Here is a 144,179-nt window from a genome sequence, read left to right as displayed (position 1 = left end):
CCTTGAAACATTTATCAAAAATCAAATAACCATATAGGCCAAAGTGTATTTCTGAGCTCTTTATTCTTCTGTTGGTCTATATATCTGTCTTTATGCCAATACCATACTGTTTTGATTATTGTAGCTTTCTAGGAGGTTTTGAAATCAGGATTTGGGAGTCCTCTAGCTACATTCTTCTTCTCCAAATTATTTTGCTGTTCAAGATCCCTTGAGAGTGCCACGCAGGCTCCAGGGTCCTTAGTGCCACTACTGCCAAACCCTCCTTTGACCATGCGGGCCCCAGCAGGCCCACACATGCTGCCCATACAAAAGCCTCCTCCGGAATCAGCCCTGGGCACCTCCTGAGATGAGAAGCTGCCAGTGTTGGTGGGGTCAGAGTGCTAAAGTGTAGGGTTAGGAGAGTGGATTTGGGGATAGGACTGCTGTTGGCTGTGCAGAGCCAGCCTGAGGGGATGGGAGTGAGGTGCTCCATGGCCAGGAATGCTCCTAGAGGAAGCATGGACTGCCTTGGAAATGAGGTACCACTGTTGAGTGGTGCACAAGAGGCAGGCCGACCACTGAAGTCTCCTTCCCCACCCACTAGCCCCTGCCTGTGTGGGCATTGGGAGGGAATCCCACCAGAGTGAGTGCATCCTAGTCTGTTGCAACTTCTTGCTGGTCTCTGCTGCCGCAGGCACTTCGTACAACCCTGGTTGTGGCTGCCTTATCCCTCCATGGCCTGAATAAATGTCCCAATCAGCCTAAGAGACCCAATCAGCCGCTACTTTCACCCCCTCTTGCCTGGGTAGGGAACAGACGCCTGAGGGTGGCCCACACGCAGAGGTGAGGCCAGATCCCTGTGATCTGCTTGGTAAACCCTGCATGTGTGGAATATCTGATGGACAATGAGTACTCCCACAACTGAGACCAGCCTAACTTTAGCAGCTGTGGACTTTGGGGACAAGTACACACAGGAGGTGGGCCAGGTCAGTGTCTGAGCTGTCCCCACAGTACCCACACTGGGTCCAGAGACCTACCTAGGGGTATCAGAGGGCCTTCTGGAGAGGCAGCGGTGGGCTGTGGCTCACTGTGGGGGGGGGGCAAGGACACTGACAGCACAGGCCTCAGAAAAATATGATTATTACTATTTTTTTCTTTTTGTTTTTTGTTTTGTTCTGTTTCCTTTTTTTTTTTTTTTTTGCTGCATTGGGTCTTTGTTGCTGTGCGCAGGCTTTCCCTAGTTGTGGTGAGTGGGAGCTACTCTTCATTGTGGTGCATGGGCTCCTCATTGCAGTGGCTTCTGTTGTTGTGGAGAACAGACTCTAGGCGCGTGGGCTTCAGTAGTTGCAGCATGCAGGCTCAGTAGTTGTGGCTCGTGGGCTCTAGAGTGCAGGCTCAGTAGTTGTGGTACACGGGCTTAGTTGCTCCATGGCACGTAGGATCTTCCTGGACCAGGGCTCAAACCTGTGTGCCCTGGTCATTGGCAGGCAGATTCTTAACCACTGTGCCACCAGGGAAGTCCCTGTTGTTGATTTCTTTTTTTTACTACTTTTAATTTTTTACTTATTTTTCTTTTCTCTTTTTATTTTTTTAAAAAAATTAATATATTTTATTCTATTTTTACTTTGCTTTTTGTTGATTTGTGTTTTAATCTTGTTATTGTTCTTTGTTTTGTTTTTTGGTTTTCCATTTTTGATAATTTTTGTATGTTTGCTTTGTGTTTTCTTTGCTTTTATTTTAGATTCCTTACTGTTTTTTGTTAGTTTTTGCTTTGGGTTCTTTTGTTTGTTAGATTGTTCTTTTATTTTTTGTTTTCTTTGGTTTTACTTTTATCATTTGTCTTGGGTTTTGTTGGTTTTCTTTTGTTTTCTTCTTTCTTTCTTTCTTTCTTTTTTTTTTTTTTTGCTGTGCCACACGGCTTGTGGGGTCTTGGTTCCCAGGCCAGGGATCGGGCCTCTGCCTCTGGGGTAAGAGCGCCGAATCCAAGAGAGTGGAATGCCAGAGAATCCATTCATTCATTTTTTAAATTCTTTTGTTTGTTCTCTTGATTTTTTGTTTTTTGGGGGGTTAAATTATTTATTTTGCTTTTCGTTTTTTCTTTTCTATCTGCTTCTTTGTTTCTGTTAGTTTGGTTTTGTTGTCATCATTAGTCTTAGATTTGCAGTATCTGTTTATTTGCTTTCTTCTCTCTTTTCTTTTTTTGTTCTGTGTATGTGTTGTGTTGTTGCTACTGTGTGTTTGTTTTTCTCTTTGTTATTTGCCTTGGGTTTTGTTTGCCTGTTGGTTTTCTTTTCTCCTTTATTTTCTTTCTTTTTTCTCTGGCCGCACTGTGAAACTGGTGGGCTCTTTTTTTCCCGGCCAGGGGTTGAGCCTGGGCCTCCAGGATGGGAGTGCTGTTTCCAGGATGCTGGACCACCAGAGAATTCCCAGGCACAGGGACTATTAATCGGCATGTGCTCTCCTGGAGGTATCCATCTCAATACCATGAACCACCTTCACCCAACTGCCTGCAGGCTCCAGTGCTAGATGTGTCACACCAAACAACCAGCAAGACAGGAACACAGCCCCACCCAATAGCAGACAGGCTGCCTAAAGTCATACTAAGCTCACAGACATCCCAAAACACACCACCTGATGTGGCCGTCCTGATTAGAGGGAAAAGACTCAGCTCCACCTACCAGAGTGCAGAAAACAGTCCCTCCCTCCAGGAAGCCTACACAAGCCCCTGGACCAAACTCACTCACCAGGGGACAGAAAAGAGAAGCAAGAGGAATTATGACCCTGCAGGCTGCGGAAAGGAGACCATAAACACAGTAGGTTAGAAAAAATGAGATGACAGAGAAATATGTTGAAGACGAAGGAGGAAGGTAAAATCCCACAAGACTAAATAAATTAAGACAAAATAAGCAATCTACCTGAAAAAGAATTCAGAGTAATGACAGTAAAGATGATCTAAGATCTCAGAATTAGAATGGAGGAACGGATTAAGAAGATACAAGAAATGTTTAACAAGAACCTAGAAGAAATAAAGAAAAATCAGTGATGAACAACACAATAACAGAAATGAAAAATACACTAGATAGAATCAATAGCAGAATAACTGAGGCAGAAGAACAGATAAGTGAGCTGGAAGAGAGAATGGTGGAAATAACTGCCGAGGAGCAGAATAAAGAAAAAAGAATGACAAGAAATGAGGACAGGCTCAGAGACTTCTGGGACAACATTAAGCACACTGACATTTGAATTATAGGGGTTCAAGAAGAAGAGAAAGGGCAAGGGCCTGAGAAAATATTTGAAGAGATTATAGTCAAAAACTTCCCTAACATAGGAAAGGAAATAGTCAACAAAGTCCAAGAAGCACAGAGTCCCGCACAGGGTAAACCCAAGCAGAAACATGTGAAGACACATATTAATCAAACAAAAATTAAATACATAGAAAAAGTATTAAAAGCAGCAAGGAGGGCTTCCCTGGTGGCGCAGTGGTTGAGAGTCCACCTGCCGATGCAGGGGACACGGGTTCGTGCCCCAGTCCGGGAGGATCCCACATGCCGCAGAGCTGCTGGGCCCGTGAGCCATGGCCGCTGAGCCTGCTTGTCTAGATCCTGTTCTCCACGATGGAAGAGGCCACAACAGTGGGAGGCCCACATACCGAAAAAAAAAAAAAAAAAGCAGCAAGGAAAAAACACCAAATAACATACAAGGGAATCCCCATAAGGTTATCAGCTGATTTTTTAGCAGAAACTCTGAAGGCCAGAAGGGAGTGGCAAGATATATTTAAAGTGATGAAAGGGAAAAACCAACAACCAAGACTACTCTACCCAGCAAGGATCTCATTCAGATTAAACAAAGAAATCAAAAGCTTTACAGAAAACAAAAGCCAAGAGAATTCAGCACTACCAAAATAGCTTTACAACAAATGCTAAAGGAACTTCTTTAGGTGGGAAAGACAAGAGAAGAAAAAGACCTTGAAAAAGAAAAAGGAACCCAAAACACTTAAGAAAATAGTAAGAGGAACATACATATTGATAACTACCTTAAATGGATTAAATGCTCCAACCAAGAGTCACAGACAGGCTGAATGGATACAAAAACAAGACCCATATATATGCTGTCTACAAGAGGCCCACTTCACACCTAGGGACACATACGACTGAAAGTGAGGGAATGGAAAAAGATATTCCATGCAATATCAAAAGAAAGCTGGAGTAGCAATAATCATATTAGACAAAATAGACTTTAAAATAAAGTCTGTTACAAGACACGAGGAAGGACACTACACAATGATCAAGGGATCAATACAAGAAGAAGATATAACAATTGTAAATATTTATGTACCCAACATAGGAGCATCTCAATACATAGTGCAAATGCTAACAGTCATAAACAGGGAAATTTACAGTACAAAAATAATAGTGGGGGACTTTAACACACCACTTACACCAATGGACATATGATCCAGACAGAAAATTAGTAAGGAAACACAAGCCTGAAATGACACATTAGAACAGATAGACTTAATTGATATTTATAGGACATTCTATCCAAAAGCAGCAGAATACACTTTCTTCTCAAATGCACATGGAACATTTTCCAGGATGGATCACACAGCTTGGTTCACAAATCAAGCCTTGATAAATTTAACAAAAGTGAAATTGTATCAAGCATCTTTTCAGGCTACAATGCTATGGATTAGAAATCAATTAAAGAAAAATAAAAAAACTAAAAAACACAAACACATAGAGGCTAAAGAATATGCTAAATAATAAACAAGGGATCATTGAAAAACTCAAAGGGGAAATCAAAAAATTTTGACAATGAAACCACGACGACCCAAAACCTATGGGATGCAGCCAAAGCAGTTCTAAGAGAGAAGTTTATAGCAATACAATACCACCTCAAGAAACAAGAAAAATCTCCAATAAACAACCTAACCTTACACCTATAGCAACTAGAGAAAGAAGAACAAACAAGACCCAAAGTTAGTGGAAAGAAATCATAAAGATCAGAGCAGAAATATGAAATAGAAACAAAGCAGTAGCAAAGATCAACAAAAATAAAAACTGGTTTCTTGAGAAGATAAATAAAATTGATAAACCTTTAGCCAGACAAGTAAAGAAAGGAAAAAAGGGAGAGGACTCAAATCAATAATATTAGAAATGAAAAAAGAAAAGTTACAACTGACACCACAGGAATACAAAGGATCATAAGAGACTATTACAAGCAGCTATATGCCAAAAAAAATGGACAACCTGGAAGAAATGGAAAAATTCTTAGAAAGTTACAACCTTCCAAGACTGAACCAGGAAGAAACAGAAAATATGAACAGACCAATCACAAGTAATGAAATTGAAACTGATTAAAAGTCTTCCAGCAAACAAAAGTCAAAGACCAGATGGCTTCACAGGTGAATTCTATGAAATATTTAGAGAAGAGCTAACACCTATCTTTCTCAAACTCTTCCAAAAAGTTGCAGAGGGAGAAACACTCCCAAGCTCATTCTACAAGGCCACCATCAGCCTGATACCAAAACTATACAAAGAAATCACAACAGAAGAAATTTATAGTCCAATATCACTGATGAACATACATGCAAAAGTCCTCAACAAAATACTAGCAAACTGAATGCAACAACACATTAAAAGGCTCATACCCCATGATCAAGTGGGATTTTTAACAGGGATGCAAGGATTCTTCAGTATATGCAAATCAATCGATGTGATACACCATATTAACAAATTGAAGAATAAAAACTATATGATCATTTCAGTAGATGCAGTAAAAGCTTTTGACAAAATCCAACACTCATTTATGGTAAAAACTCTCCAGAAAGTGTGCATAGAGGGAACCTACTTCAACATAATAAAAGCCATATATAACAAACCCACAGCAAACATCATTCTCAGTGGTGAGAAACTGAAAGCATTTCCTCTAAGATCAGGACAAGGATGTCCACTCTCCCCACTTTTATTCAACATAGTTTTGGAAGTCCTAGTCATGGCAATCAGAGAAGAAAAAGAAATAAAAGGAATCCAAATCGGAAAAGAAGAAATACAACTGTCACTCTTTGCAGATGACATGATACTATACATAGAGAATCCTAAAGATGCCACCAGAAAACTACTAGAGCTAATCTATGAATTCAGTAAAGTTGCAGGATATAAAATTAATACACAGAAATCTATTGCATTCCTATACACTAACTATGACAGATCAGGAAGAGAAATTAAGGAACAATCCCATTTACCATTGCAGAAAAAAGAATAAAATACTTAAGAATAAACCTACTTAAGGAGACCAAAGACCTGTACTCAGAAAACGATAGGATACTGATAAAAGAAATCAAAGATGACACTAACGGATGCAGAGATATACCATGTTATTGGATTGGAAGAATCAATATTTTGAAAATGACTATGCTACCCAAAGCAATCTACAGATTCAATGCAATCCCTGTCATATTACCAATGGCATTTTTTACAGAGTTACAACAAAAAATTTTACGATTTGTATGGAAACACAAATGACCCCGAATAGTAAAGCAATCTTGAGAAAGAAAAGTGGAGCTGGATGAATCAGGCAACCTGACTTCAGACTATACTAGAAAGCTACAGTAATCAAGACAGTATGGTACTGGCACAAAAACAGAAACATAGATCAATGGAACAGGATAGAAAGCCCAGACATAAAGCCATACACCTATGGTCACCTAATCTATGACAAAGGAGGCAAGAATATACAATGGAGAAAAGATAGTCTCTTCAATAAGTGGTGCTGGGAAAACTGGACAGCTACGTGTAAAAGAATGAAATTAGAAAACTCCCCAACACCATACACAAAAATAAACTCAAAATGGATTAAAGACCTACATGTAAGGCCAGACACTATAAAACTCTTAGAGAAAACCCTAGTTATAACACTCTTTGACAGAAATCACAGCAAGATCTTTTTTGATCCACGTCCTAGAGTAATGAAAATAAAAAGAAAAATAAACAAATGGGACCTAATGAAACTTAAAAGCTTTTGCATAGCAAAGGAAACCATAAACAAGATGAAAAGACAACCCTCAGAATAGGAGAAAATATTTGCAAATGAAGCAACTGACAAGGAATTAATCTCTGAAATATACAAACAGCTCATGCCACTCAATATCAAAACAACAAACAACCCAATCAAAAAATGAGCAGAAGACCTAAATAGACATTTCTCCAAAGAAGACATACAGATGGCCAATGAACACATGAAAAGATCATCAACATCATTAATTATTAGAGAAATGCACATCAAAATTACAATGAGGTATCACCTCACACCAGTCAGAATGGCCATCATAAAAAATCTACATACAATAAATATTGGAGAGGATGTGGAGAAAAGGGAACCCTCTTAAACTGTTAGTGTAACGTCAATTGATACAGCCACTATGGAGAACAGTATGAAGGTTTATTAAAAAACTAAAAATAGAATTAACATATTACACAGTAATCCCACTCCTGGGCATATACCTAGAGAAAACCATAATTCAAAAAGATAGATGCAACACCACTGTTCATTGCAGCACTATTTACAATAGCCAGGGCATGGAAGCAACCTAAATGTCCATCAACAGAAGAATGGATAATGAAGATGTGGTATATATATACACAATGGAATATTACTCAACCATAAAAAGGAGTGAAAGTGTGAAATTTGCAGAGCTATGCATGGACCTAGAGACTGTCATATAGAGTGAAGTGAGTCAGAAAGAGAAAAACAAATATTGTATAATATCACTTATATGTGGAATCTAGAAAAGGTGTACAGATGAACTTATTTGCAAAGCAGAAATAGAGACACAGATGTATAGAACGGACATATGGATACCGGGGGAAAGGAGGGGTGGGATGAATTGGGAGAATGGGATTGACATATATACACAACTATGTATAAAACAGATAACTAATGAGAACCTACTGTATAGCACAGGGAACTCTACTCAATGCTCTGTTGTAACCTAAATGGGAAGGAAATTCAAAAAAGAGGGGATATATGTATATGTATGGCTAATTCACTTTGCTGTACAGCAGAAACTAATACAACATTGTGAAGCAACTATACTCCAATAAAAATTAATTTAACAAAGTAAAGACATTGAAGTTCACAGAGATTTGAGGTAATTTGCCCTAAATCCTGTTAAGAACAATTATCCCCAACGTGAAAATTAGGCAAAAAGAACACTATGTGTCCTTTCAACATTATACTGGGGCTTTAGCTAATTGCAGACCACAGATTGTTCATTTTCTAACAGAGTGTACCTTTGACTTACTATTTAGTGTTGATTAGTAGTAAACTCTGCGAAACTACCAGTTAACTTGTAGATTTTTGTCTGATAAAAATGCAAATGATTTTTTCCAGTAGAAAATATAATTCCAGAGCAACATTTCTTTCTTTCTTTTCTTTCTTTCCTTCTCTCTTTCTTTTGCTATATATTCAGTCTCTCCAATTCTTTTTTTCAAAGATTTATTATTTATTTATTTTTGGCTGCATCAGGTCTTAGTAGTGGCACACAGGATCTTTGCTGAGGCATGCGGGATCTTTCATTCCGACGCATGGGCTTCTCTCTAGTTGTGGTGCGCAGGTTTTCTCCTCTAGTTGTGTCGTGCAGGCTCCAGGGCACGTGGGCTCTGTAGTTGTGGCACACGAGTTCCAGAGCATGTGGGTTCTGTAGTTTGTGATACACAGGCTCTCTAGTTGAGGAATTCAACTCAGTAGTTGTGGCGCGTGGACTTAGTTGCCCTGCGGCATGTGGGACCTTAGTTCCCTGATCAAGGATCGAACCTGTGTCCCCTGCATTATAAGATGGATTTTTTACCACTGGACCACCAGGGAAGTCCCCAGTTTCTCCAATTCTTGAACCAGTATTATAATCCTAATGCTTCCCTCATTAATAGATTAAATGAATTTTGAAAAACAAACAAATGAACAAAATCCCTTGAGATTCTACATGAATTTTAGGATGAGTTTTTATATTAATTTAAAAAAACGTTTTTCATAGGGATTGATTGCAGTGAATCTATTGCTTATATCAATTTAAAGCAAAAATTATAACACTGTGTTGTGTAATTTATAATATATGTATATATAATACATATAAAATAGTTTAATATATGAGGGAAGTAAAATATTTATTTCCAAATTCTTACTTTATGTACAAAGTGATGTTACATTAACTTTAAATAGACTGTGATAAGATAATGATGTCTTTTGTAATCCCTAGAGCAACCATTCTGAAAATAAAATAAAAAAGGTAAATCTAAAAAAAAAACATTAAGTTGAATTATAAAAACTATACAATAAACACAAAAAAGTTACAGAATAGAAGGAACAGAATATATTTTTAGACAGATGGGAAAAATAGAAAACGTTAGAAAAATGGTATACCTAATTTCAATCATATGAATAATTACATTAAAGGTAAATGGACTGAAGTCACCAATTAAAAGACAGAGATCATCATAATGAATGTAAAAACATGTTCCAAATATAATCTGTCTGCAAGAAATAAAGATGCAGATAAGTTGACACTTAAAGAATGAAAAAATAGATTTAGCATAGAAACATTAATAATAAAAAAGCAAAAGCTAAATTTTATTTAAAGACAAATAATGTATGAGAAAGACAAACTGTATTAATAGAAGTATATTATGAGTTGAAGAATGCTTCATAATAATAAAAATAATATTACATAAAATAGATATACATAATGTTATGTTACCAAGAAATCATAAAATCAGAACTATATATACACCTAATAACTAAACTCTGAGAGAAACAGGAAGTAAAAATTATACTATGTATAAGGTTTCAGTTTTTCCAAATCTTTCCAACACTTTCTATTTTCAGTTTTTAATAAGTTACTTATTATGGTAGGTGTGTCTTGGTATCCCATTATTTCTTTTCCTTTGTCTTTTTAATGCCTTAAAAAATTAAGACAGTGTTTTTTCAGAGCAGTTTTAGATTCACAGAAAAATTGAGAGGAAGGTACAGATATTTTCCATACATTCCCTGCCTCCACACATACATGTTTTCCCCTATTATCAACATTTCCTACCAGAGTGGTACGTTTGTTACAACTAATGAACCCACACCAACATATCATAATCACCCAAAGTCCATATATTACATTATGGTTCATTCTTGATGTTGTACATTCTATAGGTTGGGGCAAATATATACTGTATCCATTATTATGGTGTCATACAGAGTGTTTTCAATGTTCTAAAAATCCTCTGTGATCCATTTTTTCATTCCTCCTCCACCCAACCCCTGCCAACCACTGATTTTTTTAAATTTTCTCCATTGTTTTGCCTTTCCAGAATGTCATATTGTTGGAATCATACAATATGTAGCCTTTTCAAATTGGCTTCTTTCACTTATATGCATTTAAGGTTCCTCCCTGTCTTTTCACATGTCATTTCTTCTTAGCACTAAATGATATTCCATTGTCTGAATGTTCCAAAGTTTATTTATCCATTCACCCACTGAAGGACATCTTGATTGCTTCTAAGTTTTGGCAATTATGAATAAAGCTGCCATAAACATACTTATGCAGGTTTTTGTGTGGACATAACTTTTGAACTTTTGGGGGTAAATACCAAGGAGCATGATTGCTATATCATATGGTAGAGATATAGTTACTTTTGTAAGAAACTGTCACATTGACTTTCAAAGTGGCTGTACCATTTTGCATTCCCACCAGCAATGCATAGGAGTTCCTGTTGCTCCACATCCTCACCAGCATTTAGTTTTTCAGTATTCCATATTTTGGCCATTTTAATAAGTGTGAAGTGGTATTTCATGGTTGTTTAAATTTGCATTTCCCTGATGACATATGATGTGAAGCATTTTTACATGTGCTTATTTGCCATCTGTATATCTTCTCTTGTGAAGTGTCTGTCAAGTGTCTTTGGCATAATTTGAATCGAGTTGTTTGTTTTCTTATTATTTAGCTTAAGATTTCTTTGCATATTTTAGATAACAGTACTTTATTAGATGTGTTTTCGCATATATTTTCTCCCAGTCTGTGTCTTGTCTTTTCATTCTCTTGACATTGTCTTTTACAGAGCGGAAGTTTGTAATTTTAATGAAGCCAGCTTATCGATTACTTCTTTCACTGATCATACCTTTGGTGTTGTATCTAAAAAGTCATTGCCACCCAAAGTCATCTAGGTTTTCATCTTTGTTATCCTCTAGGAGTTTTATAGTTTTGCATTTTAGATTTAGATCTGTGATTCATTTTGAGTTAGTGTTTGTTAAGGGTGTAAAGTTTATATCTAGATTCCTTTGTGTTTTTTTTTTTTGGATGTAGATGTCCAGTTGTTCCAGCAATGTTTCTTGTAAAAACTACCTTTGCTCCATTGTGTTGCCTTTGCTCCTTTGTCAAACATCAGTTTACTATATTTATGGGGGTCTATATCTGTGCTCCCTATTCTGTTCCACTGATCTATTTGTGTATTCTGTCACCAGTACCACACTGTATTGGTTACTGTAGCTTTATAGTAAGTCTTGAAGTCAGGTATTGTCAGTCCAACTTTGTTCTTCTCCTTCAATATTATGTTGGCTTTTGCCAACATAAACTTTAAAATCAGTTTGTCAGTATATACAAAATAACTTTCTGGTATTTGGATTGAAATTGCATTGGATCTATAGATCAAGTAAAGAAGAACTGACATTTTGAAAATATTGGGTCTTCCTCTAGGTGAACATAGAACATATCTCTATTTACCTCTTTGATTTTGTTCATCAAAGTTTTTTGTTTTCCTTGTGTATATCTTGTACATATTTTATTAAATTTGTATTCAAGTATTTGGTTTTCATGGATGTTAAAGTAAATGGTATTATATTTTTAATTTCAAGTTGTATTTATTCATTCCTGATATATAGGAAAGCATTTGACTTTTGTGTATTAACTTTGTATCCTGCAACCTTGTTATAATCACTTATAAGTTCCAGGAGATTTTTAGCAGTTCTTTTGGATTTTATACATAGAAAAATAAATCTATTTGCAAAAAGAAGTAATTTTATTTTTTCCTTTCCAATCTTTATTCCTTTCCTTTCCTTTCCATTCTTTTCTTTTTCTTACTGAATTGGATAGAACTTCCAGTATGATGTTGAAAAGGAGTGCTGAAAGGGAACATCCTTGCCTTGTACCTGACCTTAGTTGGAAAGCTTTGAGATTCTCACCATCTAGTATGATGTTGTATATTTTTTTTGGTAGATATTCTTTATAAAGTTGAGGATATTATCATCTATTCTTAGTTTAATGAGAACGTTTATTATGAATGGCTGTTAGATTTTATCAAATGCATTTTCTGCATCTATTGATATGATCATGTGATTTTTCTGTTTTATCCTGTTGATATGATGGATTACAATAATTAATTTTTGAATGTTGAAACAGGCTTTCATACATGGGATAAATCCCACTTGGTCATGGTATATTATCTTTTTATACATTATTGGATTTGATTTGCTAATATTTTGTTGAGAATTTTTACATCTGTGTTCATGAAAGACAATAGTTTGAAGTTTTCTTATATCTTTGTCTGGTTTTGCTATTAGGGTCATGATGGCATCATAGAATGAATTAGGAAGTAATCTTTCTGCTTCTGCTCTCTGAAAGAGATTGTAGAGAATTGGTATAATTGCTTCCTTAAGTGTTTAGTAGAATTCACCAGTGAACACATCTGGGCCTGCTACTTTCAGTTTTAGGAGGTTATTAATTATTGATTCAACTTTCTTGTTCTCTTTGTTTTTGGTTTTCCAGGATTCTAGTGATACATCCTCTAGCTCAAAGTTTCCTTCCTCAGCTGTGTCACATCTACTAATAAGTCCATCAAAGGCAGTATTCATTTCTATTACAGTATTTTTGATTTCTATTATTTCTTTTTGACTCTTTATTAGAATTTCCATCTCTCTGCTTACATGACCCATCTGTTTTTGCATGCTGCCCACTCTACCCATTAGAGCCCTTAGCATATTAATCATAGTTGTTTTAAAATCCTAGTCTGATATTTTGAAAACCCCTGCCATGTCTGGTTCTGATGCTTACTCTATCTCTTCAATATATATATATTTTTTTGCCTTTTGGTATGTCTTGTGATTTTTTTTTCTTGATAGCCAGACAAGAGGTAAGAGGAGTAAGAAGAGCTGCCTGTAAATAGGCCACTAATAATATGATGGTGAGGTTTGTGGGGAGGGAAGGCGTTTTATAGTCCTTTGATTAGATATCAGTCTTTTAGGGAGCCTATGCCTCTAGCCTGTGAACTTAACAGGGGTTTCTCAGGGTTTTTTTTTTCTCCCTCCTTAGGTAGGACAGGTTGGCTAGAATGGGCTGGAGTCGAGTATTTCCCTTCCCCAGCAGGTTAGGCCCAGTTTAACTAGTTTCTTCTGAGGGCAGGCCTTGTTAAGAAGAACAGAGTGCTCTGGAGTCTTTCAAAATGGTTCCTTTTCCCTTCCCCCTCAGGAAGCAGGAGAGGATTTTTCACTGATATTAACTGTAGGAACCTAGTCAAGCTCCTGGAGGTAAATTTTAAAATATTGTGAGTCCCCCAAGACTAGATGCCTTGAAGTTTTTAACTCTCAGAGCTGTCTGCTCTGAGCCTCCAGTGATTCATCGATTACGGCCAAGGCTTTCCTACCGTGGCACTGGCTCCTGTGGGGTTGCAGCTAGTGATTCTCTAGTAAGCCATGCCTCCCTGTATTGATCTATCTCTCCAGTCTTACGAATAGCAGTTTGTCCTGTGTCCTCCCCTCTCTTGAGAATTCAAAGAGAGTTGTTGATTTTTCAGTTTCTTCAGCTTTTCATTTGTTGTTAGGGGAGAGTAACAACTTCCAAGTTTCTTATATGTGTCTTAATACACATCTTTTTAGCTAGTATTAGGTTCACTAAACAATTTTCCTCTGAGGGCAGGCCTGGTAGGAAGAACTGAGTGCTCTGGCATATTTCAAAATGATTTTTTTTTTGCCTGTCAGAAGCAGGAGGGTGTTTTCTCTGATATTTAATACTGTCAGAATTTGGTCAGACTCCTTACCTGGAGGTACATCTCACAATATTGTGGGAGCCTCCCATGACTGGTTTCCTTTTGATGTTTTTAACTCTCACAGTTGCCCTCACTCTATCTCCAGCAATTTATCAATTATAGTTCAGCTTTTTCTATCCCAGCACTGCTTCCAGAGGCAGTTTCTCCTTGTAGGTCTCTGCTCCAGTAATCTGGAAATCAACAACTCCTTGTATTCAGCTCTTTGTTTCTCTAATCTTGGGAGCAGTGGTTTGCCCTGTGTTCTCCCCTATTTCATGGATCCAAGAAGAATCATGTTCAACTTTTTACTTGTTAGGATGGAGTGTTGACTTCCAAGTTCCCTTACATGCAGAACTAGAAATCAGAAGTCCCCATAATTAGGATTTTAATTTCCATTTTGCTGATGACTAATGATTTGAACATTTCTTCACATACTTATTTTTCATTCACATAGTTCTATTTTGAAATGCCTGTTCAAATATTTGCCATCTTTATTGCATTGTGTGTATTTTTATTGTTTTAATATATCTATCACATATATGTGTAAAGCTGTAATATATATTAGATATTAGACACATTAGTTATATAAGTATCTATATACATAAATATATCAATATACATTTATAGATATATCTATTTATGTACATAGATGTGTTAGATACATATAGACATATTAGTAGATAGATATATCTCTTGGAAACCTGTTCTCAGATATTTTGAAAATATTTTTTTTCTTAGATTGTGGCTTGCCTGTTTGTTTTCTTCATGGTGACATTTGAAAACAAACATTTAAAATGTTGATAACATCTAATTTGTCTCTATTTTATTTTATAAAATCTTCTGTGTCATGGAAATTTCTTATAAAGTGAGGTACATAGCTACCCTATGACCCAACAATTGCACTCATGGGTATTTGTCCAAAAGAAGTAAAAACATGTCCACAAAAATGTTCAAAGCTTCTTTCATAATAGCCAAAATTTGGAAATAATCCAAATATATATAATCAGGAGAATAGATAAACTGTGGTATATTCATACAGTGGGAGACCTGGTCACCACTTAAAAATAAATACTGATGCAGCCAAGGATTTTGATGAACCTTAAAAATCATGTTCAGTGAAAGAAGCTTTACACATTAGAGTATGTACTGTATTAATTAGTCCATTTAAGTAAAGTTCTGTAATGGGCAGAAGTTAATGTATGGTGAAAAAATAAAAGCAGCATTTTAAAAGTAAAGTTCTATAAGTCAAAAATTAATATATGATAAAAAAAAATAAACACAGAGTTTTTCTCTGAAGTGTTGGAAATAGAAACTGACTGTAAAGAGGTATGAGGGAATTTTCTGGGGTGACAGAAATGCCTTATAGCTTGACAGGTGTTTGGATAACAGATCTAAACGTTCGTCAAAACTCATTAATGGCTTGTATATTTCACTATAGGTTAAATTACCTAAAATAAAGCAATAATAACTCTAAACAAATACTGAATTCTAGTTAATGATATAAATGCTAAACTGTTTAATGCTCATGTATCCTAATGTCTGAAACTTACTTGAAACACTTCAAAAAGTGAGATGAACTTATAGATGAATAGATAAATTGATAAACAGATCAATTGATAAATTAAAGTTTTGGATGATAGATAAATGAACAGGTATGTGATAAAGCTTATCTAGTAAAATGTTGAGAATAATAAAATCTCAGTGGTGGATAAATGGATGTGTACTGTATAATCCTTTCAACTCTTCTGTACATTCAATAATGTATAATAAAATGCTGGGGAAAAATGCTCTTCCCATTGCAAATTATAAAGAAATAAAAAGAAAACCACTTTTTTCAACATTTCTAGACAAAAAGGAAAGTGAAAACCATAAATGCAAATTTTAATAAAATAATGTAATCCTTACATATCAGAATCTATTTCTTACAGTATTTTTTCAGAGGAAACTTAAATATCTATATCAGTTGAAATGTATAATTAAAAATAAGTTTCTTAATTTCCCAACTCAAAACTCCAAAAGTGTATAAAATCTTAAAAAATAAAAATTAAGGAAAGACTTATTAAAATAAAAAGAAAAATTAATGAGGCAGAAATAATAAAAATTTTAAAATAATATTAAATCCAAAAAGTTATTTTTTAAAAAGTTACAGATGAGCCGGTTTGCAGGGCAGAAGTTGAGATCCAGATGTAGAGAACAAACGTATGGACACCAAAGGGGGAAAACCACGGGGGTGGGGGGTGGGGATGGTGGTGTGCTGAATTGGGTGATTGGGATTGACATGTATACACTGATGTATATAAAATTGGTGACTAATAAGAACCTGCTGTATAAAAACACAAACAAAAACAAAAACAAAACAACAAAAAAGAAAAATCCTTTTTGTAGTCTGAATAGTTTCTTTCAAAAAAGATATCTGAACTTATTGTAAGGGCAAAGCAATAGGTAAGTATTTTGGTATAAAACTTTAAAGTCCACATTAGTGATCTCTTCATTGAATATCCAATTTATTGAGGAAAACTGTATCAAAAATAGATAACAGGGGCTTCCCTGGTGGTGCAGTGGTTAAGAATCCACCTGCCAGTACAGGGGACATGGGTTCATGCCCTGGTCCATGAGGATCCCACATGCTGTGGAGCAGCTGGGCCCGTGAGCCACAACTACTGAGCCTGCGCATCTGGAGCCTGTGCTCTGCAATGGGAGAAGCCCACGCACCGCGATGAAGAGTGGCCCCCGCTCACCTCAACTGGAGAAAGCCCACGCACAGAAACGAAGACCCAACATAGCCATAAATAAATAAATAAATAGATAGATAGATAGATAGATAGATAGATAGATAGATAACAATGCAGAGAAAATTAAAAGTTCTGAAAAAAATCAATGTAGAGGAAATGTAATAAGAAGTTTGATTACTGGATCAGGAAAGGTCACTCGGTTCAAAATGACGCTGTGCAGAAAAACTGAAAGTTGCTCAAGATTGGTTCAAGGGCAGCAGTGGCTCCAGAGCAGTAGCAGCATCACCAGGTCCCTGGTGGAGGTGCTCCTACAGGTGTTGTTGTTGGAGCAGCAGAGGTTCGGTTCTCGCCATGGGGCAGGACCCTCCGGTTCATGTTAGTCTTTGGAGATCTCCCTCATCCCCCTCAGCTTCGGGAAAATGGCTCAAGCGAGTAAACCTGTGATAAAGAAAACTTCAACATCTGTTCCTTTGGAGAGGAATAAGAAAGAAAAGGAAAATTCTGTAAACTCTTTATTGGTGGTTTAAGCTCTGAATCCATGGAAGAAAGTCTGAGGAACTACTACAAGCAACGGGGAAACCTTACAGACTGTGTGTTAATAAGGCATCCTGCCAGCCAAAAACCAGGAAGATTTGGTTTTGTCACGTTTTCATCCATGGCTGAGGTGGATGTTGCCATGGCTGCTGACCTCATTCCATTGATGGGAAAACGGTTGCACCCAAACGTGCTGTCCCAAGAGAGGACTATGGAAAATTGGGGGCTCTTGTCACCGTGAAGAGGCTGTTTGTTGGTGGAATTGAAGAAGATACTGAGGAGCATCATCTTAGAGATTACTTTGAGAAATATGGAAAAATCAATGCCATTGAGATAATTACTGATAGGGAGTCTGGAAAGAAAAGAGGCTTTGGATTTGTTACTTTTAATGACCATGATCCCGTGGAAAAGCTTGTGTTGCAGAAAGACCATAGCATCAATGGTCATCATGCAGAAGTAAGAAAGGCCTTGTCTCGACCTAAAATGCAGGGAGTCCAAAGTTCTAGAGGTGGAAGAGGAGGCAACGTTGGTTTTGGAAACTCTCCTGGTGGTGGTGGAAATGTTGGAGCAGGACCAGGACGAGGAAGGAAACTTGGAGGAGGAGCTGATGGATATGGAAGAGGACATACATTTGGGGATGGCTATCATGGGTGTGGAGGAGGATCTGGAGGTGGCAATTTGGGGGTTAGCCCTGGTTATGGAAGAGGATGAGAAGGATACGGTGGTAGAGGATCTCGATATGGCGACCTGGATGGGGCCTCCAGAGGTGGTTTTGACAGCCATGGATGAAGAAATTATGGAAGTCCTAATTACAATGATTTGGGAAATTATAAGCAGAAACCTTCTAAGTACGATTTACTGAAGAGTGGAAAACTGAGTGCTATAGCAGGAACGTGGGAGGATCATACGGTGGAGGAAACTATGGTCCAGGAGGCAGTGGAAGACGTGGGCGTTATGCAGAGACCAGCCGATACTGAGCTTCTATTTGCTGTGGGCTTGACTGTATAAATAGGAGACGTTGAGAGCCCAGAGGTAACAGAAGAGCTTTAGGTTATCGAAATAACAGTGTTCAGGAAACTCTTACCTCAGTCATGCATAAATATGCAGTGATATGGCAGAAGACACCAGAGCAGGTACAGAGAGCCATTTTGTGAGTAGACTCGATTAGGTAAGAACAATACCTTCCTGTGGAGGAAAGATTGTGTGAAAAATTGCTTTTGAGACCGTTTCCTAGCTTTTGAATTGTTGTCTCTCCAGTGGTCTCTGTAAGAATGTGGAAGCATCCCCTTTGATAATGTTAAATTTCAAAGTTTTGGATGATATTTGAATCCTTTTTCAAGATTTTTCTCAAAATTTTGAAAAACTGTTAGCTAGAATCATGGTGTAATGAGACATAACATCATTCTTCTAAAGAAAATTAGTTCATGTGTAGAGTTAAGAAACTGTTGTACCTTTAAGATTTAATAAAATAATTCTAAAGGTAAAACAGTAGTAGTTTGTCCTCTTTGATAATTTTGCACTTTTAGTTTTCACCTTTTAAATATTTTTCTTGTTTTATGATATCAGAGTTTCCAGGGTAGTGATATGACTTACATACATTATGAAATGATTACCAGAAAAAGTTTTTCTTCTTGCGATGAATTGTAGGATTTACTGCCTTAACAACTTTGATGTACATCCTACAGCTGTGCTAATTTTGGTCATCCTGTACCTTACATCTTTTGTAATGTTGAGTAACTTGTCATGTACCTATTGGTCATTTGTATGTCTTATTTGGATAAATGCCTATTCCGTTCCTTAGTCCATATTATAGTTTGATTATTTGCTATTGTGGTAAAAAAAAAGTTATTTTTTAAAAAGTTAACAAAAATAGACGTGTAACCTAATAAAGAAAGAAAGCAATAAATCACATATATACAAAATAAGTAACTACAAGGAAAAATAGCTAGAGAGACAGAGAAATAATAAAAGTCATAGCAGAATACTTTGTGTAGCTCTATGCAGATATATTGTAAACTTAAGTAAGAGATAAAGTTTCCTAGGAACATTCAATTAAGTAAAAATAATTCTATTGCAGAAAGAGGTGAAATAGACCAGTTTCACAGGAGAATAGTGAAAGATCAAAAAAAAAATTCCCCCAACAAAAAGTACCCCATCTAGGTGTTTCCAAAGGGGCATTGTATGAAATGGTTAACATCTAGACGATCCTAATGCTATATAAATTTTTCTCGAGCTTCAGAAGTGAACAGAAACTTTCAAATTACTTCATGAGACAAATATAACATTACTTCCTGAATCTGATGGTAGCAGAAAACAGAACAAGACAAAAAAAACCCCCAAATATTCCTTGTGGACATTGATATAAATATGCTAAATAAAATATTAGCAAATGGAATTGAACAGTTATATAGGAAAATAATACATTATGACCAAGTGAGATTTATTCTTAAAATGTAAGGATGTCTTAATATTTACAAATCTATTAACATATATCTTCATATCAATGAAGACAATTTCTTCATATTAATTCTGGGGAGAAAAATCATAGTTACTTGGAAGGGTTGACACAGTGGATACCCATTTATCTGATAATATTTAATGGAATAAGAACACACACATGCACACACATGATAGAAGCAATCATACTGAGATCAAGAACAAGGCATAGATGCCTATTTCCCCACTATTATTTAACATTGTATGGGAATATACATCAAAATGGAAAAGAAGAAGGAAAACTACACCTGTTTGCAAATGATTTGACAGTGTTCTGAAAATGCAAGAGAATAAGTTCTTAAAAGAAAACTCATATAATAAACATTCTATTAAGTAATAGGATATAAAAATTAACATAGAAAAGCCAGTAGCTTTCAACTGCACAAACAATAGCCAGTAAAAAAGATATAATAGGAAAGAATCCCTTTTAAACTGCAACAAAATATAAAGAAAAGGCTTAGGAAAAAACACAAAAGACACAAATGTAGATTTGCAAAAGCAAAAACATTCCTTGTTTTTTTGGTTCAATATCATATGCATGTCATTTTTCTTTAAGTTAATATATGAGCCTAATGCAATTTCAATAAAAATTCACATAATTTAAATTTGTAGCTACAGAAGTTAATACGGAAAAATTCATGTGGAAAAGTAAACATGCAAGAATAATGATGAAATCTTGGAGAAGAGCATAGAGTGACAGGGCAGTGCATACTTATCAGATACTGAAACATATTATAAACTTTCTATAATCAAAACAGTTATGTATTATCATATTAATGGACGGAAAGAACAGTAGAACAGAATAGAAAGTTCTGAAATAAACCCAAATACAATAGGATAAAGATGACACCTTAGTCACTGTAGAAAATATAGGCTTATTAATAAATGCAACTGGCCATGCATAGTCATTTGGAAGAGTAATATCAAATTTATATTTCATAGATTACACAAAAGTGAACTCCAAAAGTATCAGAAGTCTAAATCTCTCTTTTTCTAAAGAAACCATACATGGAGTAGAAGAAAACATGGATACATTTCCTTATAATCTGGATAAAGGCAAAGCTTTCTACTTGAGTCTCAAAATCCTGATGCAATTTCTTTTATTAGACCGGTAAATATAAAACATAAAGAAGCAATTTTTGCCTAGAAAACAAAGAGCCAAAAATACAATTAAAATATAAATTACAAACTGGGAGAAAATATTTGTATAACATTTATCCTAAGAGCTAACTTCTGAAAAATATAAAGAATTATAAGTGGGTGGGGGGGAGGGAGATGCATGAGGGAAGGGATGGGGGAACAGATGTATATGTATGACTGATTCACTTTGTTATAAAGCAGAAACTAATAAAAAAAGTCTTTGAAAAAAAAAGAATTATAAGAAATCAAGAAATAGCAAGTCCTTAAAAAAAAGGAAAAAAATAAGGAGACAAAGACCTAGCAGCATAAGATATGAGAAAATGGCCTTTAAATTCTTGAAAAGATGTACAACTTCATCCATACTACTATAAATGTGATTAAAACTACCTTGAATTAAAGCTTCATTTCTGATTAGATTGGGAAAATTTTTAAAGTTTAACTACACACTTTGTTGTTGCTCAGAATATGGGGAAATAGGTACTTTTTTATACTGATGTTAGAAATGTTAAATTGTATAACTCCTATGGAGGAAAATTTGGCAATATATAACAAAACTGCACACCATTTGACCTAGAAATCAGTTCTAGAAATTTACCCTAAAAGTACGCCTTTAGTAACACACTCATACAAAATGCATTACTTACTCATTGTGACATTATTTATAGCAACAAATTATTGGAAAGTTACCTATATGTCCAATAATTGGTGATTAGGCTAATCAACAAAAGTGTATCCACAGAATTAAATAATACACAAATATAAAAAGAATTAAAAAACTCTAAGTGATATAGTTTAAGCAGAAATATGGTGTATATATCTGTGAAAAGAAAGAGGGGGAGATAAAAATGTGTATGTTTGTGTTTATGGAAATGTATCTACTTATTTTTGTAAAATAAACACAGGAAGGATAAACCAGAGAATGATTAAATTTGTTACCTACAGAAGATATGTGGAAACAGATTAGAAAAAATAGGAAAAAGAATGAAACATTATTAAGCATTTAATATAGATTTGACTTGAACCATGTTATTATTTTCATATTCAAGAAATATTAATTCAAGAAAGAACTGCAAAAACTCTAAAATTGAATGCAAATATGAGAAAATATATAATTGCATATCAAATTGATCATACTCTGACTATATTCCCAGTGGGATATTTTCCAAGGACAAAAGGAAATCTTGACCTTTAATACATTTAGTTAGTGGTGGTAGTATGGGTGTAGTAAGTCTGAAACTGTTTCTCAAACATTTTATGAGTGAACAAATAAGTACATATATTGATATTGATGGTACTACATTCATTTCCAACTGTGGAAAAAGGAAGTTGTAAATGTGGAATGAGAGGAAAGGAAGAACACTGTAAGTGTTCAATTTGAATTGAAGTTATCAATATGAGTTAATGATTTTTAAGATACATATTTCCTAGCTCTGTCCACTGATAAAACTAATAGCAATAGTACTTCAGTAGCAGTGAGCATACTTAGCACCTAGATCTTGACTTTTATAAGTACCATTCTATAAAAGGAGCCAGAGCTCCTTGGATAATGGCTGGCTCTGGGTCTGTATCCAGGGAAACAAGGTGGGTCTGATGCATTTTGTTATGTCAGAGAGTAAAAGTTCTCAAAAGTTGATAGGAGTATTTCAAGAGGACATAAAATCTTGTTTGAAGAGGCTCCATTGGCTAAATTTAGGATAATTTGAGCCTCAAAAATAAATAATGATGGAAATGATTTATAATACATGGAAAAGGGATGAATCTGTGAACTATCATAATACTAGCTAATTTTCAAAGGGCCAAGGAGGAAGAGAGTGAAGGAAAATCTCTTTTTTTATAGAAAAATGCCATCTAATAAATATAGGAGTGATAAAATTGGAAAGTCATCATTTTGCAACCAAAATTTTAGGAATTGATTCAGGAATCAATCTTCAATGGATGGTAAGACCATTCGGTTTAAGATTGTAGAGGAGCAGGATAGTTGCATGGTCTCAACATATGACCTCAGAGATTAGTTATGAATTATAAAGGGAGAATGTAATACTACAGAAGAGAAATATGGTGAACTCGACCTTTACCAAATGATCAAATTTAATATCACTAGTAGCAGGACAAAATGGCATCATCCATTTCCTGGTATGATGCACTGAGAATGATACAAAACCACCTATGTAGTATTCTTGTTAAAGATGCTTAACCTGAATCTACTCATGAGCAAAGAATCAAATCCAAATGAGAGACATTCTGCAAACAAATGGCTTACTTTTCTCAAAAATATCAGTGTCATGCAAGAGAAAAAAGAACAGTCTTGATTATAGTAGACTAGAGAGTTATAGCAATTAAGCACATTGATTGAGCCCTGGAGAGGAGGAAAAAGACATATGGAACATTATTGGAGTAATAAGAGAAATTAGAATATGCACAAGATATGAAAATAACAGATCAATAATTAATTTCTGTAATATAAGCATTGTATTACGATTATATAAGGGAACATCTTGGGTTTTAGGAGCTAAATGCTTAAATATTTAGAGATGGTAAAATGTTAAAAATTGGTGAATGTAAGTGAAGGATATAAGGGTGTTTGTTGTTACCTTTTAGCAAATTTTCTAAAATAAAAAGTTGGAGGAAAAGAACACACTAAAGGCCAAATTCCTAGATTGGACAACTTTTGTTTGTTTTGAAATTCAGGTAGAATATTAATCTGTCCTTGAAATTTAGAAAAGCAAATTGTTTTTCTATGACATGCTGGTCCTTCAATATTATTGAGAACAAGGATAAAGATAAAAACCAGATATGATGTGAACAACTCTAAACAGTGCCCTGGTGCTTGGAACTGACATTCTCTAAGCTGCAAATACTACATTCAGAATATAATTTTGAGGTGAGCCTTTCCTATTTCCAGAAGTGAATTCTCTTCCTTAGAGAAGATGGACACCATTATGTGAGGAACCAAATGAGAGCATCAAGGATTAAATAAATGTGCTTTTATGGTGGTTGGTAGTGGTGGACTTGGTGGGAGAAATGAAGTGGTACAAATATCCCCCTTCTTTTTTGTTTGAGTTCTTTTTTCTGCCACTAGATTAGTAAGATGGAGAAGACCTTGTGTTTCAGAGATGCTCTCAGTTCTGGAGGGCTGAGCGAAATATTAAGGCAGGAGCTTTAAGCCTAGACCTTAATGGAAAGTGGTAAATAGGAGTGTGGCAGACATTGTAGATTGGCCCAAGTAACATCCTATCAGTGTTGGCCATGTGACAGACTTTTGACTAATGACATGCAAGTGGAGTGGACATCTGCTAGTGCTGCTTCTTCTTTCTTCTTTATTTTTCTTGGCCAAATATGATATGATGGCAAGAGCCTCTGTAACCATCTTGCAACCACAATGAGAAGGCTAAATGGAGTCATCCCTGATTGCTGAGTTACTAAAAGGATCCTGCAATCAACTACTTCTGGGCTTCTTATGTAGGAAAAATAAACTTATTTGTTTAAGCCCCTATATTTGATTTATGATACAGTCCATCTCACTAGGGTAAGACCAGGAATTTGTGGCAAAAAACTCACATCGAATATGAAGAATTTAATTCAGCTTGAATGTCCCCTGTGTCATTGCCCTCAGAAACCTGTGTGACCAAATATAGTATACTGCCAGCCTTTAACAGGTATAAAATACCTTTAAACGGTCTAAAATAAAAATTGCCCAAGGTAGAATTAATTGAGCTGTGTCACGTGAAAGGAAGAAGCAAAGACCCTGCAGAGGGAGAAAGGAGATAGTGTGGAATTTAACTTGGACCAGAGCTTCCCACATCAATCACTGGAATCACTAAAGGCTAGAAGGTGTTATGTCAGTCGGAGTGATGGTGAGAAACTGACCTCTGAAGAGTAAGGCTGAAGAGAGGATACATAGCATGGTCCAGGGTTCAGAAAGGGAGCTGTCAAGTAATTATCCCCAAATTATGCTGTTTTTCATTGAGAATTTGAAGGGCTTTCTTCAGACTAGTCAATACAATATTTAAAGTTATTATATGATAACTTGAAGAAAAATCCTGATGAGGACAGTTGATCCTGAGACCTAGCCAGTATTAAAGTTCTTGCCAAAGCAGCCCTGGCATTTGGCTTCATCACAAAGACAATCCTGTAGATGGGGAAGCATCTGCTCTCCAACTTACTGCTTATGTTAAAATGAAAGCTGTTCAATAAAATATTTATGAGTATCTCTTCCACTGGTGACTGGATGGAAATAAAATGGCGAGAAACCAAATTTCTAATAAACATATGAATAGCCACTCAGTTGACCACTCTTTGACATGGACATCATTCATAATTCCTGATTCTTTTTCAATGTGTTCCTTTCTTGTCAGAAAATTGAAAACAAAATATTCTAGGTCTCTTAAGTGTCCAGAATAAATGAGTCCTGTCAATATAGACAACAGTGATCAATTGGTGTGTTCTTCCTCTGTAAAAATTAGATTGTTAACTCAATCACTCATTAGTTAATCCATTGAACGAGTATTATGTACTTGATATTGTCATAGACTCTGTGGATAGATAAGCAAAGTTGGCCCTCCGAAAATTTATTTGTAGGTGATAAAAGGGAATGAAAAGGAGATTAAAAAAGAAAAACATGCTTTTTTCTTTGTAACATGCATCAAGTCAGGCTAGTTGGATCTTTCCTCTCAGCCAATCTCAGTAGAGACTCATTAAAAAAAAAAAGTAATTAGGGACTTCCCTGGTGGTCCAGTGGTTAAGACTCTACACATCCACTGCAGGGGGCATGGGTTCAATCCCTGGTTGGGAAAAGAAGATCCCGCATACCATAAATAAATTTAAAAAATTTTAAATTTGTAAAGGGATTTAAAAAAGTAAAAACAATTTGGCCATTTAATAGTCTCTTTTGAAAAGACCCACAGATCACAAAACTTCTAAAATTCTAATTTCTTTGGCTCTTCATGTCAAAACCTTTCATGAGTATTTCCTTTCACTCTATAAACTCATAAAACAAACTGTCCCTTCACATTATATATACTGGATCTGAATACCTTTTCTTTCCTCACAGCCTCAGTTCTGTATGGCATATCATCTTAGCCACTCTGGCATCCTTTTTTATTGGGCAGTGTATCAAATGATGAGGTACTAGACACATTTTTGTCAGCATTTTATAAGCCTCTACAAAGAGAGACAAGTTGTGTGTTTATAATACCTTTTGCTCTTTGCCAACCAATTGTTAAGAATTTCCTTCTTGTTTGAGTGGCATTCATGTAGGATAATTCCAGGAATATTTCCAAATTCAGCTTTGTATTGCCCACCCAAGTTACTTAGAGAATTTGAATAGGGCCAGGTGAAGGCAGGTTGGCTTGCTCTTACTTTAAGCTTGGCCTAAGTAAAGAATTACAGTTAAAACAAACAAAAACTAAAATTTGGTGACAAAAGTTTAATTAGGAGCAGTTTGAATCTTGACTATAAACTCTCTCAAAAAACTTCACAAAGGGTGTTCCAATTACAGTGCTTCCCAAACTTCTAGAAAGCCTCTCTTCCAATGGCTTGCTAATTATTTCACTTTTCTGGCAACTGCCCACTCCCCGTTGCTTTCAGGTGTCATCTCCTCATCTTTCAACTTAGTAGTTCTCTCCGTCTACCCCGACTCCATAAACTTTAGACCCTCCCCATCCTCCTACACCTTGGCCTTTATTGTATGGGTAACATTAGTCATTTTGTTAATATCCTTTCCCACTTATACTTGGAATCTTCCCAATAAAGGAGAGCCTGACCTGGCCTAAAGAGGACACTAAAAGGAGGGTAGATTGGTAACAATTATAATTTACTAGCATTTCTTTTGTCTTTGTCACAGCTGAGAAAATCATGGTAAGGGTGAGGGAAGGAGAAATAACATTTCTGAATACCTACTGTGTGTTAAGAACCATATTAGGTTCTTTTTATAAATATGTCACTAAGTAGAAGTTTGATCTTTAGAAATGTTAAGTGCAGTGATGTCCACAGTTATGGGCCAAGAATTTTGAGGGAGCTGTAGAGTAATTTTAAAGGAGTCCTCATGTCAATATCCATATCAAGCATGAAGTCAAGGAATCACTAGTTTGAAAAAAAAAAGATTCTCAACATTTTATTTTTATTTTTCTTGTCAAGACACTTTGATGCATGATTCTGTGACCCTCCTAAGGAGTAGACTTTGGTAAAGATAAGCAGAGTAGTGAAAGAGATTCTGTTTTTGGTGTGCTTCCATTAACCTCACCCTTTTCTCTCCTGCTCAGTAAAGTAAATAAGGATGTGAAGGAGACACAAGAAAATTTCGTAAATCCCTTCTTGTGTATATAAAATAAACATTAATTCTGTCACATTAACGATAAATTACTTTCATCAAAACTTAAAACAAATGTATTATTTCAAAGTATGTAAGTAACAAGTGACCGATACAAGTACTCCTAAATGGTCTGTGCCACCTCGCAAGAAACAGTCCACTTATCCAGACATTTCACAAATATTTGCTGAGCAGTAACAAAGTGCTAAGAGTCTTTGTCAGTGGACCAACAGAAAAAATACCTACCCTTGTGGAGCAGGAAGTTTCAGATACAAAATATAACATCGAGTAGTAAAAAGTTGGTTTAAGAAAAAAAAAAAAAGCAGAGGGTGAAGGTTGTGGAGGAGATCATTGAAAGGACGTGGCCCCTGGTTGACCCAGGCAATCAGAGGCACCTCACCCCTCCTCTGTCTCTGGAATATACATTCTGCCCACCATTCCCACAGCTGGAGCCATTTTCAAGGACGCAGCCTTGAGAGAGCAATGCGTTGTTGAGACCATCTGGAGGGTACACCTGACAGAACTGAGTTAAAGCCTCTATGTAAACTTTTAAGATTCTGGCAGGCAGGTGTGGAGATCTGCTCATCTTTCAGCCGCTGAAGACAAGCTTTGTGTATAAGTCCCCTTGCTGCCACCTACCAATCTGGAGTCATCTGCCTCTTTCTTCCATCTCTCCTTGTCCTCCATGTATGGGGGCCTGTTTACAAACTAACAAGCGTGTTGCTACTTTAGGGAATGTGTTCCAGGAAGATCTCTCTGATGAAGTAATAATTGAGCACACACTAGGAAGAGTTAAAGGAGTCAACCATGTGGGAAGAACATTTCAGAAAGGAGCCTCATCAGAAAGGCCCCGAGGTAAGCGAACACTTGGAGAGATGGGGTGAGTGTGAGCAGATAAGGTCAGAGAGGTGAGGAGGGACCAGAGCAGGTAAAGGGCTTTGATCTTATACTGAAGTGATGGAAAGTCATTACAGTGCCTTCAGCAAGAGCGTAACATCAGATTCATGTTTTAAAAGGATCACTCTGGATACTGTGCAGAAAATAGCTCTTGGGGGCAGGAATACAGGAGTTCAGGAAGCTCTTGCAATAATCCACAAGGGAGATGTTGTGACCAAGAGGCCTTGGAAATGGCTTTTTAAAAGTACGTTCTAAGCTGCAGCTGTGAAAAATAACATCCTGATCTCACAGAGGTTCCACTGGAGTTAGGTATAGGGCAGACCATAAACTGGTCCTTGATATGTTTGAGAATAACTGACAACTGTGGAATGGCCTTCTGAGAATGAGTGCAGTGGTATGGCCAGATGTACCTTAATGCAACTGTAAATGATCACATAATTAGGGGTATGTATAACTTTACTGAAATAAGCATAAATTCATCATAAGAGATCTGTTAGTTTAGTACAGCAGAAAGGAAGGGTAAATGGAAGGTAGTCCCATATGACAAGTTTTGCACATTTCAAATACTTGTCTCTGGAATCCCTCTATTCCTTTGTCTCTTTGGACATGTTCTCTTGCTTGATCACAGCCTACCCTTTCACACTTGATTCTGGGTATTTGCACTGTAGATTCCTCAAAAGCACTGGGGCTCAGCAAACTCATGTTAACTATTATAGCTCCACAGGACATGTTCTCTGAAAGCAGGCAGATCCATGCTGGAGGATTAAGAGATGCAACTCTTTGGCCAACCATTGCAGAGAAAAACCACACATTCTGTAGGAAATGCTGTTGGCTCAGGCCTTACATGAGTCTGAGCATTTCAGAAGTGTGAGAATTTCTATACAAGGATGCCTCCAAATACAATTACTATTTTAAATCACATTATTTCATATGCAAGAAGTGTTGATACCTGCAAGAAGTATCTGACACCTCTGAGGTTGTCACAGCCTTGATATTAGATAAGGGAGCTATGGTGTCAGATGCACTGGCAACCTGGATTCTTGTCTTGAACCTAGAATCACCTTCCTGTGCGATTATGCACAGACAGAAATAAATTTGACTTTTCTAAGCCTCAATTCCCTGATCTAAAAAAGAATCTGGACTAACTGATCTAGAAAGTCCTTTCCTGCTTTAGCTTTCTATCTTTTGGTTGAATACAGTCTTGTGGTAGGCTTAAATATCAAATATTGATTTGTTTTTTTCTCTGTGTATTTCCACCCTCTTCTTATATTCTAACAGGCATTTTCTCTATCTCAGCCTACACCAAAGTTAAAAGAAAGAGCTACAAGAGACATTTCTTAGAGGTCTCCAGACTAGGCTTTCCTCTCCAAAAACCAGTGAGACTGAATTCTATGATCTGAATGTTTCTTTGCCCACAAAATTCATATATTGCAATCCTGATTCCCAATGTGATTATAATAGAAGGTGGGGCTTTTGAGAGGTGATTAGGTGATGAGAGCAGAGAGCTTATGAATGAAATTAATGCCCATATAAAAGAGGCCAAGAAAGCTCCTTTGCCTCTTCTACCTTATGAGGACAGGAGAACTCAGAAGTTTGCAACCCAGAAGAGGTTGCTCACCAGACCATGTTGGAACCCTGATTTTGGACTTTCAGCCTCCAGAACTGTAAGAAATACATTTCTGTGTTTTTAAACCACCAAGTGTGTGGTATTTTATTATAGCAGGCTGAGCAGACTAAGACACTAAGTTTGGGTGAAGGGAAAGAAGAGAAAGACTTGCACATTTTATGGGAGAAATGCCGATGAGAGGTATGAAAGGGACTCAGCTTGGGGTGTATGGGATTAGAGGGAAAAGGAGAATTTTCATGTTGAGCCTGGAAGTGGAGTGGTAGGTATTCTACATTTGAGGTGTCATCTAGTGTGGGCTCCTGCTTCTTCCATTGGGTTCATCCATCTGCTTTAGACAGTCTGCATTTAACTGTAGTGAACACATGTAATTTTTCCCTCTGACCTGGGTTTAGACACCTTGTCTGAAGAAGGGAGCATAAGGGAGAGCACCGTCTTCTCACCAAGATGAAAATGAACAAAATAGTTGGAATTTCTACTGGTCCAAGCAGCAGTGGATACAACGTATTGATAGTTTAAAGTCTTTTTCTTACCAGAAGAGAAACAGACTAGTAGAAAGACAACTTGAAAGAACAACCTGATATAAGATATTCCCATTACTCCCAAATAATTTGAAGTTTGTTTTCATATACAAAGATAAACTGGTGGCACTGGGCTGCTTTGAAAATAGTGTTAAGTCTAAGTTAACTGCTTAACAATTGTATGACATCTGCAAGTAACTTCACTTCTTTGGACACCAGTTTTCTCATTTATCAAATGAAGGAGTCGGAATTGACCATCTCCAGGATCCATTTTAGTTGTGATGATCTCTGGTGCTCTGAATGGAATCTGATAAGGTATGTTCTATAAAGCTGGGGGATGATTTAAAAGTATTATGCCTGGACTCAATTCTTTCTTCTGGGTATTTCTTTTCTTCTAGGTTGAATTAAGTTTGAGTCAAATCCTCAGTAATATAAAATGTTATGACTTAAAGATATTCAGAGAGTTTAAAGAGAGAGAGCGTGCACGCGAGAGAGACAGAGAGAGAGAGAGAGAGAGAGAATATACCAAAATGGCATAAAAGTTGTATTTGAGAGGTGGGTCTATGGGGTAATCTTTTTCATTCTTTTTATTACTCAGTACTTCCTGGTTTTATTTTTATTAAACTTGTAGTTCTTTAAAAAATATTTTAACTAAAAATTTCTACAGCAAAGAGAATGTTACTGATATCCTCCGTGTGTGTGTCTCTCTGTCTGTCTCTCCCTGTCTGTAGAGAAGAATGGCTGAAATATTTTCTGTAATAATCCAGCTTTTACATTCAAAGGTCAGAGAACCTACTGTGAAGGTTTGATATCTCTTTCAGACTTAGCCTTGAGCTTAATGATGTTCATGTTGAATTTTCTTGCTACTAATGTGAAGGAACACATTCTGTAATTTTTTATATAGTGGGTCCTAGATGAATTTTTAAAATCTGGTAATAGATTAGCCTTCTTTTTGACCTCCTCATACTTTATTTCTGGGCAGAAGGCAAGTGACTGGAATACATGTTTCACAAGACTCCTTCTGCAATAGCAGAGTACTAAATCCTTATGTTGATGCATTTACCTGTATAATGACTTCCTTTTTACGTCAGTATGCCAAAAAGCCTGCCTTAGCAATTAGCGGCTTCCCTTTGTAGATACTAAATATTATTGGACAGCTTTCTGTAATTCCTTGTCTTCATTTTTTGCTTTAGGTGGTCACTTTTGGTGCCAAGACCTCTACAAGGTATAATATAATTCAGGGATATTGTTTCCATAGCAACATGTCTTTCTAGTGCACTCATCACAACAATTGCAGCCGCTCCTGCCAACTTAAGCTTGATACCTTCAGATGAGAACAGGTGGCTAAGTAGTCTACTTCAACTATCAGAATGATCCAGTCAAATCATCTTACTTCTCTCTAAAACTATCCTTGAATTCCAACTCTACAAGGCAGTTTTGATTAAGTGGGAGTGAGATGTGTTTAAATAGCTGGTCCTTACACAGCCATACAAATACCTTTCTGACCCTTATCCTTGCCACAGATGTAAGTAAATACTAGAAAATGAATGAAGCAGAAAGAGATGTGGCATTAACAAACACTTTAAAAACAGTCTCCATCTCTTTTCCTCTCTTCTAATGCTGCTAGGACCTCCTTGAGAGCAAGACCCTGACTAGTTATGTCTAATACATGGAAGTGTTTTTAAAATGCTAACTTAGATAAGCTACTTTCAAGTCCAATTACTAGTCTGCTCTGTATTTCAGTACTATAACTTCCTTTTACATGAACAATGTACTTCCATTGTCTTCTGAAACTATTAGGGTAAATTAGGTGCCAAAATTTGCTTAACTAATGCCACCAGCTTTTACAATGTTGGACCTATTTTTTTGTGTGTGGGGAGGCAGCCGTTTACTTCACACTTATTCACTATCATGACCAACTGCTTTTCTTTAGCCAGGGTCCCCTCAAAAGGACAAGGCCTGAATGTTATCAGTGTGGAAATGGACAGCCATAAAATCACAATTATCTTGTATTGTTATGTCAAGTTGACCCACGATGTGTGTATGGATAGTTGACAAGAAGCTTTAACCTGGCAAAAAGCTACAGGTTTTCTGACAAAGAAAACTTTTTCTCATTTTAAAATAACAAATACCTTATATTAATGCATATATATGGAATCTAGAAAAATGGTACTGATGAACCTAGTGGCAGGGCAAGAATAGAGACGCAGATGTAGAGAACGGACTTGTGGACACGGAGGCGGGGGGAAGGGAGGATGGCACGAACTGAGAGAGTAGCATTGACATATATACACTACCATGTGTAAAACAGATAGCTAGTGGGAAGGTGCTGCATAGCACAGGGAGATCAGCTTGGTGCTTTGTGACCACCTAGAGGGGTGGGATGGGGAAGGTGGGAGGGAGGCTCAAGAGGGAGGGGATATAGGTATACATACAGCTGATTCACTTTGTTGTGCAGCAGAAACTAACACAACATTGTAATGTGATTATAATCTAATAAAGATATAAAAAACAAACAAACAAAAAATAAATTTTCTTCAATTAGTCATGTAGTCCTCTTCAATGCCCCCGCCCCAGAAATGTTTGGAATTGTATTGGAGTTGTCTTAGATTCAAACTTGTGTCTCCCCAGAACTGATTTGTATCAAAAAGACAAAGCACTGGGCTCCTTGGATTTGAAGGAAGATTTATAAAGGGGATGGTCACAACTCCCTAATTCTTAGCTGACATACACTTGCTGGTGAATATCTAAGAAATACAAGAATGCGCCTAGTTTAGTGTAAGGAGAATCTGTAGTAATTGGATGTAGTTTTTAAAATGTTTTTGCTATTTTAGCTGTTTCTCTACGTTGGCCTAATAGCAGATGGATCAGTTTGTTATTTTGCAATGACAAAGTAAGAATGAGGACCTCTCAAAAACACATTGCAGGCATGTGAAATAGGACGGGACATTTATGGTTCTTTCTTGCTTCTCTAGTTATCCACTTAGTATTTTGTTAATTGACTGGCACAGAAAAGGTAAATTCAGGGCAGATGATAACTGGCAGAGTGACTGAAACCTGGCCTCTTAAGCAGGTGACTTGGTTTATTATTATTAATGTTGTTAAAAATAATAAAGAATAAAAGAATAATACCTTTAAATTTATGTAGAACACATTTCCATTCTGAGGTCCTAGGCCCACTGGGAGCTCATGAAGTTAGTAATTGTGAATTGTTTATACTATTTCAAAACAATTTAATAAGGATAATATTGTAGCTCAATTTTTTTACTGCCTAGTATGTTATATATATTTATTAATAAATATATACAGTTCGATTTGGTAAAGCAGCTTTTAAACAATAAAGGCGAGTAACAGTAAGAGACATCTTTAGAGGTGTAGAAGTCATTAGAATATTTTATAGCTAAATGACTCATTTTTTTCTCACGCCACTCCCTGAAGTTGGCAGATGGGTATAGTTATTTATTAGACGAGGGAACTGAAATTTGTTACTTCTATCTGTATTATCTGTTCTTTCAGGTTTCATATACTATAGATCTCTCTTTCATGGTTTCTTCATGTGATAAGTACTTTATTGAAGTCAGGACTTGTGTTAGGAATAACACAGTGTCAAATCACTAGAACATTATTATATATAATGCTTAATGTTTGCCTATCGTGGAGCTTATAGTCCAAACAGTGATAAAAAGTAACCTGCATGAAAAGTCAGAAAAAAAGGAGAGCAGGCAAAGTACAACTTGTCCATTTCTCTATCTCATAATATCTTCAATGATGTCATATTGGTAACTTGAGAGATCCTACTCAAATACCAAAACGGAAAACAAAAAAAACAAAGAATATAACAAAAAGAGTAGTGTAAGGCAATACATGATTATGAGACAAATGAATGATGGAGACAATATGAATTGGCAGGAAGGAGGGGTCACCGTAAGTTTAGTTAGTGTTAAGGAAACATTTTTATGGACGTGAGTTTGGCTTTTAATGATTGTTCTAAATGAGAGAAAAGGAAGAGAAAGACATTTGGGGCAGAATCTCGACTCTGTCACGTGGCACGTCCTTTCCAGTAAGATGCTACTTTTCAGTATGTTCTAACATCATATTTTTGCCAATTTTTTAACTTCTGAAAAAAGGGTTCAAAGGACAAAGTAAGCTGGAAAGAAATAAGTAAATGTATGAGATATGAAAATTTTAAAACAGATAAAGAAGAATTCAATCTTATCATTACCTTTACCCTCACTCTATGAAAGGAGTGAAGGAAGGAGTGGACCATCTGTATCACATATGCTAAAATGAAATTGGGTTTAGGTCTTTAAACATCATGCTCCCATACACACCAGAAACAGCAAGGAGAGCGAGTACAAGCCAGAGAGAGCTATTAAACAAGGGATAGCAAAGAACATGAGAGGAGAGAGAAAAATCCAGTGAAATGGACCAGAAAGATAATGGCAGCCCTAAAGCAAAATTTGGAAGAAAACATCTGCTATGCAAAGGTCAGAAGCCAAAACTGGGACAGGATCTGCCAGTCACCAGGTAACAGGCGAATACGGAATCTGAATCCAGTTTGCTCAGTCTATCAGCCTGGCCAGGTGTGAGAACATTCATCAAGCTCCTGATAGTCTACCGCACCCATCCGTGAGAAATCTCATTTCTGGACATTCAGCAGTCCTTGACCTTGAAAGCAGTTCCGGACTGATAGTCAGTCTAACTTGATAAATGACGATTTCTCAACGAGAAATGCAATTCTCCCACTCCACTCTGACCACAAACACACACAAACACACACACACAAGTATAGGGCATAAAAATGTATAGCTTCGCACATGGAAAGACCCATGAATGTGTGACATTCTCATTCCACCAGCAAGTCACTGATAACAGTGGTGCACTTGATGCATTCAACATAATTACAGATACCAACACCTGTGTCTGCCCCACTCTAAAAGCTCCCAGAGAAATTTTGGCTGTCTGACAGCAAGGTGTACAAGGGAGTCCCTGCCAAAGAGCAAGAATACAAATGTTTATTACAAATAATGTCTAGGATTATGGTTGTGTTCTGTGTAGAACTATGGTTGCCTGACCAGAGCACCTGGCCAAGGGATACCAAAATGTGCTGGGATTTTATTTAAATATGTATTTTTTTAGTCTAAACAAGCATGATAATGATATTTTTATCTCTTCTTTTTTTTTTTTTTTTTTCTTTTTGCGGTATGCGGGCCTCTCACTGTTGTGGCCTCTTCCCGTTGCGGAGCACAGGCTCCGGACGCGCAGGCCCAGCGGCCACGGCTCACGGGCCCAGCCGCTCCGCGGCATATGGGATCCTCCCAGACCGGGGCACGAACCCGTATCCCCTGCATCGGCAGGCGGACTCCCAACCACCGCGCCACCAGGGAGGCCCTTATCTCTTCTTTTTACATTGCTCTTATTCATTTATTATATTCTTGTTCCTACCACTAAATTGTAAACCCCTATGAGGATAGTCACTCTGTGTCACCTATTTCTATCTCTTGTGCATCTATTACAATTCTCTCTCTCTCTCTCTCTCTCTGAATGATATATGATCAATGACTGCTTGTTTTGATTTATCCATAGGCTTCCTTCATTCCTGAAATAATACAAGTAAAATGAACATATATGACACTTAATGTTAGTAAAAATTATTTCTTAAACTAATAGCGTAAATATATTTTTATAGATGGATAAATATAGGCACCTGTTTGTCAACAGACTATCAAATTTGGATGGATTACATATGAGGCCTGCACATGAATTCTCTTTTTGTTGTTATAAACATTCTTTGTTCTGAGACACCAAGATTCGTGAAGCATTTTGATACTATACATATAGTGACAAATATCTCCAGATTTGTTTGTGTTACAGGGAAAGAGCTCTTCTGCAACTGTACTTGCCCACCTCCTCAATTAACCATCACTCTGTTCCCTCTATTCTGACTGGGGCCCCCTGATTAGTAGACCTCCTTAACATACGATGTTCTTCTTTTCCCATCAACTAAATTATAGGTTTATTAAGTATGAATTATTTTTTTCCAAACATATTTATGCTAGCTTTATGTGCTATGGTAATTACATAATTTAACTAATTACTATTTAAAACAAACAAATAATGGGAGCAAAAATAAAAAGTTGCTGTTTTAGGGAAAACTATGTTGAATGCTTTGGACATATTTGTTAAAGGTAAGCTGGGGAAAAAATGCTATTGAATTAGGAGGGGGTGAGAGAACTGTAAAAGACTCAGGGATAATTGAAAAAATCTGGAAGAAATTCCATACTAAGATTTTTCATAGGTATCATAAGGTTTTTTGTAAGAAAGATAATGGGCCTATGCAAGAAAAGACCTTGGGCTTCCACTAAAATTGTGTTAAATAAATGTACATTTGTAAGCTTTAAGTTAAAGTGTTCGAAGCTATGCATATATTTTTAGAAAAATAATGATTCTCCTTAATAGATTTTTTAAAATGGACTTACTCTAAGGTGAGTAGGTATAGGGTTTTTACCCTTTATTGGCCCTTGAATTTATTCAGTTTCAAGTAGTACTTATTTCTTTTTAAAATAGTTCAGGAGATTTTCTCGAAACCTCAATTTTAAGGCATTCCTTTATTCATTCATTCATTTTATTGTAACTACATGCTTAAAACAATCATTAGTGATGCAATGGCTACATTCAGTTTCATGATCTTTGTCCTCAGTTCACTTGCAATTGAATAGGGAAGGTATGGCACCTATATTTATAACTATAGTCAGTTACTTATAGTTTACAAAGCAAAACAGGGTTTCACTTCCAGAAGCATGGATGAAAGACGCATTTCTTTATTCAACAGCTATTTTTAGACAGACCTCTTAGGTACCAGGAACTATGCTCAGTTCCAAGGACATAGTGGTAAATAAGACAGGCAAGTCCTTGCCTCTATTTGAGAAGATGCTCCTTAAATGTCCCATAGGTAGGCATAGGTTTTGAAGAAAATCATTGATGAGGTAGGTGGGGGGCTTGAGCAAAAGCAGGGAAAAACTCAAGATTTATTGAGGGATTAGTGAATAATTTGGCCAGAGGATGAAGTATCTGTGGAAGTCTAGTGAGAGATAATGATGAAAATGTATGCAATCTCCCCTTTTCATGTAAGGACAATTCTTTGAAAATCATTGCTGTGCCTTTCTGAGCCTGTTTCCTCATCAGTGAAGTACAGGAAATGGTCAGGCTCCATGTTCGACAAGGTCCAGGAGGTCCTACTCTTTTTCTATTTTGAATTCAAATCCCCCCTTCTGGTCCTTGGAACAAAATCAACAGCCCAAAACCTTCCTTCCAAGTTGGGTTTGTTCTTAGGCTCTCATCTTGGGCTGAAATTAACATGGGGAGTGAGGATGAAGAAATGGAATTTCTTTTTTTTTTTTTCTTTTTTTAAAATTATTTATTTATTTTTTAAATTTATGGCTGTGTTGGGTCTTCGTTTCTGCGCGAGGGCTTTCTCTAGTTGTGGCAAGTGGGGGCCACTCTTCATCGCGGTGCGCGGGCCTCTCACTATCACGGCCTCTCTTGTTGCACAGCACAGGCTCCAGACATGCAGGCTCATTAGCTGTGGCACACGGGCCTAGTTGCTCCGCGGCATGTGGGATCTTCCCAGACCAGGGCTTGAACCCGTGTCCCCTGCATTAGCAGGCAGATTCTCAACCACTGCGCCACCAGGGAAGCCCAAGAAATGGAATTTCTAATCCCATTGCTCAGAGCAGGTTGTCAAGTCCTGCCATGGCACTACATTAATTGCTAAAAGTACAATGTAATAGGAAGGCACGAGAGAAAAGAAACCAGAAGCCTTTCTAACTCCATTTGGTTCCTATAATTCCTTGTTCTTAAGAATGTGTTTTGCCCCCCTGTGAGCCTTACATACAAAAGTGTCATCTAGATTTGGAATTTATAGCTTCTTCTCCTTTTATGTTATTTGCTTTTATAGTTTAGGCTTTACAAATTCTAAGACTATATCTATATTATGCCCAAAAAGATTTATTGGGCAACAAATTTGCTTGGCCATTTGCATCCTAATGGCAAAAGCAATTTCTTCAGCCAGAATAGATTGTTTTCTTTTCAGTTGCAAATGGGGATATTTTAAGGGAAAAGAAGTTATTTTGGTTCAAAGGAGGATACTATAGCTCCTTATTTCTGACACCTGTCAACCTCCTGCCTCAGCAAAAGTCCTTCCCTAGTCAGGAATCAATGTCTTGACTCAAATGACCCCAGGCTGTATTATCTAGTCCTTATCTAAAATAAAATAAACTTTGGAGTTTTTCCCTAGGTTTACGTAAATTAAAAATTATACCATCTACAGGAGAGAAAGTTTTATTTTATGGAAGAGCGTTGGTGGGAAGCTTTACCTTTAGTTATGTGCTAAGATAGAGCACTATATTAGGAATCAGAAGGATTAAGTCCTATTTTTGGTTTAACTATATGACTTTGGACACATTGCTTGAGTTTTGGAAGGCTTAGTCTTTTTTGTAAACTTGGATGCGGGAGAGTGGGTTTAGGGAAAGCCAGAGGGTGAGTAGCAGTGCTTGAGATAGTGTCATGGATCACCTTCACTCAGCACTTAAAGTATGTCAGGAACCTTATATACCTTGTTTCAATAGGTACTCACAATACCTGGAAGGAAAGACCAGAGCTCAAAGAAGTTGGGTTATTTACCCATGTGTTGGAGGGGGTCATTGAGAGGACATAACCCCCAGTTGACCCAAGAGCTGGACCCAGGCAACCAGAGGTTCCTCACCCTCTCCCCTGTCATTGGAATGTACATTCTATCCATTGTTCCCACAGTGGCAGCTCTTTTCATGGTGTTGCTGAGACTACCTGGACTGGATACTTGGCTGAACCCAGTTCAGGGCCCTACATAGACTCTTAAGATTCTGGCAGAAGGGTGTGGAGATCTACTTGTCTTGCAGCCACCCAAGGCACACTTTGTTTGTAAGCTCTCTTGCTTGTTAAATCTGCCACCTACCAATCTGGGGTAGTCTGTATCTTTCTTTCCATCTCTCCTTGTACTCTTTGGGGCCAGTTTGCAAACTAACACCAGGCTCACCTGGCCAGTGAGTGGGAAACCCCCTTTATGTTTGAGGTTACAGCTAGATTTTTCTTCTATAGCACACCACACTGCCTCATCTAAGGTCCCTTCAAATACTGAAGTTCTTTTTCTGGAAGCTCTACTATTTGGTTTCTTGACACATCTGGTTCTAGCTTTGCCTTATTTAGTGTGGAATCTACAGAAATGGTACAGATGAGCCTATTTGTAGGGCAGGAATACAGAGGCAGACGTAGAGAATGGACATGTGGACACAGCGGGGGAAGGGGAGGGTGGGACGAATTGGGAGATTAGGTTTGACATAAATACACTACTATGTGTAAAATAGATAGCTAGTGGGAACCTGCGGTATAGCACAGGGAGCTCAGCTCGGGGCTCTGTGATGACCTAGATGGGTGGGATGGGGGTGGGGGTGGGAGGGAGGTCCAAGAGGGAGGGGATATAGGTATACATACAGCTGATTCACTTCATTGTACAGCAGAAACTAACACAACATTGTAAAGCAACTTTACTCCAAAAAAAAAAAAAAAAAAAGACACACTCCTACCTTCGGAAATTTTTGCCATTGCTGTATTAATGAGCTCATGCACATGAAGTAGCTCCACAACCATAAGGTATTATTATTGTTAGCTGAGCACAGTTACTTCTAGGCTTTTCAGTCTGGAGTTGGACTTGTTTCATTTCAGATGCCCACAAAAATCTGCATTCTTGTTCTTGATTTTCTAATTCTACATAACTTATGTAGCCATTTCCAAGATCTGTGAAAACTGCTCTGGCAGGCATTGGGACAGTCAAAAGAAACCCCCAGTCCAGATTGCAAAGTCTATTATGGAAGATATTGTGCATATCACCTTCTCTTGCCTAAAGTCAAGTAGTGGGAGTATAATATAGGCAGGCATGAATGGCAGTTGTATACTGCTACAGGATGATGATTCTCTAGTTTAAAGAGGGGGAAAAACAGCTCTAATGTTGGAAAGGCAAAAATAGGCAATCCATCTGTTCAAAACATAACAACAAAGCTTTCCTTTTTTTGGCTCCTTGTCCCCGTACAGCATCCTAAGGGGTCGCTGGACAAAAATGTGCTTCTACACACATTAAACATAATTGTACTTGCAATAAAAGGTTTCCTTTTTCTTTTTTTTTCTTTTTTTTCCCCTTGTTGTTTAGGATTTGCTAACACTTGATAAAAAACCTTTGAAAAGTATTCTAGTTAGAGATAGTTTTGCTGATTCAGTATATCATGCATTTGAATTCTCATCTTTTCTTGATTTTATTTTGGGATATTAGTATAAAGCTGTTCTTTAAAAAAATCTTTCTTATGATTGTTCTTATAGTTTTGGAGGAATACTGTATAGTAAGAGTGGTTTGGACACAGATATTGTGACTTAAATATTCATCCACTCATTGGGGGAAGTAGTTGGGGGTCTATTGAAATAAAATATGAAAAGCCAGCTTAGGTGTCTCTGGGTTTGAGTGGGAAAGGACTATTTTCTTTTCTTGTAGGGGGACTTTGGGTCTGAATGAAAAAAGGATACTTGATAAAGGCATCCAGTACTACCAGATTTTTTTTTTCTACTCAGAGGGAGAGAATCCAACTGAAAGGTACAGGCGGGGCAGGGGGGGGGTGGCGACAACTTTTAGGAATTCCTGGACCCACCAGAACACAAATCTTTTGATAGAATGTAAATGACTTAACAGTAATACCAGGAAGCTTCTCAGAGTAAATTACAACCCCATCACTGAGAATTAGCAATGGAAGTTGACAGGCTATATAAACTTGGAGATTTTACTGGAGTGGAAAGCAGCTGCAGGGAAGGGAACAAAATGCCCTCAGGTAAAAAGCTAAGAACGGCTTCTATGCCTGTGGTTAATTCTTTTATGTTCTGTGTTACTTTCTAACCCAAAGTAGCTTTTCAGAACCATAGTGATGATGCAGTGTCACATCATTACTACCTATTTAAACAAACATGTCCGTATGTATGTGTGTCTTCCACTATGATATTAAAAGGATATCCTCCGTACTGTTACATAAGCTGAACTTCACAGGATGAGGGTTATGTTTGCATTCAGAAAATTCCAACAACACACACACACACACACACACACACACACACACACACGTCTTCAAATTCCATGTTCCTGAACTCTGACAAGGCATCAGACTGAACTGTGGCCCTATCCATAACTGAATTAAAGCATCTGGGAATCGGGCCTGAATATCTACTGTTTATAAAAATTCTACAGGTGACTTTACCCAGCCAATTAGAGAATCACTTTTCTATCTTGTAAACAGTGTCCCTGAACTGAAGTCAAGGGTATGGGCAGAAATAGAATGGGATACTTTCTTTACCCAGAAAAGAATATTTGTGAGAAAAAAGTCTCTAATCATATATTACAGTTTAAGAAATTTCTGATAAAAATATTTGGACAGTTGATATATAAATACATACGTGTTCTCTGGCTCCACACAAACAAGTAATTACTCAATTGCTAGCTAAAGAAATGTCTGTCCTGAATCTTGCGCTCTGCCAGGCTCTGTAAGGGATACAAGGTAATTGGAAGGTATGCTTATAATCAATTTGGAAATTGATACAGTACTAACATAGAAATTAGATTGATTTTTTAAAACAATACAGAAACAGATAGGTAGTATAGCTGGTACAGTATGTTTCAGGCAAATGTCTAATTTAGGTATCAAGAAAACTTCTGAGATAACTAGTAAAGAATTGTTGGAAGCCATTCTAAACACAATGTAAGGAGACCATAGTCTGATATAACACACTTCTTGGCTTTGCCAAATCCAAATCTAAACTGTATGACCTTAGCAAGTCATGTGACTTCCCTGAGACTCAGTTTCCTTACCTAATTAAGGTGCTTGGACTAGATAGGTGGTCTCCACAGGGGTGGCAGAGTAGGCTGGGGAGATTGTTATCCCCAAGGGACATGTAGAATATCTGGAGGTATTTTTGGTTGTCACAACTTGGGGATGGGAGTGCTAATGGCGTCTAGTGGGTAGAGGCCAGGGATACTGCTAAACAACCTACAATGCACGGGAGAGTCCCATGCAACGATTCATTATATGACTGAAAATACCAACAGGATTGAAACTGAACTTAAATATTTCTCACTGCTCTTAACACTTTGTGGTTCTTAAATACTGTTTCTCAATCATTAGAAGGCACTAGAGTCACCTGGAGAAATTAGTTTAATGCAGATTACTAGACACCCCCAACATCCAAATATGTTAATTCATTAGGTCTGGTGTTATGACTAAGTAATCTGGATTTTTTGCACGTGCACTAAGTGATTCTGTTGCATATGAGTCCTCAGATTACATTTTGAGAAACCTTACTAAGATATATATTGACACTGAAGAAATCTAGGTTGATTCTTGAAAAATAATACTGCTAGACATTATTTATTAAGTACATCATGGATCATACAACAGCCCTTGGAGACTTATTCAAGGTCTCACAGCTTGTTAGGGGCAAGGGAGGATCTGAATCCACTTAGTTTTAGCTCCTAAGTCCTTGCTTGGGCCACTGTGCAAACTGCCTCCTGAGAGCAGTATAATCTTGGCAAGACAAACAAGTAGCACATGAAGGAAGTACAGAGACTAAAAGAAGATTGGACGGTCTGGAAGAAAGGATCTCCATTGGTTATCGGAAAAGGGAATGCAAATTATTAAAGGTAAGGTGAAAGTTTCAGAGGATCTCGAATTGGAAAATGAGAAATCTGAATTCAGTCTGGTAGACTGGTGTTTCTCAGCCCTCCCTACAAATTAGAATCACCTGGGATCTTTTAAAAACCCACTGATGCTAGGGCCTCACTCTAGAGATACTAATCCAATTGGTCTGGGGCTGGGTCATGCCTCAGTAGGTTTTTTTTTTTTTTGCGGTAGGCGGGCCTCTCACTGTCGTGGCCTCTCCCGTTGTGGAGCACAGGCTCCGGACGCGCAGGCTCAGTGGCCATGGCTCACGGGCCCAGCCACTCCGCGGCATGTGGGATTTTCCCAGACCAGGGCACGAACCCATGTCCCCTGCATCGGCAGGCGGACTCTCAACCACTGCGCCACCAGGGAAGCCCATCAGTAGGTTTTAAAAGCCCCCAGGTGGTTCTTATCTGTTCCCAGAAGACCATAGAGTGCTGCTGTAACTCATAGACAGGTAAGAGTCTTAAAGTGTCAAAGAGGATTTAAGCTGGTGGTAATGTAGAGACTAGATTAGAGCATGGAGGATGGAGGAAATGGGTCAACTGGGAGGCTATTGTAGGTACCTAGACATGTGGAGATGAGCATAAAAACAAAGAACAACTAAAGGGATGGGTTAGAAACAGCACTGAAATCAGGAGACCTCCCTCAGCTCGGCTGACTTTGCTGTTACTGGCCTGTTGAGTGCCATGGGAAAAGTCACTTAACTTTTCTGTCGTATTTTGGAAAGTGTAATGCACACAATCCATGTTGTCTGTATCATGAAACGGTGGCAGTGGAGCTGGGAAAAGATAGAGATATCTTTGACATGTTTGTATTGGTGAGATTGATGACCAACTAAAACTGCAGAAAGGAGGCATGAAAGATACTTCTAAAGGTATGAGCCTGTGGAATTGAGTGATCCTTCTAACAGAAAAAAAAAATTATTTTTTTGGAAACAGGGAATCATTCCTGAAGGAAACTGGCAGTAGGCAGAGATCAGAGGTTCTCAGCCAGGGGCAATTTTGCTCCCGAGGAGGCATTCAGCAATGCTTGGAGACATTTTTGGTTTTCATTAATTGTGTGTGAACGTGCTACGTCATCTAGTGAGTAGAGGCCAGGGATGCTGCTAAACATCCTACAATGCACAGCACAGCCTCCTACAGCAAAGTATTATCTGGTACAGCATGTCAATAGTGCCACAGCTGAGAAAACTGATATAGACCTTAAAAACAGAGTTGGAAGGGGCAAAGACATCATGATTGTGTAATTCGATTTTTTAATTTCACTGATGAGTAAAATGATGTTCAGAGATTAAATGACTTGGTTAAGGTTCCCAACAAATGGAAGCCAAATTGTCAGAACTGAAATCCAGTTCACCTGACTACCAGTCAGGGCTCGTTAATGGGGAACCCATCTAACCCCTCACTCCATTTGGGCGTGGCCCGGAGAGTATTCAATTGGAAATGCTTGGTACCTGCCCCAGCTGGGAAGTCTGATTTGAGGGCTAAGTTGTTTAGTGGTGAGGTCTCCATCTGGGAGTAACCAGCAGAGATGTGTTTGATTTCTGAATAAATTTAGGAAAGAAACAAGAAAATGTAACAGAAAATCTAAACAAAGAAGAGCAGCGGACCCAGGGGGCTCTTAGAGTGAAGGTCAGAAACACCAGGGGAACTATTTTGACTCGGTGACTTTGGAATCAAGTGAAAAGGAATGGCTAACAGCGTGAAATGAGGCATAGAAGCCAGGTGGGATAAGGCTTCCAGCAGCCATTAGACTTCTCAGGTGGAGGTCATGGTGACATTTGGAGGAGCATTTCCATTAGGTTGTTGGGGGAAAAGGGGAAATTTCAAAGAGACAGAGAGAAGGAGCAATTGGGTAATGAAGAAATGTGGGTTGTAAATGCCAAGCGTCTCCTCGTGAAAAAGAGATAATCCGGACCTATGGGATAACGAGGTCAAGTCAAGGACTCAGGAGGGCAGGAGCTTCACCTGTGATGCCAAGAGCAAAGGGGAATTGGCGGCTTTGGATGGACCTGGAGCGCACACACACAAGCCAACGCAGAGCTGCGGCGATGCCGGGATGTGCGCACTAGATGGCAGTAGCGGGGCCCTTTCGGCTCGGTCGCGGTCCTATAAGACGCTGCTTGTTTAAGTACAGTCGCATTTAGTTGGAGCTGCAGGGGAGTGAGGGAGAGGAGGGCCGGAAAGAGGAGAGCCGGAGAGCTTGAGGGAGAAGGGGGCTCGCTGTGTTTACACTAGACACAGCTCCGAGCGTCCGTCCAGCCCCGGGCTCGCGCTCTTGCGGAGGACAGCGAAGCCGTTCTGGGTCCGGCCGTCCTGCGGCAGGAGCCTGCTCCGTCCGGTTTGCCGGAGCCGGCAGAGCCCAGAGGGAAACCGACGGAACGAGCGGCGCGTTTTTCTAGAGAGAGCGCGAGCGAAGAGGCAGAGCCGGAGCGCGCGGGGGAGCATCGCTTCGAGCGCGGCGGAGACATGAGGACCTACTGGCTGCACAGCGTCTGGGTGCTGGGCTTCTTCCTGTTCCTCTTCTCGCTGCAAGGTAAGTGGGGGGGAGGGGGTCCCGGGGGTCCCCGGCCCCTCGCGCCCTCCTTCTCGCCACCGGGCTTGGGGGGTGGGGTCGGGGGAGTGAGGAGCGCTCGGAATCTGGACGGAACGAGGCTTATTTACAAGTGCTGCGGTGCGCTCCCTGCCCTCGCGGCTCCGCTCCAGCCTGGGTCCTGAGGCGTGCAGGAGTGTGCAGACTTGCTGCATTACCCCTGTTAGTGGGGAGATTTGGAACCGGTGTGTGCGTGCGTGTGTGTGTGTGTGTGTGTGTGTGTGTGTGCGCGCGCGCGCAAGCGCGCGCGTGTGTGTGTGTGGCGGGGGTGGGCGCTCGTGCGAGGGGTGGTGGCGGCGGAGCTGCTCCTCTGTAAACTCCAAGCGCCTCCGCGGTGTTCGCTGTCCCCGCGTCCCCGGTGCTGATACCATTGCATTCCTCCTCTTTCAGGAAGGAATTGGCTTTAAGTTTATGAGGAGGCAGGGTATGCACTTGGCACCGGGTACTTGTATCTCGGTGCAAAATAACCCCTACAGATGCGACTCCAAGGTGGGGGAGGGAAGCGGATGGAGGGCAGCAGGGGGTTGGGGGGAGAGAGAGAGGGAGAGAGAGAGCGGGGAGAGAGAGGGAGGGGAGAGAGAGAGAGAGAGAGAGAGAGAGAGAGAGAGAGAGAGAGAGAGAGAGAGAGAGAGAATATGAATTCATGGGTTAATAGCTATGCTGACTCGGAATGGCCAATATGTTTCATGCTTGGAGGACTAAATAGCTAGCTAGTGCTGGCTGTTTACTTTGAAAAGGTTTTTAGGTCTCCGTTTCGGTAGGTTGTGCAGTGAATTCACGTAGGTTAAAAATGAAAACACATATACAGTGTGCGCATTTCACTTATAAGCTGGCATACCATGTTGAACGTACCTACAGTACACGAAGTATTTCTAACATAAGAACATACTATTATCTTTTTAATTCACCTGTCTCACATTATTCCCACCCATGAGAGGATCCTTGCACCATTAGCCATAGAGAGTCTGTGCTGTATTGCTCTACCACTGACGGTTCTACTACAGCTTCATGTTTGGGGCATTCCGGAACCATTAGGACCTGCACCCGCTCGCATTTCTCATGCTACTGCACACACGTCTATTCATTTACACACACATGTGCATGTGCACACACACTCACAATCACAGTCTCATACACACACAGCCCCTCTCATGAACACACTGACATGAAATGACCAGACTGGCAATCCTACTCATGATTTTCTTCTGACAGCTGGTTGCTAATGTTACATTTGTGGGTTTCATTTTTCATTGCTGGGGGATATTTTGTGTTGCTATAGAACGCTCTTGCCAAGTGAAAAGAGAAGAGACTCCCTGGCTGTTTACTAGTTGAAGCATTGCAAGTGAATAAATGCTATGTTGAAGTTACATTTTTGAAATAAGCTTAGGGGAGCAGCTGGACTTCACCCCCAACACAATTACAAGTTACAGGTCCTAAAAACTTCCTCATCTTAGAACTCACTGACCCATTCCTGCACCGTCTAAACTGTGAGGTCTTGTAATACACAATTCCCCTACTAAGCATGCCTGCATGAAAAATAGAATCTGAAACCAGCTTTGGCTTTTAATATTTTATTGCTTTGCGTTTTCTTTTTTTTTTCTTTTCTTTTCCCTCCAGAGCTCTCAGTACTTTCTCTGTGACTTCAGATACTGCTGCAATTCAGCTTTTTCATAGAGACATTAGCATCGTGACTGTACTATGCCAGCAGCAGAGGTTAATCCCTTTCCTTCCTATTCCATTTAACTCTAGGAACTTAGCTCTTCAGATAAAATGCTAAGAATGAAGTCACTAATATATGCTTCTCTTAAGTTTGAATAAAACTGTAGAATATTCATTACTCAGTTATGGGGTCACACGAATGAAGGACAGATCAGAGTGCTGGGCTGATGTTAGTGAGCACTTCTAAGGGATGGGGAGGGTCTAATGGAGCACCAAACCAGATAATTATATTTCAGAAGATCTTCCACTTAAAAAAAAAAAAAAAAAAAAGCTCTGCAGTATTCTGTAGAAATACCAAAGTTAACTATTATGGCAACTCTTTGAAATAGAGTATCTGGTATTATTTGGACAAAGTAGATAGTTTTTTCTTCCTAGAGAATATTGTTCTTTCCAAAGAGAATTTTCAAGGGTTTGCTCCATCGAGTTCAGTGAAATCATGGGAAACAGCCCCAGTTGTCTAGCTTTGGGGTCCCCTGATACTTGACACAGACCAAGAAGTAGTAACTTTGAGCAATGGGGTAGAAGGAGAAGGCAATATGGCCAGAGGAGGCTAGGAGACATGGGGGTCACCCACAAGCAGTTGCTATATGCTCTTTCCTTCTGCCATGATTATGCAAGTCTGGGGCTGGCTGCCTCACAACATGCTCTCCTGTCTCTTACACACACACACACACACACACACACACACACACACAACTCCGTGTCAAAGTGTGTGGCCCTTTCAAATCAGCCCCACAGTGCCTTGACTACTTTCTCCCTTCTGCAGCACAGTTGTTTCTCATGGATATGTTCATAGGTCCCCAGATGATGCTGTCCTTGGTAGTCATTTTTAATTAGATTCCATTTGTTCAAAAATGTTTAATGTGAGTATTTGGGGCCGTGTAGGTGGATACTTTTTTAATAAATTGGTTTGGCCTTGTGAGACAGAGGTGGTGCAGTCTAAGTCATTACTTGGCGGCCATAGGCAAGCCAGACATACATTGGTGTGTTCTCGGTATTAATTATATTCTGTTTCTAGGTGATAATGTAAGAATCATTAACATTGTTTTGAAACAGATGATACAAGATATGTTAGTTAAAGTATATTTACATGTGATAAAAACCTATAATTTTTCTTGGACTTTTTTTCTAAATATCCTAGAGTACTTTTCTATAGTTGATTATTTTCATCCATGCCATCTTTGTGATAATGAAGAAATGGTGAAAAGGTTACATAATTAGTGTCCCAACTGGGTTTTATCCTTGATATACTGATAAATGTATTTTATGCAATAACAACTCTGTTAAAGGTATACGGTTCTCAGAAGAAAGTTTCTAGTTCATAATTTCACTGTTATCATGTTTATTTATAACCCTGAGCAAGCAAAGAGAAAATAATCCAGTTGAAATTGTTTAAAGGTAAAGGGAAGCAAGCAAACAAATCAACAACAACAACAGAAACTCCTCAGAACTCTCCATTTTGTGCTGGGGTAGTCTAAGGCCCTTGTTTCACTGGCTCAGGTCTGGCTGGGTCTCCTTGTCATCTGGCATCTCTCTTTCCTTTCTCATGCTCCAGAGCCAGAGAGCAGCCGCTGCTTTCCACTGGGGTTGGCTCTGTTCTCTCCCTTTGGCATCTGGGCTGGCAGTAGCTCTGTGCCCTTTGGAGATTGCAGAAGATGTGAACTCCACATGGCCCACCCCGCCCGCATTTCTGGCTCATCTGGGCCTGAAGGTCGCCTTGGCTTCTGCCTGCAGCCAGATTTGGGCTGCTCAGTGGCCAGGAGATGAGAAGAGTGTAGTTACACTGCATCAGAGGCAGCATGGCCAGCCCTTGAGGGGAGCCCTGTAGCAGCTGCTCAGTGAGGACCTGTGCATTCTATCCCGTTGTTAGGAGGCTTCCTTTAGAGAACGTCTTTGAAGAGCCTAAGCTGCTCACAGGGACATGTGCCACTCCCTTCCGCACAAGCAGTTCAATGCAAATGTGTTGGTGAAACCCCTCCAGTGGTGTTTGACAGCTCAGTCTGACAAGGACTAAAAATAAGACCCTTTAAGAAATAACTTTTTTCTGAGTCCATGTTACATGTTATTTTAATATTAGGTGGTAGCAAGTAACTACAAAGTGAAAATGTAAAGTTTCTAATTTTACCCAGGTAACCTAAGAAGAGTTAAGGCATCCTCCGTAAGTCTAATTTTCTGCAAAGTGGGAACGTTGCCGTTGTCTTCATCACCGCCGCCATCGTTGTTGTCTTCAATGCGTGTGCACTGCAGCGAGGCCCCTTTGTTGGAGATTCGGGAGAAACAGTTCCTTTTTTCTAAGGCACTTGAATTCTTTTTTTTTTTTTTTTGCGGTAGGCGGGCCTCTCACTGTTGGGGCCTCTCCGGTTGCGGAGCACAGGCTCCGGACGCGCAGGCCCAGTGGCCATGGCTCACGGGCCCAGCCGCTCTGCGGCATGTGGGATCTTCCCGGACTGGGGCACGAACCCGTGTCCCTTGCATCGGCAGGCGGACTCTTAACCACTGCGCCACCAGGGAAGCCCAAGGCACTTGCATTCTAAGGAAATATCTGACATCACTTATTTAAAAACAGTACTAACATGAACATTCTGAAGAGCCTATCCTTTCCCCTTAGTGGAGTGTTTGTTGTCTTCTCTCTGGTTTTCGTAGGTGGCTGAACAGACCTTGTCATAAGCTTTCAGTTTGTATTGTGATGCAACACACACCCCCCCCAACGACCCGGTCGAATTACCATGATGACTGCTGAAAATGTATACCATATCTCTTTGTGGAGTTCTTTAGAAGTAGCTTATTAATCTAGAGAGGCACAATACAGCCTAGAAGTAAAGCAATTGACCAGGGGCCTTAGGATATCTTTTCTTATTCCAGTTGTTAACTGTCTACAGGCCAACCCCAGAAGACAATAATTCATTTTCCACAATTGTGGTCAGATCCTAAAGCCAACCCTGTCTTCTAGCACATAACAATATTTGTACTGTGAAGATCTTGTTTATCATATTTTCCTACATAGGATGTTTTCTTTATTATATTCCTTTCCACCATGCCCAATAGGGTAGAATGATTTGAAATAAATAAGTAATTTTCCTTGCATGAGCCTTTCCTTCATACCATTGCCCCTCCGCCAGCCAAGATTTCCTTGTGTTCTGTATCATTCTTTGCTATTTAAAAACATCAGTGCTGGGCTTCCCTGGTGGCGCAGTGGTTGAGAGTCCGCCTGCCGATGCAGGGGACACGGGTTCGTGCCCCGGTCCGGGAAGATCCCACATGCCGCGGAGTGGCTGGGCCCGTGAGCCATGGCTGCTGAGCCTGCACATCCGGAGCCTGTGCTCCACAACGGGAGAGGCCACAGCAGTGAGAGGCCCACGTACTGCAAACAAAACAAAAACAAAACATCAGTGCTGCCAACATAAGAAGTGCTAGTCTGGACACTAAGTAGGGAAGGTGGTCAAGTGAGAATGCTTGAGACACGCATAATAAAATGTAGATACTGATTTTGAATCTACTGATAATTTCCCCATGAAATGTAGACTATAATCTCATGTAAGTCTCAGTTTTCTTATTTACTGGATTGGGATAATGGTGCCTGTCTGATGTCATTTGCATGCTTTGAAAGTTATGATGCTTCAAGCAGATGTACTGTTTGTTTCTGCCAGAGAAGATAAAGAGTTAAATTAAAAAGAATTATCTGGCTGCTTGCCACTGACTGAAAAGAATTTGCCAGTGTTCATAGCTATCTCTCTCCCAGCCTCCATCCTTTATTTCTCTGGACTTGGGTGAGAGCCATATTAAGCTCCCAGTGCTAACCTAATGCTGACGGGAGATACCAGGATTGATATGGGCTGCATAAGCTGCTTCTGCCTTCTTCTCACTTGGCTCAAAGGGCTTAAGCCAAAACACAAAACAGAGCAAAGCAAAATTGGAAGGAAAACGTGTCCATTTTTAATTCCATGCTAGCCACCCTTTGTTTCCCTTTCTCATAAGCCTGCTAAAGCCTCACTTAATATTTTAGCTTGCAGTACCGAGGAATTGCTGAAGGAGGGAAGAAAGGTTAGGGGATCTAGATTCCAATGAACTTTGCTACTGTGGCTGTGTAACTCTGTGTGAATCACTGTTGTTTAGCAGATGAGAGTGAGAATCTGCAGGATTCATGAATCTTGCTGAGGGTGTCAGCAGACCAGAACTCTACTGCTCAAATAACCTCCATGCCTTCTCTTCCTTTATGTCCCTTCTATCTTATCCACTGTGGAGAAAGTCAGGGGAAAAAAGGAAGTTATGCAGGGAAATACACTGACATTGTTGATATGTATAATTAGTATTTGTCTTCCATTGAAATATCAGTGATATTAAGGGATTCTCTATAGGCCCCATTTATAGGGCTGTTTTTATAGCCTTAAGTGCAGAATTAGGTATATTTAAACCAATGATACAATCTTGTTTTTAAATTGAATGAATACCACCTGTTTTATGAGGAGGCAAGAATTTATATAAATGTCTTTCAAACCCTGTTTCAGGAACGTGCTCTCTTGTCTCTTCTTGAGATGGCAGTTGTGTACTCCCAGGGATGGGCAGGTAAGGAGGCTTACCTCCCCACCTCCTGTTATCTCCACTTCCTTCCAACCGGCAGCCCCAGAAGCTGTATCCTACCCCCAGGAGAGGGGATACGTGCCTCTGTCTCTTCAGGACAGAGCAGCAAGATGCTGGGAGGAAACCCAGGCTCACTGTCCCTGACGAATACTCAGGGGAACTCTGGCTGGGTCAGTCTGATCCAGGCAGCCTGCGATCAGGCCTGCTTCCCACTGGGGACACTCTGTCTGAACAGCAATGGGAAGAAACTGTGATTTCTGTCTCATGTATCAGAGATAAGACTAATCCCACTGACCCAACCCAACCTGGTGCTGGTATATCAGATGCAGGCTTGAAACTGCTCCTAGTAGCTACCATGGTTTTGTTAGTGAAATTTTAATTTCCTGTCTTTCCCATTAGGCAATAATGTGGTTTGAGCTGAGGAGGAAGGAGAAGAGTGGGCACTCTGTGGGTTTAAAGTTATTTTTGTTTGTATCTTGTATGCAGCATGAGGAATGGGTAGTTATGCCAGCTAGTTGGGGTGTATACAAAGTACAGGGTAACAAGAGTGTGGCTGGATATCCAAGAAACATCTCCATTCCTCCCTCCCTCCCTTTCTTCCATAAATATTTTTTAAGCCTAAGCAAACACTCTTATAAACCTTATAGCAAAGGAGATAGGCACTTAAAAGATAAGAAATTAATTACCATTGTAATAAATAATGAAGGAGAATTTAGGGTACTATGAGGATGTATTTTAGGGAGACTTAGCTTAGCCTTGGGAGCTAGGAAGGCTTTTCTTGAGGAATTCACATGTAATTGGATTTGAATGATGAGTTGGAGTTAGCTATGAGGAGGGAGGGCTTTCCCAGCAAAGAGGTGTATTGCCAAGGTGTGAGGTACGAAGGAGACTAGCATTTTCCAGAAACTGAAGGAGAAGGGTGCCAGGACCAAAGAGGAAAATGACAAGGTAAACCTTGATGGGTGAACTAAGCCCAAAGCTGCAGGGCCTTGAGGAGCTTTGCAAGGATGTAAGATTTAGCCTAAGGGGCAAAAATGAGGGAAGGTATTGAAGGGTTTTAATGAAGGAAAGTGCCACCTAGGTGTGAGTTTTTGAAAGAGGACTCTGGCTGCAGTATAGGAAAAGGAAAAGAGTGATGGGGAGAAGCCACCTCAGAGGCTTTTATTAGATAAGAACAGAGATCTTGGTAGTTTGGGCTAAGGTTGTGGCATTAGAGAGAGAGTTAATGCATTGATGAGAGATTCAGGGGCAGAATCCTTAGGGCTTGGTTGAGTGAGGTTCTCTGGCACACAAGTGTGTAAACAACCGTTGCAGTTTAGGATGAGAATACAAAGTTGACAATTTAAAATGGCCATGCTTATATATTACTTCTCACCTGTTCCTACCTATTATTAACAGTTGTGAGGTCATATGCTATTATTTCCACCCTACAACTCAGTAAAACTGGGCTTGTATTAGAAGCCTTGGCTTCAGTCTCCAAGTCCAGGTCCTTTTCCTTACACTGCATTACCCTAAATAGTGGTATAAATGGGAATGACTTATAGAATAAAAAAAAATCATTTTTGACTCACCATCTATGTAGCCTTGGGCATGTTACTGATTCTGGAGATAATCTCTAAGTTCTCTTTGAGCTCCAAAAATTAGATGACTCTATGATTTTATTTTGATTGGGGAGAAGTCTAGTCTTAGTTAGCAAAATGGCTGAATTAAATACCATTTTAAAAGAATTCAGTTTTATAACATTCAGAAAAAAACCCCAAAAAACTAATTCCCAACAAAGTCTTTTCAAGGAGAGGGTCTTGCTGACCTAGCTTTAAGGCCAGATTTAAAAAGAACCGAATCCTTTTGTAATTGGCAGTAGCATCATTTATTTCCAATTAAGTCACTAAAATCATAACACTAGCTCTTTTTTGTTACATTTTCTACCTCACCTCTATAAAACTTTATACCACTGGATGTTTGAGCTTAATTCAGTATGTATTTATTGGGAGTCTAGTATTCTTAAAAAAATAATTTCCTGAAGAGTAATAGACAAAATATGATAAACTGTAAAACAGATTGGTTCAGAAAATAAGTTAGAGAAACCAGAGGATGGGTATGTATCATGGAAATGGTCTTAAGTCTGACATTGGAAGGCTAGAAGGATTTATAGGGGGAAGGAAAAAGATGAAGGATACTTCCATTGGGGAAAATAACACAAACAAAGGAACAGAAAAAGGATGTGGTGTGTTTGGGTTGTAGTATGGACTGTAGCCCGAGTAGAGTTAAGGGTTGTTGTTGGAAAATATTGACAAAGAAGCCTGGAGACTCGGTGTGAAGCTGGGATGCCAGGCTGAGCCATTTGTACTTGATCCTGAAAGAAATAAAGGGCCATTGATTGGTTCAGGAAGGAAGTGACATAAAGGAAATGTTGCTTCTGGAAGACTAATTTGATGCCAAGATGCCATTTGCATACATAATACTGAGTCACATGCAAGCCTTGCCTTTGTTTACTGCAGACTCCAAGCTACTTAGTTTTTCTGTATAAAATCTACAAATATGTGAGGCAAGAAGGTAATTTTTAAAGTAAGTCGGCTCATATCTTGAGTGTGAATATCTTTATCACATCATCTTCTGAAGACACACACATACACACAGATGTATGTGTGTCCTGTGGGATGACTTTGACATAGGGATCTATGTAAGACTGAGGCACATATGTTATTAATAAGGCAATAAGGAGTTGTGTGTGTAATGTATAGTATGGAATATATGATGAGTAGGTAGTGAGGGTAGCTTTTCCTAGATTGCTGGGTTTCCGATGTAGACCATCTGTTTAGTTCTGTTCTTGTATAATATATGGTGAGAAAATATTGTTAAATAAACCTTGGCAACACTGAAGGAACTTTGAAGAGCTTCCCACTGCATTCCAAAGCAAAGCTTGCTTTTTTTTTTTTTTTTTTTTAAACATTCTTAGAATGAGTGAAGCTACAGTTTTCCCTGATAGGGTTTAAAGAATCATTTGTATTTTAAAAGTTTCTCATTATAAATTAATGTGTTCATTGTAGAAAAATGAGAAAACACAGAAAAGCACTGGAAAAAATGAAAAAGCTAATTATATGTTCAGTACTAGAGAAATCTATATTAACTTTTTTTGGTTGTAAACCATTCCAGACTCCCTCCCATCCTCAGGTGTTAGTTATAAAATTAGGATCATGATTTACATATACTTTGTGATTTATTCTTCTCTTTTAATAGCCTGTCATGAAATGTTTTTCTCTATTATCAAATATTCACCTACAACATCTTTATTAACAATTGTATAGTGTCCCATACCATAATTTATTCATCAGTGCCCTATTGAATACAATTTTTGGTGAGTGCTTTGGTTTTTAAACTAGGGGGATATTACATGATGCCATCCATAATTAATTTGTTCTTGCTTCATGACCTTAGTGGTTTTTAGCAAACTTAGGAAACTGACTAGCATATTAATCCAGTGTTATTTCATCTCTCAGAAACCATGCTGGTTTTCCTCCAGTAGCTTGTTTAGTTGCTTGTTCATTGATACATCCTTGTTAATAGATCCCATGATCTCTTCATAAGTACCCATGTGCACACAACAATTTACACTTTATGAAGTGCTTTCACAGAAATTAACTTCTCTGGGCCCCAAGAATACTCTCTGGGGAAGAAAGAAAGGTAAGACTATTGAGCACCTGCAATGTGCGGATTGCATGCAAGATACCTAGTTCAGTGCCTGGCAACATAATGAAAGCTTTAAAGATAACAGTTTCAGCTGTTATTTGATACTTACAGTCATGTTATCTCCTTGAATCATTACTTTTTATTTTCTTTTACTTTATTTGGTTAGGGATTCTTACACCCCTTTTAAGGACAAGGAAACTGAGACCTTAGGAGGCTCAGTAACTTAAGTGAGATAAAATGCTAGTCAATAGTATAGCAGCCTCCCACCTGGCCTGGTGCTCTTTCGTCTCCACTCTCCCTTCTCCACTAGTGGGGACAGAGCATCAATTGTTTGATGCTTTTCACTGGGATTTGACTTCATTATGAAAGGGAGTTTCACCTGGCTCTTCTTTGATGCCTGCTTGTGGGGAGATCACTCTGGCAAATCTCCAGTGGCCTAGAATGTGACCGTTTAAAAGCGCATCTACATTGATCTACCATCTCAAGGTCCCACCTTTAAGTTACTTTTAGAATTTGTAGATGGATGCCATCCAACAAGGATGACTCATCTACATTTGGTGTGTGAATTTGTTTTCAAAGATCACACACATATCTAGCATCCTTTGATCTCACTGCCCCTTTAAAATAAGAAACAGGTAACCACCTTGAGATAGACTGAGGCAAAAGATCTAGTTTCCTGGCTTTTACCTTTTTACCCTGGGTAGGCTTTCTCATTCCTGTGGCCAGGTGGTTTGTGTAATTCTCCTACTGATCCCCTCCCTTTGCTACACTTAAAGAACCTATCTTAGGCTCTCTAAACTTTTGCATGCTCTTCCTTAGTTTCTTTTTTTGGACTCCTATAATTCCTAAGTTGCACTTGAAGTACCACCTTTTGTGGCCTTCCTTGTTTTTTAAAATCTATTTATATTTTGTACATATTTATTTTTATGTTTTTCCTCTGCCTTTTTTTCTTTTCTTTTTTTTTTTTTTTGTGGTGTTGGGGCCTCTCCCGTTGCGGAGCACAGGCTCCGGACACGCAGGCTCAGCGGCCATGGCTCACGGGCCCAGCCGCTCCGCGGCATTTGGGATCTTCCCTGACCGGGGCACGAACCCGTGTTCTGGGATGCCTATAATTTGAATGTTGGTACATTTAATGTTGTCCAGAGGTCTCTGTGTCTGTCCTCAATTCTTTTCTTTCTTTTTCCTTTATTCTGTTTTGCAGTAGTTATTTCCCCTATTTTATCTTCCAGCTCATTTATCCATTCTTCTGCCTCAGTTAATCTGCTATTAATTCCTTCTAGATCATCTTTAATTTCATTTATTGTGTTGTTCATCATTGTTTGTTTGCTCTTTAGTTCTTCTAGGTCCTTGTTAAACGTTTCTTGTATTTTCTCCATTCTATTTCCAAGATTTTAGATCATCCTTACTATCATTACTCTGAATTCTTTTTCAGGTAGACTGCCTATTTCCTCTTTATTTGTTTGGTCTGGTATGTTTGTCCCTTGCCCCTTCATCTGTCTTGTATTTCTCTGTCTTCTCATTTTGCTTAACTTACTGTGTTTGGGGTCTCCTTTTCACAGGCTGCATGTTTGTAGTTACTGTTGTTTTTGGTGTCTTGTCCCCCAGTGGGTAAAGTTGATTCAGTGGGTTGTGTAGGCTTCCTGGTGGAGGGCACTGGTGCCTGTGTTCTGGTGGATGAGGCTGGATCTTGTCTTTCTGGTGGGCAGGATCTCATCTGGTGGTGTGTTTTGTGGTGTCTGTGAACTTATTATGATTTTAGGCAGCCTCTCTGCCAATGGGTGGGGATGTGTTCCTGTGTTGCTAGTTGTTTGGCATGGGGTGTCGAGCACTGGAGCTTGCTGGTCGTTGAGTGGAGCTGGGTCTTAGCATTGAGACGGAGATCTCTGGGAGAGCTCTCGCCAAGTGATACTGCCTGCGGCTGAGAGGTCTCTGGTGGTCCAGTGTCCTGAACTTGGCTCTCCCCCCTCCGAGGCTCAGGCCTGACACCTGGCCACAGCATCCACACCCTGTCAACCACACGGTGTCTTTGTGACTTTGAGTAACTGTCTTAACCTCTCTGTGCTTCAGTGTCTGTTTCCTCATCTATAGACTGGTCTTTGTTAGAGATGCTTTGCAGCTGTACTTCAAGAGATATACAGTGGTCAACCTCCCTGGAACCAGCTCTGACTTCAGGAAAAGTTCTGACCCGTGGTCCCAAGGATGGTTGCCACTTCAGCTGGTGGGGTCCCTCCAGAGACAGACAGTGAGGCCACCCTCCCATTGGGCTCCCAGGCAACTCAGTAATTGAACGTCGAATAGAATCCAGAACCATCGCCATTTCCTTCCCAACCTCTCCACAACTGGCTGGAGGAGAGGGGATAGTCTGGTCCTGAGGTTGGAGGACATCACATAGAATTCCACGCAGGACTGCAGTTTGATTACCTTTAAAAATTTTTTATTTGCCTTAGAGTACTTATCCGGGATGTCCTGTGATAGCTTTCTTATTGACAGCCAGCAGGAAGGATCCAGGTTTTGTGAGGCCTGAAGCTTATGCAAATGAGGAGAGTCCTCTGTGCATTTGAATTCCTCTTCTGAGAGAGGCCGGAATTCTTCCTCCCAGAATCACAGGCTGCTGGGTTGGTGGACCGGAGGTGGCAGGAACAGCATGGGCTGACGGGTGGGTGGCTCCCCACGGGAGATGGGGCAGCAGCTTGGTCTGAGGGGCCCCTGGGGCTCTTTGCGGGAGCAATGGCGGGCGTCCCGCGCAGGCCTGTGAGCGGCCTCACAGATGGCATGACTTTCAGCACTGGGAGCATGTTGCCAGGCACCACCAGATGAGGTAGGAAGTGAGGCGAGGAGACTACCACACGTGTTTTTAAGGAAAGTCTGTTAACATCGCCTGGACTCAGTTTCATCATGTGAAGGGATTGGAGGACAATATAGCTAGTTTTTTCCAATGCTCAGTTTTTTAAGTTCACTTCAAATATAGCTAAGCCTTTGCCTATATTCTTTCTATAATGCTTAAATGCATTGAAAGCAGGGTAAATTTTAATTTGTAATGAGTAGTAGGGTAATTTAAAAGAGCCCACCAGTTGGTAAGGTGGACTTAATTATATCACTAAGCAATGACATCTAAATCATATGTGGGCAATACACTTATCTATAGGAAAAACTAATTCTGTTGCCACTGATACCTATATTGATTTGAGGCAAACATGCTGCAATGTGTAATGCCATCCACAAAAGGAGCGAGCATATGACTGTTTTATGAAACCTATCACCCCTTTATGGCTTTTTCAAGAAGTAGCCATAACAATAATAAACAGTATTTTCTCTGGTCTGTCCCCAGATTTCAGAGATCTCTAATCTCCCTCAAATCCCTCTCCCATAGGTAGGAGTTCCCCAGAGCAGATAAGAGTTCCCTAGAGCAGATAGCACTTTATAGATTTCATTTTATATACTATCCCAGAGTGATCATTGTGACGCAGGGAGAACTATAGTCTTAAGGATTCTGTGGCAAGTTTGGGCTCAGTGAGAAAGAGTTCAGTGGTTGGTTTGTGAGGCTGGTGGAGGGAAGAAGTTACAGAGCCTACCGCGCATGCTCCCTGCTGTCGTCCCCCATATCACCCTGCGTTATGCTGTGCTTTGTTTCTGTCAGTGGTATCCAAGTCACTCCTGTTCAGGCCTCTCGCCTTGTTCCTTCTGATTCACGTTTGACTCCTGTGTTCTGATAGTCGATTGCCTTGTTGAAATAGGCAAAATACCTTTTCCCATATGAACCATGTTGAGTGACTAGACCAAAGGCTGTCTTGACTTTACAATATCCTGTGTTCAAGTTTTCAGAAAAGTTTACTCCATTATTAAAGCATCCCCTTTCTAAATGGAGAGCTGTTGTTCAATCCTATAAGGTTTATGTTATGCAAAATGAGTAAGTTCTAGAGCTCTCTGATATGACATAGCACCTGTAGTAAACAGTACTGTATTATGCTTGTAAAGTATTTAGGGTAGATCTCATGGTGAGTGTTCTTACCACAAAACAAAACAAAACAAAACCCAAAGAGGCATGAGGAAACTTTTGGAGGTGATGGTTATGTTTATTATATATAGGTGTATGCATACGTCCAAACTCATCACATTGTGTACATTAAAAATGTGCAGTTTTTTGCATTTCAGTTATACTTCAATTAAGCTGTTTGAAAAACAACAAAACAAAACAAACATGCCCCATCCTCAAACTGTCACAACTTCCGAGCACCCAGAAGACTCAAGTGTGAGTTTATGGAGTTGGGTTGGAGAGCATTTCATTCATCATAAAATCATAGCTTTTTCTTCCAACAGTGTCACTTGCCCTCCCCACTTCCCCCAGTTATCAGTCTTAGGTTTGTTCAGGTTTTGCAAACTGAATCTTCTTTTAGTGGTAAGTTTCTTCCTTTTTAACTTTTCATTTACTCATGCAAATAGGCCCCCCTAGAAGTCCCATTACAGAGCATCAGGCCTCCCTTCTAGAACATAGTAATACAGTGGAATATTTCAAAAATTATGTCTGAAACAAAAGGAGAGCTCAGAATTTGTCTTTTCATAGATGTAAGGAGATAGTTCCCTTTTTTATATCACCTTTGATTTCTATTTAGAAATTCACTCTTCATCCTCATGTGAGAAAACGGTTAAGAATGGTCTCATGACATTGACCTCTTAAAACCAGCACAGAATTCTAATGGCACAAGACCAGTCTACTTGGAATATAATTGCTGGGAATGGAATAACAGATTGTGGACAGAGGCTTCATGGTATCTGAAAGTCACAAAGGCTGAACTCTAGCACAGGTCTCTGAGAAATAGAGCTGCACCATATAATAATAATAATGATAATATTGTTATTAAATACTTAATGGTTTAAATGTATTAACTCATTTAATTCTAACAGTAATACTTATTATCATTAGCATATTACTGGTAAACAAAGAGGCATGGAGAAGTTTAAGTTGTCTAATGGCACACAGACAAAAAGTAGCAGAGTTGGGTTTTGAACCTAGGTTGTCTAGCTCCAGAAAAAGCATACTTAACCATTATGTACACTGCTTCAGAATAAAGAGTGGTGTTCATATGGGAATAATTTTGTAAATAAATAAGGATTACTTATCTTTCTAAGAATTCCCACACATGTAGTCATTATCTACTAAATGAGGGTTTCAAAAGGCTGTGAGACTTTCCAGACTTTCACTCATGACTCTAAATGGCTTTTGTGTACTGTGTTACCCAGCGTACCTCCTCTGGTGGTGACTCTGGTTTAAGTGAACTTCATTAGATGTAAAGCCATTTGCAGGGATGGGTGGGAGAGATGGTGATAATGTCAATGATGGTGATGGCTATGCTGCTGCTGAGGTTTGTGCAGTGTAGCTGTATAGTCCCTCCGAGGCAAGGCAGGTAACAGTTACAGAGCAGTGCTCTAGAGAGGTAGCTTTTTAATACAAGGGCTCAAGTTTTAATACCAACTGCTATAGCAGACAGAGTATTTGACATTATGTGAGATAGAAATCATACATCTTTTGAGTAAATAGGGTCAGTCTTCCAGGCAGCATTCAGCCCAGCAGATATTCTCTTCCTAGCAGAGCAAAGGAATTGTCTAAAATTGTCCATCCAGAGTAGGAAGGCCTTTTGGATGATATTGTGAGAAAGGCATCCCTTTTTTATAGACACTGTATTGCCAAGGGCAATAGTGAAATACACTGTTTAGTTCAGATTTCATTAGGTATATTATTACTTGGATTAAGATGTAAGGATTTCAGAAGTGGAAAGCAGTAAGCGAAGTTGGAAACTTTGGATATTAATGACAGAATTTTCTCACTTGTAAAATTGGGTGCATATTGCCTACATCATAGTGTTATGAATATTAAGGGAGATAATATCATTCAAAAAATTGTGGAGCACCATATAAATGTAGACTCTCATTGTCATTAAACATAGGCATCATTTGGGTCCAATATCCATTTAGAAGTATTTTTCTTTTCAAATTTACAATTTGTCATCCTTTGCTTTGAAGATTGTTGCTAACAAGAACCCTTCTCCATTAATTCAACTAAAGAAACTGATGTGTAACCTTTCCTTGCTTTCCCAAACAAAGATGTGTTTGGTTGTTTACAGCTCTGTCAATGTTTATTCAACTCTGCTTCTTAGATTCTGTCTCCCCAAGCTTCTGCTTTAAATGGTCTCCCTCTCCTAGATTCTTATAAACAAGACTTGCCTGTCTGTCAGCAACCCACAGCTCTGCCACTGTTTTTGAAGTTTGGCTTTAGTGGATCTTTGAAGGCTGACTTCATCCTCCTGGCTTGTGTAGGTCCCACTCCACCTCATCACATAGCTACTGCACAAGATATTCCCTCTCATTCTTTACACATGTCCTGGTTGGCAGGGCCGTGAGCCTGCGAGCATCACTTCTGGGCTGGTACCACTGCCTTGGAGACCAGGTATAAACTTGGAGCAGTCTGATAATTGCTGCCACGTGGGGAGTGAGCTTCCTGATGTTTGGAAGGCAAAGTTGTGCTTGGTAGTAGAGAGATGCTTTTTCCTTTTGGCTGAAGTTTTTTTTGTTGTTGTTTTTTTGATAAAAACTTTTGATGGACTTTCTCCTGGGGAATTAGCTGGCTGCTTCCTCTCATGCTAGGGTGAGATTCTATTTATCCCTCTGGTAAATCTTTAATAAGGATGCCTTATTCTCCAGCCAGCCTCCCAGAACCATGGCCTATAAATATCTTTATCTCCTTAACATCTCATCTCTGCTTCTCATCTTCAAATGAGACTTCACCTTACTTTTCATTCTATAAAGAGAACTTAATTTACCTATAAACTAATTTTTCTATCTCCAGACCCACTATCAGAATACAAGTGCTATTTTTGACCATTTCAGCAGTGAGAAACATCCCCTTGTTAGCTAAGCAGGTGGTATGAGATCCTGTTGTCTCTATTTCATTGTTGCATCAGATGTATTGTTAAGCAGGTAGTACAACTTTGAGAGGGTGCTAATTGGTTATATATGATGGGTGTTTGAAAATACGGGGTAAAATACGTTTAGGAGTAATCTAGAAGCCTTATAGCTGTTCTCAAAGTGTGGGGTCTGGATCAGTTTCAAAGACATCATCTGGAAACCTGTTGCAATTGCAAAATATCAGGCTCCACCCAAGACCTAATAAAATCACATCCTGGAGGAAAGACCCAGTAGTAGTGCTTACCTGGTTTAACAAACCTGCAAGGTGATTCTGCTGAAGACTATAGAGTTTGAGAACCACTGCCCTAAGGGATGAGGCCCAACGAGACCTTAATTAGCTCATGGTGGTGATGGCTCAGTGAAACCTGCCCTGTGCTAGATTTTCATATATCTGCTAGAAAATGTGAAAGAAGGTCACTGTGGATCAGTCTTCTATTTTCACTGCGTAGTCCAGGTGTTGGGAGTTTTTAACTAATAAGAATAAGGCATTTTCCTCCATTGCAGAAATTTGAGATAAAAGTAACACTAGTTGCTGTAACAAATAGCCCCCTCCCCTCCCCACAATGTAGCAGAGGTTGAATACAATAGGACTATGGGTCTCATAGTCCAAGGGAGTTTAAGGTAAACAGGAAGCCTCTGATCCTTATAGTTATTCAGAACCCAGACTACTGATCTTTCTAACAACCTTAACACATGACTTAAAAGTCTGCCCTAGGAGTTAAATCTGTCCATAAAAAATAAAAATGGATAAGCAAGGGACTGTTCTATAGTGAATCTTGGAAATGCTGTGCATCACTTCTGAGCATGTTTCATTGAGTAGAACTAAATCACCTGGTTACACTTCAATGCGATGAGCACTAGGAATGTTGTCTGCCTGTTTTCCAGGAAGAGGAGGAAACAGATTTTGGTAAATAGCAGTCTCTACCACAAATATCTGTTTTCCACATGTCTCCTTTAATGTTCTCATTGAAAGGAGAACTTTATTTTCAAGCAAGAATATTACCTAAGGAGTCTAGGAAACATAGTTCTCATTCTATTATCCCCATAACAGACTCAGAGGCTATGATGTTCTCTCACAGAAACAGGGTCGTGCCTATCAAAAGCAGGACATGTGCCACTGAGTTGGCGGTTGACTCTCTCAACTTTTGTAATTTGGACTCCTGATACCTGGTCCCTGATATCTGAACATTGAATTGAATTGATATATGTCATATTTTGAAACTCACTTCTAGGTATTGGGGCAAAATACTCAAATCTCAAATTTTTTAAGGTAAAAATTTGGAATAGGAGTTGGGAGACCTGGGGAGCTTTGTGTTTATCAAAAAGGTACCTGTCTTCTCTGATCAGAATATTCCTTTATCTGTAAGATGGAGTTAGGCTGGATGATGATTCTGATAGTCTCTTGCAGTGCTGAAATGTTAATGAGAGCAACTGCATTTTCTGTTCCTGAAATTATTTGTCAACAAACACTTACTGAGTGCCAACTATGTCCAAGGCATTGCAACCAGTGCAGTGTCAAAACACTGAACCAAACCTCTGTCCTGAGGGAGCTCATGGTCTCTTGGTAAAGGAGATACATATATTAACAGACAATTATTAAGCGGTGTAATACCTAAATTGGTCAATACATTTAAAAACACAGGTTTAGTAAAATAAAAAATCAGAATCTTGAAGAAATTGGTGAAAATCTTTAGTGAAAATCTTGGAATTACTTTTATTTTTGTCCATATTTCAAATATCCTTTTCTTACTAAAAATATTATAATTCACTCACATACGTCACTAGTGTGTGTGAGACAGTAATCCAATGTTCTTTCTCTTAAAACACCAGTATATTAAATAATAATCCTTAAACAAATTCTACAATTCCATTAAAAAAAATCAACCCTAAGCTAACTTAAATGAAGCCCAGCTGCTCCATTTGGGTTAATTTTAACTGGCTACGTGAGAAAAGAAAATTTGGAAGACACCCAAATAGGATTTATAGAGATTCATATTGTGTCAGATTTTTCTGCTTTATGTGGATGTTTATATGTTCTCAGAAGAAATTTATAACTGCAATAGAAAACTGAATGAATATTGATTATTTTTTAGTTACCAAAACTAATTGACATATAAAGCTTTGTAAATCCTCTTAGATGAGGATGGGCGTAAATTAAAAACGAATTAAAGCAGAGGCTTATAAAGACACCATCTCCAATTCAATGGGTTATACATTCTTGTTGTGTATTAGGAAGATAATTCCTTAGTATCCCCACCCAAAATTCCTGCCGAACAAACAAATCTTAGACATAAAAATTATTTTAATTGCTAAAAGCCAGTTTATATATGTTGTCTTTTTCAAAGGTAAATATAATTATTTTAGCAAAGTAAGATTAAAAAAATTAATTCAAAGAAAAGTACCAGGTGGAGACAAGAGGACTGATCAGCTTGTTATCTGTAACCTCCATGTTTACTGCTAACAAGCTTTTTATTTTTGAAGGCAATAAACATCTGGGATCTGAGCACTGACACCTATTAGTTACAGTGGTTTCCTTTTACCTTTCTAAGCAATCTGATAGACAAACCTCCAGGAATCCCACAAAATTGGGCCCTTAATTGACCAAATGAATGGCTGTTGCTCCTTTTCAGTCTAAATTGAAAAGTGTGCTTCTCAGAAATGAGACAATGTACAGAGGAAAATATATTCCAGCTGTAGCTCCACTGGTAACCATCAGTGTAACCATCTCCCCAGTTCATTCCCCAAACAGCTACCAAAGTGATTTCTCTCAAACTCACATCTATCTCTTTAAAAAGTCTGGCATAGATAGGAGGATAAAGTCAACACTTTCAGGTTTGACATGCAGTGCCCCTTCTCTTCTAGCCTCTTTCCTTCTTAACCTATACTCCTTTCTTACACTCCTTAAACTCTAGCAGTAGTGAGTCTCCCATGCTAAAGACATCTCCTCCATCGTTTCAGTCTTGAATTCCTTATATCTGCATCTGGTTTTGGTGGCTATTTTATTTAGTCTTCAAGACTTAATAGTGCAACCGGCCTCTATGTAGCCTCCAAGGTCAACAAATGGCTTCGTGCATTAATTAAACAAACATTTGTTGAGCTGTTGCCATATGCCAGGAAATGTTCTACACTCGGGGTATCTGGTAGTGGAAGAGGCTCCTGTTTCCTTTGTGCAAGAGACTCCTGTTTCCTTTGTGCAGCTCACCATAAAAGGTAGGGGGAGATAAACGGCAAACAAGTAAGCAAATGAGTAACATAATTTCAGATAGAAATAGTTACAATTGAGAAAATCAAACAGGGTGATGAGTGTTGCCATAGGATTCTGCCTGTGGTTCTGCTAGACTCCACAGTGAGCTCTTCTGGAATTCAGCAGTCATGTACTCTATTCCTCTTAGCCTCCACATCCTCCCTGCCCCAGTTCCAACATGGTGTCCAACACACTGGCCACACTGAATATACCTGGATGGACAAATGAATGAATGAATGTTAATATCTTCAATTATTTAGGCTACAGTTTCTTCATCTTAAAAATGAAGGGATTGAAGAAATGAGTACTTAAAGCCTACCACCTTTGGGATTTTGGAAGTAGATAATCTACATTGTCTGATGTTTTATTCATTTATAATATTCAAATAAGCTGGTTATTTTGACATTTACTACAGAGTCACAACTAAAGATAATATCTTAAAAATACCTTTTCAGATGCCATCTTGTTTGAAAAAAGTATCAGCAGATGGTATTTTCTGGAATTTTACTGAGTTACTTCCCCAGATTCACTGCTGGAGTCTATAGTCTTTTTAAATCTACTTGTTAAACATTTTTGAATGCTCTATGACTCTATTTTTTCAAATACTAAGTGAACTAGAAATTACAATTCATATTCAATAGCAGTATTGGAACTTTAGCATATTTAAATTAAAATTATATTCACATTAAATACCAAATTTAATTAAAATGAAATAACTGGGTAATATTACTTTTATAAAAATTCATTAAATCATACTATTTCATTAAAATATTTTATACATTTTGAATACAAAGTGAAAAATAGAAGGAAAGAGATAATCAAATGACAGCATAAATTAATTAACTGAAAACAGAAAAATAATACAGAAAATCTTTGGATAAAATCAACATAATGGACAAATGTCTGAAAATTTTAATTAAAAATAGAGAACAAAATATGCAACATTATGAATGATAAAGGGCTACAACTGTTGATAAGGAGGAGATTTAATACAAAATAAGGGGCTCCCCTGGTGGTGCAGTGGTTAAGAATCCACCTGCTAATGCAGGGGACACGGGTTTCAGCCCTGGTCCGGGAAGATCCCACATACCACGGAGCAGCTAAGCCTGTGCACCACAACTACTGAGCCTGCACTCTAGAGCCCATGAGCCACAACTACTGAGCCTGTGTGCCACAACTACTGAAGCCTGTGGGCCAAGAGCCTGTGCTCCACAACAAGAGAAGCCACCGTAATGAGAAGTCCGCGCACCACAACAAAGAGTAGCCTCCGCTCACCACAACTAGAGAAAGCCCGCACACAGCAACAAAGACCCAATGCAGACAGACAGACAGACAGACATATATAAATAAATAAATGTATAAAACAAAATAAAATTTGTTTTGTAAAGCCCACTTGGATACATCTCAAATCCTAATATATTGGATGAGTTATTAGGAAATTGTAATTATCAAAATTCACTAAAAGATTATATTTATAAATATTGAAAAAATAAGAATTAAAATACCAAAGAATTCCCTCTTAAAAGGTTCTTGCTCTACATGGTTTTATAGGCAGCTTATTTGAAAATGCTAAGGTAAAGTTAATTCTCATATTAACTTTTTAAAAGCCCAGAAAAATAAAATTCTGGGTAAAACAAATACCTCTACCTGTTGTTATGAAGCTACATAATCATGATACCAAAATGACTGCAAACTTTGCAAAGTAGCAAAAAATTAAAAATTCTACAAAATCATAAAAATTCTAAATAAAACAGATCAAATTCATCAATATATAAGTAGAATATATGATTTGAAGAGTTTATTCTAGGAATGCATAATTTAATATGGAAAAATTTCTTAAATCTTACTGTTGGTTAAAGGGTAAAACTGTTTATCTCACCAGATCTCTAAATGCTGTTTGATGTCATTTAAAACATATTATTGTTAAACTCTTTATGTTTTCTTGCAAGTTAAGGAAAATCAATGTCACTCTTCACAATGAAAACCTAGAAACATTTTTATTAAATAAGAAACAAGATGAAGGTGTTTGCTGTGATAAATCTTGTTTGGTGTATTTCAGGAAATTTTAGCTAATAAGATATGGATGTTAGGGCTATTGGAAAGGAAGAAACAAAATGTTCTCTATTTATGTAAAGGATGACTACTACGTGGAGAAGCCTGAGAGAGTTAACAACTACAAAAAACATTGTTTGGAATTAACAATCACTGTTTTTGGATATTTGGCTACTTACATAAAATAAATATTTAAAAAACAGTACTTTTCCACATGACAGAAAATCCCACATAATATATATAAAGAAAAATAAAATATATTTTTGACTATGGCAACAGATGGTAATGAGGATTAGCATTATTTACATGAATTACAAACTGTAGTGTAAGACATACATCTCTCTGTTTTTATAACTGGAGACATGTCATTGTTCCATAACTATTACAAATGCGTAAGTTCTTTCCAACTTATTTTGCAAATCTTACGCCTTTTCCAACCAAATTTACAGATAATTTCTCAAACTTTGCACAATTATTCTAAAGTTAACTAAATAGATATTTGAGGATATTAAAAGATGATAGCTAACACTCACATGATACCTAACCTGGCATGGCACAGGTGATCTTCTGAGCTTTATATGTGTTAACTCATTTACTCCTCACACAAGCTCTATGAGATACTTTCATTAATCCCTATTTGCAGTTGAGGAAACTGAACATTCTGTTTCTCCAAGATTACTTAACTGGCAGTACAGATCCCTGGGGAAAGGAAAGACCATTCAAATTGAGTTAAGTCATTCAGGGATTGTTGGGTCACAATTTGAAAAAAATGAAGACAGTTGCCCATTTTGTAGCAAATGCATTTCATATGAAATAGGAGTTTAAACATTAAAAGGTAATGGGAAAAATAGTGGCTTTCGTGACATGGAAGGATTTCCAAAGCAATAAAAATAAGGGAAAAAATTTAAAGTAAAAAAATAAATTATTATGATAAGATATTCAATCATTCAGAATTTTAAAAAGAATAAAGTATTAGAATATTACACGGGTTTATATTCAAACCCCATAATAAAAAATAGGAAAAGATGAATAGACTTGAAAAATCTGAAATGTAGACAGATAATAGCGCTTTAAAAATTTTTTTCTATTAAAATAAATGAATTTACCAAATTGCTGAGGATTAAATAGTGCTGGTCTACCAAATGTAAAATAGATAGCTAGTGGGAAGTAGTTGTGTAGCACAGGGAGATCAGCTCGGTGCTTTGTGACTACCTAGAGGGGTGGGATAGGAAGGGTGGGAGGGAGACGAAAAAGGGAGGGGATATGGGGATATATGTATATGTATAGCTGATTCACTTTGTTATAGAGCAGAAACTAACACACCACTGTAAAGCAATTATACTCCAATAAAGATGTTTAAATAAATAAATAAATAAATAAATAGTGCTGGTAGCATAATGTAGTAGCATAATGGTTCAAGCATGGATTTTGGAGCCATCTGCCACTAATTCATTCACCGAGTAAATTTAGGTAAATTCTTTAAATGTTCTCTTTCATTGTCTTCCTAATATGGACAATATACAATCAAAGATCTCCCTGCCCCACTTCCTAGTGCTCCCCTACATCCCTATCCAGACACAGCATCTAGCTATGCATGGTTCTAATCCTTTCTTTAATTTGAGGTGTAGACAGAGCATTGTACTAATAGTTTGGAGACCTGACCATAAATCCTAGTCCTCTATTTACTAGTACATGAGTACTAGGGCAGGTTTTCTCAACTTCTGGATTAGACTGTATTGCATCTGATTGGATTAGAGTAGATCAGTGATTTTCAAACACATTTCTGAAAATCCGAGGAGTTTATTGGTGGTGACTTGATGACTGCTGTAAGAGGTGGGGTTGGGGGCAAGGAGGAAGCCTGGAAAAGGAGTTCCAGACTTCAACACTTGTTTTGTCTGCCAGTGATGAAAGCCCACAGAGTTGTTGCCATCATATCGCCAGTGCTATCAAGAGGAAGAAAGACATGGTGGGAGGGGAGTGCATTTCAGAGTCCATCTCATTTGATAAACTGTTCTCCAGGTATGGTCATTCACCAAATTACTTGTATCCTAAGCTCCTCTGTTTCATAAGAAGACCCTACTAACACCTTACGTGCAGCCCCTTCCTCCAGTGTGGTTGGGTGGATGAAGCGCTGTAAAAGTATTAAGCAAAGAAGAAGAGTAGACGAATGAATGTTTGTCTTTCATATTTCTTTCAGGTCAGGCATTCTGCCTTTGCTAAACAAAAACGAACAAGCAAAAAGCCTATCAGAATGCACTGTTTCTAAAGGAGTTAATCTTTGTTCCCTTTTCCCCCCCCAAGAACCATGTTACTCAGCTTCATCCTTGTTTTGCATATTTTGCCTCTTCTTGCTAGTCTCTGCTCCCTCCTGCCACCTCCCCCCCCCCCCCACACACACACCATGGAGCAACTCCCTATAGGTTTCCTTCTGTCCCTTGTTCAGATGCTGGGCTGAAGTTCAGGAATAAGAGCTTTGTTGATTTTGGAATTTCTATGCTGGGAACTCATTAATATTGACAGTTCTCTGAGAAATGATGCTGATAAATATGGTCTGGAAGCAGGATGTGTTCTACTTGCTATAGAGTTAGAGTAGTATCATTATGAGGTAAATTGTAAACTATTGCTAAACTGCATATATATAAGTGAATGATCTGTAGTACCCAGTTGCATCCCTAAGAAGTGTGCATGCTTTCTTCATTGGATTTTCTAATATAATGCTAACTACTGTCCTTCAACTAAAGCTGAATTCAGGATTCTTTTCAATATGTGACCCTGACAAAGTTTCTCTTTTGCTAGATTTCCTTCAGACCCAAGTGCCTTTAGGCTGACTGTTAGTCCAGATGATTGTGAAGGCTGAGAGGAGACCCATGATCTCCTGCATATCTTAATAGGGTGGTTGCTCGTGGAGCAGAATGATTGGCATACAGCAATTCCTGAATGACTGCAACTAGGACCTCTGAACACATTTACCATCTGTTGAACAGGGATAATATTTCAGGACAGCAGAATGTATTTAATAACTTCTTCAAGGTTCTTTCTTGATTTCCCAGGATGATCACTGAAAATATTGAATAAAATTGGTCCCTAGATAGGGCTGCATCAATTCCACGATAGTAAACCATATTATCCTTAGAAATGAACATCGTGTAGAAGTCTGTGGTACTTATTTAAGAATTGATGAATCTGGTTTTAATATGAAGATGAGGGTTGTCAGATATTTTTCTTGTTTCTGTCATTAAGTAACGAAAGTATACTTTGTTGTCTCAGGGGTTAACTGATGATTTTTTTTATAGTATCTTGTTAAAAATATATCAGCCACAACTGCATCCTATGTCAGTTGTAGAAAGGAGCTTGGGAATTTAATTTTCTCTTCTTTCCTTTTGGAAACATTAAATATTGAAAAACATGTTGGAATACTAATACTAGCAGGTGCTACATTTTCTTCTGGAAACATCCCAGCAGATAGAGAAATTTCACCCATCTTTTTGACTCTGATCTCAACAGTGACTTCTTTGAGGCACTCGGCAAGACTTTTATTTTAAAGCCATCTTTCATCATTGTCCAGACCCTACATGGTTAATCCTTGTGGGAGGAGTTTTTAAGCATTATTAATGTCTCTTCTAAGTATCCGATCAATCTGAAGATTGGAAAAATATCTCCATCTACAGCAAATTTGTGGGCATTATCTTAAAATTGAGTGTAATGTGACCAGAGGGATGGTACTTTGGTGGGTTTCTGTACACGTTTACAGTGGATTTTAACATACTCATTTCTAGAAATGAGTTATATAGGCATTTTCACAACATTTCAGAAAATCTTAAGCAGCTGCTTTTCAGTTTTATTTAGCCTTAAGGATATGCTCGCGTTGTCGGCAACTCAGAAATAACTGCCTGAAGCTAGTCCAGGAAGTCTCTGGGATCATCAAACGAAGAGCAAGGTGAAGAAATGTGAATTAACAGAGCCTCTCAAAGAATGCTGTCAGGTGTATTGAAGGACCTTGGACGTGGGGGTCCGCTTGGAATATTTAGATTAACTAGGTGTTTGTATGAGTGCATAATCATGATTATGTGACTGACTGAACATAAAATGAAAATACACAGTTAAAGAGATCGTCACCCATTTCACCAGTGTTAGTGAAGAGGTTTCTAATATGAAGCTTTGAATGGAATGGCTAAGGGAAGCTGTGCTTTATAGAGCATTTTGTTTGGCCCTCTCTTCGGGTGATGATCCTCTCCCAATAATGTGAATATTAGGACTCTTTCTAGAATAATGCACATTTACAATATGAGAGACCAAGAGCCCTATAGGTTTGTGGTACAGAAGATATGAAACATTTGGACTCATATTCATGGTGTTGGCAAGGTTTTGCTTGTAAGAAAGGAAAGGATGCATCAGGAGGCAAAGCAGATAGAGACCTCAATTTCTACTGGATTCTTTCCAAAGAAATGCTCTGGGTCAGTGGTTTTAGGGAGCCACTGTGAGTTGAAGGTCTTGTTAACACAAAACTTGAATCGTCTTCTCTCTCGGCCTTTATTCATTACCAACCTATAGACCACATAATCTGCATCTTAATCCCAAAGTCTGCATTCTAACTTCCGTGTCACCAGATAGAATATATGCAATCAAAATGTAGATTTCCAGCTAAGACATTGTCTAGGAATGTTGCAACCTAGGACTTAAAAGTACTATCAAGGTTCTGCATTGAGAATAGAAGCATTCAAGCCCAGAGTCTTTCTAAGCAGCAGTAGACTGACCCTGACGTGTTGTACATAGATTCACACACCTATCTTTATATATACCTTAAGGGATATTGTAGAACCTCTTAAAGTTTGGTGTAATTTTTTCCCCAGGATCTACAGGTGTCTGTGTGCTATTTTATTGATCCCACATTGAGGCTATAGACTAGAAATTTGGAGTTTATACTTCACATATCACAAATGTTAAACACAATGCAACACAATTTTCTGAAAATAAAGAACTATATCTTATGGAGGTTCTCCTCAAGCAGAAAGATTTTATTTAGTTTTTGTTTTTGAATATTTTCAAAAACACATTCCTGACCTGGATTTTAGTTAAGTCAAAGATTTTTTCCAAGACCTATATGATATACAACTCAAAATTACTGTTTTAGAGCCCACCATGAAGCTTCTTTCCAACCTGGAAAGTGAGGTAGCAATTCCTTGTCTCTTGGGTTAATTTTTGAAGTAAAGATTTACAGCCTTTCCAAAGAAATCAGTCAAGGTTCTAATTCTTGTCTTCCTGACGTATTAGGTAAAAAGGAATGTGATCAGCTGACTAATGAAAGGAAGATAGGGGTAGCAAAGGGGGTATAGGGAACACCCTCCCCCTATCCCAGTTAGCCTACATGTCAGATATGTCATAGCTAGTCAAATCTTTCTCTAAAGACCCTCTCCAACCCAGAATCAGATAAGGATATGTTTCCTTCTGGTTCTGTTAAAAATAAAATAGAGGTAGTGAAGAAGGGAAAAATGCTATTGGGTAAGAGCCTGAGAGTTGACTCTCCTCCATTTTTCTGAATTACTCCACACTTAGGAAGGAGATTCATAGAAAGGTCTCCAACTGACTGCATTTTCCACATGCCTCCACCCCAAGTGAGTGAGAGTTTACAAAAGGGGAAGATAACTGGCCTCAAGAACTAGATGGTTTCCTTTCATGTAAACACTTATAAACAAGCCTTGTGGTGTTTGGAGTCACCTCCTGTTTATTTGTAGTTTATGAGACAAATCCTCCTCAGTGAATTTTCTTCACTGGATTGCATTATGAGAATAGGAATTAGTCTCATGTTCTCTCTCTTAACACCGAAGTGTCCCCACAATGGTAGTTATGAAAACAGCACTACTTAATATTTTTTTTTGGTCGAGTGATCCAAGGGGAGCGCCGGACGCATATTGCTTGACTTTGTTATTTTCAAACCCTTAGACAAGAAGTCATTTGCTTCAGCATTTAGGCAAGACCATGCTAAATGTGGAGTACAGAGTGGAAATCCTAATTTGTCAATTCAGATGGCATTCACCTAGAGAAAATATTAGAATACTTGAATCTATCTCAAGGCATTTAAGCAAGGTACATAACCAGAGTGATGCTTTATATTTCTTCCTTCTCAGGAGAAGTTTGAGGTCCATTAAATTGACCCTGAGTAGAAATCGAAATCCCTTTTAAAAGAAAATGCAGGGTACATCAAGTTGATTGTGGAGATTTAATCCACTTGAGGATATGGGAGGGGGAAGGGTAAGCTGTGACAAAGTGAGAGAGAGGCATGGACATATATACACTACCAAACATAAAATAGATAGCTAGTGGGAAGCAGCTGCATAGCACAGGGAGATCAGCTCAGTGCTTTGTGACCACTTAGAGGGGTGGGATAGGGAGGGTGGAAGGGAGGGAGACACAAAAAGGAAGAGATATGGGAACATATGTATATGTATAACTGATTCACTTTGTTATAAAGCAGAAACTAGCACACCATTGTAAAGCAATTATACTCCAATAAAGATGTTAAAACAACAACAACAACAACAAAAGAAAATGCACTTAGGGAGGTGGAGGAATTATACACCGAAGAATTGGGGACATGGAGAAGCTGCTTCTTCCTATGTGTGTTTCCTGATTCTTCAACCTGGTTTAACTCCTTTCTTCGCTTGTACATAGTGATTGTCTGTATTTGTACATGCTCTGCCCTCTGCTTAGAGTGTATCCCCTCGATAACTCCTAGACATCTTGTGGGTCTTTCTTTTTAGTTAGAGAAGCTTACCCTGACTCTATACCATTCAAATAATGTCCTCCACTGCTATTCTTTTAATTCATTTCCTTTGAACACTTAGGACTTTGTGATTTTACATGTATCTGTGTGCTTATTGGCTTGACACTTGTTTTTTAAACCAGACTATCTGCAATGAGAAGACAAGAACCGTCACACACACCCTGCCCCATTATCTCTAGTGCATAGCACAGGCTCACCTCCTTTTTGATGATAATATTCAATATTATTTATAACAAATAATATACAATGCTGTTTATAAAAATAATATGTGATATTATTTATAACAACTAAATGTAATATACCTTTACTATCCTTAATTGAATTTAGTATATAAGCTACCTAACACACATAATTTTTAAAAAGTCAGTGATTAACTATAATAGAAAAAAGATGTAATTAATTGCAATAAAATGCCATGTATTTCAATATGTAACTGCTCAGGCATGACTTCATGAGGAGATGTGATAAAGTAGGCACACATACATGTATGTATGGCATCACTGGGCCATGGCACACACAGTAGGATGCACCATGTTGTTTTGTTGACTCAAATGCCATGGCATAGCCTTTGATGATGACATTTTCCAAAATATTGACCATATATTGGTAAATTCTCAATCAAATTGTATAAAATATTTATTTGATTAATATATTTGCACTCAGGGAATTCAGTATCTATTAAAACTGTGTAAATCACTCCTTGTACAATGTATACAATATGGAGATAGGTTCTAACCTCAATTATAAACCAGTTTCTTAGCCACATGAGGGTGCAGCGGGATATTTATTTGAAAGTCATGCTGGATTGGGACAGTTCTTCTTTGAGACTGTCCTAAATGTTGTATGTCCAGTGTCTCTGGATACTTCTACAGTAAATACCAGGAGTTCCTCCAGTTTCCGTGACAACCAAAAACTACACCAGCTAAATTCTAAAGTTTCCCATGATACCTGCAAAGCACCACTACTTTCAAGAAACTCTGGTCATGCCTATTATAGTTGCTCCAAATGTGTTGAATAAGTGGATATATTTGTACCTCTGTTACTGTTTCTTTTCAGCATATTTGTTTTTCTTTTATGAAGACTTCTGACTCTACACCTAGTATTGTACCTTGATTATGGAAAATGCTTATGTATTTAACTGAACAAAAAGGTGAGTAATAAAGTTTTCCACGTGTAGAGGCTAATTGTCAGAGTCCCTCTTTGCTGTTCCTTCTCATAGAGCTACATTTTTTCTGTCCGCTTCAGGACACTCTAATTATTTCACTTGGCTTCCAGTAGGGACACTAGTGAGGGGAAATGTTACCAAATTTTTGTCTGATCCACCATTGTTTTCTACCATGTGCTGATGATCACTACTTTCATTAAGAAGCTGGAGGACAAATTTAATGAAAAAGTCTACCTGTGAGGTCTTAGACCTTCCTTATATGTTTTCATCCTATCATTGAACATTTTTCCACATTTGAACATTATTCTCTTCAAAATAATGATTTTCATGTCAGTGAATCCTGACACACAGAAAAAACTTTACCAGGAAAAGATAGTGAGTGATAACAATAAGACAGAGGCTATAAGAAAAGTTTTTTTGATTATTTTTCTGTGTCTATACTGATGACTTTATAATTTATTATGATACTAGTATGTTAGTGTTTGAAGTAAAATTTTAAAAGGAATTCAAGTAGTTTTTGCTTACGCCAAAGCACTGGGCTAGCAGTGAGAAATCCTGTACTTCGTAATGACTTTAGGTACTGTGCTGTCTCAAACCAGACAGTTAACCTATTTCTTGCAAATTATTTCTCTTGTGAGGTTGAATTAATGCTTATAAACAGTGCTGAGAATGAGCTATTTCAATAGAAGATGTTTCAGAAATGCAAAATGTTATTGTTACAATTTGTGCTTCTGTAGATACATCTTTACTTTCAGCGCTGGGCCATGATTGTTCAGGGATGGCTAAACCGCAGACTGAAAGTGTAGATAATGAGACGGGGTATTTTCACTGTTTCTTGCATCTCATTCTCAAAATATTCAACCCCAATGCAAATACAAATAGTGTAGCAGGTATATATACTGTCGCCTGATTTGCAGCAGGAGCCACTGGCAGATGGCAGAGACAGAACTGCCTGTTCTGTTCTCTCTCTGGCTACCTGGTGAGAAGAGTCCCAATTCTCTAAAGCCTTACATATACAAAATCAAAACAACAAGTGAAATCCACTGAAATCAGGTTGCTTTTAAAATTTAGGGTTTTTTAGAGGTAAAACAGGAATAGAGACACAGACCTACTGGGGGTGGGCTTGGGGATATGGGGAGGTGGGGGCTGTGACGGGGCGGGGGAGAGGCATGGACGTGTATACACTGCCGGGCGTGGGGTGGATGGATGGTGGGGGGTGGCCGCGTGGTGCCGGGGGGATCGGCTTAGTGCTTTGTGGCCGCCTGGAGGGGTAGGATGGGGAGGGTGGGAGGGAGGGAGACGCAGGAGGGAGGGGATGTGGGAACAGATGTATATGTATGACTGATTCACTTTGTTGTAAAGCAGAGACTAATTAAAAAAAGTTTAAAAAAAATAAAAAAAATACAAAAAGAAAGAAAATGAAAAAAAATAAAAAAATAAAATAAATAAAATTTAGGGTTTTTTATATCCATGAAAACAGTGAAACTTTATTTCTTCTCTAATCCTTTTATAGCACCTCCTCCCTTTATTACTCATCATTTATCATGGCACTTAATCATATCTCTCTTGTGTTGTTACCTGTTTGATGGGCATATATCTTGTCTTTCTAATTAGATTACAATTAGATCTAATGAGATAATGATAATCTTTTCTTAAAAAACAATAAAGGGAATTCTTCTCACTATCCAGCTTGCTTTCTGGCCTACAGTAGATAATCCGTATATAATGATTACATAACTTAAAATAATAAAAATCTTATGTTGAACAGCAATACAGTTGCTTTCCCACACCAGAATTGACTGAGTAATTCCCATTTGAGTAAAATCTTCATAGGTATCCTCTTCTTTTACCATACCTTACTCTCAGATGAAACATAGATTTCAAAAAATAATTGAAATCACAGCTAATCACTCCAGATAATGCTGAAGTTTCCATCTTGGTATTCTTTATTCATTTGAGAGGTTGTTATATTTCAGGAGAAATGTTGTTTTGGAAAATTGTTTTTCACCACCCTCCTCTTTCTTGCACACTGGACTCTGAAAGACCAAAGTCATATATTCTCTTTTTTTAGCAGCAGAATTCCTTGCAGAGAGAAGAATCTCAAAATGTTTAATATAGTGCAAAATGTTTAATATATCATACCCCTAAATTGTTTTATATATATATACACACACACACACATATGTATATATGTATATACATGTGTATGTATGCTAACATTTTCTTCCAAATAACAGTAAAATCAACAGAGTGTACAAATCTAGGGCTGTAAAAGAAAATCTCAACATCAGTCTCCCCCCTTTAATCTGGTTGGGTGTAAGCTGTCTATCTCAGCTTAATTATCTATCTGACTGCCTGGACAGACTGAATGGACAGCAGAATATGTTTCACATTACTCTGCTTTTATAGGTATCACTCTAATTATATGGCTACCACACTATACTAGACATCAGCAATTTCTGAAGTGTGTCTCAAACAACACTCTTTGTGTAGGAGGTTAATAGCTATTACTAGGAGAACAACTTTCATGGTCAAAGGCATTTGGAATAATTCTGGGCTTTGGGCTCAGCTAAATGTTAAATAGTTTCCTTAGAGGGGGGCTTCTTAGAACCTATAATAATGTACTGTTTAAATCTCCAGTGGGACCATGTATTATACCATATTTCCCCAAATTATTTAACCACAGGAAACTTTACCAAAGCATCCTGTGGAACTGATGTTTCTTAGAACAAACTGTAAGAAATATTTTAATAGATTAATTATGGATTACTTCTTTCCAATTACATTTTGCTAAATCTAACCAAAGAAATTCTACACACATGGTTCTTTTTAAAAATTTTTAATTTTTGTACACAGCTTTATTGATATCTATTTCCCATATCTCACAATTCACCCATTTAAAGTATGCAATTCACTGCTTTTTGGTACAAACATGGTTCTTAATTGCAAAGCAACCAGAAAATACATACTTTTATTTTAGATGAACCAGAAGAACTGCCAACCTTGAATAACTATAGAATTTGTCCTTTTGCCATGAGAATGATCATTCACCTTCCACCTTTCTTAAAAAAGTCCATGTTATCATCCTTAAAAAAAAAAAAATCTTAATTTTTTTTTTTTTTTTTGTGGTACATGGGCCTCTCACTGCTGTGGCCTCTCCCGTTGCGGAGCACAAGCTCTGGACGCGCAGGCTCAGTAGTTGTGGCTCACAGGCCCAGCCGCTCTGCAGCATGTGGGATCTTCCCAGACCGGGGCACGACCCCATGTCCCCTGTATCGGCAGGCAGACTCTCAACCACTGTGCCACCAGGGAAGCCCTTAAGTCATTTTTAAGGGATTCTAAATATCAAAGAGGTAACCATTTCTCCTTCTTTTCCTTTATATTTCCTGCATTGGTAAGTGCAACAGAGTGAACCTAATTTAATGCTCTAGGCCAGTATCTTGCAGAATCTCATAGTCTTTCATGATAAGCAGTAATTTTCAGTTACTTGGGATATAGCCCTATAAGGTTTAAGGGCTTAGCTGAATCAGTGTTGTCCCTATACTACATCCTGAAATACGTAGTTTAGATTAAAAAGCCCTATATCCGCTTATTTTCTTGTTATTTTCCTCGTTCCATAAACCAGTGAAGAATGAGAAATTGTATTATCTCCTGGGAGGCAGATCAAGGCTCCTTTTTATACAAAAATGATCAGTTTTGAATGGAAGAAGAGAATCAACATGTGTTGATTACATACTATGTGATCATCACATGCAATCTTCAGAACAAACCTATAAGACTGTTATGAATGTGTTCAAATTATATGTGAGGGAACCACACTTCCCTCCCCACCCCAAGAGGTAGCAAATGGCAGAAATGTTAATTCAGGTATGTCAGATTCCAAAGTTTAGCCTCTTTTCTTTTTATTATATTGCTTTCCAAACAAAGGCTACAAACAGTCTTGTAAAGAGATGATCCACCGCCTTCATTCACCTCTTTTCTTTAAAATAAAGGTTCATTGGAATTCAACTTTAAAAGTGTCTTTACCACATCTACATTTTTAATGTAACACATGCATGGTTAGGGTTATCTACATCTTCAAGTGCCAAAATAATGTAGCTAAAGCAAAGAGGAAATATACATATTTTATGTCAAATATCAAGAGGCCTGTGCTGGAGAATATGGAGACTAATATCTCTGCAGTTCTCCTAGCCTTTCCCTCATGTTATTTGTCTTCAGGTTTACAGAAATGGCTATGGTATTTTCATGCATCATATTCACGTTCGAAGTAGATGAAGGCGATGGTGGAGAAAGGGTAGGGTGAGAGATGCCAGTGCAAGTGATACCCATCCTTTTTATCAGCAAAAGCAAAAGCCTTTCTAGCATCCACAGTAGATACCCGTTTCCTTCTCTATGCCTGGAATTGTGTCATATGGCCACACTAGAGAGTTAGAAAGTGAGACTTTACCCTGGCAGGCAAATAGCTGCCCTGAATATAATCAAGGTTTTGATAGGAGGAAGAGAGAATAGATATTGGACAGGTTACTAATAGTGTCTGCTACAGTCTGCCACATACTGCCTTATCAGTTTCAATCCACATTTCTGCTTCACTTTTATTAAGCTTATTGATTGGTTGTGACGAATCAGCCTTCACTACTTCAAGGTTTGTGGAGATGGATTATTTCTAATATAATAGGAAGGTAGGATTTTTTTTTCATTAATACTAACTTTAAACATAATTCTAAATACAGATAACATTTAAATTGCATTATGTTCTATGTTCTAACAACGTGAAATGTCCTGGATATATGCTCAGGATGTGTCAACACTTTCTTACAAAGAAGAATGTGGGAAATAGCATTTCTTACTAGTAGAGCACTTTGTTCTGGGTGAAATCTGTGAGGTGATACTAGGGCCTGGGGATAGAGCTTCAGACGTTTTAGAAGACAATCTGAAAATACGTGTTTAAACGTAACATGCACATACTCTTTGACTCAACAGTTTTACTTCTACAAGTTTATTCTTAAATATCTATTTGTATGAAATTGCAAAGAACACATAGAAGAATATTTTTTGTAATAGTGAAAAACTGAAAACTCGCAAAGTCATTGCCCATATGTACTGCCTCCATTTTACAGTGAATGTGACTTATGTTCACAATAAAACAAAACAACAAAATGAAAATAAAAGCATTGTAAAATAGTATAGGACATCAATTTGTTTATTTTATCCTAAAAATATCCCTTCTTTATTGTTAGTTAGGAGTAAAGGTGGGAAGTCGATGGCCAGTTTTTTACTAAGCCCATCCAGGTCTCAAATGATGCATTTTGGAATCACTTTTAAGAAAGTATATATAGCTTGACAAATTATTATTATTCGAGGAGGGGAAAGTTGTCCTTTCAGTAAGTTAGTGGCAAGACGTAAAGCTAGTGGCAGCAGAAAACTCAGAGGCTTTGGAGTAACATCGACCTGGATTTTAATTCCAGACCCAGGGTTACTAGAAGTGTGGCCTTGGGAGACACCCTTAACCTCATTGAAATTCAGTTTCCTTATCAATTTTAAGCATGAAGAGAAATGGCTCTAATGAGAACATGGGCTAGGGCTACCATGACAAAATAAAACAGACTGTATGGCTTAAGCAGAAAATTATTTTCTTACAGTTCTGGAGGTTGGAAATCCAAGGTCAAGATGTTGGCAGGGTTGGTTTCTTTTGAGCCCTCTCTTCTTGACTTGCCAATGACCACCTTTACTCTATGTCCTCACGTGGCCTTTTCTAGGTGTACAAGCACGCCAGTGTTTCTTCCTCTTCTTATAAGGACGCTAGTCATTGGATTGGGGCCCCACTCCATGACCTCATTTAACTTTTAAAGCTCTATCTTCAAATACAGTCACAATGGGGACTAGGGCTTTCAACCTGTGAATTTTGGAGAGAGACACAGTTTAGTCCATAACAATGGGAAAGCTGGGGGACTTTTTGTTATATAAGAGAAACTGAGTTCACCATTTTCTCCCCTGTAGTTTCAGTCTTCAAAAATTAAAAGAGAGGGATTTTATTACTACCTTAGAACAAGGCTAGAATAGATGAAGCTAATTAGTTTATAGGTGCCCTGGACCTTAGTGTATGTTTGTGTATGTGTGTGTGTGTGTGTGTGATGTATCATATATATATAATATATATATTATATATATTATATATATATGATAACCAAAACATTTTGGGTGATTTGGATTTCTTTTAGTTGACTTGGAATGTATAGATCACCCATATCAGAAAGTATCGCTGAATTACACACCAGTAGGGTCCAAGAGCATTTCTTTTAATATTATCTGGGTTAGATTTAGACATTGCCTTTCCAGAACAATAGGACCCCTGATACCCCTTTGTAAACTTTGAAGAAACTGTTTCCACGCTCTGAGACAAGGGCAGATGAAATCCAGGGCCCTTATACTGACTGTGACACTATCAAAACCACTATACCAGAAGTGAGGATATTTTTTTTTGCCAGATCAAACCATGCTTTTAACCCTTAAAGCTTGGTCACAGAGTCCCTTCCCATCACACCTCTCCTCCCCTTTCTTTCTGCCTTTACACGGCTCTCTGTACTGCCTCACCTCCTTCCAACCTCTCTGCTTAAACACTTGGGAAACCTTTTGCCCTTGTAAGCAGAATTTCCCATAGTATCAACCTTTTAACAGAACTATTTGTATACCTGCATCTCCATGCTTGAATCTAGGCACTCCTTGGAGTACAAAGTTTACCCTGAACCCCCTTATGTAGGAGTCAATGAACCATGGATGGGGTAAGGATGGATGATCATCTGGCTCAGGCTGCTGTCTCCATCCTCCTGCTGGAGGTCTTCCTTTGAGGTTCTTGCCAAATAATGATGTTACTTTCTACTCTCCTTAGCAGGGCTATCCATGCATCTCCTGATGGTTTTTCTCTAGTTTTGAAGACCTTGGAATCAGACTCACTATTTTCTTCTCTATTACATTGAGGGTGTAGTCTTTACAGTACACTAGTTTACAAGACCTTGATTTTCTCAATCCTGTATTCTTCACTTCAACTTCACTATAGCAACCCACTCTTAGGCCCCTTACTCAGAAACATTAATCTCTAATGTTTAACTCTTTGACTATAATCTCCTTTCATTTCTTTTGCATTCTTACTTTCATTGTCTCTCACACTTAAAAAAATTTTAAACTGAAGTACAGATGATTTACAATATTGTGTTTCCAGGTGTACAACACCGTGATTCAATACTTTTATAGATTATACTCCATTAAAATTATTACAAAATAATGGCTGTAATGCCCTGTGCTGTACAGTATATCCTTGTTGCTTATTTTATACATAGTAGTTTGTATACCCCTATCTTGCCACTCCCCCTTCCCTCTCCCTACTGGTAACCACTAGTTTGTTATCTATATCTGTGCATCTTTTTCTGTTTGCTATGTACATTTGTTTTATTTTTTTAGATTCCACATATAAGTGGTATCATTCAGTATTCATCTCTCTCTGACTTATTTCAATAAGCATGGTATTCTCCAGGTCCATCCATATTGCTGCAAATGGCAGAATTTTATTCTTTTTTATGGATGGGTAATATTCCATTGTGTATGTGTGTGTATGTGTGTGTATATATACACACACATACACACACAGACACACCACATCTTTATCCGTTCGTCTGTTGAGGGACACCTGAATTGCTTCCATATCTTGGCTGTTGTAAATAGTGCTGCTATGAATGTTGTGGTGCATGTATCCTTTTGAATTAGTATTCTCATTTTCTTCAGATACATACCTAGGAATGGAATTGATGGATCAAATGGTAGATCTATTTTTAGGTTTTTGGGGAACCTCTATACTGTTTTCCATAGAGGCTGCACCAATTTACATTTCCACCAACAGTTTACTAGGGTTCCCTTTTCTCCATATCCTCACCAACATTTGTTATATGTAGTCTTTTTGATGATATCACCTCACACCTGTCAGAATGGCTATCTCATTGTAGTTTTGATTTGCATTTCTCTAATAATTAATGATGAGCATCTTTTCATGTGCCTGTTAGCCATTGTTATATCTTCTTTGGAAAAGTGTCTGCTCAGGTCTTCTGCTCATTTTTTTTGATTGGGTTGTCTGTTTGTTTTGATACTGAGTTGTATGAGCTGTTGATGTATTTTTAATGTTAACTCCTTGTCAGTCATATCATTTGCAATTATTTTCTCCTGTTCCAGAGGTTGTCTTTTCATTTTGTCAATGGTTTCCTTTGCTGTGCAAAAACTTTTAAGTTTAATTAGATCCTATTTGTCTATTTTTGCTTTTATTTCTTTTGCCTTAGGAGACAGATCCAAAAAAAATATTGCTACAATTTATGTCAGAGTGTGTTCTGTGTACATTCTCTTCTAGGAGTTTTATGGTTTCTGGTCTTACAATTAGGTCTTTAATCCATTTTTCGTTTATTTTTGTATGTGGTGTGAAGAAATGTTCTAATCTCATTGTTTTACATGTAACTGTCCAGTTTTCCTGACACCACTTATTGAAGAGACTGTCTTTTCTGTGTTGTATATTCTTGTTTCCTTTGTTATAGATTAATTGTCCATAGGTGTGTGGGTTTATTTCTGGGCTCTCTATTCTGTTCCATTGATCTATATGTCTGTTTTTGTGCTAGCATCATGCTGTTTTGATGACTATAGCTTTGTAGTATAGCCTGAAGCCTGGGAGGGTAGTACCTCCAGCTTTGTTGTTGTTGGTTTTTTCTTTTCCTCAAGATTGCTTTGGCAATTCAGGGTCTATTGTGGTTCCTTGTAAATTTTAGGATTATTTATTCTACTTCTGTGTAAAATGTTATGGATATTTTGATAAGGATTGGATAAATCTGTAGATTGCTTTGGGTACTCTCAGCAAACAAAAGTCCAGGAACAGACAGGTTCAAAGGGGAATTCTACCAAACATATAAAGAAGAGCTAATACCTGTCCTTCTCAAACAATTCCAAAAAATTGAAGGGGATAGACCACTTCCAAATTCATTCTATGAGGGCACCATTACCCTGATACCAAAACCAGACAAGACACTACAAAAAAAGAAAATTATAGGCCCATGCCTTTGACTGTAGATGCAAAAATTCTCAACAAAATATTAGTAACAGAATCCAACACTTTACAGAAAGGATTTATTCCAGGGACATAAGGATGCTTCAATATTTGCAAATCAAACAGCGTGATACACCACATTAACAAAAGGAAGGATAAAAAATAACATGATCATCTCAATAGACTCAGAAAAAGCATTTGACAAAATTCCACAACTATTTATGATAAAAACTCTCATTAAAGTGTGTATAGAGGGGACATATTTCAAAATAATAAAGAACATTTATGGTAAACCCACTGCTAACATCATACTCAACAGTGAAAAGCTGGAAGTCTTTCCTCTAAATTCAGGAACAAGACAAGGATGTCCACTCTTACCACTTCTATTTAACATAGTATTAGAAGTCCTAGCCACAGCAATCAGACAAGAAAAAGAAGTAAAAATCATCCAAATTGGAAGGAAAGAAGTAAAACTGTCACTATTTGTAGATGACATGATGCTTTATATAGGAAACCCTAAAGTTTCCACCCAAATCTATTAGAATTAATAGAAAAACTCAGTAAAGTCTCAGGATATAACATTAATTTACAGAAATCTGGTTTTCTGTACACTAGTAATGAACTATTAGAAAGAGTAAGTTCAAACAATCCTGTTACAAATCACCTCCAAAAGAATAAAATATCTAGAAAGAAACTTAACCAAGGAGGTGAAAGACCTGTAGTCTGAAAACTATAAAACACTGATGAAGGAAACTGAAGGTGATACAAAACAATGGAAAAATATCCTGTGCTCCTGGATGGAAACATTTAATATTGTTAAGATGGCCATTATTTCTCATATTTGATCTCATAGAAAATTACAGTCCTCACTATTCTCTCATTCTCATTATCAGTTGCCTCCTGACATTTTTAGTTCCCCTTTCCAGATCAGCCCCTTTGAATATCTCAACTATGCTTCCTCTGGTAATGCTGGTAACCTTGCACCTTCTACTGCCTCCATCTATAAAATCTTATGCCCTTTTGAATGCTACAGTTCACTGCAAAATACATTATATCACTTTATCCTCACAACTTGTGCAGGAGAGACAAGGCAGAAGTTATTTTCCTTGCTCTTCAGCTTAGGAGGCAGAATATAAGCGAGGTTAGGTGACTTATCTAAGAATACACTGGTAGTACGTAAAAGAGTATAGAGGAAAGCACAAATATTGGGATTCTGATTTCAGAGCTTTTTCTCTGGACTAGTGGTTTTAAAGCTATAATTTTTTTTCACTGATTTTTATTTTTGCCCACAAATTGATGTCTTGACATATAAAATAGACAAAAATAGAGATGCTTTTATTGGAAATTAACTCTGGAGGGTACAGAATCCTATATGTTCAGCTTCTTCATTGCTACTCAGGTTTGTTGTCTCCTAGGAGTTTTATGGAAGGAACACATTTTGGATACAGGCATACCTTGTTTTATTGTGTTCTGCTTTATTGCTCTTCACAGTCATTGCATTTTTTTTTTTAAACAAGTTGAAGGTTTGTGGCAATGGTGGATCCAGCAAGTTTATTGGCTCCATTTTTTCAACAGCATTTGCTTACTTCATGTCTCTGTCACATTTTGGTAATTCTCACAATATTTCAAACTTTTTTCATTATTATTATATTTCTTTTGGTGATCTTTGATCAGCGATCTTTGATGTTACTATTGTAATTATTTTGGGGCACCACAAACTGCACCCATATAAGATGACAAATTGAATTGATAAATGTTGTGTGTGTTCTAAGCGCTCCATCAACCAACAGTTCCTCCATTTCACTTCCTTTCCTTGGGCCTCCCTATTCTCTGAGACACAAGAATATTGAAATTAGGCCAATTAATATCCCTACAATGACCTCTGAGAGTTCAAGTGAACGGAAGAGTCGCACATCTCTCACTTCAAATCAAAAGATAGAAATGATTAAGCTTAGTGAGAAAGGCATGTCAAAAGCCAAGATAGGTCAGAAGCCAAGATAGACCAAAAGCAGGGCCTCTTGTATCAAACAGTTAGCCAAGTTCCAAATGCAAAAGAAAAGTTCTTGAAGGAAATTAAATGTGCTACTCCAGTGAACACAAAATTGATAAGAAAGCAAAATAGCCTTATTGCTGATATGGAGAAATCTTTAGTTGTCTGGATAGAAGATCAAGCCAGACACAACATTCCTTAAGGAAAAACCTAATCCAGAGCAAGGCCCTAACTCACTTCAATTTTATGAAGGCTGAGAGAGGTGAGGAAGCTGCAAAAGAAAAGTTTGAATCTAGCAGAATTAGTTCATGAGGTTGAAGGAAAGATGCCATCTCCATATCATAAAAGTGCAAGGTGAAGCAGCAGGTGCTGATGTAGAAGCTATAGCAAGTTATCCAGAAGATCTAGCTAAGATAATTAATTAAGGTGCCAATACTAAACAGATTTTCAGTGTAGATAGAACAGCTTTTTACTGGAAGAAGATGCCATCTAAGACTTTAATAGCTAAAGAGGAGAAGTCAGTGCCTGGCTTCAAAGCTTCAAAAAACAGGCTGACTCTTTTGCTAGGGACTAACGCAGCTGGTTACTTTAAGTTGAAGCCAATGCTTATTTACCATTCCAAAAATCCTAGGGCCCTTAAGAATTATGCTAAATCTACTCTTCCTGTGCTCTATAAATGGAGCACATCTGTGTACAACATGGTTTGCTGAGTATTTTCAGCCCAATGTTGAGGCCTGCTGCTCAGAAAAAAGATTCCTTTCAAAGTATTACTGCTCATTAACAATGCACCTGGTCATCCAGCAGCTCTGATTCATGTTTTCCTGCCTGCTAATACAACATCGATTTTACAGCCCATGGACCAAGGAGTAATTTTGACTTTCAAGTCTTATTTAAGAAATACATTTCCTAAGGCTATAGCTGCTGTAGTGATTCTTGTGATAGACCTTTACAAAGTAAATTGAAAACCTTTTGGAAAGGATTCACCATTCTAGAAGCCCGTAAGACATTTGTGAGTCATGGGAAGTCAAAATATAAGCATTAACAAGAGTTTGGAAGAAGTTGATTCCAACCCTCATGGATGATTTTGAAGGGTTCAAGAAAAGACTTCAGTGGGGGAAGTAACTGCAGATCTGGTGGAAATAGAAAGAGAACTAGAATTAGAAGTGGGAGCCTAAAGATGTGACTTAATTACTGCAATCTCAGGATACAACTTTAATGGATGAGCAAAGAAGGGGGCTTCTTGAGTTGTAATGTACTCCTGGTAAAGATGCTGTGAAGACTGTTGAAATGACAAAAGATTTCAAATATTATGTAAACTTAGCTGATAAAGCAGCAGAAGAATTTGAGAGGATTGACTCCAATTTTGAAAGAAGTTCTAAAATGCTACCAAACAGCATTGAATGCTACAGAGAAATCATTCATGAACACGAGTCAATTTATGTGGCGAACTTCATTATTATGTTATTTTAAGAAATTGCCACAGCCACTCCAACCTTCAGCAGCCACCACTGTGATCAGTCAGCAGCCATCGACATAGAGGCAAGATTCTCCACCGGCAAAAATACTATGACTTGCTGAAGGCTTAGATGATGGTTAGCATTTTTTAGCAATAAATTTTTTTAAATTGAGGTGTGTACATCGTTTTTTAGACATAATGCTATTACATACTTTATAGACTACAGTACAGTATAAAAATAACTTTTACATGCACTGGGGAACGAAAAAACTTATGTGACTTGCTTTTTTGGGATATTTGCTTGATTGCTGTGGTTTGGAATCCAATCTGCCACATTTCTGAGGTATGCCTGTAATTTATAGCCCCAAAGTTCAAGTGGCTTTAGTACCCGGAAGAAACATATATGTATATCCATATATAGTGATTATACAAAGTTTATTTTATCAAGGGGAAAGAAAAACATAATCTAGAGATAAATAAGAGCTCCTCTGTATGGAAAAGTAAAAAACAGTTTGGTTTCTTAGGGATTGGCCCTGGAACCTGTCTTATTTAACATTTTCATAAATGATTTGGAAAAGGGAATGCATGGTGAATTATCCAAGTTTGCAGATGACACTAAGCTCTTCCAGGTAGTAAAATGCCAAGCAGATGGAGATAAACTGCAGGGAGAATTTGCCAGCCTGCATGAGTGGGCAGAAAAGTGGTAGATGATATTCAATGTGGGCAATGAAAGGTAATTCACTTAAGAAAAAATAATAAAAGCCATACTTATAAAGAAAACTAGATTGAGTTATCCGTTTGTCTTATAAAAGATACAGATGTTTTTATAGACCATTCTTTGAGATAACCTTTGAGTATTGACGAAGAAGTGGATTGAAAATAAATACACAGAAACATTAATCTTGAATTAAATGATATTTCATAATGTGAGATATTTAGTCCATTTGTCAAACAATGCTAATTGAGTGCCCAGTATGTGTCAGACTCTCTTCTGGGCATTGAAGTCTGTTTGGTCATTGCATCTTGAAAGAAAAACAGACAAAAATCTATAAAATATTTAGAGAAGGCCAATGAAGATAGACTACAAATTAGGTAGCAAGTATCAAAGCTTAGAAGTAACACAAATGTGTTGATCAAATTTTTTGAATGTTCTAATGCTCTTATCTCATTTGATATTACAATTACAAGGTAAAAGTACAGCAGTTCTTTTTTCTAGTAGGTTTACAGATGAGGACGCAGGGTAAGGTAATTTGAATGGCTTTCCTAAGTTCATAAAACAGTGGAAGGTGAAGATTCAAGCATGGGTTTTTCCGACTTCAAGTTCTGTTCCTTTTCCATAGCACCACAGAGCTTCTTTAATCATCAAGAAGTGAACTGAAGAAATTTGTTATATCCAAAGGCAAAAAGATTGGAAATGTAAACAGGTTCTGAATGGATAGATAGTGGATTGTTATGTAAATCATGGATGAGGCTAATGTTAATAAAGATACAGGTAACACTGCAGTATCTCTCGATGTCTTTTTTTTTTTTTTTAACTAGTATGTGAGTACGTAGCATTGGAGGATCATTGGTATCTTCTAGGCTGTCACCAACCATATGTAGGTCAAATAGCACTTTAGGACTCCATTATAATGGCAGAAGAAAAGAGACCAACATACAGCTTAGAGTACTCAATACAGGTGTGGAACACCTGCCTATTTCCTAGGCCAGCATTCTGCATGAATGTTGCATAGTCAAAATATTGAATCTATGCATTTTGGCCATTAATGAGTGAAAGGTCTGCAAATCAGAGAAGACTGAAATCAGAAAAATCTCAGCAAATAAGGTAGATGGTGGTTAAGAATCTGGAGTTCAAAAAGAAACTTGGAGGTGTGAACCAAGAAATAACCCAATGAGACAAAAGCTGATGAGACTAAGAGGAGTAAAAAGAAGGAAAAAGAGTGATGGGATCAAGAAAGTGAATGAATAAAAATTAATGTAAAATATGGCTGAGTCTATTACAGTCATATTATTTTTCCTGCTGTTATTTTGGGTACTTATATTGTTAAGCTTGTGAAACTATCACCCTGGAATAATTTAATTATTACTATAGTAAAATAAATTTGTCCTCAGGATTTCTTTTTTAGAGAGTAAACAGATGATTATAAGAAATGTGCATGTGCTCTTCATGCCCTCCAACCTTTCCCTCCATTTGAAATTGTTCTGTTACTTTGGCCACTTATAAGTACACCCTCCCTCTCCCATTTCTGCCTGTGGCCTCTGCTCTGGCACCTTCTTGAACATGGAATACACTCCTCTATTAGCTCTAGTTCCTCAGAGTCTACCCACCCCTCAAACTGATCCCAGTAGCATAATCTGTTCATTTATCCATTTTATGCATATAGAGTAAAAACTGATATATTAATGGAACTATGCTTATCTCTTCCCTGCATCTATAGTATATATAGTTAATACAGTTCTACAGTGAATTACTTGTGCATTGGTTTGCCATAGTAAAAGTATGTTGAATGTACTGTAAGTTACTGGAGGGAAGGGGCCATGCTTTTCAATTTTCTCTCCTAGCTTTTCCATAGAGCTGAAATGTAGTGAAATTTTTTGCTTAGTTGATTGCCTTAGAATGAAGTTGTCCTTTGAGAGAGTACATCTATTTTGAAGTAGAGAATAATTATGCATTTTGTTTCTCTGAAGAATCATCTTTTACTTTGCATATGAGGTTTCCCAAGTTCAAAGGACAGCCAAAAAATCGTCTTCAAACAGCTTGATGATGCTGTTTCTAGTTCTACAAGAGCTTTGTATCTATTATACTACTATTCAAAAAATTTTCCCACTTAAAACTATCTTTCCATTTTAGCTGTTTGCCTAACTTTGTCATGAAAAGCTTCCTTTTTAAGTGTACACTTTGCCATCTGTCCATCTCTCATATTCAGAACGACTTTTGGTCATTTTTGAAGAAGCTTGGACTTTTGCCTAGAAAAATCGTGTTGTGGCAAGTGGGTGTCACGAAAACTGGTGTTGGTCATTTAAATGTGTAGCTCATAGCTGTCTACTGTTTTTTTTTTTTTTCCTTTCTTTTTTCCTTTAACATCTTTACTGGAGTATAATTGCTTTACAATGGTGTGTTAGTTTCTGCTGTATAACAAAGTGAATCAGCTATACATATACATACATCGCCATATCCCCTCCCTCTTGCGCCTCCCTCCCACCCTCCTTATCCCACCCCTCTAGGTAGTCACAAAGCACTGAGCTGATCTCCCTGTGCTATGCGGCTCCTTCCCACTAGCTATCTATCTTACATTTGGTAGTGTATATATGTCAGTGCTACTCTCTCACTTCATCCCAGCTTACCCTTCCCCCTCACCGTGTCCTCAAGTCCATTCTCTACGTCTGTGTCTTTATCCCTGTCCTGCCCCTAGGTTCTTCAGAACCATTTTTTTTTTCTAGATTCCATATATATGTGTTAGCATACGGTATTTGCTTTTCGCTTTCTGACTTACTTCTTTTACCCAAGGTCATAGCATAATGACATAGCATAGATGATAAAAACAAAACAACAGTGAGTGTGAGACCAGCAAGCTATGGAGCAATTAGGGAGGCTTGTGAAGAGCAAGGAATAGGGAAAGGATGATAGGTGGGATCTGCGATGAGACTGTAAGCATCTTGCCAAAAAGAAAGCAAAATCAAACCTTATTAGGCCAGACTATATAACAGTAGCCATTTTGGGTGCAGTGTCAGTAATCTGTAGCAAAAACCTTGAATTATGGTAGAAGAATTTAAACCACTTTCTCAGGAGCCTGTATTAAATGTGAGCACAACCCCCATGCAGCTGTATAATGCTGAGATGACTGTGCTTCTCCTGTATACGGCTCTGCCTCTTCCACAGTGCCTGACATGTAGAGCCACTAAACAGAATATTGAATTAAACTAGGTTAACCTTTTCTTATCGAAGTATAATTCACATACAATATTATGTTAGCTTCATGTGTACAGCATAGTGATTTAACGCTTACACGCTTTGAGAAATGATCACTACAATAAGTCTAGTTACCATCTGTCACCCTACAACATTAATGTAACATGATTGACTGTATTATGTGGGCTATACATTACTTCTCCATGACTTATTTATTTTATAAATGGAAGTTTGTATCTTTTGATGTCCTTTACCCATTTTGCCTACCCCTGACCGCCCTCTTCCCCTTTGGCAGCCATGAATCTGTTCTCTGTATCTGAGTCTGGGTTTTGCTTTACTTTGTGTGTTTTGTATTTTAAATTCCACATATAAGTGAAATAGTGTGGTATTCTCTGTCTGACTTATTTCACTTGGCTTAATACCCTCTCGGTATCCATGTTGTCACAAGTGACAAGGTTTCATTCTTTTGTTTTTGGCTGAGTAATATTCTGTTCTGTGTATATACCACATCTTCTTTTTCCGTTCATCCATAGATGGACACAGAGGTTGCTTCCATATCTTGGCTATTGTAAGTAATGCTGCAGTGAACATAGGGATGCATATATCTCTTTGAACTAGTGTTTTTGTTTTCTTTGGAAAAATACCCAGAAGTGGAATTGCTGGATCATATGGTAGTTCTATTTTTAATTTTTTAAGGAACTTCCATACTGCTTCTCATAGTGGCTACACCAATTTACATTGCCACCAACAGTGCATGAGGGTTCCCTTTTCTCTACATTCTTGCCAACATTTGTTATTTGTTGTTATTTTGATGATAGCCACTCTGACAGGTGCGAGGTGATATCTCATTGTAGTTTTGATTAGCAATTCCCTGATGATGAGTGATGTTCCTTTCATATGCTTGTTGGCTATATGTATGTCATCTTTGGAAAAGTGTCTATTCAGATCCTCTGCCCATTTTTAAATCAGATCTATTTTGGTTATAGAGTTTTATGAGTTCTTTATATATTTTGGGTATTAACCCCTTATTGGATATGTGATTTGGAAATATCTTCTGCCATGCAGTAGGTTGCCTTTTCATTTTGTTGATAGTTTCCTTCAGTTTTCAGAAGCTTTTTTGTTTGATGTAGCCCCATTTGTTTATTCTTGCTTTTGTTGGACTTTTCTTTGGAGTCAGATTTACAAAAAAACATCACTAAGGCCAATGTCAAGGAGCTTATCACCTATGTTTTCTTCTAGGAGTTTTATGGTTTCATGTCTTAAATTTAAGTGTTTAATTCATTTTCAGGTAATTTTTGTTTTTGGTGTATTTGTATATGATGTATATATTGTACTCATTATTTTGCATGTAGCTGTCTAGCAAATTCTTGGATACTAATACATATGCTGATGTCCTCAACACCATTTATTGAAAACTGTCCTTTCCCCATTGTATATTCTTGTCTCCTTTGTCATAAATTAACAGACCACATATGCGTAAACTACGTTAACCTTCATTGATTAGTTTAACAACATACCTAGCTATTATCTTAGCAGAAAACAGAGGTCTGGGCAAAGAATGATAAGCCTGGAGAGGAAGTTACCTTTGGTTAGCCAGGACAGCTGCAAAGCACTGGTCAGGGTGTTGAGTCAGGACAAAAGAGCAGTGGATAAAGGATGGCCACAGAAAGGAGTTGAAGGTAGTCCTGGAAACAATTTTGGACTCTTTAGTAGTTTTGCGTAGGGCTGGCACTCATCCACTATTTCGTTGGTAGACTGGTTCAGTAATTCTGTTTCAAAAATGTTGGGGCTTTCCTGGTGGCGCAGTGGTTGAGAGTCCGCCTGCCGATGCAGGAGACATGAGTTCGTGCCCCGGTCTGGGAAGATCCCACGTGCCGCAGAGCGGCTAGGCCCGTGAGCCATGGCCGCTGAGCCTGCGTGTCCGGAGCCTGTGCTCCGCAACGGGAGAGGCCACAACAGTGAGAGGCCCGTGTACCGCAAAAAAAAAAAAAAAATGTTACAACATTCTGCTTTCACTTTGCCCTCGAATTTCACTTTCAAAAATCTAATTATTACCCCTAGTTTGTCCCATTACACTATGTTCAATAATTCTACCAGGGGACTCCTTATTTGTAAATGTTCAGTAGTTCAGAGTGTTTTCTTAACAGCCTTGCATCAATAGTTATTTTAGCAGTGTCTCCATTACTTCCTAATTGTCCACTGCTCTTTGGTTTACTGCAAAAAAAAAAAAAAAAAAGAATTTAGTATTTTAGTCATTGTTGAGTAGTCACATATTTCAAGCCTGCCCATTTATTTAGAGAGTCTATTTTCTCTTATTATTTTTCGATTCAAAATTTTACATATAGTTAGTTTTCTTATTTTTAATCCCTTTGGCTGTACTAATGCTTCTATTTTTTGTGGTCATTGTCTGCTTTCAGCTGTGAGAAACTGATTCATATTCTTGTACATTGAACTATTGTTTCTCATTAAATGGTAAATAATAATACATAATGATGGTTGCAAGAAAATAGAAGATAGTTTCCTGCCCTTGTAGTGATCACAGTCTAAAAGAGGAAAGAGAAGATACATTCACATACTAAAATATGCCTATCATCAATTAGTATTTTCTGGATAGCAGTAATTAAGTATTCATGGATCTGGGAAGGAAGGGTTGGCAGCTATCTTAAAGGAGTGATTTGAGTGAGTGGAGGCAGGGAGGTTTACTTGGAAATACCTTCATGGAACAAGTGAGTCTTGATGAAAGCAGTGGTGAGGGAAGGTTAAGACAGGGGATTAGAGTGATAACCTTTGCATATTTGAAAGGGTCTAAACACTTGAATCCTGAAGTTATCATCTAAGTACTTGGTCTTGGGAAGTAAGAGAAAAGGAATTGGGAGATGTGAGCTTGGATTCAGGACAGATCTTTCTTTGGTTATTCAAAGAAATTTTCTGAAATATTTGAATCATAAATTAATACATAGCTTATTGGACCACTTTGTTTTAAATTTTAGTCAGTGCAGCTGTTCTTGAGAACTGTAAGTAACAAGAGTCTGGATATTTTCTTCTCTAGAACCTTTCATCACGTTGACATGGTCTCATATTGCAGTATAGGAAAACCTTTACTAAAATGGAAATGGCAGACACTGGATGATTTTTAATGTTGATACCATATATTACATCAAGTCTAAATACTCCTACCTCCTACCTAAATTTTCTAACATTTCTGGAAAATGGCTCCACCATATCTAGTCAACTATTTTTTTTAAATTTTCTTTCAAAACAAATTTAATTTTAGCCACTGACATCTGTGCATATGTTCATTCCCACAATTATTCTTTTCCTCTCCATGTTTTGGAGCCCTCTGCATCCATTAGGCCTGAGTTCAAGCCTTTATTCTTCAATAGGCCTTTGCTCAATATTTTGTTTTTTTTTAAATTACTTGTAAGAGTTACTGCCACATAGTTTTATACTTAGTTATCAGTTGATTGTTTTGGTCTTGAATCATCAATTAAAATATGAACTGTTTAAAGGCAAGTACCATGGCTCTTCTAAATGCCATAGTGACAAATAGAGGGCTAAAATGTAATAGATTTCTAATAAAAGTTTGTGGATTGAACAACTGAATAATAACAATTCCTACATTTTGTAGAGGTAAAAGGAATCAGGGCAGAGGCATGAGTCCTCCATTGCCTTATGGATTCTGTAGATACAGATTTTACTTACTAGTTAAATACTCAACCAAAGTCACAGTATTGACATGGAGTCCGGACAATCAACTGAGTCTTAGTGAACATAAAATGCTACTCGCTTCTAAAACCCTATCCGCACAATGAGGTTCTATTCTCCTTCCTGAAGGTTTATAACATTGCTTTTTATTGATTTCTGTCCACCTCAAACCAATACTGTTCCCTTGGTATTAAATAATAGCAATGACAGCAACAGATAACAAAGTGATCCATTCCTTTTAATGTCAGAATACTCTGAAGGGTGGTCAGTCATTTGTCTGATGGCTTACTGGTAGAGTGACCATATAGTTTATCATTCAAGCCAAGGCACTTCTGAGAACAAAAGGGAACTTTATCAGTAATTACACTGGGACCATAGGTATAAACTAGTACTGTCCAAGCCAAGCTAAGACATATGATCATCCTATATATTAGAATCCCAGAAATTGCTTGTGGGGTAATAAAAAAGGTGATTAGGATGGAGTAGAGCCCATTCTAGCTACTTAGTTCCTCTTCCCTCCCATCTCATAATCCATTTCTTAGGGACCTCATGGTTGTCAGCAGGAATTCCAGTTCTTAGGAATTCTACCCAGTAGAATGGCAGCGCAAGCATTTATTCTATCTTTTCCAGCTTATTAAAAATGATGCTTTCCAATTATTATGTACAGGACCACTTTCCTTGTTCTTTATATACTTTATACACAACACATTTTTACTAAAATTTCCAAAGAGGGAAGTTTCACAATTCATGACTCACAACCTTAATACATTGTTTTTACATCTACTGATGCCCATGATATGTTGCTCTCGGGTTACTTAGGCCAACGGTCCGATGGCAGTTTTTATAGAGCTGTAAGTATCCCCCAAATTATTATAATTATGGTAATTGCCATAAATGTTTTTATACCAGAAACATTTTGCTGAATTAAGCATTATTTAACATATTGGGCTTTTTGAAGAAGTCATATTTAGAAGCCTGTTTTGAACCAAGAGGAGTCTTGTCATATATGGAAGGCATGATTTTTGTGAATAGTTAGGCTTAACACCTGATAATAATAGTGGTTTAAATCTATCCTTTTAATATTATTAGAATTATAGCAAACCCAAGGGTTTTCTATATTAACGCTGGTTTGTCTATACCTGCATGTAATTAGAATTACAGAAAATCCAAGGGAGCTGTGAATTTACAAACAAAAAACATTATTTGAATTATCTGCTAATTTTAGAATTAACAAATTTTCTCAATTGAGATGAGATCATATTTTGTGAGTATAATTTTACAAAAATGATTTAAGGGGATATGTGAGAAGTTCTCTAACTTGGAGTCTTGTCTTTATTAAATATGCAAGGGCATCATGGAGTCATGAATTAAATGAAAAACAATATCTCAGTAGTGAGACAAAGTACTCTGAAGTCAAGTTCAGTGTCAAGTGAATGTGGGCTTTTAGAAACTACTCTGTAACTGCACAGAGATATTGAGGTACTTTTATCCTAGTGGCCTGTCACATAGTAGACACTATTTTATTTAGTCAACTAGACTTTTCCTCTTCTTTCCTTTTTTCCTTTGCTGTCAGAGGAAGTGATGTAAGTTCTTGGACCTAAAGCCAGTTCCTCAACCTGTGTACTACATCACTTTCCATCTCACCTCTCTGGGGGGCCTCGCTGGTCCCCTGTTATCTGTAGCTCTTCTCCCCCTACACCACTCCCTACCCCAGCTCTTCTGTATTCTTTCAAATAAAGCATCATACTGAAATATGTAATTTATGTGAACATCCACATCATTTTCAAAACCTCATCATTGTCTTCACCTAGTTTGCTTAATTAAGTAATATGTTGATGTAAACAGGATCTTTGGCCCAGAAGAAGCTGTAACAGATGGCATCTAAAACCAAAAGTAATCATTAACCTGTCCCATGGAAGGTGTGAAGCAGTGTGTTTAGAAATAAGCATGGCTGTAAGATGGCTCTTTATAAATGTCTGAGAAATGCATTCTTCAGACATATATAGAATAAGGAGATGGAAGGAATGAACCAGGGGACAAAAAGACAATCAGGCCTTCCTCCATTGTATGAGTGAAGAGCTGTGCGTTCTCAAGGTATTAAATGTGCTTAGTTTAATATACTGCAGTACGATAGTATAACATTGTGATGAATATGATGAATGTTATCTCAAATATTAAATATGATTATATATAGTGTATTTTAAATTTATAACATTTAATCTCATATAAATCTTACTAAATAAAAATATACAAATATAAATATATTTGTAAGCATAAGTACAGCCTTTACAGAACCAAATGTGAACTGATTTTTGGTTATCTAGGATAGTGCCCATTTCTCTCAGGGTGGTTATCAAGGTGTTCACTATTTATTTTGTTTCTTATTTGGATATGTAAAACTCTTTCTTTGATCCTCTTCTAACAGAGTCTGTAAAAGGTAACCACATTTTTCTAATCTTGGGCTAATATTTGTGTAAACAAGAATAAAATTAAGGAAAATATCAACTCTAGGTCAAACTTTATCGTGGCAAAAAGCACTGTGTTATTACACATTATGTTGCATTTGATTTTGTTGTTTTGTTAAACTGTTACAGTAACATTTTCTCTTTTAGGTGTTCAATATACATAACTTGTGAGGTCTCCCACACCTCCCAAACACATTCTCCAGGAAAGAGGCTGCTAAGCATCCCTTTAAAGATAGCACACTGATATTGATGTGTGGTTCTGGTACCTTCCAGGCACTAAACATCCTGGCTACTCATGGAGGCACCCGGATCATCAGCATTTGACATACTTTTTCTGGGCTGCTTCATCTGTATCAGAGATCCCAGTCTTATGGTGCAAAGTCAAGTGTTTATTTTTAAAAACAGGCTCCCCTACATGAAGAGGATTTAAACAATAAATACAAACTGGTATATTGATCAACTGCATGCTCTCAGACACACTCTCAGGTCAAGCTTTCACAATATAGAATAGGAATTAATGTAATTTCAGATCTTTATTAAATGCCTTCCATAGAGTAGGGACTTTCCCTGTTATTTACTCCTCACATGACACAGCAAAACAGGCATGATTATTCCCTGTGTCTTTTCTGATGAAGAAGTTCAGTTTAGGTTAGTTATGTGACTTGCCCAACACTACCCAACCAATAAATGGTGGAGCCAAAATCTAATTTTCAATGTCTTATTTCACGGCCTCCTCTCTTAAGCATTTCAGTTAATGTTGCATCATTTAGTTAAATTTTGGGCATGTATGGTTTGTGGGACTTTGAATTTTGTTTTGCTGGGACATACCTCCTGTCACTGGTGGTGAAATGATGGTTTACGTGGGGATGAGGCCTGGTCTTGGGATGTGATATCCCAGATTATCGAGGTTGAGTGCACAGCAGTGAAGTCTGGACACAGGTGTAGGTACACTACAAACAGCCTACAGCCAGAGTCCGTCTCTGCTGGTCTTTGATAGTCCCCTTCAACAACGTGAACCCAAGACCTTCATAGCCCCTAGATTTGACTTTCTTGAACCTCCTTTTTGAATGACTTTTGAGCTCCAGGAATTACCTGATTTTGATGTTGTTCCAGAGGGATAACATAGGTACCCAGTTACAAATGTGGAAAATGAAACCTACATACTAGCTGTTGGCATCTTTAGGTAACAGGGCATAATCCTAGTATGGCTTGCTGATGTTACTTGAATTATTAAGCGTCTATAATACTTGCTGAGCCCTTCCTTAAATATCTCAGTTGATCTTCTCAATTCATTAATAATGATGTCCTCAGAGTTGTACATGGAGAAACCGAGGCTCAAAAATAAGTACTATCCCCCACTAATTATAAAGTGTAGAAGAGCAAGGTACATTCAAATCTCTGGTTTCAAGAAAACCGTGGTGCATGTTTGTTCCATGCCACCCAAATGATTTTAGTAGAAAATACTGGAATTTCTTATATTTGAACATCAGGGACTTGCTGTGAGCATTCCCAGCACAGAAGGATATATATTGTAATAAATAAGTCCATAAGTCTAGGTTGTTCTGGAGGGGGTAGCACAGACAGAGGAAGGAACTTTTATCTCCATATTTGAGGATGTTGGTGATAATGATCTTGCTTCAAAACTGAGCTCAGCAACTTTTCAGTTTATTAGAGATCCTTAAAATAACAACTCAGTTATCATTGTGAATAAGGGGATGAGTGAAGAGAAGCTGCCTCCATCCTCCATTTATCCATCCATTGATTATTTTTATAATGAATATTATTATTTGCTAGGCATTTTTCTAAGTGCCTTGGGTAAGGCAGTGAACAGAGATTTAGTCACACAATCAATTACAATTATTATAATTGCAATGAAGGAAATGGGATATAAGGATAGAATTCCTTAACCTGGTGTTAGAAAAGTTTTCAAATATCAAGGTATATAAAGTGATGCTGAATATAGACCACGTGACTATTGACTAGTCTACTTGCTTGCCAAAACCACTTCTACCTGACAATGAGACATTCCTTAGGCCTCAAGAAGGTCAATTTGAACTTAACTGTGAAGTTCTACAGACACTATTCTAGTGTCAGACAATCTTTCTGTTCAAAGGCAGAAAATATTTTTCAGCCAACCTTCCTGCCCAAGTTAGAGTCAAGATTTGATAATATTCAGGGTGAAGAACCTGTCCAGTTTAAGCCAAGTGCAAGGGGAGGGTTCTCTTTTTCCCCAGAACTTTGCTCTGGGAATATTGTTTAATCCAGAAGATCCAGAGTGGCAGCACTTTCCCAAAATTCAGGAGAAAAAATTGCTGATCTCTGTATTTCGATAGACTCTTTCAAGGTGAGAGTAGATTTGCCTATCTGCTTGAGCACTGGAGTCTTTAACAGAGGTAGAACTTTGAAAATATAGATCATGCCCAGTGGCCTGGGAAACCACTAAAATAAAATGATGGTCCTCCTGTTTAGCTTTAAGATTGTCTCTTTTATCTTGTCAAGATGATTCACACTGAGTCAGAAGTTACGTTTGACTGCTTTGCTCAACTATGCCTTCTTTGCCCTGTCAGTGAGATAGAGAAATCCCTGAATGACCATTTTTTTTGAATTGCATATATCAACTCTGATTAAGAAGGTGTCTTGATTTTTATTAGTATTACTATTTATTATTTGTCAAGTTCCTTAACAATGTCTTCATTTGTTGATTTTCTTGGAAAAAGATTCAGAGTTCACATCAGCCTATCTTCTTCCCAGGGAACAGTTCCTTTTTAATTTACATTGAACTTTTTTTTTACATGCTAGGTTTTCTGAGTGTTGTAATTCAAGTTTGTACGGAGTTGCTTGGGTCAGATATAGCTCATACTGTTTCTCTAAGGAAGCAAGTAAAAGTGCACTGAAATCTAAACATCTTTGCTGACTGTATATAGTTTCTTTCTGCTGGTGCTCTGTTTGATGTGGTGCTGAAGTACATACCTAAAGAAGAGAATATAAAAGATAAGCAAGAGTTGTTCTACCATTCCCCTTTTGTGCAAACAGACTGAGGGTGTATTCAGAAAGGGAGCCGTCCTGGCCAGGCATTTGAACAGTGTTAAGGTCCCATTCTTGGTTCCTTCTTTGCCCAGTTGACCAGCCATGCTGATGGGTCCCTGCTCTCTCACCTGTGTAATCAGCACAGCAGCAGCAGCAGATCGCGTCTCGGACAGTGCACTTGTGTCATCAATTCTTTGAATTTTCCATTCTTACTGGGGATTTTTGAAAACTTCAGATGCCTCTGAACACTTTAGTAAAACCTGAAATTGCCTTATAAAATCCCGATTCCAGCGTAAAGGATCCTCTAATCTATTTCATGCACCGCCTGCCCATTCCTAGACACAGAGGTAGCAAATGGCAAGAGGGGAAGAAGCGAGGGAAGTGAAGGCCTCAGACGTTGAGGGAATCACGAAGAGGAGACAGGAAGGGAAAGCATCACATGTTATCTCGTTGCACTTTCTCCTCATTCCCCTAGCCCTTCATTCCCTGAGTTTTGCCGACTTATGTCTCTAGAGCAGAGAGTGCTGGAGAAAGGAACTGCTTGGCTCCTGACTCAGGCCTTCTGGGTGGGAGCCACATAGTACCGAGTAATTATAGAAACAATTATAGAAAAAACAGCAGCATTTCCATTCTTCAGTTGTTTTTTCTGCCTAAGAACATTACTTAGTGTCAGGTCATCTCCAACATTTATTTTAAAACAGAAGCCTGATTACCTAGAAGACTTACTTACCTTGAACCAACCTCCTGTATTGTCAGAGAAAGAATATGCCTCTGGGGATGACGAGCAGGATACAAAGAAAGTTCCTTTGCCCAAAATTGTCCCCGCTACTCCTTACCCTTCAACCTGATATTTATCTTATCATTGACTAATGAACTGATCCATAGTAACCAAAGGCTTGCTATGTGCTATCATACTAGATTCTATGGTTGAATAGTGAACAAAACAAAGCTCTTCGTTTCTACCCCCTGCCCTCAGCTCCTCAATTCTTGGAGCTTATATTCTGATCAGGGGGGACAGAAAATACACAAAAGATAAAGTAAGTTACAAGGTACATTAGAAGTGAACTGTATTGAGGAAAATTAGGGAAGGAAAATTAGGGAGGAAATGCTGGGGTGGGGGGAGAGGGGAAGTGTCATTTTTTCAAAGGATTGTAAGGGAAGATGACATTTAGGCAGAATCTTGAGGGAGGTGTGGGAGCAAACCATGTACTCTCTGAGGGCAAATTGGTCCAGGGAGAAGAGAAAGCTGTAAAACACTAAGCCCAGAGCATGCCTGGGGTATTCAAGGGACAGGAAGCCAGAGTAGAGGGTGCAGAATGAGCAGGCGGGTAAAGAGGAGACAGAGAAATGGATGGATTGTGTAGATTCTTACAGACCATCGTCAGGACCTAATTTCTTTCTAGTGAGATGCAGGGCCACTGAAAGGTTTTAGGCCGAAAAGTGGCTTATTCATAGTTAGGCTTTAGAGGGATGATCTTGGCTGTCATTATGAGAGTAACCTGAGGGTGAGAATGAGCATGGCAAAGGCAGAGGCACTGACACCCTGCGGTAGATGTAGTTGGGACGCTGAGGCAGTAATACAGGTGAGATATGATGGTAACTTGGACCAAAGTAGTAGCAGTGAAAGTGATGATAAATGGCTAGATTCTGGACACATGCTGAAGGTAGAGCTGGCAGTATTTCATGATGGATTGGGTATAAGGCATAAAGTCAAGAAAGGAGTCAAGTGGCTCCAAAGATTTGAGCATAACATAGTTAAATAAAATAGTGAGAGTAAGTCCAAAGATTTTGGTCTGAGCAACTCAAAGAATGGAGTTGCTATTAACTAGGTTAGGACACACCTACAGGTAAAAATGTTATTGGACAGGGGAGGGGAAGGAGAGAGAAAAATCAGAAGATGCTGCCCTGATAACACCGTATTGCAAATACATTTATCAGGCTCATCTTTTCTTAGTTGTATTTCATAAGTAAAATGAGGAAATTTAAAAAAATGGTATGAGGAGGGGTAGGGGAGGGTAATTTAGGGGCATGGCTCTAGAGCCTATAAATATATTTGTCAGTGTAATAAGAGATTTGACACAGTGGATAGCACATGAGTCCCATGCTTGAGACACCGAGGATGCTGCTGGCCTTGGACAACACACTCATTCTCTCGGGATTTCATTTAATTTTTTTTGACTGCAAAATGAAGGCTCTTAATGTCTGTGAGGTATTCCTCTGGCATTTTCATGCCAGGAGACCCCATAGAGGAGAGTGCAATAGAAGCTAAGAAATAAATTATTTCTTTGCCCCCGTTCATGTACTACCACTCCAAGACTTTACTAGTAAAAAAGAGTTAGGACCATTGTCTAGTTTAGTAAATCAAGGCAGACAACCAAACTGGGTAATTTGATTTTTTAAAATTTCCTTTGAGGGCTTCCCTGGTGGCGCAGTGGTTGAGAGTCCGCCTGCCGATGCAGGGGACACGGGTTCGTGCCCCTATCCCGGAAGATCCCACATGCCGTGGAGCGGCTGGGCCCGCGAGCCATGGCCGCGGAGCCTGTGTGTCCGGAGCCTGTGCTCCGCAACGGGAGAGGCCACAGCAGTGAGAGGCCCGCGTACAGAAAAAAAAAAAAAAATTTCCTTTGACATCTGTATTATCAAGTTTGACTATCTGTCTTGATTAAATTAAAGTGACGATTTGTAGATCTCCTCTTTTTGTGTGTCTAGTACACACACTGGTGTTGCTTTTCAGAGAATATCTATGCTTGAAAATGTGCCCCTATGCACAAAGACAGGGAGCCTCTGTACATTTTGAAAAATACTTTTTATGATGTGAAGTGATCACCTTCTGATGCCCTATGGGATGTGATGAAATATGTTTGGACCAGAAGTCGGAGGGTTCATCCCAAATATTGTGGCATTACCAGCCAGTGGTCTTAAGCATATAGAATGCTACAGTATCAGCTCGTCTGTTAGAATATATGAGATGTATTCATCATAGGACAGATGAAACTTCTGGCATCTAGCGACAGTGTGCTTTGGACCTATGAGTGTGCCACATATTTGTGGCCGCTGTTAATTTGCTGGAAGTTCCCATTGTATTGTATCTTTAGGATTGAGGACTTTCCTCAGCCCATGTTGAGCTGTATGGGCTTGTGGGGCAGTTATGAAATTGTGAATTCTGCAGTGCTGTTAAACTCCACATTTCTCTCACGCTGTGGTGCTGACATTCCAAGCACACAACAGTTATGCAAGAATCGATTTTTACCATGAATGGGGTGGGGTTCATTTGAACAAGCACCTTGGTCAACGACCAGCTGTATTAGGAGATGTGAAACCCATTATTGATCCAGGCCTGAGAAATCAGTAACTGTTGTATTATATAATTATCGATGGAGCCAGAAAATGCCATGGGCAAAGCACAACTTACTATTTGTTATGCTGGATTGTCTCTCATCTGTGTCAGGCCACTGTGTTCTGCTCTCGTGTTCCCACACCATGTTTATTTATGCTGTGTGCAGTTAGCTTTCATATTTCTCTTGTGATTCTATCTTGGGAAAAAAAAATGAATACTGGTTTTTGTTCAGGGGCTGGAAAAGAAATACATTTTTCCAGACATTTGAGTGGGCCTATGCTGAATACTAAAGTCTGGTCAGAGGGAAGATGGGGCTCCAATAAAGATAATCAGAAGAGTGAAGAGAAGAGTCTCCCCTGTGGGTACCACTGGTCCACATTCCTTTTTCTTACCACATTCCCCAAGTGAGAAGGATGCAGATGATTGGTGTGTCCTAGTGGTGGTGAATATTAACTATGCACTTACTATCTGTAAGGTCATGTAGTAGGTCCCTAAGGAAGGGTTAGAGGGGTATGAGAACGAAAATACAACATCGCTGTAACTCAGAAGCTGAATAACTAACTCCTGTGTAGTACTCTGTAATCCTTTGTTCAGTTCTAGCCACTGCTAGCTCTCCATCTTTCTTCCCTTCCTTCTCTTGGGTGTTCTTTTCTTTGTACTTATCAGCAAACTTATAGATCAAAGACTAGCTTCTTTTATGATGAATGTGTGCCTTTGATTCCACAGCCATATATCAAGTTCATGAACACAGAACAAATGCCTACTCTAGATAGGAGGGCCTGTGAAGAAATCTTGACCACTGTCTAGCTGTTTCAGTTGATATGTCTCTGGGCTACAGAGATGGGGAGGCCATGGACCGTGAAAAGATACCAGCATCTGTAAGTGTTACAGTTAATGTTCCTCAACTGGCTTCTGTTTACAAATGGTTAGGAAAATTATTAAATTGCATTTAAGGTCTCAATCAAATGTTTTATTTAACTGATAGCTGCCAGTGAAATTAGGGAGTCTTAATATGTCAAAAGTATCTTTTAAAGAGTTAAAGCAGAGATAACTTTGAGCTGAAAATTATTGAATAATCAAACAGCCTATGCTTAAAGAAAGGAAGCCTAAATTAGATATAGGGGGAATATTTTCTTTTCTTTTGTATAATGATGCTGGAGTTATAATAAAAATATACCTTTATGTGTATGAATACTAAAAACCTTCACTCATGAAATGCACATGGAGAGATTCAAATTATTTATTCTATAATAATTTATTTGAAATTTCTTGGAAATATAACTTAGTAAATGGAGATTCCTCAGTGCTAAGTTCAATGTTTTAATGTTCAGCTGTTAAAGTGAGTTTTGGGGGGATGAAAACAAGTTACAGCTGCTGCCTGTGTTGCTTATGTATGGAAAGCACACCACCACTGTGTAATTCCTGAAAAAAGTCTTCTTCATTAAAATGTGAAGTCGGCATACATCTATGAATACTTCTGGATTTTATGGGAACTCTTCTGCTTCATAACATAGAGATATCTTCAACTTTTATTATGGGCATTTAACTCTTTGCATGAATGCTGTCTTATAAATACCCAAGTGTTAATCGTTAGTTGCTTGATTCGTTTTCTGCTGTGCTGTCCTGAATTAACTATCATGAGATTGTTGCTTTTAAAACTTGCAAGATTAATTTTTCCTAGAGGGTAATTAATTTTTTCCTTTTATTCTGATAGCAGAATTGAGTGTCTAATGAAATGTTAACAAATCACTAAGGCCATTATCTAAATGAAGCAAAAAATATATACATTTTCCCCCTTATAGATTGTCTGTAAGAAGCTAGGTGGAGATGAAGAGGGAAATCAAATTGACTACTAACAAATTCAAGAGTTAGAAAAGCTTCTCTTAGTATACTGGACACAAGTGTTTAGAACCGAGGATTAAGGCAAAATATTCCATTGTGTATACTCACTTTCAAAACCCAAACTCATACTCTCAGGCACAAATTACTTCATTTTTAATCCATCTCTCCCCTCTGATTATAATCTCAGCCACCAAAATGTTAAATATATGAAAGCTGACTTCAGTCAATCATTATTTGATTAGTTTTTTCCATTTTCTGAGCATTCCATAAACTCATTGTTGTGGGATTGTGTGTGTAAATATGTGTGTGTTAATTTGGGTATCATGCAGGGTTTATCTATGCCCGCAGATGAATTTACTGAAAATGATTAAACCTCTCATAGTTGACTCATTATTAAAAACCAGTATAACACTATTACAAGAAAGACATTTTGGCCCTATTTCTAAGCTTTGTCAAATGCAAAGGAAAAAATAATCAACATCTTGCAAAAGCAATTGGTCAAAGTTATTAATGAGGCAATTCTTTCTACATAAGGCATCACAGAAAAACTAATGAGAGAAAATGTGACAATAAATTTCAGGCTACTTTAGATTGTGTGACATTCTAATTAATAAAAGTCAACTTTAGTGGAAGAGATCGACTTTCTGTGCATTACAAATACAAATTTCATTTTTTATGCATTATATACCACCATTCTCTCTTTTATCTTGAACCAGGGACAGAGTCAGTTTTTGTGGATCCTGAGGCCTCTATAATTTGGGGGTCTGTTCAAAAATTGCTTTTGAAAAATTTACAGAAACTGTGAACATGTTACTTAGGCCTTTTCCAGAATCTTAGAAGGGAGCTGGGCTAGTGAAGGACCCTAAAGTATAAGCCTTATTAGCTTTGTTGTAAATGTGATTCCATCTTCATTCCTTTACTGAAATAATCAGAAATTAATTTTTAATATCTGATATTAATATCACTTAGCTATTAATTAATTAGCCAATTAGTTAATTGAATTATATGTTCATTGTATTAGGATTACTCTAGCTGATGTAGCAAATAGGCACATTTCAATCACTTAACACAACTAAATTTTTCCGGGATATACTTGAGAATATAGTACCTGGATGGACAGCCACTCTCAAATGACATTCCTCTATCATGAAAGGGCAAACACAAATCTCTAGAGCACTGAGAGTCTGTCATATTCATCTTTTCCCCCCTCCTTTAGACCCTGCACTGGGTACTGGGGGAAAAATACCATATCTGACATGGACTCTATGCTCAGAGCTAACAGTCTAATATTTTAGATATGTTTACAAATGGCTCTAATGCAGGGTAGACAAATTAGTATATTCATGAGAGAAGTAGTATATTTGAAGGAGAATGATTGAAAATTCCAATTTTTAGTATTTTAGGGAATAGATTTGTATATTTCACATCTCTGGAAGTTTCTTAATTCATTTAAGGCTTTATGCTATGGGGATTTGTGATTTATAATCCAAATTTAAAGCTTTCTTCTAATATGAGCAGGCAGAATTGACAGCCAACAATGGGTGATCTTTTCCTATTTTTTGACTTACTGCTGCTATATATACTTTAAAGACAGAAGGAAAGAGAGTTAAGCTGGTGAGAAGAAGGGAAGGAGAGAAACCTCTTCATCTTTTCCCTTCACAGTTTTTTCCATAATTACCAGCATCTCCTTTGCATCCTTCCTGTGGGATTTTAGAGGCATTTATGATGAGCTGCAGCAAATTATACTAAGTTATAAAGGAACATCCTAGAATGAAGTATTGAAATATGCTTTGTAGAGGAAACATGCAAATTTTTTTAAGCAAAGATTTTTCATATCCCATTTGTTTAGCCAAAGAAAACATACCCTTTGACAAATAAAAGAACACATATAAAATCACACTCTGTTAAAGGTCCCTACTCAGCGGTTCTTCCTCTTCTTGATTCTCAATTCTCTTTCCAGTCAGGAGCACACAGGAGCCTGGGTTTGGAGTGGGTGATTGCCCTGACGAAATGTGCAGAATTTCCTTGGCTAAGTCATTATCTGTGTCTCTTAGGTTACTGAGTTCACAACCTAGTTCCTTGTTCAGAACACCTGGCTCCTGACAGATCACTCCAGACCTTGAGCCAGACTCTGGAGGGAAGCAGGCTGGGGAAGTGAGCAGCATAGTCAGGGAGAGAAGGAGTAAAGGCAGTGAGATGACCGCTCAACAAGTCTGGCTCTATCTATGGTCTTTAATGTGCTTTGGGGATTTAAGTCTCAGAATGGACATGATTGCTGTAGGTGCTGCATCATGAGCATGGAATCTGATCAGTGGGGGAAGCCCTGGCAACAGCTCATCCATGGAGATGGCATCTCTGCACTTTGGGACATTCTCTTAGTTATGGCCAGACTCTACCAAAGGGTTGGGAGATGTTGATATGTACCCCATGGTTTGTTCTGAGCAAGGGGGAAGATGATGAATAGCAGGAACTAAGTAGATTGTATAGGCTCAGCTGAATGGCCTGAGATACAGGGGTAGGTAGGTAGGTAGGTAGCTGAGTCAGTTGTCCAACCTTAGTCCCTGGGCCAAAGCATATGGCAGGCAAGGAGAACTGGGATTAGTGCCTGGGAACGCCTTTTGGATTGTAGGTAGGCAGATAATTTCTGAATGGTGAGGCTGAGGTGCTCCATACCCCTCCACCCCAGTTATTATTACAGCCTAGAGCCAGAGTAGACATTGGTAGACAGAAGAAATATCACTGGAAGGCAATGTGGATTTGAGGGAATAACATAGGCTTTGGATTAAAGGCCTGGACTCAAATGCCTATTGCATTATTTAATAGCTGTGTGATAGTTGCCAATTTGTGCAGCCTTTAGTTTCCTTCTCTGTAAAATGGAATTAATGATTCCACTCATGACAAAGATATTTGAGGATTAAATGAGCTAATATATTTGCCTCTGGTTACTAGTGATGACTCAAAAGACAACAATAGCTGCATACAGTTCTAAGATATTTGAATAGTCCTGTAAGGGAGGCATTTTTGGCTCCATTTAATTGATTAGAATCAAGGTTCAGAGGCTTTAGGTAACTAATTTCACACCTTAAGAAAGTGACAGAACCAAGATTCTAAATCCAGAGTGATTGACCCCAAATGCCACTTTTACTCCACTTCATCATGTTGGCTCCATAAGTACCAGCAATCCAGTATGTTTTAAGGCTGTGTGCAATTCCTACTAGTTCCTTAAGAAATTCTACAATTGATAGTTTAGTGGTGATTTGACTCCTGGATATCCCTACCAGCTGCTTGAATTTTCCAGAGGAAGTATTTTCTAGGGTCTTAGTATGGCAGGGAGCAGAAAGATTGTTGAGGAAGTGCGCTCTGATATGACTCTGCATGAAGAGCCAGGCGGGTCCTTGGGTGACTGAGAAGTGCAGTATATAGATAAGGCTGCATGGAGGCCTCTCTTGCTGTGGCTCTGAGAGGCCTCCGCATTAATAGTGAGGTTTTGTGAGAAGGTAGATTGGATAATAAGTAGCATATATGAGTTTCCTTCCTTTGCATCACTGGAGTTTTAAGGCATGTAGGTAATTTCAGAGTCTGAGGCAATTCTTTACCTACTAATTTGGGCATCGATTTTCAGCTTCAACATAAATTGTGCTCCTCAAGTAGATGAAAGTTACATGAGTTATGCTGCTTTTGTCTTGGATGCACACTCTCTTTTTTTCTTTTACTGTATGGAGGTTCAACAACTGTTCCTCTTCTCTGTCTCATTTAGTATCAATCTCTTAATTTACTCTCCTTTCTTTGATGGGGAAGGACTTCTTCCTGACCCTGGAACTGGGGAACTGGCCACTTTTGAATAAAATTTTAATCACCTACATCAACCCTACCATTATCAAAGCCTTCAGACAATGCCCCTATTAATTGTCACTTAGGTATTGAAGTTAGAGTGAAGGACCAGTGTATCCAATGGCCAGACTATAAAAGGAAAACAGAATATCATCACACAAGATGTGTTACTCTGGGACTTCCCTGGTGGTCCAGTGGTAAAGAATCCACCTTGCAATGCAGGGGACCGGGGTTCGATCCCTGGTCAGGGAACTAAGATCCCACACGCTGCGGGGCAACTAAGCCCGCGTGCCACAACTTCTGAGCTTGTGCGCCTCATTAGACCCCGTGCGCTGCAAACTACAGAGCCCAAATGCTCTGGAACCCACAGGCCACAGCTAGAGAGAGAAAAAAGAAAAAAGAAAAAACCTGCATGCCACAACTAGAGAGAAGCCCGTGCACCGCAATGAAGAGCATGCGTGCAGCAACAAAAGATCCTGCATGCCTCAGCCACGACCCCGCATGTCGCAACTAAGACCTGACACAGCCAAAAATAAATAAAATAAATCAATAAATAATAAAATAAATCTTAAAAAAAGAAGATGTGTTACTCAATATGGCCTTAGGCAGAAGATGAATGAAAATCCATCCTATAAAATTGGTACAATCCATTAAAATATGGATTTGGTTTAGCAGTGATGCCCAGGTATCCTCTTTTGACAGAAACACCATCAATGGCTTAGAGCAAGGATCAGCAAACTTTACGTAAAGGGCCAGATTAGTTAAGTATTTTGGGCTTGTGGGCCATACCATCTCTGTTGCAATTATCCAGCTCTGCTTTTGTAGCATGAAAGCTGCCATAGGCAATATGTAAGTGAAGGAGCATGGCTGTGTTCTAATCAAACTTTATTTACAAAAACGATGGTGGTCTATATTTGGCCCATCAATCTTAATTTGCTAATCCCTGGTTTAAAGTCACAGAGAGGTAAAACTGGAAACTCATCTAGTCAACCTTCTCATGTTAGAGATAAGGGAACTAAAGTCCAGAGAGAAGGTGAATTGTCTAATATAACCTAGCTGGTTCCTGCCAAATGGAGAAGTAAAACCCAGTTTCGTGATTCCCAATCCAATAGCATTTGCACTGCACCAAATTGTATCTTGCTTTTTGATTCATCTTTCCCCCTGCTTATCTTCTCAGCCTCTAATCATGATGCACAGTCATTTGTGTTCCTGATGTCGGCACAAAAAGTTCTAAACCTATTTATTTTTAAAATCAGAGAAAAACATCTTACTTTTGTAATGTACTTTTTCTTGTTGACTTTGCACAGGCAAATAAATCACTCTATATTTGAATGGCAGAATTCTTATTCTAAAACATGCCATCTTGCAGGAAAGTTTTTACAGGCATTGATTGAAAGCCCCTTTCCTCAAATGCTTCCCATCCATGACCAAACATCCTAAGTGTGATGTTTATCTTAAGTTTAAAACGGGGACCTATATACTTTTTAGAATGAAGTCAAGAATGACTTAGATTTATTGAGGCTTTTGTAGTCTTTCATCTTACAACTTGGACCTAATTATAGTTGATTCATTTGGAGGAATAATAGTCTTGATGAAACAAAGGATCTGGACAGAGGCAGCGTGATTGCTTTCTTTAGAGAAATTCTATAATGTGTATGCATTTAGTTCCTATAGCATTTTCACTCAACTTACCAATAAAAGAAATTGGGGTAACTTTCAGATCTGTTCATTGATGGAAGATGCATCCATTCACATTTGTACATTATAGTTAGCTTAGTGGTGTGTGTGTTCCTATTAATCTCACAAACACAATGAAGTGCTTCTCAGGCTGTGGGTACACAACACAATGTAGAGTACATTTTTGGCCATTATTCAGCTTTATTTAGTCAATGTAGACAGTCAATCTAGGTAATTGAGTACCTAAATTGTATTTCCTGGCCATAATTATCCCTGTTTGTCCATATACATCCATCAAATTTATCAGATAATTGCCATGTTGCTTCATTTTGTGCTATCCTGACTCAGGTTGACTAAAAAGGAAAGAGGACTGGCCTGCGAATGAGGAGCCTTGGGTCTAGTTTTGATTTTTGTCCCTGGTTGTGTGACCTTTGGGCAAAGCATTTAACATTTCTGTATCTTTTTCCATGTCTGGATCTGGACCCGTAAGGACTGTAAGGGTCGTATTTGAGGCTGATTTCAACTTTAATGATCTAGGATTGGCTTATGTCTACATGTTGTAACTATTTGGGTTTTATTTTTACTAAAAAATGATTTTTAATATTTAACTGTACATTTAAAAATGGTTAATATGGTACGTTTTATGTTATGTGTTTCCTACTACTTGTTTTTAAACTGAGTTAGGGAATCACAGAGCCCATCCATCACTTCCAGAATGAATGATCTGATTTTGTGGTCTTAGTGACTAAAAGAACTAAATGCCCCTTGTTTTAGTGATTGAGATAGTTAGATAAGATTGGCCATTTGATATCTGATCTATCACTTATCATTTGTCTATATTCTTTTGACTGAGGTCTGAGAAGGGTCAGCCCTGATGGCCTGGACTCCTTCCATGGTGTCCAGGATGTTCAGAGTAAGGAAGGACAGACCATGCCATTAAGATTTCTCGCTCTTGCGACTGATAACCTGGTAAAAAGAAAACCAATGTGGCTTTTCCTCTAGGCAAATTTGTGAGCTGACATCTTGTATTTGCTTCCTGAATAGGAAGAAAGGTGGTGATCTGATCGAAAGGAGGTACTTCAAGATAAACACTGTATTCTACAAGAGGGTATAAAGTAGCCAGGCACTGCATACCATGTAGTATGGTGAATCATAAAGTATAGTACATGAATTAAAGTATATATTCATTATATATTCATTAACTTGCCAGTGTCTTGTAACTCACCTAACTTAGAATGGCGAGAACAGAGCTTGTGATGGGATTTAAAGGAAGTGTGTAGTTTCCTCCCTCCCTAATCACTCCTTGACCCTCCCATTTTTCGTTTCCCTTGGCTACTGACCTACCTGACCAACTCTGACTCCCTTATGACTGCTTGCCTAATTCTCTACTTTCTTCACTCTCTGGTCTGACTAGCTTGTCTCTGTTTCATCTCTGCTTTTTATCAGCCTCTGAATGAGTCCTTTTCATCCTTCACTTTCCACCTTCTGCAATTTTCTGCTCCAGCACTGTGACATTCAGAACACAGTTATCTACAACTTAGAAACCATTCATTCTAGGAGGGGGTGGGAATTTTTTAATGCCCCAGTGGTTATGGGCTTGGCCAAGGGCAATTAGAAGAGAAAGATGGAGGGAAGACAGAAGCGTCAGGAGGTCTCTACACCAGTTTTCAGCTTCTCAGAAGAATTTAAACCCCCAAGAGAAGTGAGAATATTATCCTGCCCTGCAGTTCTCCACCTCAACTCCACAGGAGACTTCTAAAAACAAAGATTTCGTACTCTATCCTCAAGTCATACCAGACCCTAAGTATTCCCTGAATAGTTAATCTGATATTGCACAATTTTGACATTATCTTTTATTTTGGTATAAAACCTGACAGATATGTATTAATAAAAACCAATATGCTGGCTGTGGCTTAGGTACATAAAAACATTAAAGCACCTGTCTTATATTCTTGCTATTTAAAATATTTTTCTATTATTGTAATCACAATTAAACCACTGATTCCAAGTCAGATGATATTCTAAATATTAATATCAATAAGTTTCTAAATATTTTAATAGAGAAAATAACTATAATATTTTAATCAATGGGTATGATCAAGGACTAGAATATTAGAGTTAGCTTAATTTTCCAATGAACTATAGGTTAAATTAATTTCTATATGGAAATAGCCGGGCATAAATATGCCTCTGATTAGAATTTAGGGACATAACTTTCTCTGCAATGCTCCTCATTAAAGGTAGGTTGCTGGGCTCCACCCCTAGTGTTCTGGATTAAAGAAGCCTGAGACAGAGTCCAAGTATTTTCATTTCTATCAAGTTCCCTTGTGATGCTGGTGCTGTTGGTTTGAGGACCATACTTAGAGAACCACTGTTCTCAGCTATATTTTAATATAACAGTATATTTATACAGTTATTTACCAATCTTTATAGTAATTTATTTATAGGATTATATTCCTTTTCTAATAATCTCTCTTAAGCTAACATGCACTCTCAGACAGCTAAGATGTAATTAAACTTGGGTAGTAAATGACCTGGCCTATAGATGATACGGCCTAACTCTCATTTGCTAAGTTTGACCCATCATGATTAAGTCTGACTGTGGTGAAGAATAAAGTTTCCAAAAGGCAACCTACACATAGATCATCTGACTATCTTCTGTAGCCCAGATTGCTCTACTTTCTGCCTCTTGGACTTGATTTGTACCTGTTTTCATCACTCCTGTTTCCTGGGTACCAGTTAACCAGGAGTCTTAGGTGCTCAGATAGTGCCTTTATTCACAATTTGAGTGACCATGGAACACAAATAAGCTAATTAGAAATAACTTTTGTGGACTGAATTAGATTGGAAATCGATACAGGGCCTAAAATTGCTTAGAGAAACATGACACTAACCTTACTTCCCAGAAACAGTGAAAAGCCTAAGTGATTCAAAGAATATACTACATGGTCATTTCTTGCTTGGACGGGTTTTTATAAATTCACTTACATTAAGAAACAGTATTTATTTTCATGTTGTTCTGGCAACATAATAGTTCTTGTGAAGTTAGCACTGGTGCAATACGATAAGAACAGATGCTTTAGCAACTTGGGGTCATGGGCATTCTGGATCCTCTGGGACAGGTGAAGATTTGGAAAGGTTGCTTGCACCTTAGGGATGCTTGGGGTGAAGGCTCAGACATCTGGGGTGACCCAGAGATGCCTCCTGTATTCATGGACATCTGTGCGTGTCATTACACAGCCACCTGTCACCCTGGCAAACTTCTGGAAAGTCCATACTGTCTAGTTTACTTTCTGGTACAAATCGACCTGGATACTGAGACTAAGACTTTATAATATAATTTTGTAAATGATTTCTCCTTATCTGATGTTATTCCATTCTTATCAAATCTTTTAGGACTAGGATAATGAGCCATGAGGGTTATTGACAATAACTTTGCCCATAGGAAGAGGGAATAGTGTATTAGAAACAGGCTTAGTTAAAACAGAAATTAAATTGATCAAGTTAATCAAATGAGAAATTCAGAAGGTTTTGCTACTCAGACTCCTATTTTTTCATAGACTAGAAAGACGAGAGCTTTCCTATTTTTCAATTCCTGAACCATTATCTCTTAACTTAGAAAAAATTAATCCAAAGGAAAAACAACTTACTGCACCTACCAAAGGTGGCATTGTGATTTAAAACTGTATCATGACTTTGGTAGTCTCTTATGAATCTATTTGTCTAAGTGACTTCCATCAGATCACTGATGTAATTTCTTTAAAACGTCATCAGCAAACATGTTTCTTGAATGGTTCACATCTTAGCCTTAAAATGTATTGTACTTTTCAGTTCTGGAGGGGAAATTGCTTTGCATTTACATCAAAACCAAGTCCTTTGTTGCAGTAAAGGATTGACTTAGTTATTGAAAATGATGGCAAGAGAATGAGCTAGTGTTGCACACCATTACTATCTCCTAACATCTCTCAGCCAGTAAGTTGTGGTCTGAATTGCAAGTACGTCTTCTATCTTCCAATCCTGGTTGCTTTACAGTTTGTCACATAGATGCTTTATTGTTGTCTGCGGGAAGCTTATACAACCAAATGGGACGGAGAAGAAATCATGAATACACAAGTCAAAAATCAAAGGAATGGTGCTAAAGAGCCACTGTAGTGTAAATAATGCACATGTATTTAAACCAACAACTGTATACACATGAATATTTGTTGTGTGGATTTATGATACCCCATGGGACTTTGTCTTAATTTTTTCTTGATAGAAGTTCTTTATTTTTGTTTTTGATAGAAGTTTATCAAGTTCCTTCCTCTTGAAAGCTTATTGGGTACATTTTGTTTATTTTCTGAAAATCCAACACCCTTTCATTATGTCTTGAGTCCATTTTCCAGATCCTTGCCCTTTCTGCAGTCCTCAAGGACTTTACCCAAGTCCTTCAGCTTGCACATAAACAAACCCTATATCCATACCTCAAATCTACAACATATAACTGAACTATTTAGTAATTGTTAATATGTACTAAACCGCTTTGTGCAAAATTGGTGATGGGAATTAATATTTATTATTTACGCATGCAGAAAGATATACATATTTATTTCTCTTTAATCCTATCACTGTTTTATAAATATTGTACTTAATCCATCAATAATACAACATGCTTCCATTAATCCCAAGAAATAATTAGAAAACATTTATGATAATGATAATATTACTTTGTACAAATATTACACAAACCCATTAAGCCCTTAGGGAAAACCACAGATGCTAAGAATGTCAGATGCCCAGTCTGCTCTGAAATAGTAGGCTGCTGATTGATATTTAATGGGAAATTAAGCTAATTAAATAGTATTAAAAATAGACATTAACACCTTGACCTTATATCTTAGCTAAGACAGATCGTCTTTAACATTGAATCCTACCCATAGGTTGTGCATATTGTACTTATTCCTGTAATACATTCTAGTTTTATGTCCTTTTAAAAGTTGTGTTCCATGACATTTAGCTGTTGAAAATGGTTTTCAGTGATGGGTCAAGGTTTTTCAATGAGCCTTTGCCACTTGCCTTTATTGTTGGTCCATGAATGCTGTCATACTAAACTACTTGTTCTGATATGTATTAGCAAAGTCGTGATCCTGCTTCGTGTCATACTTTTCTTATAACATGTTTCCAAGAAGCCATTTAGTGACTGTGCAACTCTATGGGTTAACATAATGCTGGCCATTTAAAGGTATTCAATTGATACTCTATATTGTGACTTGTATAATGTGGGATTTCTTGCATAGCTACGAGTAGTGGTATGTTTGGGACTCCAACAGAATCCCAGATTTTGTATCGTGAGTGTGCTCTTGACTGTATGCTATACCACTAATACGAACAAATTGGAAAAGTTACTTTCTTTTTTCTTTTTTTTTTTTTTTTTTTGTGGTACGCGGGCCTCTCACTGTTGTGGCCTCTCCCGTTGCGGAGCACAGGCTCCGGACACACAGGCTCAGCGGCCATGGCTCATGGGCCCAGCCACTCCGCAGCATGTGGGATCTTCCCGGACCGGGGCACGAACCCGTGTCCCCTGCATCGGCAGGCGGACTCTCAACCACTGCACCACCAGGGAAGCCCCGGAAAGTTACTTTCTTGATTGTCAGTTTTAACATTGGAAAAATAATACTACTCCATAGAATAGTCTGAAAGTTTAACCTCAGTAACTTATATGGAAGCATTTAGTGTCCTGATGGGAATATGTCTGTCCCTCTATAGATATAAGTCTTCTTTCTGTCTATTCTTTTCATCTATCCTTCCTTTTATCAGGCTGAAATCTATCTTTCTCTCCCTTTGCTTATATCTCTTATAAATCACCATTAACTCTGCTTATGTTATTGTACTCATCTCTCTCTGCCTCTTGAGGGCAAGGGAATGGGCTTGTTGCCTTGTTCTACACTATGGCTAGCACAGTGCTTTTCAGAAAAACATACATGATAAATACCTGTTTCAATTAAATTGAATTTTTGAATTGAGCCAAATTAGTGAGTATTTCAGAATTCACTTCCTGGAGAAGGTATTCTCTCCTCTCACGTAGTACCCAGTTAATCAGTGTAATCTCACCACATGCATGTGCGTGTGTGTGAGAGAGAGAGACAGACACAGAGGAAGTGAGGGAGATGCAGCATCAAGACCTGCCACTCTACTGGGTGAAGAGCATGATTGGAGAACTCTTTCTACTGTAGAAAGACTTTTTTTTTTTTTTCTGCTGAGACAGTTGAGAGATATCATTGTGAGAAAGGTGGAATCAAAATCTAGCAGCTGAGATGAGCCAGCATACAGAGGAACAGCAGATACAGGTGGAAGACTAGGCAAGCATGTGCGGGTGTTGAACCTTTCAGGGAGGCACTCATGGTCTGGGATTTGGGGAAGATTTCCATGGTGAGGGCACAAAGCAGGCAGCACTAACCTGGATGCCGGTATGGGAGATGGTGGGGCACTGAGACTGCTGCAGCCCCATCCTGTTCTTTTCAAGGCTTCACTTTATTACTTTCTAACCAAGTAGCTTCAGACCATGCTTCATGTTTGCAGTGGGTTTAACAGTCATGTTTTATTAATTAATCCTTATGGCTTTGCTCTGGGCTATGTCTGTATTAGTAGCCTTATTTCGTAGACAGGAAGGCTGATGCACAGAGGCATTGGGCATCCAAATACAGGCAGAAAATTAAAGGCCGTAGTCAGACAAAGCAACAGGAGTCTCTGTACTTTGGCACCTTAAAAAAATGAAGCTGACTCAAGCTATTCTGCCCTCCCCCTTCTCAAAATACTTTTCTTTCTTTCTTTTTTTTTTGGTCAACTTGACTACCTCTTCAGAGCCAGCGTGATAAGAATAAGGTAATCCCATTTTTATTAAAGTGAAAGAAAAAAGAAGAGGAAGCATGCTACAAAACTGTCATGAAAATCCCATTAATCATCCACGCAATCAAACTTTGGGGCACCGAGATCAGTATTAGCGACTGATGTCCGAAACTAGCCATTTAGACCTGTCATGGGTGACATCTCAGCCATCTTTTCTGTCACCCAGGGAACACCCAGGCAGTTCTGTCCAAAGTGGAGGAAGTGGAGAGGGAGGGAAGAATCAGTGACAGCCCCGCCTGGATGTTCTGGTGGAGAGGACTAGGCAATAAGTCAAATCTCTAGGGAAAAATGACAAGATTTCAAGAAATTAAAAAACTATCTAAAATTCCCAGCCTATTTTTTGAATAGCCTCAGACACACCTATTTGGATTTTATTCACTAAACTCAACCCACCTGAAATGCCCTTTATATCTTCACTGCTTAATCTATCATTCCCTCTTCCTGAAAGCCCAGCTCAGTATTATAAAACCTTCAAGTTGCTGCAGTGTCCTGTGAATGGCCACCGCACGGCTGCACTATTTCCACCGTATGTGTATGTGAGTGTGGAGCTTTCTGAACTTGCTACTGAAATCTTGCCTCTTTATTTTTGTTAATACTTCTATTTTGTCTTCCAACTTTAAAACATCCTCTTGGAGGTGAAAGGTATCCTGTATGTATTGATGTTCTCATTCACATCTAGCACAGTAGGTGGGCTGGTATAATTTCAAGGCTAACTATGAGGATTAAAAAAGAAATCCTAATGCCTTTTCTTCCCAAGCCTTTGAATTATGGGTGTGAGGAAAAAAGAAGCCCCCATGCCCCATCTGTGTTTGAGTTTCTAAGGAAGGCTTTTAGTCTTAGGGCTGGTAATGAGTAGGCAGATTGTAAAGGGGAACAAGAGTCTGAACCTGTAAAGGGGACATTCTGCAATATACAACCCATTCATTTCTTTGACCAAGGAGAGAATTTTGGATGAATAAAAATTACAGATAAAAACCAGAGTGTGAGGAAAATGTGCTCTCATGATGCGTTCCTGGAATCTATCATTCTCTTCAATGTACACACAGTAGACATTCTGGCAACCTGCCAAAGCCTCTCAGGAGTTTTGTTTGTCACACCTGAAGAAGAAACAACTGCCAAGATGACCACTGGTGGTCAGACTGCTCTGTCAGCCTGCCCATTCTGGGGCCTTTGGCCTCAATGCAAATCAGTGCAGGGAGATGGGAGATGCACATGGGAATTTAAATGAGAACCTCGAGTTGAGCGGCTGCTTCCTTACAGTTCACCCCAGTGACCTCCCCTGTCCCAACAGGGGGCTGGCCAGTATTCCAGACTTAGCCCCCCACAGTATTTTAAATAATACTTTATACTGTCTTCTCCGTTTCAGGGTTTCTGGTTGCCAGATTTACGAGCTAATTAAAAGGAGCAGAGACAGGTCTTGCATTTTTTTTCCTCCTCAGTGAGTTATTGGCAGGGTCTCCAGTGTTTTAGGTCAGATTTTATGGAAACAAGTCAGAAAGCACTCTGACTGACTGGCAGTTCTAGTCACTAGCATGGCAGTCAGAAAGTACAGGGTGAACTCCAAAGGAGCTTCCCTTACTCGGGTGACATTGCTGCCCGCAGCACACAGGACTGGCTGCTGCCTTCTGGTTTCACAATATTGTATAAGGGGATCCTTACATTTTAGAGGCGGAGATCGTGACCTGTTTGTTGCTCTGTCCTCTGCCTGATGTAGGTTTTGTTACAGAGTAAATACTTCAAAAATGCTTGAGTTGAGTTGATTCGTTTTAATACTCTATCCCCAGAAAATGTAAATTGCATCAGGCACGTCTGACTGAACACGACAGAAATGAATGTAAGGGTGGACACCTGAAGTTTGCTTTCCATCTTGATCTCAGTGCCTACACCACTTGATTTTACTGGAGTGGTTTCCCCTTTGCTGCTTTCTTTTGCTGTGCTCGGCTATTGGTAATATTCCAGGCCATCTGTTTGCCTAGGCTGGTCATGTGTAGTACATCAGGGATTTTCCTCTGCGTAGAGGTCATAGTCACAGAAGGAGTAAGGTCAGCTATTGGAGAACAAGCTCTGAGTGTAGAATAATTTCCAGAATATAGGTATTGAGAGTGGGAAACTGGACAAAGACATAGACATTGAATGAAATGGAGATGGAGACACATAACTATGTATATATGGAATCACAGTATTTCTATTCACAGAAATGGGCAGATAACAATTTGTGAGACTCTTTTCAGGCTATGCTTGTTTAAATATTTAGCATTTTATTTTAATGAAAAGCGTCTTTGCATCTATACTTCTGATTTTTAGCCAGAATTGTATAGCCTAATATGATTTTAGGCTGCTTTTGTAAGGAAACTATTTTTAAAAATGGCTTTAAAGAATATTCCCATCATCATATCACCATTTTGTTGTATCCCTAATTTCTTTATTTGGAGGTCCTTTTTGTTACTGAACAAAGCTTTCAATATTATTTATTCATGCTAAGGTGTGAGTGACCTGAAGTTATTCTCCCTTTAGGTGTCATAAGATGAAACACAACAGTGATTAAACCAAAGATCCAGGCTGCTAGTGGCAGATTTCAAGGAGTCAACTATTGATCAATGGGGAGATAGTTTTATGGCCTGGGTTCTTTCATGACATTAACTCTTACTACTTAAGTTTACTCTACTAATGTATGAATAAAAGTCAGCCCATATAAAATAAAAGCTGTGAGCACAGAATTATCCTAGAATGAAAGGGATGTGATTTTAAGAAATTATGAAAAATTAGCTCAGTATGTTCTCAGGTCAAATATTAGACGAATATTCTTCCTAACTCTGGGTTACTTCCTCTATGCCTCAAGTTTCTCACCTCAGTGATAACTCTCTATTTTCCAGGTAGAGTGTCAGCACGAATTAACTTTGCTGAACTGTTAACTCAAGTAAGTTATACCATACCTGTATTAGGTCATCTACTTTTTTCTCCAGTCCCAGGATAGTGGTATATTCTGTATTAATACATTTTCCACGTAATTGAAGTTTACTTTATAAATAACTATTTAACAATTCTTAACATAAATGTTTACAAATTATTCTGTGTATCCCCTGCATTCTTAGAGCACACCAATTACTGTTCAACTTTTTAATGATTAATGACACAGACCATCCATATAAATAGGAACTGTACTCTGAGATACTGTACTAATGCCTTCAGGTTTTACTAGGTTATTGAAGCCTGATTGTCCCTACTCTGAATGCTTCTGAAGTTATCACATCTACTTGGTAGTTTTCTGCCTCTGTCCTTAATGTTCCTACTACTTCTTGCTATTCTCATTGTAAATAAAATACATGCATTTTGACACATGGGATTTATAACCTCTGTTTGGACCTATTTTTGTGACTGAATTTCCTATTCTTGGCATAGTTTTGAATAGGTCATGCCTTAAGTTGTGTTTCTCCTAAAGTGGACTCCAAACAAGATGCAAGTGCAGGTAGTTTGTTTGGGAAATAATCTCAGGAAAAATGGGTAATGGAATGTGGAAGTGTGACCAAGAATGCAGGGAAGCAATAAAGGGTGTGTTATGTACTCCTAGGGCTCAGCCTCACTGGGAAATGTTGGGACACTGTGAGGAACAAATCTCAGAGCCTTCCCACCTATACATCACATAGGTAACTAACAAGGACCTACTGTAGAGCACAGGGAACTCTACTCAATACTCTGTAATGACCTATATGGGAAAAGAATCTAAAAAAGAGTGGATATATGTATATCTGATTCACTTTGCTGCACAGCAGAAACTAACACAACATTTTAAATCAACTATACTCCAGTAAAAAATTTAAAAAAAGATAAAGGCAAGGAAGCTGGAGATTTGTCCTCCCACTTCCATCTGTCATTAGCTGAGAGCTGTTCCTAGGGATGTTAATTTCCCAGTACTTCCAGCCTGCCCTATAAATGCCAAGAGAAAGCCCTCCAGTGGAGAGTCACATGGGCTTGCAGTAGGACATGGTGAACATTTTCTGAAATGGAATCTCCCAAGTGAATTTGGGCAGTTCACCAACAGCATCTGCTCTCAGCAGGTTACCATGAAGGAACCTTTGAATACATGAGGGGCCACTATATTTAATATCTCTTTTTTGAATTCTAGCACACTCTATGACTAGATACTATTTTAAATTGTTGGAACCACCTCTGATTCTGACATAGGCTAGAACTATATGTAGCCACTTTATTAATTGCATTTCAGTTAAAATTTTCTTCTGTCTTAATACTTTCTTTCTTTTCTGATTCTATTGGTGGATATATTGGGTTAATAGCACGGTGAATCTGATTTATTTATTTAAAGTACTCAACGTAGGCTATCCATTTCTCAACATGGTGCCCCATTTGTGCACGGTCTTCTTTACATCTGACAGGTGAATTGCACATGCCCTGTAATAGTCTCACGGCAAAGCCTGGGATGCCATTTTTGCATAGTCTCTGCTTGAGAAGCATCCTGTGACTTTTTATTTGGTTTTGCTCTACCCCATTATGATTATATGTGGTAGCTTTCCACTAAGCTTCTTTGCCCTCTACCCTCCAAGTACATATTATGTGTCATGCAGACAAACTCTCTTTTCTCATACACAGGCAGCAGATGTGATTAGAGGGGAATCTGATTTATCTGGAGTACTCCAGAAATGGAAGGAAATTACTTCACAGCAATATTTGCAAATGCATTCATCACAGACACCCAGACATTCCAGCACTAGCAGATGATGGCTTTGTGATCTCTCTGTGGTCTGTTTTGAACTGCTTTCTAAAGGCCTATATAAATTCACTCCTTTTTATGCTTCTACATGGTGTTTAAAGTTTAAGACAAATCTGTTGTACAAGGGGAGGTTAGGGCGGTGTGGACAGATTTTTATTCTTTGAGTCTCTAGTTGTCTTCCTAAGTATAGCAGAGACCCCTGGGTTATTTGTTAGGTTTGTCTAAATAGACTGTGTTTGGGTAAGATAAAAAATGCTTTATTGTCTCTTCTCTTGTTGGGATATAGCTTTAGATCTCACATCCCCTCGGATTTATTTATTTGCACATTCATTCAGAATTCAAGACATAATTGATTGCCTACTGTATTAGGCCTGAGGTGTCTGTGTTCTCTAGATATTCAGTCACTGCACACTCATTTTATTGGCTACATCTATGTCTTCAGATGGCTAAGTAGGAAAATACAAGGGGGGAAGTGACATAAGGAGGCAGCAGAGGGTCTTAGGAAGTCTTATAGGTACCTTTTAGTGGTGGGTACTGTTGAAAGTATGAGATTAATCTGCATTTTAAATGCAACACAGGATCAAGGAACCAGAGCTAGATGACCTTTGGTTGAAAGGAGTAGCTGCCTTCGGTCCAGGTGCTCTGAGTCAGCAACATGAAAATGACACTGGCCTGTTGATTTTATGTACAGATGTATGTGCCTTTCTCTCTGAGACATCAGGCAAACCCCTCACAGACTCAGTTTCCTCATCTGTAAAAGGAAATGTTTAGATTAGTTTCTTCCAGGTCTGTACTGACATGAGGCTACCTGATTTTTAAATGCAAGCATGCTTATATTTTGCTTTCGTTCAATGCATGGTCTCTTTTTTCCTTCCCTGTCTCATTTCCTTCTCAGCCACTATAAGGCACACCGTTTAGTAACATATGTTATAAACTTACTTTTCTTAGATGTACCTAATTAATAGGAGACTATATAAACAAATATAATGTACCAAAAAGAAGCAGCATATCTGTGTTGCAGGAATAATATAATTATACACAGCAAAACAACAACGACAACAAAAAAAGCCAAATCAGAGTACAGAGAAGAGCATATTAGCATTTGTAAACATTGAGGAACGGGAATAAATGTCACTGATAGAGATCTGTTTATATACATCAGAATATAACCTGGCACTATGTATTTTAATTTTGCTTTTTGCCTTTCATACAGAAGTTTCCCAGAATGTTGTGGAAATTGGAAATAAATGAATGCCTATAAAAATAATATCTCCAGGTGATTGCAGTATCTGATGTAAAGAGTATCTACAGGTTGTGAATTTCAACCACAGTTGGCTTCTTCTGAAAATGCTTATAACAAAACCCAGAGGCACTTAAATTTGATATATGCAATGGTTTCGGGACCAAGTGGATAGATGCTCTCTACTTATATTTAATTAATACATAATAGATTAGTTGTAGACAATTTTATTTTGGATAAGATGGAGCAAATCCAATTTTGCTATGTCTTCTTAACAATTTGGAAAACAAGCTTCAGGGAAGGAGTCAAAGAAGCCAAAGAAGAGAATACTAAATGGAAATAGAAGAATTCCTATGATCTTAGGTTTCCCAGTATCAGACAGTATCAATGTGTTTCCTAGCTCTTCAAACTTATGTTCTTTAAAACATGTTTAAATGCCCCAAAATATGGATATCTGTATGTTGAAAACAAAATTGGGACGTGACTCTAAGAAATGACCCAGGTAAACAGATAAAAAGGGACCCATAAAGCAATATCATTAGTTTTTACAAAAGAATTGTGTTACATTTTGCTTTCACAGTACTGGATATTGAATTCAGCCAAACTAATGGAACATGCAGACATGAGGAAATCTCTTAAATATTTATTTACTAAAAACATAACTTTTCAGAGGGCAGTCAGGGAAGACAAAGAAAGCTATGTGTTAAATATGAGCTCCCTGTCCAAAAGAGAATATGCATTGGCTCTGTTTAGCAGGGCTCCCCCCGGGCTGCAGACAAGGAGCTGGGACCTCGCTCACATGCAGTTATTAACACTCCCAATAAATCCTCAGGATCCGGGTCCAGTTGATATATGTCATGGCAGAAATAGCTTAGTACACGAAGCGACAAGAAATGCTGTTCTTGTCAGTGGCAGAGATACTGCCATCCACATTAAATCAGGGGCAGATGGAGACACCGAGAGCTCTGAGTTCATAATGCCGGGACTTCACATCTACCACCATTTCAAGTCTGTCTTAGACACATGTTCCCCACCAAGGCTTTGACAGAGGGCGCTGCATCTGAGATCAGGGTTGCCAAGTGATCCCATGCCAGACTGGGCCTCTGGAAACTATCCGTTTTGTTTCGTTTATGTAAACTTCCAGCACACTTCCATGACCTTGAGCAAGCCAGGTCAACTTCCTTTTCTGCAGTTTTATCATTGGAAAGACAAAGAATACAGTATTTACTCTATTATAGGGGAGCGCTAGGAAAATTATACAACCTCATTCCTGCCCAGTCACTAGAGACTGTAAGTTCATTTGTCAGAGTAAAAACCTTCACCTTCAATATTGCTATTCTTGTACCAGGCTTATTTTTAACCTAAACATGGACTCATTGAGCTCTTGAGAGAGGACTTCGGCCAAGACACTTCAGGATCTATTCTCCACTGGCTGTGTGCGATACCTCACCTCGTGTGTAGAAAGAAAATTGTAGGGGCTTGTGAACATGGAAAGGGGGCAAGGTGATCATCTCCAGCCACCAGTCGTGCTGACTTACCTACTTTTTCGCCAGCGACAAGGAGTGGTGCATTCAATTAGTAAGCAGTTAATTTTCTTTCTCTCATCCCTTTAAATGAGCAGTCAAGGTGAAAGCCACGACTCAGCTGGTAAGAACTCTCCCCAGGATAGAGTGCTGTGGCTGGATGGAAGAGGACGAGGGGAAGCTGTGGGAAAGCAGAACACGATGCAGTTCAGTTAGCTTTCCCCAGCCAGAGATGCGGAAACCACGACTGGGAGATTATCAACCACGTGCTGAGTACTGAGCTGAACATATGATTTGCAATCAGAATCAGACGTATCAGGCAACATGCTGTTCTCAAATGTCCAAGGCAGGGTTTTAGTTGTTTTATTGGAGTTAAATCTGGAAATGTCAGGGAAAAAGACAGGCTCCCTCTATGAAAACTGTGGGACTCCCCACTTGAGACTGTGCAGAAAACAGTATGAGAATGACCTTTCCATGCTAGCCTGGCCCTGGCCCTTCTGGTCTTTTCCGGGGCTATGAACTGGCACAGACTTTTGCAGATAGAAAAAAATAAGGAAGTGGAGATTAGGATGAGTGTTTTCAAAAGCAAGTGACAGTGTATATGTGAAGGTGGACCTGATACAAAGGGATAAGACAGACAAAAGGGGAGACATAAAAGGCCATGGACTTGGAGGCACAACCAAGGGAGGTGCAGCATGGATACTGATGCGGGATGTGTTTGGGTGGCTTATGTAAGCAGACACTGAATACGATGGAGACCGTGCTCCAGTCGTTTTTACAGCTCCGTTAGGGAGTATGCCTTTTTCTATTCCTCGTCACTACCCTTTTTGTTTTTTATTTCAATATTTTGCCAGTCACGTATGAACGCCCAAGGTGCTTTGGAACTAACTTAAGTGCTTTTGATTTATTGTCTGAAGCCAGGTTTTCAAGTTCCAGAGGCACTTGGTCTCTCCCAGCCATTTACTGTTTGGAATAGTAAGCTTGCTGTTTGGTGGAGGTTTTGTTTTTTGTTTTTTTTTTTTCCCTCCTAGTCCCAGATGGATGACTTTGACCTCTTCTCTGCATTGCCAGAGCATTGGAAAATATAACCCAAAATGAAATGGAAAAAAAAAGCACAGCATCTTTGGAATAAAAGCTGATGAGAGGGAAAGTACAGCCTGGCATTTTGCAGAGGGAAATCTGTACAAGGACAGGACACTACAACAGACTTGGGGGTGACCTGAAAGCAGCTGATACAAAGGGATGAGACAGTTTGTGGGCAGGGGCACAGGATGGTGAGGCAGTCCAGTTTCAAGCCAGAGGGAAACCCATCCATTCAAACCATTCAAACCCATCCATTTATTTTTTTAAATTATTTTTTAAAATATTATTTTAGATTCTTGAAATGTAATTTTGTGATTTTAAAGCTACTGAGGTTTATTATTATAAGCATTGTAGGGTTTAGTTGGTCATGATGTGGCTTCCTTACAAAGTACCACCTGTATGAGGACCCTTGTGGATACATTCTCTCAGTCCTCAGAACTATGGAAAAAGAGGTTTATTTTTATCTTATGGGCACTGTGAACCTTCAACTAACTACATTAGCCCACTGGCTTGGGCTTCTGAGGAGCTCAGAGCCAAATGAGCTGTGCAGTTCAAACAAAGTTACAGAAATATATGCATATCACCCTTAGTTGTGTTTCACACAACTTTTTTTTTTGTATTTGATCTATTTATGTGTATTTATCTATGTGTATTTTTGAAACCTGATTCAAATTTTTAGAATGAGGCTTAGATATAAACAAAATTATATCATGAAATACCAGAAGTGTTTGTCTAGAGTGAGAAGGATACGAAAAATTAGACCCAAGCACTGATCTGCGTGTGTAGTATTACTTTTAATATGTTAAATATTTTGGACACTCTGTTACATTAACAGATAACTTTTCTTGAGCTTACTCTGTGCAAGATACATCACACAAAGCACTTTGCATTGCTAAGTACTTCATTTTTATAATTCCATCCTAACACAACCCTATATGTTAGGCATTTAGAGACAAAACTGATTTGGGGGATTAGTGTTTTATCCAAGGTCAAAAATGTTATTAAGTGGTGGAGCCAAGTTTCCGGCCAGGGCAAGTCTGACTCTAGAGCACATCATTTTAACTTTGGGGATAATAGGTCTGAGTTCAAATCACTGGTCCATTATTAACTACTGATATGACCCAGAGCAAATGACTTAATCATTCTTACTTTCTGTTTCTCCAGTCCCTGAAATGGGAATAAATATAGTACTTAAATCATATTTAAAATGCTTAGAATAGTGTTTGTCACTCAGTGCTCAAGAAATCAATAAATATTAGCTATTGTCATATTTAAAGAGTATGTCCATAGTATACATCATTAAAATTCTTTTCCCGCCAGTAGAGACATTTCTTCAATATTCAATTAATCACATCTTACAACTCCCTGAACATAATGCCCCAGCGGTGACTGTTCCCAGGAGAGCCCGTGTTGGAATGCATATGTTGACATTTCAGATGTCAGGTACTGCAAGGTCAGTGTGTCCCAGGAGGAGGCCAGCTGCCAGGAGACCTTTCAGGGTAGCATTTCAGGGTGAATTCATCACAGCTGGAGCCCAGACCTCAGCAATGCAGGTCTCCGCATTTGATCTGGTTAATGCCCAGAGCTGATTATTCAGAGGGTATGACTTGTACTGACTCACAAAAGACTGAAGCATATAAATGGGAAAGCCACTGTATTAATTTACAGTGAAAAATATTACGGTTAACTGGACCAGACATTTGCATCAGTCTGACCAGTGAATTCCTGCCCTGTAGGCAAGCTACAAAGGGAGCCACATTAATAGAAGGTTGCCTGGTGAGCAGGATGCTTGTTTCAAATGCTTAGTCTCATCAGGCTCCAATGGCAGCATGCATCCATCTCCATCTACCTGCCAGAAAGAACAGACAGTCCGAGCAGCTTGACAATGCCAGGATGTCCCTTTCCTGGACAGGAGCAGAATGTGCCTCTGAGACTTCCCTGTGTCTCTGGTTCCATAGCTGACCTGTCCTCTGCTTCAGATTGTCATTTTCTTTCTTTAGATACGTTAATTCTCACAGGAAGGTTGCTGTGATCCAGAAGCCATTTTGCCTCTTAATGGTAACCTTTGCTCATGTAATAGTTTAATTTTTAGAGGGCATCTTCATTGCTGGTCATCCCAAATTTTCATGGGCACTTCAGGTACCAGGTACACAGTGCGTACTCTGGCTAGTGTCACCACAGCCACTTCTGCCTGAAGCTATCTGTGCTTTTCTCATCATCCGTGTAAATTTCTACTGCATGAACCTCTTACTCTCTTTTAAAACCCACTCAGAGCCTGCATTTTAGCTGTTCTAACTGCCAGTGTTGCTAAAATGAAGCCCACAAAGTTGTTGCTAGCCTCCTTGAATATATTTAAAACAAAAGGATTGTAATTAATTAATATGTACTGTAAGGACTTGATATTTTAACGATAATGTAAAAAACTTTATGCAAGTATTCAAATTAATTCTGGTACCTCACTAATCCCTCAAGGTTTATAAGATCCTACCACCGTTTTGACCCTCCTCCTGCTTTCTGCTATTTCTAGAATAGAACCAAATGTCCTAGAAGGGCCAAGAAGAACCTCCAAGCTCTTGGCCCTGGCTGACTTCCTGAATTAATCTTCTCCCACTCATCTCCCTGTCACACAGTTCTCCAGACTCCTTGATGGTTTTAGAATAAGCCAAGTGTACAGCCATATCAGATCCTTTGCCCTTGCTGTTCCTCTCTGGAATGATGTCCCGCTAAACATTTGCATCTGGTTCATTCTTACTTTTACTCACTTCTGTTCAAGATGAACTCTTCAGAGAAGTCTTCTGAGTATCCTATCCAGAGTAGCACCCTACATTCTTTTCCCTTATCCTGCTTCATTTTTTTCTTTGCAGTCATCACTTCCTCATATATTATTTGTATTATTTATCTTTCTGAACAGGGTGTATTGCATGAGGGAGAGATGTCTTTGTCTTGTTTACTACTGTATCCTTAGAGCCTAAGTTAAGAACTGGCACGTGATAGGTGCTTAGATAATATTTTGTGAATAAACAAATGAACTTGGTACTAATATTTTGGTGATCATTAGATTTTGTTACCCTCCATGTGGGCCCACCATCCAAGCTTGCCTAGAATGAGGTATAGGTGCTAACTTTGCAGTTTCTAAGATGTTTTATTATGGCTATATTGAATGAAGCCAGGATACTAGTCAGACTTGACCGGAAGCTCACCCAAGTGTGGGCATCCAGATCCTTCTCACTGTCCAGAGGCTTCGATGAGATCTTATTTAATTCCACTTATCCCATTTCTTTTGCAGCCTTGTTTATCTTTATACTTCTTCACCATTACACCGTCCTTCAGTTGTTTGTCAGTTGTCTGCCTTTGTTCACATGAATGGTAAGATGGTGAAGAGGCACTTCAAATAGTCAACAGGCAATGACTGGACTCATGTCTCCCCATCCTCCAGCAGCTGAAGCCCTCCTCTTCCCTTCAGGTCGCCCTGCTACCACCTCTCTTATCAGCCCTTTTACCAACTTACACTGTGAGTGAGAAATGTGACACTTGCAATTATCTGGCTTTGGGAGGACTTGTTGTAACGTCCCATGAAGTGTCATCATGTACATGGGTAGGACCCTAAGATCATAGTGTCTTTTTAAAACCAATTCTTATTTTTGTACTATTTTCTGCTTTTCCCCCATCTTTCTCTCAGTAATATTGATGTGGAGATAGTTAACTAGAAAGCCAGAAACTTCCATTTTTCATTTTCCTTTCATTCCCAGGGCAAGTTAGGGATTTTGAAAATATCAACATATACAAGACATAGTGGTTAGTACGTTGGGAGAATCTAGTTCAGTGTGGTTCTTATGGGGAGAATTAATTCTGAGCCCCTCTTGGGAATTTGTTGGCCTGTTAAAACTCCAACAGATCAGTTCACAGGTCCTTAACTCAGGACAAATTCATTGTTCCGATCTGTCTGTGCTGAGTGGCGTGACATTTTGCTAGACAGCAGGCACTAAAAGATACACTCATCTTTCAGATTCATTCATCCCTGGAATACCCAAGGTATGCCCCTGGGATGTTTTTGAGCAGGTTCATGGATGTTGCTTAGGGTAGCTCACAGCATTATATGCAAAAAGGAGACGTTCAAAAGTCTTAAAAAGGCCATGAACTGAGAAAGAAATGTGAACTCTGTTTTTAAAGGATCATGTTTGTAAAGGTACTGGGACCTAAGAGGCAGAAAAGTTTATTCTATAATTCTGTAGCCCTGTGTATTTAAAAATGTGCCTGTTATGCAAAAAAGAAAAAAGAAGAATATTAGCCAACTAGAAATCCGTGGGACCTTTCTCGGCTGGGACCTCGGACACCTTTCTGCCCCACACCCCCCAGTGCTGTTCATCTTACAGGTGGGAACACTGAGGCACGAGGCAGAGTGGAGACAGCCCGGAGTTGCCCCAACTCTGCTGTTCAGGCAGAGAATGGGGGAGCTCACTGGGGAGCTGGTCCACGTAATGACCCCTGCTGTCCCCTGAACATCCTTTCCTAAGAATTGTCAAGGACCAAAGTTGTTTTCACTGACACGTGTTGCTCTTCCCTTTGCCTTTTATTTTTTTTAAAGAGACAAATCAAGTTGATGGTGTCAGGTAAGACCCCCTCCACCTTCCCCCTGCCCCCCACCCAGCCATAGTGGCTCTCTTCAGGCACAGGTCACAGGCAGAGGGTCCGTATGCATCCCTGGCCACACAACCAGGGGGATTCAGACCCCATCCCTGGTCCTGGCCCCCTAAGACCTCACCCAAACCTGACCACACAGTCCAGGGAGGTTCTTCCTCCACATAAATTCTCTTAGCATGTGATTGCAAATGTGAACTCAAGACGCTGTTTGTTTGTCTGTTTTAATTCCATCCCATTGGTCTGGCATCTGCACAGATGCCCCCATTTCTCTGTAAATATATGACTTGGAACAAATGTTTAAAATCAACGAGAAGTGGTCATGAGTGCATGGTGTTGAGTTGTTTTGCACTATTCTGAATTTTTGGTCTCTGTAAAAATATTAACAGCAGACATTAAAAAAAAAAGCAAAAGCAAAAAAAAAAAGTGCCTGTTGGACATTCTGTGTGTGTGTGTGTGTGTGTGTGTGTGTGTGTTTGTGCTTCTTAGTATTTATAACTGAACAACCAAAAAACATGGGCCCGTGGCTTTATTATTATATAATACCTGACTAAGCTACTTGACTCTCTTTGCTTTGTAACTGTAGCTTCTATCTGGACAGTCTTTACTGTTACTGTTTGGCCTCTTTGCTTGGGTTTCAGGCTCTACTTACAGGAAAAGACACATTCTCTCTGGGATTGATTTAAACCAACCCATTCTGTATGTTGCTGTTACAGCTTCCAACACTTCATGGAGGTGTGACATTATTGAAGTTGTGTTTTAATATGTCACTATACTGCTTCTTTCCCCTGACCCCTGTCTATACGCAGTCTGCCATAGAGCTGCCATCCATCCTCTGGGCTTATCCAGATGAATGGAGCTGTGCTGTAACGGGAATCACTTCGGTGCCGGTATACTTTCTAAGACTTCATTGCTGATGATCTTGTCTTGCCTTTCTACGTGATGTCTGGGATGATCTAAGTTGGCCTTTCAGATGGTAGAAGGTGACTACATATATGGTATGATTTGAGATATGAAGGAAAAGCTTTTCTCTCCCTAAGTCATTTCTATCTAAGGATCAACATGCCTGAGATTCTGTTTCTAGAGGCATTCCTTTTCATGTCCGCCTTGTCCACTCTCCCTCAGAAAGGGTTGAACACTAATGCACTAATATGTTAGAGTGAGTGATACAATTAGCATCCTTTGGAAGGATCTGCATCTCAGTTCTGGGATCTAGGGAGGACATTTAATTATGGGGAACAATTTTCCTTTTATAGATATTATGTGGCATAAATTTTTCTCATTGTGCTATAATTAGTAAATCAAGTAGGAATCCTTTGAAGGTGGCAGCAACACTTTCATAAGCTTCACCATATTTTTTTCCACTTAGGCAAAAGAGTTCATATGAAGGACAGAACACTAGCTGTCATGAGACAATAACGTATGAATTTTGCACATATTGAGGAGGTCATGACTACTGTTCCAAGTTCTATCTGTTGATGTTTTCAGACAGGGTGGGGAAAGATAGAACAGGTTAAGTCTTTGTATGTGTCCTCAATATCTAGAATCCTGAGGAAATGACAGAATTTAGAACATGGTCCTATTTTCATCATCATCAAGAAGTAAAGCGTTGAAAATGTCTTGGCCAGAGTCTACTCTAGGTCCCCAGATAATCCAAATAAGAACTAACATTTATTGAGCAATCACTTTATGCCAACTAGTTCATTACATATAAGATTTCATGATGTTCCCAATAGCCTTACAAGATCAATAATATTATTACCCAAATGTTATTCTGTTTAGTGAAATTAAGTAATTTGCCCAGAGTTTTACACTTAATGGTTGGCAGACCAAGGACTTGAATTCAAGTCTGTCTAATTCCAAAACATGTGTTTTCAAAGATCACATGAAATTGCATCCTTCAGCCTATTTGGACTGAGAGCTAAAGACATATTGGTCATTAAAAGCAAACAAATAATGTGTATTCCCCCACAACTAGGTGTAGCCAAAAGGTTTAAAACAAAAGCAACAACAAAACATATGGGAATCCAAAAGCATTTATAAGCAAAATAAACACCCAGAATATTGATAAACAAACAAATAAAATACATAAATAGCTGATACCAAATTTTTCCCATTAGGGTAAGGTAGCTTCCAATAAAGAACTAAGAAGTAAAAATTTAAGTAGAGTATGGCACTCTGAACTGAATATGGATTATGGAATCAAGTAGATTAAAAAGATGGCTGCAGAATTTTTGAAGCAAAAGCATTTCGCCTCATTCATTATTCTTATACTTGATGCTCTGGGCTTAACACATCTTTTTTTTTTTTTTTTTTTTTTTTTTGTGGTACGCATGCCTCTCACTGTTGTGGCCTCTCCCATTGTGGAGCACAGGCTCCAGACGCGCAGGCTCAGCGGCCATGGCTCACGGGCTCAGCCGCTCCGCGGCATGTGGGATCTTCCTGGACGGGGGCATGAACCCGTGTCCCCTGCATCGGCAGGCGGACTCTTAACCACTGCACCACCAGGGAAGCCCCAACACACCTCCTTTGATTTAAGTTATTATAGGGGCCAATGAAAGGTCATTTAACTCTTTTCAGTGTAACCTCTACCCAGCACGTAAAAATCTCATTCTCTCTTAGAGCCACATGTTATTATCAAGTTCAATAATGTCATTCAGAATACTTCCCCTCACCATACACACACACCACATGGTGTCTTATTTGTACCTTTCTTTTAAAATATTCTCTCTGAAATGGAATTAACACATGCTTATGGCAGGCAAATTGGAACTATAGAACTGTATGATAAGGAAAATGAAAGCCTTGTACAAAGTTAATCACTGCTAACATGTCAGTATATGACTTTCTAGTATTTAAATACCTAACAGAAATCATAGTGAAATACAATTCTGCTTTCTGCCTTTCTTCCTTGTTAACATGATAACGAAAGCATTTCCCATCTTTTTAAATCCCTTTACAAACAGCATTTTGATGGCTACATTGCGGTGTGTCTAGGAGTATTACAATCTTTTTGTTAACACTTTCTTTATTGTTAATGTTGATGAAGAGACATCAGATATAAGTATTGTGTTCAGCTACCAACCATATTGGTTGTGTGTGTGTGTGTGTGTGTATGTGTGGTGCGAGTTGTTGGTAGGGGATTTGGGCTGAAGGCAAATATGCCTTATCTCCCCCTACCTCAATTTAGATAGGATTTAAATTAATCCTTGAATAATTCAAAGACTCTAACACTGATGCCAGGCTCAGGGCGGCGGGGGGGGGGGGGGGAGGGGGTTGGGTGGGGTGGGTATGGAACTGAGAAGGAGAGATTGAGGGCAAAAATGAGCCAGAAGTGGAGAAGGGAAGAGGGAGCACTAGAGAAAGGGTGAAATAGAAGAGAGTAAAGAAAGAAAAGAGGGTATAGAGTCGGATGAAATAATCTGACAATTACATTCTTATGCCTACCCAACATGGCCAGGTTGGAATTAACCTTTCAGAATACCATGTGTTAACTAGCCATCTCATTTCCTTCTCATAAGTCCAACTCAACTTTTTTGTACCAGCATGTGCATTCACGTGACATGTTCCATCTCCTGATACAGGCAATTGTAGCACTTTAGAAGCCAGCCTTGTTTCCAGGAATCTGTATTACGTTACAGAACTCTGGAATTAGATTTCCTGCTGCCCTTTTACCTCCTAAACTGCTTGGTATTACCACAGTTGTCTTTGTGATGGAGGCCCTGAGTCCTTGGCCTCAAACCAGCCATGGTCCCCTGGGGCTGCATACAGCAGTACTCTGAAATTCCTACTTACTGGCTCCTTCAACAAGACTGATGCCGAAAAGGCTTTGCTTCTGCTTTCAGCATTCATCAGCATTCCTTATGAATGAAACATGAATGTAATTCATATTTCTTCCAGGGAGAGAGGTTTTAGAGGCTTCATTTATTCATTCATTCAACAAATATTTATCGGATCCCTTCTGCACTTAAAATACCACGGCAGGCACTGTGAGGGATACAGAGGAACATAAGCACAGTTCCTACCCTTAGGAGTCTAGTCTACCAAGTTATGTTAATTTCACCTCTTCAATATCTCCTGCATCCATCCACTTCTGTCCATCTTAACTACAGTAGCCTTAATTCAAGCAATCATTATCCGCTTCCTGGATTACCATGTTTTAAGAATTTGATCAGATTATTTCTGTGCTTCAAAACATTCAGGGGCTTCCCTGGTGGTGCAGTGGTTGAGAGTCTGCCTGCTGATGCAGGGGACACGGGTTCGTGCCCTGGTCCGGGAAGATCCCACATGCAGCGGAGCAGCTGAGCCCATGAGCCGTGGCCACTGAGCCTGCACGTCCAGAGCCTGTGCTCTGCAACGGGAGAGGTCACAACAGTGAGAGGCCCGTGTACTGCAAAAAACAAACAAACAAACAAACAAAAAAACATTCATTGTCAGGCCAAATCTCTAAATGTTTACTATGACCTATAAGACCCCAGAGGATCTGGACCCTGTTAACCCTCAGGCAATATCTCTTGATTCCCCCAAACTTTAACCATCTTGAATTCCTTTTAGTTCTTTAAGTGTGCAATGCTCTATTTACTATAGTGCTTTTGTGTATGCTGTTTCTTTGGCTTCCAAAATTCTTCTCACCTTACTTTACAAATCTCGCCTCTGATTTATCTACCAATTGATATTCATTATTTAGGTCTTAAACCAGATATAACTTCAACCAAGCGATTTGTCTGTCTGCTCACGTACCTGTCCCATCTCTAGACCAAATATCGTTCCCCTTCTCTAGCCCATGACGCTTTTTTGTACTACCCTCTTCAAACCTCTTTATTGCTTACTTGCATGTGCCTCTACTAGGCTATAAGTTCCATGAGTCGGGTACCATTGTTTTCTGTTGTGTTCCCAACATAATACAGTGCCTGGTACATCGTATTGTTAATTGAGAATATCTTAAATTGACTTGTGTTAAGAAACCTGAATTATCATTCAGGAGCTCTTACCTACACCAATAATGCTTCATACATTGCACATTCATATGTTACATATAGGGCAAGACTACACATGCTTGAGTGGTAGGTTCATAGGGAGCATTATTGGTTGGTGTCAGAGATACAAGTTACAACTATTAAGAAATTGGATCCTTAGAACTTGAATTTCTTTTCTTTACCATGTATGATATGGAAAGGATGAGGTACAGTGGAGGCCATGTGATTGCAGGGTCTGAAACCTTAAGAACTCCACTGAATAAGAGGTAAAGGAGGTGAGAGAAGGGCAGGAGTGAAGGTAAAGGAAAATGTGAACTGGCAGGTATAAGAATCAGGAGAGAGTAAGCTAGGAAGATTTAGACAATGTAGGTGAGAGAGAACTGCATATGGTCATCAAGTCTCATATTCTCAAAACATGATCCCCACTTGCCAGATGCCATGAAAGTCGGCAGAGTTCACTCCTTGGAAACATTGGCTGGCAAATGGGCAGGAGGATTTTTCCAAGTTGGGAACCAGAAACCCACTGATGACATGTGTCAGGTGTTCACAGGGGGCTTTTTAGGATGCCTCCAGGGACCAAGCAGCTGCTTACCTTCCCCTAATATAGGGGGAAGCAAAAATATGTAGAAAAAAAATGATACCTGTAAATCTGTGTAGTCATGTGTAAAAGGATATTACAGCAGAAATATTATCAGCAGCCTTTGCTGCAACCAGAGTGAGAGTACCTTAAAAGCGCAGTTTATAATTTCTACAGCCTAAGTGTTTCCTTTAATCCACTGATGAAACTACGTAAAAGTCCCTGCCACTGAGAAAACTAAGGAGGGACAGGAGAGCAACCTTCTTGGCCCCTGGTGACCTAATAACATGAAAAGTGAATCCAACTCATGGTCAGTAAATCTCCCTGGCTAAAAGGATGAGCACCAAATGAATTTCTTGCTTGACAGCAGTGCACAACAGAAACCTTTAATATGTGTGGAGCCAGTTCTGAGTAACCCTCACTGTCTTTGACATGCCACTATTGGATGCTGGTGATCCATGTTGCCATCACACTGCATAAAGCCTGGCCCAGACTGTTTTTTAATTAAATCCCCCTAAAGGATGGTCAGATCGACCTGTCTTCACTGAAAGAGTAGTTGTGATCCAGTGTCCTGAGAATACATACTACCCCCACGGCCTTCCTCTATCCCCAGAGGCTGTTGCATTGCCTCACCGATCAATGTCTCTTTCTCCCTGGCTTTTGAGCAGAAGCATGACGAAGTCAGAGAATGAAAACCCAGTGCAGTTTCCATAGCAACATTCTTAGAAAGAAAAGGAATGAAAGAGGAAAAAAAGTGGAACTCTACTATGATTTGGGTTCTGAGCACCAGTGAATGAGCTGCCTGTTCTAAACAGTCAGTGCTGGATGGTTATTTATTTATGTAAAAGCAATAGAGATAGAATCAGAATTCCTTCAATTCCAGATTCTTCCAGTAGGGGGTGGAAACACAAATATCATAAGGCCTAGATGAAAGAAGACAATCACACGTATACCTTCTTGCTCTAATATTACTCATATTAAAGAGTACAGTCTATGAAATATTCATTCTGGTATCCTGGTGCTTTCACTGTATTTGGAATAGATAGCATATGAACTGTTTGTTATCTCACTTCAAAGAGTTTATTAAAACCTGAAGGACAAACAAATATTGAATAAATTTTCTGAAGCAAAGCTCTGTGCAACATGTGAATAAAATGAGAAGTGAAAGCAAATACTTTGAGTGCATATAGATTGAAGAACTCAGCACTGAGTGACATTAATTCAGAAACCTTCAACTGAAATGGCACGTGGTCTTATAAAAATTGAGAAATATGAATTGTTAGTAACACAACAAAATTTTTTCCTGTGTGGGATAAAGCAGAATGAAAAATTAATAAGCTTCCAGGTGAAATAGGTAAGGGTATACCTGGGGTACTGGGTTTAGCTTGGCCCTCCTACAATAGTTTTTCTATGAAAGATAAGAAAAGTGTTTGGTAGGGTAGGCAGGATAAATGTGTTTGTGAAGAGCGGAGACATTTATATTGAATTTGAGAGGCCACAGGTAGTTCTGAGATGTTCTTCAGTCACTCAGGGGTCTTAAGTAGTAAGTGCTTGAGAAAAATGATATGTAGCAATATACAGAAGAAATCCCTTGGCCAGAGGATAAACCAGACTAGAGACAGAAGAAGCTAAAGTGAATTGTATATGCATAAGCGTTTTGTTTGGAAGGTGAGTCTAGTTTTTCTAATAATGGCGAGATAAGAATTAATTGAATGTCTACCCTTTTCCCTTAGAGAAGACAGAAGACCCTTGAACATTTCTTTTAGGGTAGGTTTAATCTTTTTTTTTTTTTTTTTTTGCGCTACGTGGGCCTCTCACTGTTGTGGCCTCTCCCGCTGTGGAGCACAGGCTCCGGACGCTCAGGCTCAGTGGCCATGGCTCACGGGCCCAGCCGCTCCACGGCATGTGGGATCCTCCCAGACCGGGGCACGAACCCGTGTCCCCTGCATCGGCAGGCGGACTCTCAACCACTGCGCCACCAGGGAAGCCCTAGGGTAGGTTTAATCTTGATGAACACTTTCAGTTTTTGTTTATCTGAGAAGTTCTTTATCTCTCTTTCAGATAATCTTCCTGGGAAAGTATCCTAGGTTGCAGGTTTTTCCCTTTCAGCACTTTAAATATATTGTGCCACTCCCTTCTGGCCTGCAGAGTTGCTGCAGAAAGATCCGCTGATGGCCTTATGGGAGTTCCCTTGAATATGACTCTTTGTTTTTCTCTTACTGCCTTTAGAATTCTCTATCTTTAACTTTTGCCATTTTAATTATGATAAGTCTTGGTGTGGGTCTGTTTGGCTTCAACTTGTTTGAGACCGTCTGTGCTTCCTGTATTTGGATATCTGTTTCCCTCTTGAATTTGGGGAAGTTTTTGGCCATAATTTCGCAAAATACATTTTCAACACCTTTCTCTCTCTTCTCCTTCTGGGACCCCTGTAATGTGAATGTTAGTACACTTGATGTTGTTCCAGATGTCCTTTGAACTGTTCTCATTTTTTGCTTGTTTGTTTTTCTTTTTGCTGTCCTCATTGGGTGATTTCCATTTTCTTTTTTCCAGATCGCTTATGCGTTCTTCTGTATCACCTAGTCTGCTGTTCATTCCTTCTAGTGTGGTTTTCATTTCAGTTATTTTATTCTCCAGTTCTAACTGGTTCTTTCTTATATTTTCTAGTTCTTTGTTAAAACTCTAAATGTGTTCATCTATTCTTTTCCCTAATTCAGTTAGCATTCTTATTACTAAGGCTTTGAACTCTTTATCTGTTAAATTACTTATTTGTTTTATTAGCTGTTTTTTCGGAGGTTTTCTCTTATTCTTTGAATTGAAACAAATTCCTCTGTCTTCTCATTTTGCTTATTTCTTTTTTTCTTCTCATTTCTCTCTCTCTATGAAATTAGGTGAAATAGTTACCTATTGCGGTCTTAAAGGGATGTCCTTGTATAGGAGAGTTCCTGTATAGTCTGCGTGTGCCCAGTGCTTTTGGTGGGAGAGCTGGATTTGACTTGAGCATGAGTGTTGTCTTTCCCCAGGGTGTGCTTGAATCTCTATGATGGGCTTCATGTGATAATCTTGCCACCATTTGTTAAGAGCTGATGATATACCAGGCAATGCACTCAATAAATTTCATGTATTATCACATTTATAATTTTCAAAATCACCCAAAGAGGTTTATTATGACATCCATTTTATAACTGGGAAACTGAAAATGGGGAGGTTAAATACACACAGCTGATGAGCATGAGACTGGCATTTGAACCAGACTCCAAAGCTCCCGACCCTTCCATTGGAGCATACTGTGTGTGATTCGTATGTACAGTAGGTTGTAAGAGAGGGATTGCCATGGCTTGACATTAAATGGAAGAGGGTGAAGGAGAAAGCTCCAAAGAAAGGGCAAGGGCAGTGTCTTCAGGAGTGATGGAGATATTTGGAGGACAGGACTTCACGTCATTTTCAGTCTGGGGAGAAACTGTCCCTGTAGTTTACATTGATTGCATTTTAATTGATAGCAGCAGGGGTAACCCTGTGTACCTTTTGATAAGCTTTCTATAGTCTGGAAAATTTCAGGTATTGCAGGGGATGGGTGCACCCAAGTGAATGCACTTTCTGGACATGCTAATGTATGCCCTAGGATGCAGAAGAAGGTCAGCCTGAAAAGAGAACCACCAGCAGCTGAAGTTAGAATTGTTCTTTCTACCAGCCTTCAGCAAAATGTCCTGTTAACTTTCTCTAGCCCTCGTCTTACAAAGTTAAAGCTTTTGGTTTAAGTTTTAATAGAACTTAAGCTAAGTGTTCAATCCTAAAATCTTAATATACGTGTCTAAAAATTCATTCAAGTCCCTCCGTAAAGGCATGTGAAGAAAGAAAACGTATCATCTTCTGTTGCATATTTTCCTCAATTCTTTTCCTGAACGATAACCCTAGGGTCTAATAGCATGCCTTCTGCTTCTTTACCTGATTTGCATGGTGAATACTTTATAGTACAAAATATCCATTGACGGACAAGGAAAGAAAAAAAGATAGTGACTATTTCATGTCAACAACAGGGGAATGTAGGTTTGGGTTTAGCTTAATTCTGAACATGATAAGGGAGATTAATAATAAGATGAAGCAATGCTGACGTTAGCAGCTTCTCTGCCCCTTGAGACAGGGCAGAAGTTCACTAGCACAGGGTTGAGAGTGTGGATTCTGCAGGCAGAGACTAAATTCAAGTCCTGGCTTCATTACTTCCTAGTTCTGGGACTTGGCTAGTTACTTAATATACTTCAGCCTTTGTTTTCTCATCTGAAAAATGGAAATAATAGTAGCACCAATTTATTTGGTAATTATGATAAGTAACATTACAGATGAAGTGTATAAAATAGAGCCTGGATCATTATGTGGTTGGAGACTGCTGTTATTAAGAGCAAAGATGGCTGGATGGGCAGTGAGCTTAATGTAGCCAGAGAGGAAGAGGGCTCTGCACCGTTTCAGAGCCACAGTGATGACTTCAAAAGGAAGAGATAGGAGATGAGGCTAAAATAGCCTGGAGAATGGATTTTCTTGGATATACAGTACCACGCAGCATGCACATGCATATGTCTTGGGAGCTGTGAGGAGCACAGAGCCTAGCAGGCAGAGAATCACGTGTATAATACACCCATGTGTACAAATGTGAGTGTGTGTGTGGTGGTGCACACTCACATGCATGCACATCCTTCCACCCACCACTAGCTAATTTGCAGAGATAAGTTTATTCCCTTTCCTCCTTGCTCAGTCTCGAATACAAGTAAAAAACCAAATTATCACAGTTGGGCATAGAAAGCTTTAACACCTTCACATGCACATACACAGAACAAGATTTCCTGATCAAAACCAAAACTGACAAGAGCAACTGTTGTTAGAATAACACCTCATTTAGTTGTAAGGGATAATTGTCATCCGACATAGATCCATTTCATCATTTTGTATGCCAATTACTCTGGCAGTTTTACAGAATACATCTCTGACAAATAATTTCTCTAATTACTCTGGTTATTCCTGGGAAACCACAACCCAGGTTAGACTTGTTTAAATACTACAATGTCTATATATAATGGAATTGCTCTTTTGTCCAGCAACAGAGATCTTGAAGGTCTGTTATTTTAGAGATAAGCAGTGGGCCACCCTAGACTCTTCAGTTGTCTCAAAACCCAGTTGTCAATGACTGCAGGCTGTCCAGGTACCTAAAATTTTGTCCAAGTTACAATCTATAACCATTTCTCTCATGTACTTTTATCCCTATGTCTTTAAATTTGTAATTTGAGTGTCCCTATGGTATAGCATGCTTTAGATTTTCAAGCTAGTAATTTTCTATCGAGTTTCAGTCCATCCTTCATGTGGGCTATAGGGTTGATACTCTATACAATATGTTCCCTTCAATAGCTTCTAAATAATTAATTAAATGGTAATATTGCCTTTTTTCTTAACAATTGTTCTTAAGTGTTAAATCGATCACAGATTAATTGAAACTTCCTCACTATTTTTCCTTTTCTCTCCATAAATTAGCTTTACTTTCATTTTCTTTCATGGACCTTTTTTCCCTTCTCTTCAGGCATCCTCAGGGGCATCTAAGATTCTTTGGCTCTGTAGTTTTGAAGTGTACATTTGGAAGAAATGTGGGTCTGGAGGGAATTAAATTAACTAGAAGCACTCGGATTTTTTATTAAATTGCTTTTTTCAAAGATATTAGAGAACATTCCAGGTATTCATTTTAAAATTTTTCTTCAAAAAAGGGAAAACGCATTACAGTTCAGACAATTTTGGTTCCTTTTTTGCTTTACTTTTAAGGTTTGAACTCAAAATACCTTTATAACGTTTTTAGTACCAAGTCCCAAACATTAAGAAAATACATTTATTGCATTTAATTTGGTGAAAATGAGAGACAGGAAATGGAGAGTGTGGCACAATCAGAAAATGAAGAGAAAATAAGAAGCCAGAACAGTAAGGCACGGAGGAGCTATATCCTAAAGCAAAAGGGTGAAAATTCCCAAAGATGGAGAATTTAAACAGTGGTCAGAAACTATGCGAATGATGTGCAGAAAGAACAAAGAGCATAATTCTGCAGAGGAAATTCTGAGTATAAGACTGTAAGACAGAGAAAGGTTTGTGCAGTGTGGGTAGAAAAATCTGTAGGGGGCCATCATGGATATCAATGAGGCCCTCAGTCAGCATATTCCCCCCTTTTGGATGGGTGAAAAGTAATTGTGTGATTGTGAGAAGTGAATGGGAACAGCCCTTTTGAAATAGTCAACAGGATTCAGGCCTTAGCTGGACCACTGTATCTAGTCCTGGGATTTTTTTACTGGAGGCTATGCCTCAGAAAACACCTCAAGAGAGGTGGAAAAACAGAATCAGCCCAA

General features: G+C 38.5%; 1 pseudogene across 1 annotated transcript; it reads left to right on the top strand.

The window, feature by feature from the left end:
- The first annotated feature begins 17,187 nt into the window (after positions 1 to 17,187).
- On the top strand, positions 17,188 to 18,279 carry LOC308617923 (heterogeneous nuclear ribonucleoproteins A2/B1-like; annotated as a pseudogene). The gene has a single exon. The product of its transcript is annotated as a heterogeneous nuclear ribonucleoproteins A2/B1-like (transcript).
- Positions 18,280 to 144,179: the final 125,900 nt, after the last annotated feature.

Source organism: Mesoplodon bidens, assembly GCF_964165515.1.
Source record: "Mesoplodon bidens genome assembly, chromosome: 5".
In the NCBI taxonomy this organism is placed as follows: domain Eukaryota; kingdom Metazoa; phylum Chordata; class Mammalia; order Artiodactyla; family Ziphiidae; genus Mesoplodon; species Mesoplodon bidens.
Note: the sequence above shows the minus strand (reverse complement) of the source record. Positions and strands in the feature narration are given on the sequence as shown.